The sequence below is a fragment of the Beta vulgaris genome, chromosome 6 (genome assembly GCF_026745355.1).
Source record: "Beta vulgaris subsp. vulgaris cultivar EL10 chromosome 6, EL10.2, whole genome shotgun sequence".
NCBI classification, from domain to species: domain Eukaryota; kingdom Viridiplantae; phylum Streptophyta; class Magnoliopsida; order Caryophyllales; family Amaranthaceae; genus Beta; species Beta vulgaris.
In genome coordinates, this window is record NC_079207.1 from 12,618,876 (window position 1) to 12,763,054 (window position 144,179).

The 144,179-nt window shown below is 35.9% G+C and overlaps 9 protein-coding genes across 18 annotated transcripts in view; 1 reads left to right on the plus strand and 8 right to left on the minus strand.

Moving 5' to 3' along the window:
* Nucleotides 1-5,827: 5,827 nt before the first annotated feature.
* On the minus strand, nt 5,828-9,470 carry LOC104895772 (hypothetical protein). The gene is made up of 5 exons (XM_010682363.4): nt 9,101-9,470; nt 8,093-8,154; nt 7,783-7,958; nt 6,504-6,612; nt 5,828-6,398 (listed from the first exon to the last, which is right to left on the minus strand). Exons 1-5 carry the CDS (start codon nt 9,333-9,335, stop codon nt 6,096-6,098), a joined length of 885 nt encoding a protein of 294 aa, XP_010680665.1. The 5' UTR covers nt 9,336-9,470; the 3' UTR covers nt 5,828-6,095.
* Nucleotides 9,471-12,214: 2,744 nt separating this feature from the next.
* Nucleotides 12,215-36,982, minus strand: LOC104895774 (serine/threonine-protein kinase 1). Of its 2 annotated transcripts, none has more exons than XM_010682365.4 (18): nt 36,037-36,982; nt 35,624-35,712; nt 35,438-35,545; nt 35,200-35,307; nt 34,868-34,958; nt 34,046-34,098; nt 31,535-31,597; nt 26,333-26,377; nt 25,379-25,414; nt 22,366-22,421; nt 20,764-20,845; nt 19,501-19,629; nt 18,541-18,688; nt 14,602-14,719; nt 13,861-14,080; nt 12,874-13,071; nt 12,679-12,767; nt 12,215-12,476 (listed from the first exon to the last, which is right to left on the minus strand). In XM_010682365.4, exons 1-18 carry the CDS (start codon nt 36,908-36,910, stop codon nt 12,377-12,379), a joined length of 2,607 nt encoding a protein of 868 aa, XP_010680667.1. In that variant the 5' UTR covers nt 36,911-36,982; the 3' UTR covers nt 12,215-12,376. The 2 variants fall into 2 exon arrangements, with proteins under 2 accessions (XP_010680667.1, XP_010680666.1); XM_010682364.4 differs by having other exon boundaries at nt 18,541-18,691.
* A 1,058-nt stretch (nt 36,983-38,040) lies between these two features.
* LOC104895775 (ubiquinone biosynthesis protein COQ4 homolog, mitochondrial) lies at nt 38,041-43,305 on the plus strand. 3 transcript variants are annotated; one of them, XM_048645901.2, is made up of 4 exons: nt 38,041-38,381; nt 38,972-39,147; nt 39,770-39,964; nt 41,993-43,305. In XM_048645901.2, the coding sequence occupies exons 3-4, from the start codon at nt 39,782-39,784 to the stop codon at nt 42,515-42,517; spliced, it is 708 nt and encodes a 235-aa protein (XP_048501858.1). In that variant the 5' UTR covers nt 38,041-38,381; nt 38,972-39,147; nt 39,770-39,781; the 3' UTR covers nt 42,518-43,305. The 3 variants fall into 3 exon arrangements, with proteins under 3 accessions (XP_048501858.1, XP_010680668.1, XP_048501859.1); XM_010682366.4 differs by having other exon boundaries at nt 38,042-38,381; nt 39,743-39,964; XM_048645902.2 differs by lacking the exons at nt 38,041-38,381; nt 38,972-39,147 and having other exon boundaries at nt 39,156-39,964.
* Nucleotides 43,306-44,691: 1,386 nt separating this feature from the next.
* LOC104895776 (protein SPIRAL1-like 1) lies at nt 44,692-49,588 on the minus strand. Its single transcript, XM_010682367.3, has 3 exons — nt 49,348-49,588; nt 46,703-46,964; nt 44,692-44,941 (listed from the first exon to the last, which is right to left on the minus strand). Exons 2-3 carry the CDS (start codon nt 46,949-46,951, stop codon nt 44,858-44,860), a joined length of 333 nt encoding a protein of 110 aa, XP_010680669.1. The 5' UTR covers nt 46,952-46,964; nt 49,348-49,588; the 3' UTR covers nt 44,692-44,857.
* A 3,237-nt stretch (nt 49,589-52,825) lies between these two features.
* LOC104895777 (pre-mRNA-splicing factor ATP-dependent RNA helicase DEAH10) lies at nt 52,826-66,151 on the minus strand. Its single transcript, XM_010682370.3, has 14 exons — nt 65,993-66,151; nt 65,801-65,909; nt 65,668-65,714; nt 65,459-65,539; nt 65,055-65,271; nt 63,351-63,762; nt 62,506-62,709; nt 58,966-59,126; nt 58,098-58,283; nt 55,828-56,059; nt 55,142-55,341; nt 54,411-54,545; nt 54,000-54,200; nt 52,826-53,369 (listed from the first exon to the last, which is right to left on the minus strand). The coding sequence occupies exons 2-13, from the start codon at nt 65,863-65,865 to the stop codon at nt 54,020-54,022; spliced, it is 2,121 nt and encodes a 706-aa protein (XP_010680672.1). The 5' UTR covers nt 65,866-65,909; nt 65,993-66,151; the 3' UTR covers nt 52,826-53,369; nt 54,000-54,019.
* Nucleotides 66,152-79,150: 12,999 nt separating this feature from the next.
* Nucleotides 79,151-96,781, minus strand: LOC104895778 (cell division control protein 48 homolog B). 5 transcript variants are annotated; one of them, XM_010682374.4, is made up of 13 exons: nt 96,526-96,781; nt 95,284-95,441; nt 95,103-95,147; nt 94,070-94,125; nt 93,779-93,928; nt 93,045-93,149; nt 90,384-90,483; nt 89,963-90,247; nt 86,473-86,642; nt 84,434-84,562; nt 82,179-82,266; nt 81,983-82,060; nt 79,151-79,817 (listed from the first exon to the last, which is right to left on the minus strand). In XM_010682374.4, the coding sequence occupies exons 2-13, from the start codon at nt 95,431-95,433 to the stop codon at nt 79,347-79,349; spliced, it is 1,827 nt and encodes a 608-aa protein (XP_010680676.1). In that variant the 5' UTR covers nt 95,434-95,441; nt 96,526-96,781; the 3' UTR covers nt 79,151-79,346. The 5 variants fall into 5 exon arrangements, with proteins under 5 accessions (XP_010680676.1, XP_010680675.1, XP_010680673.1 ...); XM_010682373.4 differs by having other exon boundaries at nt 95,284-95,510; XM_010682371.4 differs by having other exon boundaries at nt 95,284-95,793.
* A 17,682-nt stretch (nt 96,782-114,463) lies between these two features.
* On the minus strand, nt 114,464-122,690 carry LOC130591701 (uncharacterized). The gene is made up of 3 exons (XM_057395387.1): nt 122,489-122,690; nt 121,392-121,757; nt 114,464-115,134 (listed from the first exon to the last, which is right to left on the minus strand). Exons 2-3 carry the CDS (start codon nt 121,675-121,677, stop codon nt 115,037-115,039), a joined length of 384 nt encoding a protein of 127 aa, XP_057251370.1. The 5' UTR covers nt 121,678-121,757; nt 122,489-122,690; the 3' UTR covers nt 114,464-115,036.
* Nucleotides 122,691-123,282: 592 nt separating this feature from the next.
* On the minus strand, nt 123,283-126,776 carry LOC104895779 (LRR receptor-like serine/threonine-protein kinase RPK2). Its single transcript, XM_010682375.4, has one exon. The coding sequence runs from the start codon at nt 126,303-126,305 to the stop codon at nt 123,567-123,569; it is 2,739 nt and encodes a 912-aa protein (XP_010680677.1). The 5' UTR covers nt 126,306-126,776; the 3' UTR covers nt 123,283-123,566.
* A 5,639-nt stretch (nt 126,777-132,415) lies between these two features.
* The window catches only part of LOC104895781 (uncharacterized), a 12,089-nt gene continuing 325 nt past the window's right edge, over nt 132,416-144,179 (minus strand). The window contains exons 2-14 of one of the 3 annotated variants that reach the window (XM_010682376.4): nt 143,538-143,856; nt 142,627-142,805; nt 142,382-142,517; nt 141,301-141,561; nt 141,021-141,118; nt 138,891-139,008; nt 138,657-138,762; nt 135,210-135,303; nt 134,612-134,808; nt 133,824-133,923; nt 133,613-133,729; nt 133,186-133,242; nt 132,416-132,992 (exon numbers count right to left, since the gene is read on the minus strand). In XM_010682376.4, coding sequence (XP_010680678.1) covers nt 132,885-132,992; nt 133,186-133,242; nt 133,613-133,729; nt 133,824-133,923; nt 134,612-134,808; nt 135,210-135,303; nt 138,657-138,762; nt 138,891-139,008; nt 141,021-141,118; nt 141,301-141,561; nt 142,382-142,517; nt 142,627-142,805; nt 143,538-143,856 — 1,890 coding nt within the window. In that variant the 3' untranslated portion in view covers nt 132,416-132,884. Of the gene's footprint in view, nt 132,993-133,185; nt 133,243-133,612; nt 133,730-133,823; nt 133,924-134,611; nt 134,809-135,209; nt 135,304-138,656; nt 138,763-138,890; nt 139,009-141,020; nt 141,119-141,300; nt 141,562-142,381; nt 142,518-142,626; nt 142,806-143,537; nt 143,885-144,179 lie in introns of those variants that run through there. The other 2 variants (XM_048645897.1, XR_007274989.2) reach the window with 2 other exon arrangements.

Sequence of the window (144,179 nt, forward strand, 5' to 3'; positions counted from 1 at the left end):
AAGATTGACCTAATTGAACTCGAATTAATAAACAACTCGACTTGAACTTGACATGATTCGACCAGAAACCGACTTGAAGAGTATGATGACCCGGTCTAGATATGACCTGAAACCCAATATGATCATATTGAAATTTGATCCAAGATTCCAGTTTAACACTTCTAGATCTAAATGCACCTAGATTATTATCAAGGTATGTAAACTATAAAGTGACCTACAATACTCAAATCTTTTTCTTTTTTGTGGACAGGTACAATACTCAATCTTACATTATAGAGAATTCAAAATATTGAATTTCATTGTTTGTTTCAGTCATATTGTCCTTCCGTCGCGTCTAATACTTTAGGTGATTTAAATTGTAAATAATAATTTTAATGTGAATATGGTATAGAATATATTTTTATATTTTAAAATTTGGAATAATATCTTCTATTACTAGGGCTCGATTTTTGTGATTAGAATATAGACCTAGTGTAAATAGACTACTTTAGGACCACATATTTTTTGATTTTGGTGATCTTATTCTATTAGATAAACTTGGATTACCTTGTGAGAAAGCTTTTTAATCTGATTGTTTTTCTTAAAATTTAAAAGAAAAATCTATAATGATTTGAGTATAACAATGAGACGGAAACAAAATATTAGGCCTTCTTTGATAAATAGAGTTATGTGGTAAAATTAGAGGTTTGAGTTCATATTAGAGGACTTTACTAGTCAATCCTCTAACTTGAGTGTTTGGTAAAAATAGGTTTCATATAGCTTATCCAGGCCAAAAACACTTTTTGAAAAATTTGAGGAGGAGCTTTTTGACATTAGAGGTTTGGAAAATGAGTGGACCAATTATATTTATGTCATAAATTAAAAATTGCATTAATAAATTATAAAAGGTCCAATAATAGATTATGCACATGTTCTTATTGGTCATTTTGTATAATAATGTAGCAATCAACTATCACTTACTTACCAAACACCTTTATACAAACAATTGATACAATTAGCTAGTGAAATCAGCTAATACAACTAGTTATCAGCTATCAGCTAATACTATAAGCTAACAGATATCCTCTAATTGTCAAACAGGACCTGTATTAAAATACACATATAATTATAAAAAAAATATAACAGCTTAAGAAAAGTTTGAAGTTTAAAAGGGCAACAATTAAATATCTCAAAAAATATCTATGTTAATACTAGCTCTGTTTCTTTCTAATAGTTACATTTTCACTTTTGACACTGATTCACAAATTTTCCTTTGACTATCATTTGTGATTTATGGTTAAGAGAAAATATAGTCATGTGAGGTCTTGTTTCATTCATCTCAATATATACTTTTAGAATATCTTTTTATATTTTTACCAAATACAAAACTAGAGAAATAAAAGATAAAAATAGTGCATTGACGTGCATAAAAAGCGTAAGTGTAATTATTATTTAAGAATAGAGGTAGTACTCACTAAGAAGCTAAACTAAGATTAATGGTAGTGTTTTCGTGCGAGGGATGAAGGAAATGTATGTAATCCCCCACAATTTTAAAGAATTTTCATAAATATATTAAGTATTTATGTAGTTATATTTAAATCCAAATGAGTTTGGAAAATGATTTGACTTTTAAAAAGGGTTGACTATTTTAATAGTCAGCTAAAAATATTTTTCATAGCTTAATAAAATTTGTAATGTTTTAATTAAGCATGTTTTAATAAGAGTTTTAATTATTAAAAGCATATTTGAAAAGAAAGCTTAATGGAATCGAAAGCCCAAAAGTGATAAAAAGGGAAAGGATTATTTGATGACTAAAGTCCTAATGAGCCCATCTTATTAGTCATCAAAGTTTTATTTATTAAAATCTCTTTTCCTACGCCCAAAAGGAAAAGCCTCTATTTAAATATCCTAAAAACCCAAATTTTACCCTACACACTTTATTTCTCTCTCCTCTTCCACGTGACTTTTCTATTCTCTCTCTCCCTTCACTCGTTTTTTTCTCTCACCCGAATCTGATTGGCCAGATTTCTCATAGTTCCGTTTCTTTTTAGCAAAACTTCCTTCTTAGAAATTGTAGATCTCGAAAAGTTATTGAATTTAGGCTCAAGAATCACTCAATTCCGATTCTTATTCAATCAGTTATGGCCTCTGCAAGTTTTGCGATTTTGCTGCCATAGTTCTCTCGCGATTTCGGTATTTCACTTTTTCTTCTTCCTTTTTCTTTTGATTCTTTTCCTCGTTTTCTTATATATTGATTTCATATATATTATATATTGAAAGAATAAATTTTCAAATTTGTTATTATTTTTAGATTGAAGTTTTAATCACCAAAGCATGGTAAAGCATGGATTTTTAGGGTTTTAATTACTAGAAAACCATAGTTGTATGTTATACACTATGAGATTGTTTTAATTTATGATTTTAAACATGTTTATATGTTTTAAAGAGAGTTATTAAAGTTTATAAGTGCTGTAATTTCAGAAAATAAGTATTTTAAGAGTTTTAAATGATTTTTAATCACTAGAATAGTTGCACTATACTAGGGATTAAAAATAACGAAAGTTTATACGTAAAAACGATTTTAAAACACTTTAAGAGGGTTTTGATCGTTTTAAAGTTGCTGTAAATTTTTAGTAGAGATATTTTTTCATTATTTTATTTTCTAGGCGGAAATTTCGTAGTAGGAGACTTTTAGAGCGTAAAAGTGGCCTACAGATTTTTATACAAGGTACGTACATTGTCTACGTGCTATATGTTTAGAAACATGCTTTAAGGATGTTTTATTTATTAGTATCATGTATAGGACTCTGTGTTCATATATATGATTTACTGGAATTGTTTTACATGTTATTTGCCTGTGTGCTACATGTAAACTAGAAGTATTTATGAGTATGAATGTTTGTATGGAAGATTGATGCAAGCAGGATAAGTCAAGTTTATTTATTAATTCGTGAGTGAATTAATGTAAGTAAGATTGAATCATGTGTTACATGGATTCTTGAGTATTATTTATTTATCTTATAAGAACCGTGGATCTTATTTGGTAAGTTACAAGTTCTACCTATATAAAGGTAAGTTTACTGTTGGCTAGGTTCAACAGCAAGTTAGTAAAGTATAAAAAGAAGTTAAAGGAGTCTTGATTGATAAGTTGTGAACACTTGTTAATTCTAAGATAAAAAGGATTTTGTGATGATTAGTGATTATTAGTTATGTGTTATTTGCTTGGTTGGTGTCAACACAAGTATTAAAATGTATGCAACGTAAAGTGAAACGAGAATAGGTTATAGACTTTAGACTGGTGCACGTCTAGAGTTGGACACTAAGGGTTGGAGTACTGGTGGTAGCCCATGGCTTTTCTAGGATTGGATTGATCACCTTTCCTCTTAGTTAAAGGTTCCTCGATATCGCAGGTTAATTTTGGAATATGTGGTAGCTCCCGTATTTCCTATTTTCAGTATAGACAACTCGTCCAATAACTATTCCATTTAAAGAAGAAATAAAGTTTAGAGTCTAGTTCAGTAAGAGTTGTCTGCAGATTATTATATGTTTTATTATTATTTATTCCTGCAAGTTATATTTTTGTAGTATCATGTTTAGGGTTATGTATGTCTGATATGTAGTACTCAGCTTTGCTGATTACGTGCTTGTCTGTGTTTGTGATCATGGCTTTGCCTATTGATCCTGTGGTGATCCTTCGGGGGAGCAGAGTTGAGACGCATTGACATTACAGGTTCGAAGATGCATATCATTGGGGAATCTGGAATGGAGAGGCTCTTGTATTACTAGATCATTTAAGTTGTTTTCTAGAAGTTATGTTTTCAGACAATAGTTTAAGTTGGTGTGTTTAGTTTTCTGACATTGTTATTGGTTTCATAAGTTTTAATAAAGTTGTTTTAATAAGTTGTTTTCCGCTGCAAAATTCTGAGTAAGCCGAAACGTTATCACACGGACGATAATACCTGGGTAATTCTCTAAGGTTTATTATAAAAGTATTTTCTAGAAAAAGAGAATTATCGGGGTGTTACAATGTAACTATCTATCACCCAACTTTCCTATTTGGATTCTACTAAAACCAACATTTATCATGAATTTCAATGCTTGGGTTTCAAAAATTGTAGATCATAGTTGAAAATTGGAAATGTTCTAATACGTCACATACTTGTCGAATGTATATGGTTACATATTACGTGCTTAGTCTCTATTCCACATTGTCTGCTCCTAGTAACTGTTGGTAACTTGATCACTTCACTAGTTAGTCACGTAGTATATTGTTTTTTACTTCTTTTTTTTTTTTAATAAGAAATTGTGATATGAGATAAGCTAGGAAGTACAATTTGGGCAATTGAATAAGTCAAGCAATTATAATTTGGCTAAAATAGACTAAAAATTCGTACTTAATTGATAAAGTCGTGAGATAGTATGATGGTATTATCTATAACTTGGAGATCAAATTTGTTTATGTTAATACATGTGATCTATCAAGTAGAAACTTTAATTATAATTATAAATCTAGTAATTTATTTTTTTAAAAAAATTGTTAGTATCATAGTAAAAGGACCTTTTTGTAGTTCTTGATTTATCATCAAATAGCTAATATCATTGTTGATTGACTTATAATTCTTTGATTTGTCCAATTTCAAGGAACTTTTTGTAAATTTATTGCAAAACTAATCTCTACTCACAAAATGCAAAACTAAAATCAACTCGCATAACATGTACCACACTTGACTTTTCGGACAATCATCTTCCTTAAGCTTGATAAAACGACCAAAATTTGGAGATTTCATTTCTTAACCTCAATCAAATTCTTATACACTTAGAAGGGTGAAAAAGACTGTAACAAAACTTTATGAAGTACGAAAACCTTTAGAATTATTTCTAAACATTTTCTTTCCTAAACACTAATCATTTCCATGCTAATAAAATCCAAAAATGACTAGAACTTGAGAATTTTATGGTGCAACAACATTTCCATCTTCAAAACCCTAATCATGCTACATAAATGGTGCTCTAAAAATTGCTCAATACCACCTATATGATTATAATAATCTCTAAGTATAGTAGACTTTAGGTGGGCCAAAAACTTGTAGAAAATACATTATCTAATCTAATCCAGTATCTAAATTGGTAGGACCTTGGAATTGGACCATCCACACGGCACACAGCACATGTTTACCAATAATTAGAAGCATAAAGAGAAAGAGGGGTTGTGTTTGTGTCCATGTCCCCATGTCTTGTGAGTTGTGGGCGCTACTTCCTTGGCATTTCCCTTAAATTAGAACAACCAAGTACAGTTTACACACCCCTCTTTGTTTGTCCACTCTTTATCATAATATGTATACCCTTCTTTTCTTCTTTTCTCCCATTCTTTCCTAAACTGGCTCATCCAGGACCAGCAAATCAGCAATTGCTACAAACTTAGGCAATGTGTACCAACTGCTTAGACAAGGTAGCGCGAAAACGGATTAATCAATAAGGACATTAAGGATAATCGAGTGTAATTAGGATAATATATGCTAAATGAATCTGTAACAGTACCTGACTTAGACAACTAATATGGTCTCTAACTATAATGATTAATGTAAAGCCGGCTTGTAATTGGATAACTGGTACTACATTGTTATTACTCATTAATTAAATGGCTTCTAAAACAGGATTATTAAGGATCTAATTATACTGGCAAAGAAACAATTAAGGACCTTCTTATGACTCTTAAACCTCAATTAATTACTTGTCATAACTTAAGCTAGTCGCCCGAGTACACCAGGGATTTAACATCAGTGCTGCCTAATACAGAAAGCAAAGTGGAAAAGTTTAAACAATCACAGGTGCATAGCATATACAGGTATACAGCCATAAATTTCTCATCACATAAATTTGGTGATGATGTTAATCATCCACTTTGACTACAAAGAAACCAGTGCTATGTTATTTTCTGATTTAGTTGCTAAACTCGAAAGGCCGGCTACAAAATTTAACCATTTTACACAGGTTACTGGGATGGGAACTGATGATGACAACTAATAGAAGCAAACTCTAATATTATTTTTTTTCTACTACATGCTTTGGGTGTGAAAGACATGGCAAAACTGCAAGATGATCCAATGTTTTAGCAATTAAAACTCAATGTACAATGTCACTTTTTTCAGCATTGTATATGGAAGCTTCCATCTCCAATCTTTCTTTTTACGGCTCATCGGTCTTCCTTTGCTTGCAGGATCCCTATTTCCTCTAACGTCAGCCAATTTCCAGACACAGTGCTCTGATTCTGTCTCAATTGAATCAAGGAAGAAAACCCCACTTTTCTCCTGACATTTGGCTTCAGTTTCTTCAACATAGGATACCACCATAGGGAAATCTTTAAATCGAAGCAGATCATCTGGTACTCTTAGTAAACGTTCCGCACCTGGAGAAGATACCTGCAAGATAAAAGAACGAACCATAAGACATAATTTGTGTTCTCAAACAACCTTTGTTTTCACTATAAAGAATGCCGTGAAATCCATTAAACAGGATTAATTTACCTCAAGAGCAAGATCATTAGGTATCTCTCCCTTAGATCCTTCCTCCTCCAAACGTTTCTTGTATTCCCGACTATAACTTTCAATTAAATCCATGCTAGGGCAGCCGTACCTTAACGAATCACACATCAATTAGCCACATAGCAAACTTAACAGGCTAATTTATTAAAGATGCATATGGCCATAACGATTGTATATCGCTTGCCAGAAATCAGTATCAGGATTCGAGAAGCTAAGCCACATACCACTTGTGCATGCAAGAGTTGAAACTAATGAAAATGTTCTCTTAAGCATTATCGCAAAGATTATAAATTCTTCACCATATAAGTATATAATAATAAACCCTGGCTGCAAATTGTGCATACAATAAAAGATTGCAGCTATTTTATCTACGGAGGGAAAAGTCTCCAAAGTTTGACATGATTTAGGGATCTCCATGTACGGTGTAACGGTGTATATATAAATAGCTAGTCAATCAGCATATCCCACAAATTAATTTCATCATGTGAGAAGAATCAAGTCTTAAACAAGCATCTGAATTCTCAAAGCACAAATATAGATATCACAGACATCAACTTAAGGTAGTGTTCTGTTCAACTATTATGAATGATCTAAGAAAAAAAAGTAAGTTCAGATGAACCAATATCAGTCGAATAGAACATAGTCAACATACCCTAAACCTTCAGCTTCATTTATTTCATTTATAAACCACAGTTAGGGTTCCGATGGATATGTTACAGCATCAGCCATTCAGCCTACAATAATAGCCTTGAAGGTCCCCCAAGGGATATGTCATTACATCATACTTCCTGAGAGTTTTTACGGGGTGTTTGGTTCACTAGTTTTAGGTATGAGGTATGGGTTTGGAATGAACAAAACCCATACCTAGTGTTTGTTTAACTTATTTCTAAATTTTAAACCTATACCTCAAACCCATAAGGTATGGGGTTTAGAAACCTATGGGGGGAGGTGGGTATGGCTCATACCTTACCTCTAGGTATCAAATAAAAGAAGATTTTTCATTCCTAAATGAAACCAAACACAAGGTATTAAGTATCAAGTTTCAAACCCATACCACGGTTTCAATCCTGATTCCAAACCCATACCATTATATGAACCAAACGCCCCCTTACTAGTATCAGGCTGTTACATATTCTACAGATTCTTAATTATATTGCACAAAAATAGATAATCTTGCGTTGGTGGGGATATGGTTTGGTACATATAATTCCTAAGCATATTATAGACTAAAACATTATTTTATAATAGCAAAAAAACATACTCATTAGCAAGTTCGTCAAGTCTGACATAGACATAGCCACGAGGAGTGGTCTTGAAAGAGTACAATTTTATGCCATCGCCAAACTGTAACAAAACTTCACGTGCAATAGATAGGACTCTTTCCCCCCAAGGGACATTTTGAAGCACAATTCCACCACCTGCTCCTCCATCACCAATCTGAAATATCACAATATACGAAATCCTGACATGAAAATGAAATGGGTAAATAACATATGCCCTTGGTACTCCTGATAAGAACAAAATAAAACTACTAGATGGGTTGCCTCATAAGCCAAATTAAAGTTGATTACCTCAGGCTCAGTGTCACCCTCTTCTTCCCATTCCTCAACAACTAAATCTTGTTCTGTTTCATCTGGAAAGAAGCAGATGCTGGGTATATTATAGAACTGAAGTAAAATTTCAACTCATAGTAATCAGGAACTCTTTTAAAACATAACACCTAGGGAGCATTTGGTTCATACCAATACCTCTAGGTATCAAATAAAAGAAAAAATCTCATTCCCAAATAAAACCAAACCCATGGTATAAGGTATTAAGTTCCAAATCTATACCACCTTGGTTTCATTCTTGATTCCAAACCTATACCACTATATGAACCAAACACCCCCTAGATCTATCAGTGAATCCACCTCAGTTTCCAAGTTAGGGGATCACATTCCCTCCTAAGATGGAAGTTCAACGAAGGAGATATACCACTTCCCAGAATAGAAGTAGAGATAAGAGCATTAGGCAGAGAAGACAGAAAGTTAGAGGTGAAGACATGAGACGAAGATTGAGAAAGGTTCCTATTGGTCTCGCACACATCGCGCGCATATAAAGCTATTCTATCTTAACAAAAGCCGGCCTTATTTGTCATTTACGGCCTTCCTACGAGTTTAAGTGATCTACAAACTGTCCTTTACAATGTGAATTCTCCAATGTACTACTACTACATAGCAAGGATGCCTCTTTGACATATGATCAAACACCTAGAAGACATAACCCCCAAACGAATTTATAGAATGTAAAACCATTTCTTAACAAATTGGAAATTTCCAGCTACTATACACAAGTATTAAGGCACAAGCATGGAAAAAAAAATAGTACCTATAAACAGAAAAAAATCCAAGAAAATTCAAGAGAACTAAAAATGTAATGATTCACTCCATCATACACTCTCTCAACATCAAGACAAAACAAACAAATGGGTATTCGAAATTGAAGAATAGACAAAAACCCAGAACATAAAATGAAGCCAATGACTATAAAATGACAAATAAATAATTAGAACAAGAAAAAAAAAAAAAGAGTTTGCTTACAGTCATCTTCTTCGGTGTGATTAGAAGGTCCAGAAAAAGTGGTAACAGAAGAAATAGTTTGAGATGAAAAAGCTGAGAAATTGTGTTGTGAGGAGAGAGAAAATAAATGGTGAGGAAAAGAAAGAGAAGGGTTTAAGAGTTTGATGGGTTGTGGTTTCAAAGGGAGGAAAATGAAGGGTTTTTGTGAACAACTCCTTGTTAGTTTCAGGAGAGTTTCAAGCCTCTTCTTCCTCATTTGCGCTTCGATTCCAATTAACTCTTCTCTCTCTGTGTTTTCTTTCTGGGAGAATCACACTCAGCGTGTATTACTGTTTAGTGTTTATTAATCAATGGACAGAGTGTCCGTAACAACATAAGGAGACACGACAATGGAACTCGCAACATTGTTCGAACGGAATGCGTCTAGTTAGTTAATGGGCAACACACTTACCAATTACCATCTCGTAGCACATGAAACCTTAATAGATACAAAGTCCTTGCTAAAAAATAAAGCATATTCTAAACTTCTTTTTGTCTTGAAATAATGCACTTTTTTTTTTTTGTCTGATTAGTGTTTTTTTTACACTAGCTAATTTTTAAAACTACAACAAAAAGGTACAAGTAATACGTGAACAAGAAGCGATATTATGATTTATGAGTATGCGAAACTTGGTGATGGGGTTGATGTTTTGGATAATACACAAAGTTTAATACCCTTGTTGCGGATCTTTTGCATTAGCAATTGGTAGAAGTGAGGTGAAAAGTGAAATTGGAAGTAGTTGATTAGGAAACCAATGTTGTACAGTATGTATAAATCACAATGTTGTTTAGACCAAGATCATAGGTGCATTGGAGTGCAAGGAGACATGCCTTTAAAGTGCTGCAGAAGATCGTCAAAATTCGTTTGTTTGATCCAAGAACCATCCACTTGGTACCAAGATTAGCAATAAATGAAACCAAGGAAAGGTGAAATTTCTTTGTGGGGGTGAAGGAAATGAAGGTTTAAAGCTCGTGTTGTTGAGTAGCCTTTGTAATATTAGATTGGAGCACTAAGTGTAGTGTGGACATCGAAGAGAATACCATTTCAAGTCGTTCAAATGCCCCAAAGAGTAGGAAAAAGAGCATTTTTTTTTCCAGTAGGATAGATAGAAAAAGAAAATAAATTACAAACTTGAACTCATCTTTCTAGCTTGTGTAGCTAGGCAATGGGCCTTTTCTATCTGTTCTCTTTCAATTCTTGTTACTCTAATAGAATCAAACCCCTTTGCTATGTGAAGGATATCCTTAATGATATTTCGAATAGAAGGAGTATTCTTGTTTTCTTGAAGTCCCTCAATCAGTTGCTTAGAATCTGTCCAGATTTCTAAGTCCTTGATTTGATGATTTCTACCTTTGTTCACGCCGAGGAGAGGAGCCAACGCTTCCGCTTGGATAGCTGAATTTGCATTTACTATTTGACCCCTTTTTGCTATTGTCCTGCTATTATGTGAAATCACCCAACCATAAGCTGCCACTCTCGGGTCGTCCTTCCTTTTCTTGTTTTGTTTCCAGGCTCCGTCAACGATTAGAGTTGCATGATTACTATTTTCTTTCCAGCTCTTGCTCCACTCGCATCTTGATTTTATCACCTTTGGTGCTCTCCTAGACTTGGATTGTGTGACAATCTCTTGCTTATTACCATATTTCAACCACCTTGATTTTCAATGATTGAAAATGTTATAAACATCACTGGGCTTCATGTTGTACTCAAGAGTGAAGACAATTTTGTTCCTTAGCAACCAAATGCTCTTGAGAATACCTACGCAATCAACCACTCTTGAATCCTGTTTTTCCTACTACACCCAGATTTTTTAGCTATAGAGATATTTCGCGGCCTGTCTGAATTGATTCCAAGGATTGAGTTCTTCCATATTCTTAAGGTTATTTCACAATTTTTTAAAAAGATGAGTATCCGATTTCTCTTTTCCCTTACAGAATGGGCAAGGACTCTCGCTTAGGATTTTTCTTTTCCTAAGGTTTACTCCGGTGGTCAGCGCACCATTAACTAGCTTCCAATAGAAAATTTCCCATTTTGGCCAGAAATTTTGAGTCCAGATTTTTTTCCAGAATTTAGAAGGACCATTACCTGGATTTTGAAGATGGGTATACAACCAATATCCTGATTTGATCGAATAGTTCCCATGTGCTGTTTTGTCCAAATTGTATTCACCCTCTGTTTCTATTAAATGAATATGAATTGTTTTAGTGGTTTTGATATCATCCGTGTCAAACCACTTATGTAAAAGAAGCTTGTTCCAGCTATTATTTTCCGAAATTAGTTCACTAACCCATTTTAATTGGCTTTGGGTCTTGAGTGCCTATGACACTATCCTTAAAGTGCATTCACCTCCTCCAGCCCAGATGAAATTTGTTATACTTGTTGTTTTACCATTGCCTATTCTCTTTCCTATTCCAGTGTTCAAATCACCTACACTCTTCATAATGCTTCTACCACCCCAAGTGTTGTTTTGTGAAATAGACCCTCTCATACTCTTTTCATATCATGAATCCGAGTATTTCTGATAATTTGACTCACAAGAAGTGTCTGGTTGTTTTGGATACGCCAAGCTTATTTGAAAAGTGTAACTTTGTTGATAGCAACTAAGTTTCGCAAACCTAACCCATCATTATGTGATTGTATTTAAGGGCTGAAAACAGAAGAATAAAGAAAGAGAATAACAAGATGCCTACTAAACATTTACAAAGGGAATTTAGAGAAAAATTGCATAATATGCACCTATAGCTTATTCAAGAATCTGTGCTACGATTAGATTTGGAGGGTTCAAAAGTGTACTCTGGCAATCGATTTCTTGAAAGCTGCTTAGATTTATTTTTCGTTCATATTCTCTCTTCTTTGTCATGTAATGCTAGGGTTGAATATGCATCTTCTTTGATCCCTCGGTCACTCGAACGGAAATGAAGCAGTAAGTTGTGTTTTTTTCCTTTTGGACCGTCACCAACTAAAAGTTAGATGATCACAAAAGTTCATGTTGCCATACATGATTCCAGCTTTAAATAAAGGCCATAGATTCAGGCTCTCATCAGCTGCATCTACCATTCAGCAAATTCAATACCCTCTTCTCTACGCCCATAAAATTCAGATAGAACCAGTTTATTAGATTAGAAGTTGAAGAACTGAACCTACAAGACTAGCAGGCTTTACTATTTTCGATTTCTCAAATTAAAGGCCGGCCCGTAGAATCAAAATGATACATAGAAGAAAGTACATAGAGGTGGGGGGGGGGGGATTGTTGTGAACTACAAGCGTAGAATAGTTCTCAGAGTATCACAGAGATTTTGAATAGTCTGTTGTTCCTGTGCTACTTGCAAATCTTGAAGTGGCATCTCTTCGTAACACCTGTTCCAGATTAAACAGAATTAGACATTCCAAAAGTTATTAACATTTCAGCAATTCAAGACCTATTTTAGAAGAGAATTTTAGCATATGGAGGTCCCGATTGATATATCCCAAGAGGGCAATGTAATTGATTTAGCCATAAAAGCCATACACATGACAATTACATAAGAGGGGACGCATATAGGAAGATAAGCCCACTCACATTTTGTGATAAGCTAAAGCTTGAGCCAGATTCATAAGTGTGGGACTAGAGGTAAGTCTCTGATAAACACTTGGCGGAAGGGCCATCGGCTGCTCATGGAAGAAGAAAAGAGAAAGCACAGTTATAAACATACTGAACCCAAAGGAAAAGAAACCACAAAACACTAAATGTAAGAACACTTTGAAGTCTTGAAACCTCATTTTGTCCCCTCCTCTTTTTTGACTGAGCATCGCCAGCAAATAGTTCTTGCAAAGCTTCTGCAGCAATCATCCCACTATTTTGTTTTTGTTTGCCTCCAAATACATTATCAGACAGGAGCGCAATAGGTGATATATCAGTTGCCCTCAGAAAAGGAATAGGCACTGTATTTCCAGCTGCATATATTGACCAGAGCTACAAAGAAGATGCAATCCAAATAAGCAGACAACACATTTTGCTATTTGGTAACAACTAACAACTCTTAACAATAAACAGTAATGGGTCGCAAAAACGGGTATCATAGACTATTCTCTCGTTGATTAACCAGTTACAATCAGCAAGATCATCAAATGAGGCACTTTGTTCATGTTAAAATTTGCTAAATAACCATGTATGAAACCAACCAGCCATCCAAAAAAATATTGAAACCAACCAGCCTTCCAAAAAAAATATTGAAACCAACTGGGGAAAAGAAAAAAGCAAAGAAAATGCAACTGGACAGCATTGTCGTTCCTAAAACCCGAAAATTAAGATAGAAAACAATATGGCTAATCCTAAGAAGACTAAACCATTATATCAGCAAGACGTTCATCTAGTTGATGAATGATCTTAACAACTCTTAGCCTACATAATACACTGCCTCATTATGAACCTACTAAGTGCATAAGAGAGTTAAAACAAGTATAGCAGATCTTTTGCAACCACTCCACTTTGAACATAATCCGTGATAATAAGAAGATAAGATACCTTGAAGCTAACTTACTAGAACATAGGCCCTAAAAATCGAGGGTCGAACTTAACACTAACGTTCCATAACACGATATTCACATTCAGCTCCATGAGGAAGTTGCAGCGCATCAATAAACATAAAAGGCTCATACAGGATTAAAGAACTTATAAGCTCATAATGAACAAGGACGTAGTATATCTACAAAAGAATTAAGGTGATGCATCACATCAAGAATACAGCCAAACTAAAATCACCTTGTCTTGTGCTGAAAAGGTTTTACGGCCGACAGTTTTATTTCTCAAAGATTGGTTTCCTGAACTACCAATGCCTCCAACCTTTGTCTGGAATGTTTTATTTGCTGTAAGGTTTTGTACAGGCATGGTTGATGCAATGGATTCTCGATTGAATCCGCTAGCAGCAAGCAAATCTTTCTCATGTATATCCGCTGCAATGCTGGTAAATGCTTTATCCTCCCTGAGAAAATATTGCAACATATAGGTACAAAGTTTAGCTCCAAAACTTTGTCAAGCATGGGAAAAACTAACAGCAGAAGGTGAATGAGGTCATACTTCTAGTTCCTGGCGACCATATTAGTGCATGAAGCAACATGCAAAAACAAGCAGGAAAAGGAGAAGAAATTTCATGTTACTTCTCCTACACTAATTGGTAATTTATCTATACGCTGAGCGAAGGAAAGAACGGAGCATCTTCTGGTGCTTCACAGATTAAGACCCAAATTTCAACCATGTTTTAGTAGTTCATTAATAAACATCAGTTTCCCAATTGCCATCAGAAATTTTGATTGGTCAAAGGGTTGAAAAAGAGAGTGAAACACAACTCAGGTTAATACTATTAAATATTAATGTATCACAATCTGTTCTCTTCTTCTCTCTGGACCCTGACACGACCTCACAAACACGCTTTACTTGATTTATTCATCCAGAATAATCTCCTGACATTGTAGAGGTGTCAAGTTGCTCGAGAAAGAAAATTACCTTGAATCAGTTAATATATCTGGTTTAACACTTAAAGAAGAAACTTCAGAATTTTGGTAAAATGAGGAATGTGTCTTCTCTTCTTCCCCACCATGGACTACAAAAGTCCCAAAATCACCTGCACAGAGAGAACACAAATTGCATTTCCCAAATCATCGCTAGGCAAAGACAATGAGCAACTGAAAAGAAGTTTCAAAAGGACCAATTAAACTGGAGGACAGTAATAACAGCTAATTTCGTCAAGCATTATGACTTACAGCAAAGGATTCATAGGCTGATAGCACAAGTGGAGCTACTTATGACAAATGTTAAAACCTACAACTGAATAAAAGCAGAAGTTGTTTCTATCCTCTATTCCTCTCCTATTTCTTGGATAATCAATTCATTCTAAAACCTGGAAGTACTTGATATTATCTATTGGGTCCGGTCTAGCAAGACGCCAGTTGTTGGGTGAATAAAATACGGTCAATCTTTGGTTACAGATTGCAATCACCAAAAATTTTGTATACATGTACTATTATTCATAATTCATATCACCTCCGTCTCATATTGAGCGCAGCACACTCTTGTGCACAGAGTTTTACTTCCTCCTTCCCATATTAAGCGCAGCACACTCTTGCAATCACCAAAAATTTTGTATACAAGTTGTACTATTATTCGTGATTCATATTACCTCCGTCCCATATTGAGTGCACAGAGTTTTACTTCCTCCTTTTTCTATTGCAACATTGAGTTTTCATGCTTGCCAATGCACAACTTTAACTCTTAATATCTTTAATTACTTGTTAGTAAAAAAATATTAAAATTTGATATTTTGAAAGTATATATCGAGATGAATCTAGCAAGACCCACATGACTATAATTTTCTTTACGTAAAAATCACAGTAGATAGCAAAAGGGTGGTGGATGTATAGTGTAAAAACTCAATTGCTGCACCAGAAAGAGAACAGAGGAAGTAGGAAGTAGATAGAGTGAGAAATGAGTTTTACAAATTTTGTGTGAAAGTTGATTTGATAGAAGGTAGTGGGTATTTTTATATAATAGGTCAATTATGTGGGTCCTTAGGGGTGCATGGGTTGGGTGAGCATTATTTTATTTTTGTTTAATCATTTTCAATAAAGGTGTCGGGTATTGTTGGAGAGTAAAATGATATAAAAATGGTGGGCTCAAGCCTAAAAAATAAAATGTGTTGGAGAGTAAAATGATCTAAAAATGGTGGGCTCAAGCCTAAAAATTAAAATGTGGAAAATGATATAGGACAAACGGATATGAAAAGTGTTGCAATTAAAATTGGATGCAGGAAGTATTATCTTTAATTTATGCGAATTCAGTTTAGGAGCATCCTGCACTTTTGCAGTGTACACAATATTAGGAAGTTCTCTTTCCCAATAAGTAGAACTACATCAAGTGCACAATACTTTTCGGCTGAAACCACTCTCTGTTCAGATGAGTCAAGAAGTTCTTTAAGAAACACAAGAAGTAGTGAAAACAATACGATGAAACCACTCAAAATTCAACTTATCCATGACTAAACTGAATGACTCCCACAGAAGTCCATAGCTTCTCAGATTCCTTAGTGAAATGCAACCTCATTCGATCTGCAAATACTACAGACAAACTCCAGGAAATTCCAAAGTCATCCCTATTACTCCAAGTTCACAACTTATTTCAAAGTACTTCCATAATCAAAGTCCTGTTTATAGGCAAATCCAAACTCATTCCTGTTACTCCAAGTTCAAAACTTATTTCCAGGTACTTCCATTATCAATTTCCTGTTTATATATCGCATACATATTAGCTCCCAACTGGTTCTTCTATTCCTCAACCTAGCGACAAGAAACAAGAAAATTTCATTCGCTCTACCACCATTTATTCCTTTCACTTAACCCAGGAGCCAAGCTATATAATCCTCACTTGGGGAAGAGGGGTAATTACTAATTAGCACCAGAGATTTAGATAATTTTTGGGTCACTTAGTTTGTGCTTGACTAACCAATTAATTTACAGAATTTCCTCCATTCTCCACTCCAATAAAACAATGCTCCGACAACATTTTGATATCAAGAAGATAGGTTACAAATTTACAAGTCATTTTAGCATAACTGCTCCAGCTTCAGGGAAATTAGAAGTTTTTGTATTAAAAAAAATTAAGATTGTAGCACAAGAAATAGCATACAACTATGGAACCTTAGTCCCAATATGATTTGGGGTGGGCTAACATAAATCGTCGTAACAGATGAAACAATAAAAGTCAAGAAAGAAGAGCTTGAACAAAGAAAAATGAGATAGGGAAAAGTGAGAGGAGTAAGACGAGATTAAACATAAGAGCATGAGCAATGGGTGGGTTTTAGTGGGTCTAGCAAAAAGTAAAGCTAGCTTTACTTGGTTTTAGTATTACGGCAATTGGCACTTGGAGTTGGTTGGTCTGGAATGCTAGACCAACTACGCCTTGGATGGCGTGCATAGCAAAGAATGGAGTGTGCCATGTGTACAATATTGCTTTATTGTTGCTGTTTTTTTTGTTTTCTACAAGTTTGCTTTTTTGTTTTGAAGTAAATACAAAAATCAGCTTATAATTATTTTAAAAAAATTACAGTTACAACTATAAATTTTGTTATCTATAAAATGAGTCCAAATTTGATATAGTTTACTGAATTTTTTTTCAACCTACTTTTCTTCCTAATCACTTTCTCCTACCTAAAATCATTAAAATGTATATAAAATGATTGATATATCACTAATTAAAACATGAATACAAATGTTCTACTCTGCATAAGAATAAAAACATTTTGTATAGGAAAGATAGTATATGATGGAGTATAGGAAAAGTAAGAAAGAGAAAGAGAAAAACTAAGTAGGACTAGCCCACCCATTTTGAGAAAAAAAGATGAGTTGGTCGGAAGTTAGTGGGATGTGAAGTGTAAGGAGGAAAGGAGAGATAATGGAAAAAAATGAAAGACCAACAAAAGCTCACCCACCCATTGTACATGCTCTAAGGAATAAAAAACCAGATGAGAAGTTTAAGAGAAAACCAAAATATGGGGATATACAAATATAATTTGAGAATGACAAATTGCATAAATAATAATATTTACATCTACGAAAATACTTCTTACAAGGGAAACAAGAAATCCTATGATCTCTAACCATATACATTTTTAAATATGTAGCTGAAAAAATACATGTTCTTCTCACACTAAAATGAAGATAATTATTCAGTGAAGGTAAAGATGACAGACTTAAACATGTAATATAGGTAACAGAAAAGGAGGGAAGGGGGGGGGGGGGGGAGAAAAAAGGCAAATCCGAGGGTACGTGATAGAGAAGGAATTCCTATATTGAACTCTGGAACTAACAACAGCAACCCCAAATTTTTAAAAAGAAATCGCATAAAAGGAACTACTTTACTAGTAGGCCACAACTCAACTTGAAAAACTGTGAGAATAGCATAAGCATTAAGAATGTTTGATCAATTTTTTGAATTTAGGACAGTTCTGGAAATAAACCCTTCACTCGACGATGGTTTCGGTTTGGATAGTTCTTGACGAGTTTGGTGTCTATCTAAAATACCTTAAATGCCTTTTTCAAATGTTGTAAAGTTTAATGTTAATATACTATGACTATTGTCCATATTTTTCTAAATTGAAGCACGCATTACATGCATTTGAATCATGTGATAAATATTAGAATGGGCCAAGAAAACAGCAAGATGGATAACAGTAGAACTAGTTAGTGTAACCTATAATGATGCAGATACGCAAATAATTTAAAGTTCCTTTGGGGTCCTTCAACAAGTCTGTTTCTATGAGTTTGACAACCAGTACTACATAGCAATGTTTACTGGACCACATAGCATAAAAGCTTGATTGATCATTAAAAACAGAAAGACACTTGCATGGTTTATATAAGAAGAAACAAATGCAGGCGGGACTTTGCATACCTTCTGCCAGTTCCGCAAGCTGGACAGCCTGCTGCTTTACTGAACCTGCAACCCTGGATATCTCATTTTTACTGGTCAGCCCAACGTTGACAGGCTTTGACGGAACTGTATCACCAAAATCCTGATTCACTTTTGGCACATCTATCTGCTGCTGTTGTCAGGAGTTTACATGTTATAGAAGAAATCAAGAGGTTCATGATCATATGTCACATTTAGGATATGTTCTCTCCACCTTGCTTCAGAAACTTATTACTTATTCTTATTAGAATCAGATTAGACCAGGCAAAGACCAGACCTTATTCTTGTTTACTTATTACTAAATATGTTCAATTCTGTATTTATAAAGATAAAAACAAAAAAGATCTTTACCCGCTGGGACGAATCTAATAAGACTTTGAATAAATATGTTTTTTCTTACAAATGAGCGTCAAAATATGGCCAAAGTGCAGCCAAAATAAGAGATCGCATCAGAAAGATTTAGACAAGACCAGACGAGATCTTGAAAAATCCAGAGCAAATCACCTTATATCATAGCCTTACACTTTGTCAGGGTAGCAATATAGGAGGAAAAGGAAGGGATGGATATTGGAGAGGAAGGGAAGGAGGGAAGATGGAGCTCCATTTTCCCTCCAATTCTCTCTAAATTGGGAGGGATGGTATTTATTTAAGAGGGAGGAAAATAGATCCTTCCCTCCCCCAATCCCTCGTCCAAACAAAGAAACTTGTCCCCCTTCCTTCTTTCCCTTCCCTTTCTCTCCATTTCCTCCTATTCAGATTGAGTGCTAATGACACACCAGCCTATTCCCCTTGATTCTGATATATGAACATTTTTGCTACCGATAAAAGCAGGCGAAATTTAGAAAAGATATGATGGGGATGGGACACTGAACAGGACAAAGGATATTTACCAGATCAAAGACAGATTAAAAGTAGAAGAAAAAAAAAATCAATAATACATACTCCTGCCAACAAGGTTGCATCAGAAAGACTCTGAGCTTGAAGTGCCATAGATTCCCTAGCTCGTCTAGCCTTCTCAATCTTTTGTAACATTGTAGATGCTCCAACTTTGCATCTCTCAATAAATTTATGCTGCATTTGATAGATAAAAACAAAAAAGAGATTAGTCACCAAAAGACTTGTCGTGTAGCCCTACATTTACCAAAGAGTTTTCTCTAGCCTAATATCACTCCATTCCTTAAATATATTGATTTTCCTTCAAAGGACTAATTTTCCTCAAGACTTCAACACCGGCCACATCAAACTCCAACAAGAAATGATCCCCAAAACAAGTGAGATTCAAAGAAATTATTGTGAAAGAACTCTCCAAAAGCATTTGAGTGCATGAAAGTGGAATTTGAAATAAATAAACATCACTGGTAGAGGCATACAAGAAGAATTCCATCATTTTGAATAGACAATTCATAGAAAGATGCCATCAGGAACAAAATTTCTAACATTAACTAATAGATGCTTCTACAACTTTGAGGGTCCAATATGCAACTGTAGGGAGAGACATATAAGCCTATTTGCTCTCAAAGCTTTGAAGGGCCAATTAGCAATACAAACAATTTTCAAATATATTAAACAATAACCACCTGATCACAAGCCAAACATGAATAGTTAGCTTAAAAAACTTGATAGCTTGGACCGCAGTCAAAAGAGAAGATTCCTACTGAAGATGTTCTTAAGAGAAGGAGCTTCATCTTTACTAGTCGTTGGCTCATTGTAGTTTGTGCCTTAAGGAGGAGAAAAATGTTTGGGTTGAGCTGGGTCCAAGCTTGTTGAAAGAAAGTTTATGTCGAGGCCTGAAAGATGATGCCACTAGCAATTTGGTGGTGCACTTGAAGAAGAAGAAGAAAAAGATTCCAAAGGATATTTAAGGGTTTAGCTTCCACTTGTGAAGTATTCAAGTTCCAGTTTTGAGATATTTGAAGAGCTAAAGTCAATTTCTCGTCTTTGAGCATCACTTGACTTTTCCTGATGTGTAGATAAATTGCACCACGACAGCTTAAGGTCTAGAAACTTTTTGTGCTTAGCCCTCACTTTGTAAAATGGGTGACACCCCCATTGGTTTCTTTCTAATCTAATTCTTTATTTGCTTGTCCAAAAAAAAAGGTGCATACAGGGAGAAGACAGGAAGTGAAGCATCAAGAAACTAAAAGGTGCAAATCAGGCATCACCCATTATTCTTGCTGCTTAAATCAATCACATATCTTTAGATACCTTCAGCATTTCAGGTGCAGTAGGTCGCAAACGTGGATCCTTGGTTAAACACTTGGCCACAAAATCATGAAATATAAGAGACCTAGGAAAAAAGACAAAATAAATGTCAGTGCTGAAGTAACATAATTATGATGATAACACTTAAAACCCCTTCAATTCCTTATCATCCAACAGCTAAGGTTACTTTTTTATTTCATACTACACACGCGCGCGCGCGCACACACGTTAGAAGAGAACATTCTCTTTACAGAAAACACCACGAACAATGTGTTTAGAAGGAGGCAACATAGTTAAGTCAGAGTTCAAACCACCAAGGGAACCTATAATCCTCTTTAATATTAAGATGTACAGCAGCATCAGCAGTAATGCCTACAAAGAGGACAGAGCTTGGACAAGGTAAGGAGAGTTAAATATACAGCCTCTTACACCTACAATAAGAGAGGCTATTTCCAATTGATCCTTGATTTCATTATGCAATAACTCTGTGCTGCTTCGCCAAAATAAGAAACAGACACATTAGTGAGTCGTATAACGTAGTCCATTAAAAACAAAAGGTATTCTTTGACATGATATATAAGATAATATTAGTCCATCAATATAGGAGCGGAGGAGCCAATAGCTCTGTACAAGAACTACAAGATAAAATAAACCAAGACATACAATACCATAATTAAATCAAAGACATTAATTTTGCCACTATGTAACTAATCGAATGTCCAACTCCACATATTGAGCACCTAAGAAAACAAGAAGAATATCATGCTCCCGAAATTCTATCACGTAAGAATCCTTTCTTTGGTTTTGTATGAACACAACATAACTAAGTCAGACTTGTATAGCACAAACCTCATGCCACCTGTGGAAATAACCAGTGCAACATGCATCTGACATCACCTAGCACTAACTCAATTAAAACACAAATGTTCCAAACGTCCAATCCATCAATTGATGCAATGCACATATAAAACTGACAGAGGTTCAATGATTTTCTTTTCCCCTTGACGAAAGAGAACTGCTTCGCTACATTGCTATCTTCATGTTGTATCGAGACTCTCTAGGGCATGCAAGCAGAATCAGATATTATACCCAGGCCAGGACAGCATAGACAAACTGATGTTCATTTGATGGGTTAAAATTTATCTAATTCAATGTATCATGCATACAATCAGTAACCAAGAAATCATCTCGGAAAAATAGTAATTAACTTGGCACTTTCATGTGATCATCCAATTGTTGTATATGTGATATACTTACGCTGACACAATATGTGATAGATTTATGCTGACTGCGATATGTGACATCTCGCTGAATGCATTGCAATCAGCAATACAGTAAGTAGAACACAGTATAAACTATAAACTGCAATCAGATATAGCTTCTATAAGCACAAAAATAAAGTAAGCAAAACACTCATGAAGCCCCCCTTCTACAACCAACATATGGGGGGGAAGAAAAGAAGGGCCTCGTCATTCTCCCCAGATAAGGCTGTGTAAACAAGCACAGAATCCATAGAGAGGCGGGAAAGCAAGAGATAGGAAGAAAAAAAGGTGGTGTCATCGACAAGGGGGGATAATGAAGGGGTGCATGAATCAAATATCATACCATTTTTCTTTGTCCTCGAGCATTGGAGCTGGTTCAATAGATATCATGAACAGGACCTAACAAAGCAAAGAGAGATCATTAGAGAAAGATAGAAACTACTTAACATAAATAGCAAACTCACGCACAGCAAGGGTTGGAAGATTTTGACAGTTATCAAGCAACATGTCCAATATCTCTATATCCCTTCTTAGAGGTCCACCACTTACTGTTTCTTGCAAAAACATCTGTAGAATCCTCATATTACTAAATTAGAGACAAATCTAAGAGAAATATATATTTGGGACTATATATGATTAAGACTTTGATCAGCTTGACAAGACTGCACTTGTCCCCTTTCCACCCCCTTCATAGAAAAAGAATCTAATAAAATCCCACGTAATATGTACATTATACCTCCTTCATTTCTAAATACATGCAACATTTGCATAGTAATCAATACTCAAGTACCAATCTTATCTCATATTATCTCAGAAATGTATAAGAAAATTTATGGTCAAGTGTGGTCTTATCTGATTCGTCTTAATACACACTTCCATAATCTCAGATTTTTAAAATTTTTACTTATACTGTTATACATAATTAAAGATATTAAGAAACAAAGTAGTGCATTGGATAATATGTAGGTAGGAAATGTTGCATGTATTTAAAAACAAAGGTAGTATAAATTTTACCTGGGATGCTCGGACTCGGGTACGGGTGTCGGACTCGGGTACGGGTCCGAGGGTCGGACACGGGAGATTCTAAACTTAAGGACTCGCGGACTCGTTTGTTAAGGGTCCAAATTTTGAATATGGACTCGGGGACACGGCAACCAGTGAAATAATATTGAATTAATTATTTGTATCTGAAATATATTTTTAGTTTTTTATAATTATTTTTTAGTAATTAATTTCTTAAAAAAAGCATAAAGTGTTGTATATCCTACAAATCACATAACAAGAAAGAGAAAAAAAATATGTATAACAGCTATGAAAGTTGACAGCTTGCATCATTAAAGAATAGACAACAAAAACAGAGAAAAGAAATATTAAAGTATTGAAAGCTTCAACCATTAAAGCATTAAAGTCTTGACAATTTCCAAAGAGCAAAAGTCACGCATTTTTTCTGATTTCTCTCTCCTCTCTCTTTTCTCTCTCCTCTCTTCTCTCTCCTCTCTCTTTTCTCTCTGCAAAAGCATTGGTAGCCCCCAAAAATTTACAACCCAAGTTATTGAAACCCTAAAGTGCCGAGTCCACTTTCTCCCCCAAAGGTCCGACCCGGATTTCGTGTCCGCACCCGTGTCGTGTCGACACCGGTGCGGGGGGGGGGGGGGGGGGGTGGCCGAGTCCGAGCTTCCCAGAATTTTACCATATACGCGGGGAGTAATATTATTTAGTTGGGAAATTTCACATGGGAAGATTTTGGTTTGCAGTTTCTATATGTAGGACAAAAAAGCCAGTTATCACCAAAAAAAACACCTATAATCTATTGTTCATAGCTTTTCATAACCATATATAACAAAAACCGCTTTCTAGTACCAACACTAAAAAGAAGAGGTACCGAGGATAATCCAAACTATTGTAGGTCTTCAAAAAATAATCCCTACAATGGTTATCCCATACCAATAGTATATTGGGGGATCTAGTCCGACTCTTGAGTTACCTATGACCTGTTGAACAAGTTGAAAGTAAATATACATTTCTGTTAGTCATCTTTATCCCCTTCGGCCTTCCTCTATCCCCTCCTTTTGCCCTCACTACCACCCTGCTACCCACCATCCCCTCAAAACTCTCTATGCACCACCCCAACCACTGCTTACCATCCCCACTTCTCCGCCCTTTCCTGACCTGCTTCCCCTCTACCGTCCCCTACTTGTCACTTCTACAGTCACCAAACCAGATAACCCCCCCCCCCCCCCAACAAAAAAAAAAAATGTCCACTGTCTACTGTCTACAGTCACCTAGGACATGGTGACACAGTTAGTCTCCATTCTACCATTACCTTACCCACCACATTTCTAAAAAGCTCCATTATTAATATAAATAGCCATCAGAAAGACAGAAAGATTGTCATGCACAATATCTGTCACTTCTCCATGCCCCTGTGAGCACCGAGCAGTCATCAGAAAGATTATTCCAAACATAATCCCACCTTTTGCAGATGATGTGCACAAAACCAACTAACCGAAAACATACACCGTCACCTCACCTACACTAGGAATATGGATTTAAGACATTTAGGCATTTGTTTTACAAATGTCTTGCAAACTGAGAATGCACATCTAAGCATTTGTAAAAAATATTGGATTTACGTGCTCAATTGGGTGACGTGAATCAGATCGTGCTACTTTTAAATCCAATGATTTTGTTAAATCAAAGGGGTTGGTTTACTTTTGGACATAGGCCGCAGAATATTTCTGCATCTAATCGTAAAGTGTGTGCTTTTGTTACAAGCTTTTATTAAACAAACAAAAAATCCAACAATTAATGTTCTCTTTTAGCACATTGGTAACAAAATACAGAATTACAGAGCCAGCACCAGCATAAACATATAACTGCAGTTATCAAGAATGTTACCTACTTACCACTATTACCACTGAGGAACTAGAGCATATAATATGCAGCAGACCGAAAAAAAGCACAGTTTAAAAAAAGGCTGTTAAGAAAGTCAATGGCTTTTCAAGCATCTAATCATGAAGTGTGTGCTTTTGTTACAAGCATTTATCAAACAAAGAAACAATCCAACAATTGATGTTCTCTTTGAGCACATTGGTACTAAAATACAGTGCTAGCACCAGCATAAACATATAACTGCAGTTATCAAGTATATTACCTATGTACCACTGTTACAACTGAAAGGAAGAACTAAGAGCATATTTATGAAAAAAAATGCACAGATTTAAAAAGGCTGTTAAGAAAGTCAATGTCGTTTCAAGTATAAGATCTGTAACCCGAGCAAAATCATGGAACATGGAAGATGCAAATGTGCACAATATAGGAACGCTGAAGAAATAAATATCAGCATTCGCACTAACCCGCATTGGATGCACTGCTGATCTGGGAGGAAGTCCCTGAAACCAAAAACAAAAGAATGAGCATATATAACTCGGATCAGTCCATATAGTAGTCTCAATTAAACAAAGGTGTTTCTCAAGCATAATCTAAGACTTTATTCAATGTTCCCCGTCTGCGATGCTTTCTAGGATAACATAATAGCAACTAATATCTCCTTTTTGGCGACATTAAAAATTTATTTAATTGTTGCGACACACTTGTGTTTCCACAAAGACTTTTTTAACTATAAGTGATAGGGGCAAAGGTGATTCCAAGTTTCTTATCTTTGATTGAGACATTTTTTTAAGAAAGAAAGAAATAAGTATTTGTTCCAAACGAGTTCCAACCCAGAAAACTGAACTCTCTATTGTTTAAAATATAGATAATTCCAGCCAATTCCACAAGTCCTATAATTAAATTAATTCTACAACATCAATACAACACATGGTGTCTATTATTATATGTAATATTTAATGCGATTTTGTAATGGAACTTTCACTAAAGTTTTTACCAAAGTATAACTCGTGAAGAATGATAAAATGACATACATCCTCCCTTTTTATACAGTTGCACAATTTGACTATTATGCTAGCCAACGCACAACTTTGACCAATAATGTCTCTAATTAATTAGTAAAAATTATAGAAAGTTGGCAACTTGGTATTTAATATATAAGTTGAGATGGATTCAATGGCATCTTTCATACTATATTTGTTTTATATAATAGGAAAATAATTCCAATCAAGGTTAGTATATAGTATATACATAGTGCAGAAGTGAAAGCATTGCAACTAAAAGAAAAAATGGAAATGTATTCTGGAACAGGGGGTATCTTTCTCCATTAATTTTTCACATATACTTTAACAAATTTCAGAAATAAGGAGGCTAAAAATCAAGGGAAAAGGAGAGGAGGTATAATACGGAAATAACAATACCTCTGCCATCTCTATAGCAGACACTCCAAGAGCCCACACATCCACCTAGATGCCAATAAGTTGAATCTGTATGTCAATTTCATACACTTCTGCATAAAAATTGACTGCAAAGGATACATAATATGAAATTTACATGAATTACATCTAGCCAGAGTTGCAGAACTATAGTATTTCTAAACACTTTGAATCTTATCTAAAATAGTTTAAAAAATGAAAGGAATAGTTTCCATTATAATAAAATAATATTTTCCTTGCGGGACCTCTTCTAACAGAATTATTGATTACATATGTAGGAAAAATGATTACCAAGATCAGAATAAAGGATTACTATTCCAGTGTTCTCACGTTCTCATATAAGAAGTGTTCTCATGTGAATTTTAGTATTATAGGGTCAGGATCCGGTGAGAATGGGTCCTTATGTGAGAACGTATATCATATGTAAGAGCAGAATTATGTTCTAAACACACGCAATACTTTTTAGAACATACGGAATACTTTTTAGAACATACTTAAAATTTTGTTTTTAAAACATATTGATCTAACACTTTGTAGAACATATGCTATGATTTTTAGAACAATAAGTTGCATAACATACGCTATGATATTTAGAACATGAACACATCTTTTTATGTTAGAGCCTAATCAACACATATACATATATTGATACTAGCTTTTTCTGCAAGCTATGCGTGTGGTGATATTTTAGGCATAATTATTGCTCGTTATTAAAAAAATTGAAAATTAAAATTATGAGAGAACGTATATATGCTCACCTTCATTTGGTGAGTAAGAAGTATTCAAATACTTACAAATAGTATCTAAAAACATTTTAAAGTAATTATAAGGGATGTAATTGCATATCCAAGTAATGAAGAAACTGAATTCTTTTTGGAGTTTGTATTTGTGATTAATTTTGTATATGAGTTGTCTTTGTAATGAGAATGCAATATTTTTTTTATTGTCAGTGGTATATATTTTTTGGTAAGATCTTAAATTACGAAATTATTTAGTTGATTGGATCTAAATTTAATTTGATTGAATTTATTTATTGGCAAGTTTATGTGATTGACAATTATATGAGTTGATTGGGTTTAATAGAGACTTGGTTGAAATTTTTTGGTAAGTTTATGTGTGTAAAATGGTTTCATGTTGTGGAGGGGTGGATATGTAAATTTAAAAGGGGACACCATTGCTCCTCCATTGGCTTATATAATAGAGATATACATGTTCTAAATCTTCAAGCTTATGTCCTAAACTATTTCAAGTATGTTCTAAAATATTTTAAGCGTGTTCCAAATTATTTCAAGTTTGTTCTAAATTATTTTTAACGTGTTCCAAAGAAGAAAGTAAGTAATTATCAAAAATTCGGAGAAACTTTTTCGGTAATTTTCAGTTGATTTTTTTTTATTTCAAAAATGCAAGAAAAAAGGTTACAATACTATTCATATATATTTTTCTCATAAATTTATAAACTAGCAACATCGAAACTCTAGTGCGACTATTCTGAACACGACAAGAACTATATAAAACACAACAAGAAATATTTAGAACATAACAAGCACTATTTTGAACATAATAAGAAGTTAAGAACTATTTAGAACACAACAAGGACTATTTAGAACACTAGAAGAACTATCTAGAACACCAGAAGAACTATTTAAAACATATATTTTACTATATTTAGACTTTAGAGTATAAGAACGACCACGTAGAACATCCTCTTTTTATTATCAACAAAATTAAGGAGAAAAACATGTTATGAAAAATACGCTCTAAAAATCTAAAGTATATACTTCCTCAAAAAAAAAAATATGTATCCTCAAAACAAAAAAGCTTAATAAGTATGTTGTTCTAAAAAGTGTTGCGTATGTTCTAAAAATTTAAGTTTGTTTACTTAAAAAAAATTATGTTTCCTAAAAAAATTAAGTATGTTGTTCTAAAAAGTGTTGCATAAGTTCTAAAAAGTTAAGTATATTTCCTTAAAAAAGGTTAAGTATGTCGTTCTAAAACGTGTTTGCATATGTTCTAAATGCTTCACATTTTCTAAAAAGTTAAGTATGTTGCATAAGAAAAATTATGTTCTGAAAAATGTTACATATGTTCTAAACCTATGTTCTCACATAAGAGATGTGTGCTCACAAGAACCTTCCCATATATATATACTAGCTTTTTATGCACGCGATGCATGCGATGACATTTTTAGGCCTAATTATTACTAAGTAGTAAACAAAAAGAAAATGCAAGCTAGTATTTTACGGTCACCTCCATTTTGTGAATAAGATTCTTCGAAATACAATCAAATAGTACTCCTACATTTTGTTCTTTCTTTTGCAGTCATTAACTCTTTGTATTTAAGTAGCATTACAATATTACTCCCTTAATTAAACTTATCTCTATTGAACAAAAAAAAAATTTGAGTCCATATTATCTGTTACATTGAATTTCCAATGCAACAATATTATAATTTGGCTAATTTATACTTTGATCTACACTTGTATTTGAAACCCATATTATAATTTGGCTAATTTATACTTTGATCCAAACTTGTATTTGAAACCCAAAATTTTGAGTGACGTGCTGTAGCCTGTAGGCACATCCTTCTAGAATTTTAACAAAAAAAAATTCACTACCTTTTCCACTACTTAGCAACATCAGTATAATTCCACTACTTTTGCTATTCATTTTCTCTCTCCTCTCACTACAAATCTACTAACCATATTTTCAAGGAACCTAGTTCATCAAACTATACACTATATAATAAGAAAATCAGCCTTTTCAAGTATTAAGCAAAGCAGTAGATCTAATTCATCAAAAATCCATCAGCCGTATCAACCACTTTTGAAGGAAGCAAACCAACTTCAGTTTTTTCGTAGGTCGATTTTCTAACAGATCAGAGAAAGGTAATTTCTTAAATCAACTTCAGTTTTTTCTTCGGTCGATTTTCTATCATCCCAAAATTTAATCCGAAAAGTATGAATCAATTTCAGTTTTTTTTTCCCTTGCCTAACATCTAAATTATGATTTCACAAACTTATATTTAAAATTTTCATCAGTCTCATATTTAAAATTATATTTGAGATAAAATTGTAAATTTTCATACACAATTTGATATTGGATTTTTTTTAAAAAACACAAAAATCGTTTCTTTTATCTTGTTTTCTGATTTAACATGAAAATGAATTAAATTTAAATTGTATAAAACCCTTTTTTTCCATTTCAAAATTTTACAGTTGTCTTGGTGCTTAATTTCACTATTTGTTTTCGCAAAATAATGTAATTTTTTTTCTGAAAATGGTTTTAGCAAATTAATTTAATTTTTTTTCTAAAATTGATTTTTGCAAAAACTGTTCGTGAAAACATTTGTTTTTTTTTTTTCAAAATTTTATTTCTGAAAATGGTTTTTTTGCAAAAGTTATGAGCAGAATTTTTAATATTGGAATTTTTTTAGAAATACTAAATTTGTTGCTTTTATCTTTTTTTTTTCATTTCATGTGAAAATAAAGGGTTAAATTTAAGTCCTGTTTAACTAATTGCTATCATCTCCCTTTTTTCTGTTAGTCGCTACATAACAATTGCTATTGTTTTTTCAACTAAATTGAAATAACTTGGAAGATTAAAAGAATTATGTACCTTTTTGGAAATTTGCAAATCGCCGATGGACAAATGTGTGATATCCCCATCGAAATTTTATGTTTTTTTACAGATTTTTATGCATAGCGTGTATAGGTAAAGAATAATTTGTAAGTGAAATTTGTGAGTTCTTGAGAACAATGATTTGTAAGTGAATTTTGTGAATGTTTTTTTTAATGTATTTACGCCCTATTATATTAGTTTTGGTTTGTAAGTTAATTTTTATTTTTTTGTAAAGTTTAGTGATTTGCGGGATTTCTTGAACGTGATTTAGAAAGGGATTTGTAAAGTTTCCTAACATAAGTGATTTGGGAGTGAGGTTGAAATTTAATTTCCGGTAACTTTGTTTGAATCCCCATTTTTGTATTGATATTATTTTTGTAATTTAGTAAGGGAAAGGGGGGCGAAATAGTCAGTTCAAAAGAGGACACCATAGGTCCCCCTTCCCTTATGTAATAGAGATATATATATATATATATATATATATATATATATATATATATATATATATATATATATATATATATATAATGGCCAGCATCATCCAGGTTTGGCGTTCTGAACTTTTAAGGATAGCGGAAAACAAGCATACTACAAAGTAAAGTAGAAGACCCGATAACAGGACAGCCATGATCCACAAATGTTTTGATGTTGGCTTACAGGTCCAAGATCTGCCTCAGGTCTCCCACAGTTATCTTGAGTTAACACTCAAGCACACAAAAAGGCCAAAACATATTCAAGAAAAGAAAGGGGAGAGAGTGACGAAGTGACATCATTAGGGCAGATCAGAGAAGAAGATTAAGAAGTAAAATGGACTTGAATGATAATTTTCTGGAAAACAGTAAAACAGAGATTGTTTACAAGCTTTCGAGAGGCTTGCTCTCTACCAAAAGAACTCTTAAAAGTTCACCCACACTATTACTCAATATTCAACATCCTTTCTCTCTCCCTAATCTATTCTATTTATAGAGATACTACTTCCAACTCACTAACTTATTCATCAAGCTACTATTAAAACTAACTAATTATTTAATACCAAAAGTGCCCCTCTCCCTAGGCTAGTCTATTACAGAGAGCTAATAAAACATTCAAATGAACAACTGAGAAATAGCATTTGCCAAAGAGGCAAAGACGAAGCTATCATATTTGAAGAGTATCATATTCTACCCTATTTGTTTCCCTTTTGGGATCATGAGGTAGAGGAATGTCGCCATTTTCCGGATATAAATCAAGTCAAAATGAGGAACTTGAGCAGATAGGTAATATACAGGAGAGGAGTCATAATTCTTGCAAAGGCTTCCTTAAACAAATATCATAGTGGTAGAGGACTAGAGGCTTGTAGAGGAGGTTGGAGGAATTCAAGTCCGGGAAGGGGAAGGGGGGTTCAAGATGACCCAAATTGGGTTAATCCTATTAAGCAAATGTGCGGAACGAAAACTAATTATACATGAACTAAACACTTCCAAAGGAAGAAAAAGGGAGAAATTTGCCAGCCCAACATCCCCTTATAAATCAAAATACCAGTATAAAAGTAAAAGAAGGCAATAAATTTGCAGAAGACATCTTCAGTACCTTTCCATCATACCGACTTTCTTGAATAACTTCGGGAGCCATCCAATGTGGAGTACCAATGAACTGGTAAACATAAAAAGGCAGCAAGGACAACATATGAGATCCAAGAGTCAATTACCAAAGTATTAAACAGAGGCCATGACTTTAATCACAAAGATGATGGTAGATTAGTAGAAATTTCAATATGACATCTTGTGCTTCTAACAAATAAATGTCATCTTAAGATTGAGCATTTCAAATTCTATTTGCTTACCATCAGAAAATGCCAGAAGCAAAAACAATAATAAAAAAAAATCTAATCTCAGATAAAAATATTGGGCTAATCATGGGAGCTTCATTCCTACTGATCCTACAAAAGTTTCCAAACATCTTGCTTCTTCTATTCAAGGACAAACAGCGAATTCGTCATGGGAATTGGCAGCAATCTTACTGTTCTGACTTCTGTGTTTGGCTGCTAGAATTGGAGATTGCTTCACCTTTGTTAAGCCCCATAAGGTAACTAGACCAGTTATCAAGACAAGAACATTTTCTTGGAGAGGCCAAAAGCCACTGGTGGTGGATTCTGCTCCCGGATGTAAAGAAGTCTGCCACAGCAAATTTGGTTTGAGTACCCAGCCACACCTTGCCAGAGACTCATCAGTGGCTGACAGGTGGGCAGAGGCAACTGGCAGGGGGTGCAGGAATGCCAGGGAGCACCTTTTGCTGATGTGCCTGAGGGACTAAAGAGAACATCATATATTCTTTGCCTAATATTAAAGCATCTCATATACTTATGGGCTGTTTGGTTCACACTAGAGAAAGGGAAAGAAGGCAATAAAGGGAAAATTGGAAGAACAGAATCCAGAAAAAGAAATTTAAAAATGTATATGGTTCAAGTTAGTTAAAGAACAAATTTCCCCTAATAATTGTTTGGTTCAAAGAAACAACTCTCGAGAGTTAACGCCTCCCTCCCCCCCCCCCCTCTTCTCCCTACATCACATTCTCTCTCTGACACCCACCCCCACCCCCACCTCCTCTCTCCCCTCCCCCTCCCTCCCTCCCCCTCCCTCTTTCTCTCTCCCTCTCCCTCTCTCTCTCTCCCAACCTCCCTCCTCCTCCCTCCTCTCTCCCCCTCCCCACCCTCTCCCTCTCCCTACCTCTCTCTCCACCCCGCCCATTCCCTCTCTCTCTCTCCCTCCCCCACCCATCTCTCTCTCCCTCTCCCCCCTCTCTCTCCCTGCATTAAATTAAGGTGGTGGATCTTGAAGTGCATGTAGACGTTTTCGGGGTAATGAGAGACTTTCAGACTTGTGATTTTTAGAAGTTTGTAGGGGACTTTTTGTGCAACCGATAGTGATTTGGATGTTTGTGCGGGAGTGGTGCTTTAGTGTTGGGGGTTTGAGTGTGGATCACTGCGGTAGTTATGGTAGTAGTGGTAGTGGTTGTGGTAGTAGTGGTAGTGGTGAGATGACGGAATTGTGGTGACGGTGGAGGTGGTGAGGTGACGGCAGTAGTTGGTGACGGTGGTGAGCTGGTTGTTGGCCTAGTGGCTATGGCTAGGAATGATAGCCGTGAATGGTGACAGGTTCGTTGATGCAAAACTGAATTTGGGGAAAATGGGGGATGAGAGAGATCAGAATTAACATGTTTGAGTGAACCAATTCAGCTAAAGTGGAGTAACGGATTACAGAAGTGAGCCAAACATCTAAAAAGGGAATTAAAGGGAACAATTTCCCTTCCCTTCTTGATTACCCTCTAACAAACGCCCCTTAAATGTTTCGACACCTACTGGAAATTGGAATATGAATATATATAGTATCACAAAAAGAAATTAAGAAGTAAGATTTTGATATACCTCTAGTCCTCTATGAGAAACAACAAAAATAAGAACTCGGAATATGTTAAGTAGTTATAACTTAATATTCCAGCACCAGTTACAATCTCTATGACCTAAGTCGGAAAGGTTTAGGTCACCTTTACATGCCATTGAACAAGCATGACAGATAGGATTAAGGAACCAATATTGCACTTGACAGATACAACCCAGACAAATGATCCTAACATATCGAGCCGTTGTAATAAAAGAAATTGAAAGACACCAATATAAACATTCAGCCTGAATACGTGACCTAAATGATCCATATTAAAAGTAACATCATTAAAGAGCAATACTAGCATTTCAGATGAAAGTGAAAGACAGTAACTTGGACATTCAATGTAGTCCATTGTCGTTCAAAGTTTAGAAATTGTCCAATCATAACTCTCACCTACGTCGAAAATGAAACATGAAACAACTCTTTCATCAAACATTATGGTCTGATATTGACCGACTGAATGTTCTGAACCATAAAATTCAAAATTTTAAACAAGACAACACCATCTCATCATCAAGGAATTAGAATGGAATCATCATACAGGCGTTCTTGTAATAAAAATACGCTTAAGATACCTCAATACCACCAATTTGGACTAATTCTGAATTACAATGAAGATATGAGGACTGAATAAATGTAGTCCTATGAAAAATCATACCGTATTGCGCTTAGACATGGTTCTCGTCAGCTGTGCTGCAACACCAAAATCACCTGTACATGAAGTGAACACATTAGCACAAGATACAGGATATCACCATTGAATCAAAAAGTTAACCAGCCCGTGTTCTTAGGTCATGCATAAGCCATAAACGTATCGACATGCCATATATACAATATCAGTAATAGATTGCTGTAATTTCCCTTTACTAAGGAAGGCTCAAATAACAGAAGAGATTAGGAACTTTAGTGGTATCTCTTCAATAGATAAAAGCATAGAACTTGCTAATAATGGCAAGGAAGACGTAAACCCATTGTTTCCAATCTTTTTTCTCGCAGTAAGTGAACTAGCAGAGACAGTTGGTTCCACCAACCATATGAGGAAAAACAATTAAGTCATTTGACAAAACGATGTCAACAAACAACTATAAAGTACTATGAGCCAAAGTGCCAAACAATCAGCAAAAAAAATAAAAAAGGATAACTTATACAGCTCCAGCATATTTTTCTTCAGCAAATCACTCACTTTTAAAGACACATGTCAGCCTAAGAGCTATTGGAAATATTTATCTGCACTTGCAGAGTAAGGTTGCATACACCCCCTTACCCTTCCCGAGGAAGATGGCGCTTTAATAGGCCCTATGGTTATTTTATTGTTGTATCAGCACAGGAGCTAGTTTCTGACAAAACGATGAGAAGGACGGGGAAAAGGTAAAGCGAGAGTAAGCAAAATAGATCAAGCCTGTATGCTACAGATGAGACAGTCATTTGACGGAATGATGTTAAAAAAAATTGACAATTCAGCAAAAAGAAATGAACATACCCAACTTCACCTCTCCTTGTTCTGTCAATAAAATATTCCCCCCCTTAATATCTCTGTGAACCTTGAAGATAGAGTGCAAATAAGCTAAACCCTACAACCAATGAAGCAATAATCTTAATTAATAAGCAAACAACATTATTCACAAAGAATCTACAAGCACTGAAGATGAAATTCTTTTGTTACATCCTTAGCTCCTTGGGTAAAGATAATGTGATATAAAAGGATAGCATAGTCCTGAAAAAATCTTTCTGAATCCTGCAGCTTTGGAATATAAGCCTAAAACCATGCTCAGTGACCTTTCAATTCAGTTGAAAGCCATGTTACTTTGATACCTTCAGTGACTCCCTCGAAATGTAGGCAATTTGATGTTCATCTAAAGGGTCCTCGGTAACATTCATCAAGTCAGCAACACTTCCACCCCCACAGTACTCCATCACTATCTGCCATAAACTTTCAGTATCAGTAATTACAGACAAAAATCAACAAAAGTAACTTAAAAAAAGAGTAAACATCGATGCAGCTCAAAGTTGCTTGAAACTCCTTTACGAAATTAAAAATCACAAGAACTACCCAGAGGTACTCTTCTCCTTGGTAGCTTCCGAGGTAACGAACAACATTAGGATGACTACACTGTTGTAACATTTCAATCTCACCACGTATCTCCTCATAACCCTCCTCCTACACATGACAAAAATAAATTTCCATGAAAGCATTCAAAACAAAACTGAACCTCAACAAACATGAGAATAAACGCACCCCTTCACTTAGTGATATGACTTTAATCGCAACTAGCTCTGAAGTTGTTAAATCTCGAGCTTTATAAACAGCCCCATACGACCCTTTCCCTGCATTTTACACGCATAATGAAGAGCATCAACACAAACAAATACAAATGACATAAAATTCATTTACAATAATATCACACAACATGCAAGATTGACATTTCAACCTTCCATGTTTCACAATATAATTCATGATATACCTTCCACATGATTTTCACATATATTTCAAAGTCAGATAATGTCAATAGTACCTATCATTGATTCACCCATTGAATTCTAGCAAACTTGCACATCAACTACCAAAGGAATTTTCCATATTAAAACGCTATTTTCAAAAAACTTAACCATATAATTGGATAAATTAGTCCCTAACTTAGTAGAACTCACCTAACTCATGAAGTAACTCATACTTTGTACTAGGATCTTCCCTAGCAATACAATCCGGAATCGAACTCGAAGACATTTTACTCTGCAACTGCCTCATTTGTCCACCAACATCCTCCGAGTGCCCTGAACCAGCACCACCACTCCTCCGATTCTTTCCTCCAAACCCGAACTCCCCTACCGCCTGCATACTCGCAACCGCCCTACTCATTGTCGAACCACCACCACCACCACCAGTAGTCTTCCTTACAAAAGTTCCAGAAACATCCTCACTCTCTTTCTCTCTCTTCTTTCTCGCCGTCTTTCGCACCACAAAAGTCCCAAACTCTTCTCCTTCCTCCTCATCCTCATACTCCTCCTCATCCTCTTCCTCCTCCTCATCATCATCATAATCATCACTTTTCCCCTTCTTCACCACAAAAGTACCAAAATCACCTTCTTCTTCTTCATAATCATCATCATCGTTTGATTCAGCCTTCCTATAACTTGAATTAGGTTTATCAGGAGAAGAAAACGCTGAATTACGAGATTTTCTTACAGAATGAGGAGCTCCGGAAGATGAAGACGATGTTGAAGGACGCTGATTCTTGTTGTTGTTGAGAGTGCGTTGACGATGTTGATCAGGCTTAACAATGAAGGTGCCGGAAATGTCGTCGGAAGTTTCGGCATCGAAATCGAAGGAACCTGCGCCTCCGAAATCCTTGGGAAGGCGTTTGAGGAGAGGAGGGAGAGATTCGTCGTCTAAATCGTCGCCAGAAAGTTGTTCGCCGGCGACGTTGTCGTTGTGAACAATGAAGGTGGAGAAGATGTTGTCGGAAGATTTCGCCGGAGGTGTCGGTGTTGGAGGTCTTCGACCTCGCCGAGGGGAGGAATCCATCGATTCGCAGGAGAGGGAGGGAGAGGTAACAGTGGAGTATTTCTGTATCAGCGGTTTTCCGTTTTTTCCTTTGGGACCTTGGTCTGATAAATGTTACTTCCACCGTTTCTTTTTACTCGCTACACTTCTCATTTCACGGACTCCTAGACAATTTTTGGAGAAGAGAGAGGTAGAGAGTAAAAAGAAAAGGGACCCATGTGGGAGGAGAGAGATAGAGAGAGTTTATTGCCCAAAAAAGAAGTGTAGCAAGTAATGTGAAACTTCCCATAATGGAAAAGTGTAGCGAGTAAAAAGAAACAGAGGAAGTATTAGAAACAGTTTTTTTTTTTTTTTTTTTTTTGGTATGTGTAGTTACAAGAATAGACTCTTTACTTGAGTTTGAGGGTGGCTCTTTTTTGATTTTTAAGGGCTTTGAGTAGACTGAGCATGGCCGGGCGGGCCCAGTCAGGCAGGGCTTGCTCACGGACTTGACTTGTGGGTTTTGGGCACCGATGGGTCGGGTCTGAGCCCGTGAAAGGCGAGTCTGGCCGGGCCTTGTATTTTTAAATTTTGTCCTTGACCTAGGCCCGCAATCGGACTCGTGCCTCCATCGTGATTGACCATGTTCTATGTTATTTTTTTGTTTTTTTGACAATTATAAACTAAAAAAACAAAGAAGATGGGCATTCGGCCCACGGATCATATAGGCGGGCTCGTATCGAGATGGGTCTTAAATAAAATTTCTTCACTGTGGTAAGCTCACGGGCCCACATAGCAGACTACGGGCCAGGGCAGGTCTTGAGCAGGCTCGAGCCATGTCGGGTCCAAACCAGGGTGAAACGGTCCACGAGTTGGCCCGATCCATACACACCTCTAGTTTTGAGGTAGAACTAATTTGTGAGTCATGTACTTAAAATATAAGAGGGAGGATGAAAGGATCTCTACTCTCAAACAATACATTTGTCTGGCATTGTCGCTTGGTAAAATTTGAAACCAAGATAACAGGAATCTAAGGTAAGAGTCTTATTATCAAGTTGTCAGACTTGTCACTAATTCACTATTCGAGTGTTTTGACACCAAATTATGTGGTGTGCTCTTTTTTATTAATGGCAACGCACAAGGATTTACCTATTAACACGCTGGTGCACGTGCACCAGCAATAAAAAAAAATCACGCACTCTTTTTTTTCCCAGTTTTCGCTCTCAACTTTCTTCTCTCACCTCAGCACATTCGCAGACTTCTCCCTTTCTCTCTCATAAAATCTCAGACCTTCTCCCTCGTGGTTTCGTCGGGCGGCCTCATCGGCGGCGCCTTCGTGGACTCGGAGTCTCGAACCTCCTGCTGCTGTTGCCTGGTGGCTTCGTATCAACATTCGCCACTGGGTCAGGGTGTTTGACGATTTACCGACGTGCAGCCACAAAAATGGTCGGAATTGGTTCCTTGGTGGACGACGGTGGACGGTATACTTACAAGAATCGTGAATCGTGACTAGGTACATCTTAATCTGCTCAATTTTGTTGATTTCTTGTTTTACTTTACAGATTAGGGTTTATCAATTTCATGAGAATTGGGAAACAAATTGCAGTTTCAGTTGTTAAGGGTGTTTATATATCAGATTATATAATTTAGATTAGGGTTTATCAATTTCATGTGATTAGGGGGTGTTTATTGGTGTTTGAAAATTGAAATGGCATTATATTTGAATTAGGCATTATCAATGTTAATGCTGATTTTGTTGATTATATTTTATGGTCTATGGCAAATTGTCAGCATGTTTCATTAGGATTTCTCTCGCTAAATTTGAGTGAATATAAACATAGTTATACTATACCACTTATTTCTTATACTTCCGTTATTTACCATTTCTATTTTGTGCACTTCTCACATCCTACAATACCTCTTGTTGATTTCGAGAACGGAGGAGGCTAGATTAACCGAAAGATAATTTATCATTTCATTCTAGAAAAATCTAGTCTTATGAGATGTTTAATGGTTGAAATCATGCATTGAGTAAAGTTGAAAGTTAACAATGGTGCAACTATTTATAGACGGTAGAAGACTATAAGTATATATTCATTGCAGATGAATTGGGCCTAATTCCAGTTTCCTTCAACAAGACTTGGGGGTTTATCTCTCTTCTCCCTCACGCTGTCTCTCTCCACCACAATCAGGCGCTCCAACCTACTCGATCTTACCGCCGCACCGGAAATTCGACGCACACCTGCATCTTCCCCAATTCTTAAGTTGAGCCCTAATTTGTAAGTTTTGTTTGTTCTCCTAACTTCATTTATGCTCAAAAACATGCTTAACTGACTAATTCTATGTAAATTTTGCTGTATACTACTGAATTTGACTGAATTAAACGAAAAATAAGAAGACAGAGAGAGAACAATTACTGAAGTGTTGTTAGATTTTAAGTTATTGGCCTTTGGATGGAGAATTGCTTTGATAAGAAGAGGTAATCACCAAGCTTGAAGAAAATTTAAGAAGATAAACAAGTATAGTCTAGATTTCTATCTAATAGTTGACGAATTATCAATCTATTGTACACAATTTCGGATTTTCATCATCAATTCACCTTCCTCAATTTGATTAACAAATAAGAGGAGTGAGAGGAAAGGATCGCAGGCAAAATCGATTTTTAAGATTGAAATCTTGAATTTGTCATTTGAGAGAGATTACTAAGTTACTTTTTAGTTTTTACATCATTAAGCTAAAAAAAACAGTTCCAGATTTTGAGGTTGGTTGAATACACTATTGCTTCCTGCATCTGAAACCCCAAAATCGACGGTTTTTTGGTATACTCAGCTTCTCTCTGGTTGCCTAACAATATAGTATTCTTGTCAATCATAGGATCACTGCTTTGATCATTGTTTTTAGCAAATAGCTGCCATGATAGGAGGTGCGCGGGTCCGACTTAATGGCTGGCAGCAGGCTGCAGTTGCTCTTGGTTCAGCTGTTGGTGCGTTGCTTGACCCACGAAGAGCTGATCTTATAGCAGCTTTGGGAGAGACAACTGGAAAGCCTGCTTTTGAAAGAGTTCTTCAGAGAATGAAGAATAGTCCAGAAGGCACAGTAAGTCTGTTTCATTTGTTCAGCTTTTTATTGGTGTATTTTGAATATCAAGTTTCTGTTAAAAATTTATATTATAATCTATTCTAAAAGTGAAAAAATTTCATAGTTTTTGTGAATATGTACTTTCTTGGGTGAATTGTGTAATGAGGGTCTATTGTAGTTTCACCTTGGATAACTAGCTCAAATCTTTAGGTTTCCTTAATCGTTATAGTATTTGTGAATAATTGAGCTATCTTTTGGAATGTAACTAATGTGGTCTTTAAATTGATAGCGCATATATGATACCTTTGTTGAGTGTGTACCTGTAGTGTTTTGTGAATGTCTGAGCCACTAGATGATTTCTGATTTTGTGCGTGCTGGAAGAAAGTTTTTTCTTTTTGGAGCTGATTTCATGCTATGTAAGTATCCAGTGGCGGATCCAGGAATTGAGCCACGTGGGTTCGGACTAATTTTGATATAAATTTAAAATTTATTTTTTTTTATTTGGAATTGCAATTTTTTAAAGAAAAGGAAAAAAATAAACTTTCAACAATTATACTTGGCGAGGCTTTCATTCTTGATTACATCATTACAAAAAAATATGATACTTAATTTCTTGTAGTACTGAAAGACTATCAATTTTTTAACAAACTATATAGTTATGCAAACTACGAATCGAGTATCAACTATTAAGACTTTTTTTCATTTAATTAACTTATCAATTGAGTGTTATACACTATTGTATAAAAAAAATGAAAGTTTAACAACTAGCTAGCACGAACATGACGTAGACAAAAACATAATGTGAATTTACCAAATTCATTAGCTTTTACAATATTTGTGCTTGGTGGGAGGGGGAGATTTATAGATAAAAAAAAGAGCTTAAAAAATAAAGGGGGATTAAAAAAAAAAGGAAATAAAAGACCAAGGATATAATGCAGTAAGCCAAAAAAGAGGATAAAATAAAAAGAAAAAAAAGACCAAGGATATAATATAGTAAGTCTAAAGGGACTAAGGGAGGATCAAAAAAATATATATAAAAAAGAAGATAAGAAGATAGCACAAACATGAAGTAGACAAAAAGATAATGTGAATTAGCCAAATTTAGCTTTTATAATATATTTGTACTTGGTGGAAGGGGGAGATTTATAAATAAAAAAAAGAGAGCTTGAAAAATAAAAGGAGGATAAAAAAAAAAGGAAAAAATAGACTAAGGATATAATACAATAAGCCTAAAAGGACTAAGGAAGGATGAAAAAAGGGAAAAAAAAAAAAAGTAAGCCACATCACAGAGATTCGAACCTGAGACCAAGCAATACTATTGCTTGCAACTTTACCGCTGAGCTACCATGACCTTAAATAATATAAGCCGCTTTGTTTAATATATATTAGATCCTTTTTTTGCCCAGTTTCCTTGTTTTTGTCCCGGATCCACGTGGGTTCAGTTGAACCCACTGAACCCACGCTGGATCCGCCCCTGTAAGTATCAATAGTGTTGTAACATTAATTTTCGAGTTTGGACATGTCGTTCCATTGGCTTTGTGCTCTCGCCTAACAGTTTGGTGATGAATTCTGGTAGCCTGTCTTCAACTTATCTGTACTTACATGAACTTGATATAACTTATTATAAATGTAAATTAAAACTTTGGTAGCCTCTATTGGCCCTTAACTTATCTTAATTAAATTGGTCTTGAACTTAACGTCCGTGGAATCATCTGAATTGAACTAATGTGAACATTTTTTTTCCAGTAAAAATAAGTGAAATTAAGGTGAGGAGAACATAGCCTTAGCCCCCCTCCCCCCTCTCCTCTAGGGCTTAGGGTTCCAAAACTTAACGTCCATAGAATCATCTGAATTGAACTAATGTGAACTCTTTTTTTTTCTGTAAATAAGTGATTAAGGTGAGGTAAACATAGCCTTAGCTCCCCCTCTCTGATAGGGCTTAGGGTTCCAAGGTTCCAACGAGATTAAATGTCTAGTTTTCTGCTTATAACATTGGCATTGAATTTGACCTAATGTGTGAAATTCTTGGTAACTCTTTATATATAGGCAGTTCTCCTAGAAAGACCACGAGTTATATCTGCAAATGTTGGGCATGCATGGGACCTCCCTGAAAATACATTTGGGGCTGCCTATGCCAAGTTCATGGGATCAAGGAATTTTTCTCCAGATGATAGACCACCTGTACGGTTTATGGACACAGAAGAGCTAGCATATGTGGCTATGCGGGCCCGAGAGGTGCACGACTTCTGGCACACTCTCTTTGGTCTTCCCACAAACTTAATGGGTGAGTCAGCTCTGAAGGTTATAGAGTTTCAGCAAATGCATCTTCCAATGTGCTTCATGTCAGTTATAGGAGGCTCAGCAAGGTTCAACTCAAAGCAAAGATCGCTCTTCTTTGAGCATTACTTTCCCTGGGCCTTACGCGCTGGATTGAGCAGCACAGATCTAATGTGCATATATTACGAGCGCCACTTCGACGAGGATCTGGATGTTGTTCGGCGAAAATGGGGTATCATTCCTGCTCCTCCTGTTCCTGCTACTAAGGTTGAAACAAAGCACAGCCAAGAGTAACGGCCCACAGCAGGTTTTTGTAGTGCGTTCTGGAGTAGGAGTATAATAATATTAGGATCTGTAGAAACTGAAGTGAGATTGAGATTCATAGTTCTTGTAGACAGGCGGCAGTTTGAGAGTCCAAGAGTGTCCTTTTATTCTACCTAATTCAGTTTTCAGAATTGCAAGTCATCATTAGCTATTGCCACTAGATTTCATCAGCCTCATAGTTGATCACAGGCGCCATCATATTGGGAATAATCACCATTGTGGATCATCAGCCAGTTCATGATTTAATAGAGCCAGTCACGAGATTGGCCAGAAAATCCGCCCTATTCTAGTCCGGTCATTGGGAGGTCACATCTTAGGCCAATAATAATTATGTCCAAGCGCACAAGAAACGAGTGTGAGACCCACAAAAATAGAGGCATGCATAGCCTGTTTGGGAGACAAATATATATGGGCAAACCTGCATTGGCCACCTGACCGGGCTACAAGTTGATGGAAACAAAGTTCAGATGCTTGGATCAACAATAACCTTGTTTTTTGTTTTTGATGGAAATAGAGTTCCTTGTTAGGTACATTATGATTACCAACTTGCTCAAAAAAAAAAAAGATATGTACATTCAACATTTTTTCTTTTCAACTGAGTTGATTCAATTAACTGTAATTTATTTCTGAACTTCTAACGTTAACTTAATGATTTAACTTTGTAAACTGTGAGCAACGAGGATTGATGATGCTCACAATGGTGAAGTACTGAAGTTAATACTACATTGATGTATAAGTAGATCCTGAATAATTATGAAGTGCTATATGAAAAACCTGATCATGGATTTGTTTGGTTTCCCCTTTTATCAGGTTGGTGCGTTGCTGTCACTTGCAGCATTATATACTTGTTGCATGCTGATTCATGACAGTTACATAATATTGAAAGAAAATTGATGTTATTTTTAGCTAAAATTGTCAACAACTACCTAATATATATCACTTTTCATAAACAACTACCTAATATAAAACTTTTTTAATTCAACTACCTAATACAGCTATTCCGTCAACATAACACTACCAAAACCGTTAACTTTTGAATTTTTCGTTAACTTTTCGAAAATCCCCAATTACATGAACCCTAACTTTAACTATTTGAAACCCCATTTTAATAAATCTTAATTTCATCAATTTTCCCCCAAATCCCAATTTATAAACCCATATTTCATTAATTTCCCAAAATCCCCAATTTCTAAACCCTTATTTGTTAAGTAATTGGGGATTTCATTAATTTTCCTTAAGTAGAAATTAATGAAATCTGGGTTTATAAATTGGGGTTTTGGGGAATTAATTTATAAATTGGAATTTGTGGAAAAATTGATGAAATTAAGGTTCATCAAAATGGGGTTTCTTGAAATGATCGAAATTATTTTTCATATAATTGGGGAGTTTCGAAAAATTGACGGAAAATTCAAAAGTTAACGGTTTTGGTAGTGTTATGTTGACGGAATAGCTATATTAGGTAGTTGAATTAAAAAAGTTTTATATTAGGTAGTTGTTTATGAAAAGTGATATTTATTAGGTAGTTGTTGACAATTTTGGCTTATTTTAATTATCGTTGTGTGGGAAATTTCTCCAATAACGACTTGAACCACAATTTAACAGAACAAAATAGTTGGAATTTTTTAACATTACTTATATAACGCCTAATTCGATCTGTTGTCATTTAAGTCGAATCACTCCAATGTTCAATCTTAATCCTCTCATCCAATAGGTTTTGACTATTACTTACCTTTGTACTAATTTTTCATATTCACCTAATATATTTGTTCGTCCATCTATGCCTAAGTGGGTCTAAAAACATAGTAAATCTTTAAGTAAGACTGAGACGCACAACTGACTCGATAACACTTACCAAGACGACTACTTAAACCCATACAATCCAAAATTTTAGAACCATATCCTGTTTATAAGGTAGGGTCTAAGCGAGTCAAGAAAAGGTGTCCGACCCATTGTCATTCCTACTTTGACTATCAACCATCTGCTTATAAAAGTTTTAAGACTCGGTCAATCACGTTAAGTCTGGTGTTGATGGTTAAAACTCGCTTCGGTCACGAGAGGAAAGTAAGTAGCCTTTGATGGTAAAAGTTTTGTTTCTTGGCTATAAGGAATAGTGATTCCTTCTCTTAAAGCATTAAAGGTTCCAGTTCTCAAACGAAAATTCTCAGAATACCACCAAATCTACAGTTTACATTATATAATAATCCACGTTTGATTTTGGCATCAACGACAGCAGAAGTGAATATCAGTATTCTTTGAAGAACAAACTCAACACTTGGATTTCTATATTTGAAATGGTGGATATTTCAGTTACTAGTTACTACTAGCACCACCGAAGAGATAACCTAAAGAAGATCCGCCACCAGGGGCAGCATGAACCTTGGTTGAGGGTCGATCCTGCATCCAACAAACCAAATTACTTCAATCATAACGAATGCAAATATTTGGCAGAAATAGAACCCTCAATAAACTAAAGCAGAATCCAAATTGACAAAAGAATTTGCACTAGACATTTACTCAATAAGAGTAGTAAAAAGTTATTTGCATACACAAACAAGTTCATTTCCAAACCAATATGAGAATAAGTGCCCGTCTATCTTACTAAAATTGGCACAAGTATAGTAAATCTTCAACAACCAATCGAGAACCAAAAAAGGAATGGGCAAACCTCAGCAGGAGATGAACAATGGGCCCTCCCGTCGTACCTCCCCAACTTACCCCCACCCCATAAACACAACGCCTAAAAAAGAAAAAAACAAGAAAAATCAGAGAAGATATCTGGTGTCCACTAGTTCATTACTTATAATGAAACCTGACCGAAAATGACCCGACCTCAGAATCCGACCTGATTTTCTTGTGTTTTGAACAAAGTTTGCAACTGGAAACCTGAAATGACCTCAACCCCACAAACCTGATTTTTTTGGGGTAGCCTTGAAGCTGACCCAACCCAATGGACTCGAGATTCTAATTAAATTTTAAAGAACGATATAATTTAGATGTCAAATGTAATATTTTGAATAAAATGACTAATTGATAATCAAATGTATTCTATATTTACTAATTTACATGAAAAATATTTACTTTCAGTTCAACTTCAATATCTTTGGTTTGTTATGATAGAACATAGTTTACAATACAGTACCATTGTTGTTCTAAAATTTATCAATTTTGTTGGTTTGAGTCATATATATATATATATATATATATATATATATATATATATATATATATATAGGGGCAAGATCACATGAGAATGTTCCTTACATGAGAAATGAGAATGAATCTCAACCACACGATTTGATTAGAGTTACAACACTTGTTCATTAGAGTTATACCCAACTAAAAAAAATTAGTCAAAAAAAAAGTTTAAAATTTGAATTTTTGTTTTCTAATATACTTTTTTTTTGAGTTACATCACTGTTTCATTAGAGTTACATCACTTATTCATAAGAGTTATAGCGCGTAAATATCATTCTCATTTCTCATGTAAGTATGCATTCTCATATGAACATATATATATATACATTACAAAATGATTACTATATGATACTAAAGATGATATAGTAGTTATATAAACAAATTATACTCAATGTATATGAAAAACAGAAAAAAAAAAAAAAATGATAATAACGTATTTGAACTCTAACTTGACCCATAATATGTATAACCGAATCCCTATCCGACCCAACCGGAAACACATCCGACCTCTATTTACCAACCAAAACCTGCCAACTGTGGACCTGACAAACAGGTTTACTTATAATAACAATAGCAGCCTTCCGACGACACCAATGAATACATTCTCTAAGTGACTAAGCGATGCACAAGTTTCGAGCCCAGGTTTTTTTCTAACTGTCTTCAAACAATTCAAAGGTCGACAGACCATCTGGATGAATTATTCTTTGCATATAGGGTTAGTGTTAATTTAATGACTCACTTCTAAACGTGCTTTCCCCTGGGTCCTAATTAAAGATCCTAAGTATAAATTTTCCACACTCTTGAATACTAAAGCAGATAAGCATTCACCTTCTATTTAAGATCTCCAAACAAATTCAAAGAAAGAAACAAGTAATAACTTTGAAGGGCCAACATTTTACGTAAATGTGCATAACATTTGAAAGGGGCCAAAGAAAAAAGCTTGTTAAGCTACAGTCATACCGTGATGAAATTTCCAGTGTTCTGACCATCAGCACGGTGGTAGTTGTTTATGTTACTATTCACTCCAGCAGGAACCTTCTTGAGATCAACTGGCTGGGAATCTGCAACTGGTTGGGCTACATCTTTCACAGCTGGTTGTGCGCTGACAGGGGCCTGCACTTTACTAGCAGCAGGCTTAGGAGCCTCTCCACTTCCAAAAAGGTAGCCCAAGGAACTCTGTCCACCTCCACTGCTTACACCGCGTCCCATTTGTAATGAACTCCTATAGTGACCAATTATTGAATAAGTTAGGAATCCAAGAAACTTCAGATTGAAAAAAGATGAATTATATACAAGGAAAATGGCGGGATTATAAGGAAGGGAAGTAGCATGGGGGCCCAAGGTTTAACTCTTCAACCACATGCTTGAAACGAAGTTGCCTTTAGCTCTTTACTGCTTATGCCAGAGCCCGTATAGGTTTATTATAAAATAATTTATATAATGCAGGGTTATATATATGTTTAAAGGGTCAGGCTCCCTTCACCCCGAAGAAATCTGAATCTGTCAGTGGCCTACATACTGAAATAATAAAACACAAGAGCACAAACAATTTACAGAACTGCCACAACGATCCTATCAAGAAAAAACAAATGCTCAGTTGCCCAGGAACTCAACAAAACATCAAGCAGAGGTCACCAAATAATCATACAAGGGATGTAACAGTGTCATTGATAAAAAAAAAAAAAAAGTCACAAAACAACATGCACAAGTTCATATTAAGAAGCATCTCGTGGCATCTGTCTCAATGCAAAAGTTCATCATTTCAACATTTGGTTGACTCGCCTTTCCAGAGTCAACAAAGGGCATTAAAAAGCTTCCAGCACACTGAAAATGCTTCAACCTTGCAGAGTATTCATGTTCATATATTCATCAATGAAGTAGCAGATATCAGTTGTGCCTGGAGTCCTGGACCATTTTGAGTACTGAGTAATCAATGATGTCCTCCCCATTCCTATCCAGATGCAAGGGACATAACCAAATCCCATTTAAAACAGCTAGGGCGAGACTGAAAGGCTTAGTCATATGTGATGACGACTAACTCCTAGTATTTGTGAACAAGCTTCTTCCTCGTCTTTGGAACATGACCTGTAATTGACATCCTGATTTGTCCAATAGCCATGGAAAAGGCATAACCTTACATAACACTACAAAAAGTTTGATATCGAAGTCTTTGGGAAATGATTTTCCAAAAGCTAGGATCAAATGACGTCTACATTACTTCCTTTGTGCCTTCCAAAGAGCACCAAACAAAAGAGAGAGAGAGAGAGGGAAATAGACAGGAGTACGCCACCCTCACTTCTTAAATTTATGTCCAATACCTTGCTGCTTGCAAATTGTACCTCTCCACAACTTCTTTTGTAAGCATCATCTCCCTCTTCGACCTCTAGGCTCTAAGACACAGAGGTGTTTAGGTCTAATTTTAGGCAATAATATTAAAGTATGCTGTAAAGAGATGTCTTACCAAACATCTATAAAATATGGGCACTAGATCACACAAATTTCACGATTGTACAAAGCATTATGCCCCTATACCCAAAAAAAAACCCCAAACCCCAACAAGAAAGAAGGAAAATAAGGATTCTCAACAAAATACCTAACCACATTCCAAAGGAACATAGTAGTGAAAGAGCCATGAAAGTACAAAACTAAACCAGCCACCCAGATATTCATAAAGTTTTAGAATCATCTAGAGAATACAGAAATTTCCCATCCTCTACTTTTGCTTATGTAATTTTTTATTATTTCTTTCACTTATCGTCGAGCTTTGCCTAGTTCCTCCCGGAGAGGGACAAACCTTGTTCACATCAGGAACAAACATCACTTACTTTTTATACAACATTTGTCATTTGTTATACAACATTTGTCATTACTTATAGAAAATCACTCTTTCATCAAACAACATTAAGTTTACTTTTCCCTTTAGCTTTTTATTCAGTTTTTCATGACCGTCACCACCGATATGAACGTTCCTTGTCCCTCCCAGAGAGGAGCTACGAATTTCGCCTTATCTTCCTTTAAAACTTAAGACTACCAGTCTACCAACTACCAAGACCATAATGTTTGCTTTCATGATTTCTATAATTAATTGTACTTTCAACATTCACCCACAAATAAATAAGATGACAAAATTGATATTCTTAATTCAATCTTGAATTTCTCAAACAATCATAAACATGAGAAAATCCAAACTGCAATTTGAGATCTGCTCATTTCCTCTCAAAACCACAAAACAATATGTATGTATGAGTCCTCTTTCCTCTACATAACTATCACTCCTATGTAATATCCCATTGTTAACTTTTTATGAACAAAAAGACAAAATTTACCATCAATTTTGTATATGTAAGAAAAAAACATGTGAAAACAACGATCCCATGATTCATAAAATAGCAATTGTATAAACAAGCAAAATTAAGATATATCATATCAACATCAAAAATCTCACAGACAAAAGAATCAATCTTTTTCTTTTAAAAAAAACCCCCTTAAAAACAACAAAACAAAATACTCAGTAAATTTTTCCAAAAAATTATACAATTATGAAATTAAATCCGAAGAAAAAGAAAAAGGGAATGAAAGGAATAGGGTTAAGAAATGGGGGTTACCTGGGCAGATCTGAAATGGAACCAAAAGAGGTGAGAGAAAATGAGCGCACAAGAAAAGGTTACCAAACCAAAGATATGAAATGGAGATTTTTATAGCTCATTCAAAGGAATATTTTTTATTTTTCGGGAAGGGATTAAAAGAAATAATCCCAAATTCCCAACTATGACCGGTCCGCTCAAAATAATTCGAACTTCGGGTTATTTTAGAATAATCCAAACTATTTAGGGTATTTTTCCAAAATAATCCAAACTTTTATTTTGGATTATTTTGAGAACGTAGTCCCAATAGTTTGGATTATTCTAGAATAACCCATAGTTGGGATTACTTTGAGCGAAACGGTGATAATTTGGATTATTCATGTCAATTTTTTTTTTTTTTGGATTTTGTAACAAGAATAATACAAATTTTTGTACGTTCTCACATAATGCTACAAACTTTTAATTATTTTTTTAATAATATAAACTTTTGATCAAAATTCCTTCATTGAGGCAATATTGGTGTTAACTTGTAACAAGCTGAGGTGGTTCAGGTGAGGGGGTGGGGGGAGAGGGAGAAAGGAGAAAAATCATTTTGAAGAGTTTACAAGTCAACTTGACCTATTAGAGAAATTTTGATGTAAAGCTTGTATTATTAAAAATAATCAAAAGTTTGTATTATTGCGAGAAAACGGGTAAAAGTTCGTATTATTGTAGTCAAAAAAAAATTTTTTTTAGAGGAAGGGAATTTTTTTATTAAAGAATAAATTTAAATATCAGGTGGGGACGTAAAAGAAAAAAAAATTAGGAGGGGAAAAATGAAAAATGTGCAAGAAGAACGTGAAGGGTAGTAAGTAGTAACGATGCAAAGGTAGAGGAGAGTGGCTGAGTGGGTGTGTGTGATTGTATTTGTGGCAAGGATATTGGCTGTCACGTCACATGCTGTCAACAAGAAAATATGCTTGTTTTGGAAATTGATTGGATTTGGAGGTGGATAATAGTGATTAAAATAAAGTTTTTTTAAAAGTTGTAACTAAGATATTGTAATTTATTATATATATAGATTTTAGTGTAATTTTGCTAATGTGTCCCTAATTAGCCGTCATCAATGTACAATATAGATGTTTTTTTTAAAGATATATTTAGGTTAATATTTCGTGACCTCAGTTAAGATTTACGGACTTAAATCTCAAGTAGTTGTGACATTAGAAAGACTTGCCTTTTTTTTTATATATATAAAGGTAAGGAAAAAGAAAAGTTTGATAGAGGAAATCCCATTCAATTTTATCATAAGCTTTTTCCATATCAAGTTTCAAAGTATACCAACCAGATTTATTTTAGACTTTTGAAAAGTATTAAGTGCTTCTTATGCGATTAATAGATTATTATAAATTGAGCGATCTTTGGTGAAGGCATTTTCTAGTGGACTGACTTCTCTTTGAAGGATCAGACTAAGTTTATTTACCAATATGTTGGAAATGATTGTATTTGTCCAATATAGGTTTTTGTCAACCTTAAAAGTTACTTGACACTCCTTTTAAAGTTTACCTTCCTTATTGGGGTACTCAGTAAGAGCCGAATGCTTGTGGTTTTTTTTTTAAAAAAAAAGTCAACACCCACAAAGACTTCTAACAAGTAATGTCATTGAATGGTCTTAGACTTCAACAAGTACACCCGTCCAATAAGGATCTTCGAACTCCTTTACTACCAACAACTCTCAACGCCCTCCATTGATCTCCACCATCTTAGTGGCTTGGGAGCCTCTAGCTTCCACACACCCACTTAGGAGTTTAGGACTATTGGATTGCAAGTTTCAATTCTATTGCAATGTACATGTGAATAGTGATAATACTTATGATTCTTTTCAAATTCTTTGCAAAACATCTTATTTGCACACTTTTAGAGTTTTAATTAAATAAATTTATTTATGCATCACGTGCATTTAAAACTATCTTTAATGATCATTAACTTATATGTGCATACTTATTTGCAATTGATTTCATTCATGCATCACGTGCATATAAAACTATCTTTAATGATCATTAACTTATATGTGCATACTTATCTGCAATTGATTTCATACACATCACATACATATAAACCTAGCCTTTCATAACGAAAGATTACATCTAGCAATCAAGATAAAATTTAAGCATAACAAATGAAATCAAGGGATATTACCTGAATGCTACCGCGACTCCGCGAGTACATGCGAAGAAGATGTGAAAGAATTGAGAGTTCCTATCGTAATGCATGAATATATATATAAATATAGGGGTAAGATCACATGAGAATGCTCCTTACATGAGAAATGAGAATGAATCTCAACCACACGATTGAATTAGAGTTACAACACGTGTTTATTAGAGATATACCAACCTAAAAAAATTTGAGCCCAAATTTTTTTTTCAAATATTCTTTTTTTGGAGTTACATCACTCTTTCAGTAGAGTTACATTACTTATTCATAAGAGTTATATCGCGTAAAATTCATTTTCATGCAAATATGCATTCTCATATGAACTCACTTCTATACATACATACATATATATATATATATATATATATATATATATATAGAATAATGAATATAAAAAAAATCAAAATTTTACGCGTGGTTGAAATTCATTTTCATTTCACATAAGTATATATATATATATATAATATATATATATTATATATATATAATATATATATATATATATATATATATATCGAGAAATGTGTATCCTTCCTTTGCAAAATTTAGAAGTAAAGGTAAAAATGCCATAACTATAAGTACTCCATCCGTATTTCATTTTCATATTAAGGCTATGTTTAGTTCACCTGAAATTTTCTGATCTGAACTTATCTGATCTGATCTGAACTTATTTTTTCTGATCTGATCTGATCTGAACTTATTTTTTCTGAACTGATCTGATCTGAACTTATTTTTTCTGAACTGATCTGATTACAAGATCTTATCTTTTAGATTTCTCTCAATATATAAGAAAAAATATAGTCATGTGGGATCTTGTTTGATTCGTCTCAATGAGTACTTTATTAATATTCAATTATTATAATTTTTACTAATATGTAATGAAAGATATTTAATAGTAAAAATAAGTTTAAAAACTGACAGATCTGATCTGATCTGATCTGAACTTATTTTTTCTGATCTGATCTGATCTGATTAGATTTGAAATAAGCAAAAATAAGGTGAACTGAACATAGCCTAAGAGTTGATCTAAAGTGAATAATTCATAAAAGTTAAAATAATAGTCAACTTGATGTCATGTCAAGTCATAAAACAAAAAAACAAAGCCATGTCAAGTATTCTTGGATTTTGTCGGCAATAATTCCTTCTCCTCAGTCCTCACCGACTATATGGTAGTAGTCCATTCAACTCATACGATTTGCATATATTGCATGGCTGTCATCTTTCTTTGTTGTCTTAAAAATTAAAATGTCGATTGGACTTCATGCATGCACCATTCAAGAAGCACACCACGAAAGAGGAGAAATAGAAAATCCCTAAAAATCATTTTATTAAGAATACATAGTAGGTTGTTCATGTATAATTACATGTCTATAATATAAGGGAAGAACACAAACATTTCACATCAACCGCACTAATAGTAACCTTTTACTGTTGACTTTGTTGAGGGTTCCTGCAACTGGCTTCCCAGTGTATTCCTCAATGTTCATGCGCAAACAATCGAGATTGAAGAGAACAGATCAATCATCATCATCGCAATATTCTCCTTTCGAGCTGCTTTTCGTCGCAGATGCATGAACTTCCAAGTTCAACCTGCTAGAAATACCAGACTGCAGTTTCACTGTAACTGCATCATTGAATATGCCAGTACTCCCCAACAGTCTTCTCGAGGCTCCAACAAAAAGCAGGCTTCAGCTATGCAAAGACTTGGGATCCCATTGAAAAACAACAATTGTAAACCAGCTCTCAGTGAATAGGTCATGCATTGCCCCACAAGTGCCAAAAAGTTCATGGACAGAAGATTCCAGCTGCTTCTCCAGTTGCTGAAGCAAGTATCATCCGCTGCTTCTCTGCAAGGGGAAAATGAGAAATATATATGTGATGGAAAGCTTAAAAACCCACAAAGATATTAGATTAATAGTGCAGACTGACTGATCTAGTGAGTTCAACTGTGTAAATTTATCTCTTAATCTCTTCCTACCCTTTTGGTAAAGGGAAAGGGGGAGAACTAATATTGGACACGAAAGAGAAATATTTCAAATATTTATGCCATCAAAGATAAATTCACTGCTAGTGATATTGAAAAGGTGGAAACATTTCAACAGAAACCTAAATATGCAAAGATCAGGTCCACAAAATAATTTAAAGTTGAGTCACATAATAGGGAAGTCGGGAAGTCAGTCAGTCATCATTAATACTCTGGATATATATGGAAGTACTTTAGCCATTATTTATAGATCAGCTGCACTCATGAACTGATTCAACACACCTTTACCTGATGGTCCTCCAGTTCCACAAGCAAATTAAACTGAGTTCCTAATTAAAATTGACAATCTACATTAGGTGTTCATGCTTTACTTGAGTTCAAAGGAGCAAGGTAATCCATTACTAAGAAGATAAAAGCCCAGAAAAAAAATCCTCAGTAGCATGACAACAGGAAGAATGAGTATTCAATGTGCTATAAAAGCCATAGGTCTGACCTTCTCCATTGTACAAAATGTTACTGTGCGGCATAAAAATGAGGAGCCAGTTCTGTCAACCACATCGGATCGATCCTAGTTACGTCGCGGATATAGTTCTGGTTAGTTCTAACAAGTTCATTGAATATTATGCAGTCTGGTTTTGCCCGAAACAACACAGAAGTAGGGTGGATTTGCACCATTTGACTGCTTGCCAAGGCCCTATAATCAGAAAGATACCGATGTTCAAGATGGTTATATGAGATATATTAGCAAAGCTGACATAAAGGAAGACTAACAAATTAGTAAGAATAACATAATGAAAGACTTGGCCAATGATTCAAAAGATGCTAACAAAATAGACTTAAAGAAATAACAAACAGATCATCTAGGGAGAAGCTCTAGGGGGAGCCCACTTGCAGAGAGGTATACCTATAGGTACCATCAGGCTGTTTCAAGGCAGCATTGAGGAAAAAGGAAGCTGCAAGGCATCTGCGAAATAGAAGCATATCCCCTCCACATGAAGCAATACGAAGGCCCATTTGTTCAACATGGCCTCGGATTTGGCTACAAACAATAATTCTATAGTGAGGATGAATTCCATAATAAATACATATGATTGAAACCATTAAATGGTGTGTTACTTTGAGAAAATAACCGACAAAGGTGACTACAGCATATATGACAGGAAGACTGACTACAAATACAATAAGACGTGAAGACAGTAGAATACCATTTTGTTTCTCATGCCAAATCTGGAAAAAGTAAAGACAAACATTCTCCTAATTTGTTTTAAGAATATAGCAAATGATTTTTGAAGTTGTAGAATTATAAGCATGAACATTTGTTGCAGTTGACCATCGTCATATATTCAGATCTTTCATGACATACGTGACAGGATCAATACTAAGTGGTGTTATTGCAGTAAGATTCACAAGTCAGAATGGATCATCTTATAGCAGAGACTAAAAAGGCCAGAGTCTAGCGAGGTTAACACTCAACAGTCAACACCTTCACAACGCCCGACAAGCAGAGAGGCAATTTGGTAAATGAAGGATTTTTATGATCAATTGCCCCTCGAACTGTCAAGCAAATCATTCTATGATTGAAAACCAAAATAATTCATCTCTCCTCTCACAAATGTTTCTTAGGAAGAACCATACCAGTGTACATCACGAGCATGCCTCAATGAGCGACCATTTACAAAATTTTCTTTGCACCATTTCTTCATACTCTTAAATGTTTTTTCCTTGCTGCTTTTTGCATTGCCGCTCTCCAAAAACTCATCACATGATTTATACACATTAATCATGGTTATGTGGTCCCCCTCAGGGCTTGAAAATCGTCTTATTGCAGTCCTAGCCTGGTCACACAAGGATCAGAAAATTAATGTTGACAAAATTTTGATTGTGTTGAAATGCAACAAACAATACCAAGCTACGACCATGATGAAGATACATAAAGTGATAGAACCTTGTGCAATTTTTAACCTTCAGTAACCTATTAAGCAGCATTTCTGGTGCTCTATGCATTTTCTAAATAAATTTGTTCAGTATGTATAGTCTCTTTCAGACACCACTCCACAAAAGTAAAGGAGATTGGATAAATCATAATGTACTACTGTTCTTTCCAGATCCCAGCTCAGGCAGAAGCCACACAACAGAACGTCAACACATTTTTCTTTTTAAATGCCTCATACTAGCAGTAAATTTACCCAAGATTCATATCATAAAGATAATATAAGATACGCATTACAGCAACTTATGCATGGCAGCTAAGGAGAGCTTAGCAAGCCAACAGTTCAGATAGTTAACAAAAGCAAATTGCAACAATGTTTTGATATTCAAACCTCTTCTTGCTTTTCACGTGGTGTAAAAAAAATTGATTCAACAGAGAGCATTGCGACTGCTATCAACATTTCCTCCAGGCAGTTGAATTGACTAGATAGAATGAGAGCCTTAGAATATATAGGATCTAATGGAAGCCTAGCCATCTGAAGCCCAATAGGATCTGAAAGCTTATAATCCTCTGTTAGAGCACCAAGCAAGAATAGTTCTTCCAGAGACTTCACAATTGCCATCCTGCCCAAATTTGAAAGGACCATTAAAAAAAAGGCTCAATGATTCCTCAAAGAGCAACACAGAAGGGATCACTAATTGCATATATAGGTTACAGAGATAAAAAAAACGAATACACTCACCATCACATATAATATGTCCTCTCTTGACTTTCAAGGGTCAAAGTTACAAACTCTAGGTGCTACGGACAAATATACAGAATCACGATGTAAAATAGTATTGTAGGATTCATATCAAACCTTTATTCTTAAGAGCATTTTTGTGCAAGTGTTAATACTTCCTCCTTTTCTTTCACATGCTACATAGAGAAATGGCACATATACTGATAAAGGTAGAGAGAAAGAAAGCGACCACAATAAATGAAGCTAATTTTCCATTCAAATCTAATATAATAGTCCCCACCACATACTTTATTGCTTTCTAATACTTGACACACTTCACCGGGCACGCTTGCCAACACATAACTTAAACTATTAATCTATAATTCCCTACATGCAAAAATTATAAAAAGTTGATACTCTGAAAGTATATATATCGAGACAAATCTAAGAAGATCTCACATAACTATATCTTTCCTTATGTAAAAATCAGAAAACACAGTCGAAGGAGAGTGTGAATAGTGCAAAAGTCAAGCCGTGTCATCTATTTTGAAACGGATGAAGTATTAAATAAGGATAGACTTGCAATTCCAAGTGTGAATAAGTGTCTAGAAGCAATATATAGCAAGTATTGTGACATTCCCAAATTAGGAAAACATATTATCTATTTGGGAATTATATAATAAACCAGCGATGATGAAACTTTTATATTGAATAATGGATCTAAGGTGACAGACAAGCTATCACTATGGCAAGAAACAAACGACATGCGCAAATATCAAGATCCCCCAGAATGATGTAAATAGATCATATTAGACATAGATGACGATTACTGGACCCCAAAATGGTTATCCATGTCTAATATCATATTAATTATTAGACATGGATAATATTAACTATTTTGAGTAGATTACAAAGATGAACCTAATTGACAATAACACTACAAGGAAAACGTTATCAAGACTGAAAAATTCCAAGATCACCAGAATACAACCCTGAACACGAGTAGATTACAAAGACGATACTTACACAAAACAGAAGCAGAGAGCTGTAAAGGATTAGCCCGTCTAGCTCAAGACTCGTATTTAAGTCACTTATGTTAGAAAAGAAGGGTTTGATGGGCTATGCACTATAATTCAGTTGAATGTTTGTTAAGGACTGCCTTAGGCAAGACATTGAGACCACAGTCATTCATCCAGATAATTAGTTATGCAGAGGGGAAAATTTAAGGAGTATATATATACAGCAGAAGGGATTTAGATTTTAGACAATCATCTTTAAAAGTAGATTCCTATCTTTCTTCTCTTGGAGTATCCAGAATTCTAGACACTCAAAGGCTTGGTATTTTGCTCTGGTACATAATCCAAGAAGTCTTTTCCAAAGAAGAAACATGCATCATCTTCAATTGATGACGACCCGGCCACAATGACATTCGGGGAAGCCAGTTCCCACCAGCTCGATGCTCACTGCTGAATTTGCAGGTCAGCATAGAACAGAGAGAGAGACACACACACGAAGGGAGATTCTACATTGAAACCTTCAGAACATTCTACAAACTACAAACTCCACGAGTTCCATTTTGCCTTATCACAGAAGAAGCGGAAGACATACCAAGACCATCAAACAATAGTTTAAGAATTCAAGCACAACCAGATTAAATCTAGAACTCCTTAAGACCCTAATAACAGTTATTCAGTTAATAAGTTACACGCATAAAAAAACCTCCATAGGTTCATATGAAGTATGTAATAGAGAATTACTTGCGTCTCAAGCACTAGGATACTCATAAAAATGATGGTCGCCTTTAATTATCTTAACAACATTTAATGCTAACATATAGGTGATGGTGTAATAACTAATATGTGGAAGTGTTTTAGTATTATGCAAAAATCAACAATACAATCTGATTGCTGATAAAATTCAACATTTCTTTCATTCCTTACCGTGAAGGTTTTTCCATGAAGTCAAAGCCAATAATATCGTCAACACCAAGAGCTTTCAGCTGCAAAATGACATTTGAGAGATTGCAACGCTTAATTTCTGGAACTGTGGAATCCGCAAGTTTCTCAAATTCTCTCTCTGTGTAAAGGCGGAAGCATTTTCCAGGTCCTTCACGCCCTGCACGTCCACTGGAAAAAGAAGGTACAATTACCAGCTTAGATAACTGTTCATAAAATTCGTAGCAGACTAACTTATTTTTTAGAAGATCAAGCACCATTTGAAAAGCCTATTCACTCAATTATTTTCTCCATAATCGTTGTTCCTCTAGCTTTCCACAGACATCATGATCTCATGCTGCAGGCACGAATTGGCATAAATTGGGTTCCAACCAGGCATGGGAACGAGTTGGAAGTAGCGTCACACAAGGGCCATCAGGGGTTTCAAGCAGGAGGCCCGACCTGGCCTACTGCAACCCTACCCATTATCTTACAGGTTTGCACCACCCAATCTGAGATGTACTCAATACTTCAGATGGAGAGGCATACTAGGGTATGATCCTCGTAATAGAGTAGAAAAACATATTAACACTTTCTGAGTGTCTGTACCTAAATAGCATGACTAACATAGATAGGAATACTAACTGGTGGAAAGGTATTCGAAAACCTGAATGGCTTAGTTGAAGATAGTTGAGAAGGTGTTATTGCAATAAAGCAAGAGAGTACAGAAATTAGGCTTCTGAAACAATCATTAATAGTGGTGCCAAAAGCAATAATATAGAAAAGTAGATTGGCTCCTTAGCCAAGACCAAAACCTTCATGAGAGCATTTTCTTGGAATGCATATCAAACAAATACAATCAAAGTGTCCTTACCTCCTTTGAAGAGCCTGTGCTTTTGAAGTAGGAATAATGTTTAGTGATTCTATCCCTGTACGTGGATTATAGTTGCGGGCTTTCACCACTCCAGGGTCTATAACATATTTGATTCCTGGTATGGTCACCGATGTCTCAGCAATGTTTGTTGCCAGTATTACCTAAATAAGCAATTAAGAGACCAAGCATTAGTTACTTAGCCACTGTATCCACTGCTGGTCAAATCACATTAGAAATTTCAACACAAGGTGTCACACATGGGTGGAATAATGCGACAGTGCCCAAGCTACAAAGAATTACAGATATATACAAATATAAGACCACTTCATTATTTATAACTTCATACGGATTACAGAATTATAGGCAAGTCTACGCCTATATGATTTAGATTCTGGGCTACACCGCTAAAGCCAAACACCAAATCATCCTACAGAAATCTAAACATCAATAGTAATGTAAAGAGTGACAAATGACAGCTGACATCTGACTGAATCACAATGATTTTAAATTCTCAGAAACTTTAGAGAACTATGAAATATTCTTGCAGCAAATCCATGAGAATATGTGCATGCTCACCATTTGCAGTCCTAGAGAAACATAATGATGCCTGATGAATGAGCATCAAATGGGCTTAATTTGCATTTGAGTCTTATGCATTCAGGGTAGATTAGTTGAGCGAGGAGGGCACCTAACAGCTCAAGATTGCATTTGAAGGGTATGAGATATGTTTGAACTTTGAAGGGTATGAGATATGTTTGAACTTTGAAGGCTATGCAAGGGTTTATGGAAACAAATATGCAAATTTGTGCAAAAGCTTGTTTGATGTGAATAGGTCAGCTTCAAAAGTCATAAGGTGAAATTACTTAGAAGTTAGAAATGCAAGTAGGCTCTTAGATCTTAACATCGATAGATCAGGGGCCCCAGACAAACTTATAACACATGAGATGTGGAGCATATGGGTGATTTACGTTAAATTGTCCAGTCTAGCCAGCTTGCCCATGACAGTGACGTTCATATGAGCCATGATTGTAAACAAGCCGGAAACACAACACTCTTCCCCCATGACCTCGGGCGTGGGCCTGTAGTGAACCAGCTTATGGAGAGGGATGCTTTAGGCATTACCGTTTCACAGTTTCAGGGAGATGGAAGAGAGTTAGTTACTCCCTCCATCCCAGAAAGATTTGAATACTTATTGGGACACGTATTTTAAGGTGATATGTTATCAAATGTTATTTTATTTAAAAAGTAAATGTGATAGAAGTTGGTAAGGTACTTTTTATCAAGAGTAGAGAGAAAGTTGGGTAACTTTTTTATTGATGAAAGGTAGAGTGTTGGCCAAACGAGTGTAAAAGATATAATATATTAATAGTGGGACCACGTAAAAAAGGGAAGTATTCAAACTAATTTAGGACAAACATAAAAGGAAATTGTTCAGACTATTCTCAGATAGAGGGAGTAGAATATATTGGAGGAGAGAGAGACATCAAGAATTTAACAGCTTAGGTTATGAATTATATTTGACATTGTCAACTCAATGTAACTTGATTTCATCCGTTTAACTCACTCGTATTGAACATTACCAAAATAAAGAAAAAGTATAATAGTCAGTGTGCAAGTTGGTAAAAAAAACACAAAACGGATAAACTCATTGGTAACCCTGTGTTTTGGTTGTTACCATTCGGTGAACAAGATTGTAATCTATTATATTGAATGACCCTAAATTATTATTTATTCTATAAAGTGACTTTAATGATTAAATTTGTAAACGTTTTTGCTACAATTTTTTGAGGCAAATTAACATCAACTAAATTCATTTGGAGCACAAAATTGCACAAAGAATAATATCAATCAAAAAAAATTATACATGGCCTTTGAATTGTTATGTGAAGTTGTATCCTAATGAAATTAGTTAGCGTTAATTAACCTTAAAAGAGTAAAGGTGACAAAAATCTTCAACAAATTTCATCGTTAATGTCATGTTGTAGTCTTGTAGAGCAAAGATCATACAGGTCATTTCATATGATAAATTATTTTCTTGATTACCAAATACTACCTCTGTAACTTTTTAGTTGCACCATTTGCTTTTTCACATTTGCCGAGACGATTCTTTGAACGTTAATATCTCTTATTGGGTGCAAGTAAAAAATATATAAATTTGATATTTGGAATCCTCGCATTGAGACGAATCTAACAAGACCCCACTTGACTATGTTTTTTCTTATATAATAATGCGAGATAACTTAACAAAGTTGATTAATGAATAGTGCCACCAAACCAAATGGTGCAACTAAAAAAGTACGGAGGTAGTATAAAATTGCAAAAACACGAGTTTACCAATGAGAATTTCCCAATAGAAAAAGCCCTAAAGATAAGTCATAATGTTTTAAAAAATTTAAATATGCATACTTCTTTTAGTGAATTTGTTAAGTTAGTTTTCCCAAATATAATTAATTCATTTGAAATAAACAATAACTATGACCAAATGGGTTAAACCGGTTATGCAGATCACCCATTTAGTATGTAAGTCATATCAGGTTTCCAACCCAATTACTAAGTGGGTTAGGTTTGGGTCACGAGGTTCTTAACCCATTTATTAGTTATTACCAACCCAAACATGAACCAACCCAACTCGACCGGTTAACTTATGTCTTAACCAGCCCTAGTATTCAAGATTTCACGAGTAAAGCATGCTCCTTGAGCTTCCACTTCCTCTATCTGATGGGAGGAGTCCAAATAGCTAGATCCTTCAAAGTTAATTGAATTTTAGTCAAATAGCGGAAAACAAGACGGGAAGTTAGTGAAGCACTAAAGCTTTGCTCTTGAATCACTTTGTTCATATCCCTTGGCTCAAAAGTTCTTTGCTTTAAGCTTGAAGCTGAGTTCTTGGTTTATGAGATCCCTAGTGTCATTTGACAATCAAAGTTAATATCCATATTACTTCTTAGAAGAAGAAAAAAGGGACAGCATTTTTGTGGTGAAAAGAACACCCAAAAATATGGAAATAATTGAACACCCAAACAAGTCAATCCAACATCGGAGGAAATTCCAAGCACCCCAATATTCTCTCTCTCCACTCTCCTCGAAAAGTCCCCTAGAAAAATTAAGTAGGAAAGAAAAGGAAACAACACATTTGCACCATAGCAAATGTAGGAGAACTTTTAAAAGTCTTCCCCAGCAATGCCAATACTCCTTGACCACATAAGACACGAACAGCAAAAACTTTTACCACATTCTAACTTATCAAATTACCTAACTGAAGTTATGCTCAAAATTAGCAGCCTCACTAGAAGAAAGAATTGGGTAAAGCTTCATCAATTTACTAACACACACGTAAAACGGTAAAAGGCATGCTTTAGTCAAACTCCAGCACCAGTTCCTTTAAAAGTAAAAGTTACAAATGACAACAAAAATGTATCCAAATAAGAAAAAGGGCCGGGAAGGGGGGGGGGGGGGGGTCCACATTTAACTTGTGTCCACTGTCCTCATGCTTCTATCTAACAGAAAGGTTTTAGAAAGAATCTGGGAGAAATCTTAATGTACCTTACGAGATCCAGCTGGCGCAGGCATAAAAGCTTTCATTTGCTGTTCTGAGGGAAGAGATGCATAAATAGGGACGGTCACAATATTCCGACTGCTTTCAGGTAATTGTGGCAATTTGTCTCTCACAAGCCCCTCTACAGATTCAATCTCTTCTTGACCAGTCAAAAATACAAGTATATCACCAAGAGCCTCCTCCAAATGAATCTAAAAAAACAAGAGATACAAATAACATATTCACATGAAAATGAATAACAAAGAAAAAAAAGTTTACATCCTTCAAATTGCACAAGCAGACTGCGGCAACGCCAGAGTCGGTCAAAGCATGATTCTAGCCGCAAAAACTATGAGAGAACAATCTAGAACATCATACGAAAGCACAGCAATTGAAGAGATGATACAATCAGACACCAATCACATAGATAAGGGTTTCTAGAGTTTGCTTCATAAAAACAAGAAGATATTACAGCAAACATTCTTCAAGCAAAAAGAATTTCCTAAATAACATGCCACACAAAAAAAAAAATTGAGAAAGAGAAAGATGGAGGTGGGGATGGGGGGGATAAGAGAAATCACAATTGCATTCTTAGAATGACCATACGCCGCCACATTTGAACATAGCATTTTTATAAATTCTCCATCACATGTTTATCGTGATTTTGTCATAATCTGTTAATTTAATCCGTAGAACAAGTATCAACACACATCTGCATAAATCCAATCACAACACAATTAAACTCGAAAGTGTGAGAACATCTGGGTCAATTAACATTCTTCCAAACTTCATTAACTTCTCGGCGGTATTATCAGATTCAAAAAATTATAGCTTGATATTGCAGGCCAATTACCTGAAATATTGACACCATTGCTGCCTCAACATAATCTGTCTCAGCATGGAGAGTATAAAATATATCAACAGGAAATTGTCTTCCCTGAACATGAACAGCCTTTGCACCACCAAAGTACTCAGAGAATATACGTGCGTCCAAGCTGGCAGACATTATTATCAGCCTTAGAGGAGGAAGTTTTGCACCTTGGCATTGCTTGAGCGGGGAGGCCATTTGAGTCCCATTATCTTTCTCCAACTTTGTGTCATTATTTATCTTGATTTGATCAACTAACTCGTTTGCAGTTTGAGATCTAGCTTTCTGAACATTTTTCAGCAGGCCCAGTAACACATCAGTGTGAACAGTTCTCTCATGAGCTTCATCAACAACAATAACTGAATATTTAGATAGGTATGGGTCCAATAATGCTTCCCTGAACATAAGCAAGGATGATGTCATTTTATAGGAAGACAAAACTAAACAACACATGTGATGGAATATTAACAGCTATATCAAAGATTTGAACGCATAACATAATACATACAAAGCACTCATCACGTCAATGCTAAACAACATAACCCATTTACTTGTAATCCATTAACCATCCATTTCTCTTTCTTTGTTTTTGGTAATTCTATTGAAGTGTTTGCGCCATGAAGAGAGAATTAAATTTACGGATTCAAAGCAGGGCTGACTTGAGGAACACAGGGGCTAAGTCACCTCTAGTCAACTCCTGATTCCTGTTTCATAAATTTTCTCTTTCCGAAAAGAGTTCCTTGCTTAGTTACTTTGATACATGTGGAACTACATTAAAGCATAATATATCACAATACTCATTCCATTTTATATTATTTTTTAACTTAACAAACTCATTTAGCAAATCAGTGCTCTGTCACTTATCAGGCTTTATACAGTTGTAACAGTGCAATATTACTTGTAATTTTCAGCACTATTGTAATAGCTAGCAACGTGATATGTGACCCGATTCCTAGGAGCCAAACTTTTATGAAAACCCATATTAATATTCAACATATGTAACCTTAACACTGTGAACGCTAAGAGGCTTTTGCTAATAGATGTTAGTCGTAAGAGTAGCAATTAGTTGTGGAAGACATTGGGAGTAGCTGATGGTTGTAGACTAGTAGCTATTAGAGATAGGTGTTCGAAGAACCTAGCTGTTAAAATACTAAAAAAGAATGGTACTTTATTCCGAAAGCAACATTTGGTAGCTTTGCCAAACACAACTATTTAGATTAAGCAGTGTTTTGACTTGTTCAAAACAATAAAGGCTACTTCAAACACTGCTGCAAAACAGATGAGAGTCACTACCAAGCAAAATTTTGTGACCATATAGATTACTTTTTCTGTGAAGTTGTATGGAATTGAAATGCAAATACATGCTTAAAGCATTACGATATTCTATTAGAACACTAATCAAAGCGACAGAACAGAAAGCGCATCAACAGGTATGATTCTAATGTCCTTTAGCATTTTAATTTTTTTTTAAAAAAAAAAAACAAGAAGCAATTATTATTTGTTCTTCCTCCTGATATCTTCAGACACTATAAACAACACACAAACACAAAAATGCAACCCTTGTAGCAAATCCAGCTTCTACCACACTAAAATAAAAGACGTCATTCTCACTTTTCAGAACAATAAACACTCTAGAGTCTAGACAAACCATGTAACTCAGAAACAAAGATAAAATAAAAAATAGAGCACCTTAATAATAATCCATCTGTCATGTACTTGATCCTCGTTGATCCAGAAGTCATGTCATCGAATCGAACTGAATATCCTACCTTTTGCCCTAATTGCACACCACATTCCTCAGCTACTCTTTTAGCCACAGTGACAGCAGCAACACGCCTAGGTTGAGTAACCCCAATCAATTTTTCCTGACGGCAGAAGCCGGCTTTTAACAAAAACTGAGGTAATTCTGCGCATCATAATTGTTCAAAAACCAACACAAATTCAGCTACAAACAACTCTAACTCCTACATTCATTCTCCAAACATATTTTTCACTCTGGAATTCAGAGCACAAATTTCTAGTAAATGCAACACAAAAATCTTGTTTTACAAATTTCTAGTCCTAATGCTCAAATCATAAAAATAAAAACTCACGAGTAGTTTTGCCGCTTCCAGTTTCACCAACAATAATCAGAGTGTGATTATTGCGAACCTCTTCAATTAGTCGTTTCTCAACTAACAAACACAAATTTGAAAATAAAACAAAATAATCAAATCCTGAGTTTCAAACTTGATAAATTTTACGAACTTGGATAAAATAAATTGCGCAAAAATGTAGTGACGAAAGATATAGAAAAGCGTACCAACAGCAATTGGAAGAGATTTTCGTTGCTGCAAAATCTTTTGCCTCCTGCAAAAAATTTCAGTTTGAACTCACGAACAATTTTCCATTAAAATAGAAGAGAGAGAAGAAAAAAAGTGGAGAAGAAGAAGAACCTGGAATCATTGTTCGAAACGATGCCGTTGGGTTGCCTAAATTGTGAATTAGCCATTGACGGCATCTCTCGCTACTATAATTTTACCGGTGGTGGTGGTGTTGTGCAAACTGCAAAAAATTCAAGTATTCAACAACAATAAATCCATAATCACAAATTCACAAGTATCACAAACAAATAATGTAAATATTACCTGAAAAAAACATGAAACTGAAACTTTTTTTCTTTTGACAGGGAAACTAAAACTTAGGGTTCTAGAAATTAGAAAAAAAAAACAAGTTACTGCCAGTCTGCCACTGGTGACTGGTGAGTCGTGCCGTGACTGGACTATTTGGGCGTCGGGGTCGGCGACTAGCGTACTCTTTGTTTAGAAGTCCTAAAATTGTAACAATAGTGAATAAGTAGCTTTAATTTTGAAAAAATATATCATATTAATTTTGATTTATATATAGCAAAAAAAAAATTAAATATGGTAAAAAAAATATATATATGGTAAAAAAAAAATTAAAGACTAATCTACTCTTTATGGGAGGGTCATAAATATGATCATATTCTAGACAAATATACTAGTTTTTTACCCGTGCAAAAATGTACGGAAAGTTTTATAGTAAATATGATTTTGACCGTGCATAATGTGCGAGAATTGTTTTGTTTATTAAGTAGTTGAATATTATTCATAACTAAGTTATAAGTAGGTCTTTAAGTGTAAAAATATATTGTATGCTACTTCATCTCTAACTTTTAGACCTAAAATATTCCAACAAAATTGAATATATTGCATATATTCAATAATTGCGTCAAAAGTTGATGAACTATAAGATATTGAATCATATATTTAATGATATTTCTCCTTAAATTATGTTATGTGAATTTGTAAAAGTGAATGAAATACTATATATATATATATATATATATATATATATATATATATAATATATATATATATATATATATATATTAATATATATATATATATATATATATATATAACTTCTCAAAAAATAATATGCGTACACTGTATACAATATACCTTTCCATTTGTTTTCTTTGTCCCGTTATTAACTTTCAGCTCCCGGCAAATTACAGGCTTCATGTGGCAAGTTCCCGATTTGATCGATTTATATAAGTAGATAGTTGTTGTCGTGGACAAATTTTGCTTATGAAATTTGAATAAGGGATATCGAGCTAATCACAAAAGTTTGGTAATATTTGTTGCACATAAATTAATTAAAATTAGGGTCACTAATTTACATTGATATAGGAGCGTACATTATATTCAGTTTTTCTACGTAACTCTTAATTTGCCACACTTTTTTCTCAAGCATCTAAAAAAAGGTTAAAGTAACTATAAGTTGTATGATCTCTTATTATTTATATTTTTTCCTATTGTATTGTCCCTGTTCTTTCAAACTTCTCTTGATTCATCATTCAAAGACATCTACTATATTATAGCTAATATGCTAAAATTTAAAATCCTTTAAATGGGAGGATAAGGATAAAAATATATATATATATATTTTAGATTTTATACCCGTGCTGATTGCAAGAAAAAAATTATTTTTATAAAATTATGATTTTAGAATGTTTTTCCTAAAACTATCTTGTGATATTAGCTTGTGATTTAAAGTTTTATAACCGTGTATTGGAAATATTTTTAAACTGGCTTATGACCCATGTGTTTTATAACCGTGTATTGGAAATATTTTTAAAGATTTTTTTATATAACTATCAATGTTGCATTGTTTATCATCAATGCTTGCAAAAATTGAAAATTGCATTTGAAAAATCCTAGATAATTTTAAAATTATTAGCTTGTGAATTAAAAGTTTGTCATCTAATATTGAGAATATGATTTGAAATTGGTTGACACTTCCATTTTGGGTAGTTTCATATCTATTGTAACATTTCCACATGTTGGTAACACAAGCAACTTAAGTTGACGATATAGCCCTTATTTTATCTTACTAAGACCATCATTAAATACTCAATTTGTCTCATAAAATTGCTTTTACTTTATTAAGAATTTATTTTTATCCTATTCTAGTTAAAGGATAGCTTTATTTTTATTTTTTTTTGAGGGGAAAACCCAAACGAGGGCTAATATATTAAATCAGAACAAGCAATATTCATAACGCTATCCGGAACATCATCCTCCCAACTACGCCAACCAAGTTCTATAGGTTGAAAATGGGCTAGATAGTGAGCAACTTTGTTACCGGAGCGTTTTACAAAAGACCAAATAATAGACTGAAAGCGAGATAACAAAGAAAGAATGTCATCAATAACAAGAGAAAAGTCACTTGAACCCTCAACACCACTATTCAAAGCTTGAATGACCGAGAGACAATCACTTTCCAGCACCAACTTCGAGGCTCCGAGCTTGACCCCTCCACTGAAGACCTGCTAGAACTGCCTTAGCTTCTGCAATTCGGATCTCCCAGCACACACCCTGTTGCACTTGCACCGTAGCACAACCCAGCACAGTCCCTAGCTCATCCCTGCACACCAACCCCAAACCAGTACCCCACTCCCCCAAGCACCCTGCATCCACATTAATCTTCCACCAGCCTGCGTCAGGCTTCACCCACGAAGTTGGATGACCAACACCCTTCCCAAACGAGCCCAGCGATCGCTCGCATGCCGCCTCCCGCACTTCCTTCACCATCTTCAACCCATAGGCAAGGATGCTCTCCGGTGAACCACACTCTCCCTCCATTACAACCCTACAACGCGCTCCCCAAATCGCCCAGCTGAGAGTGAGAAAAACCGCCACATCCTCCCCTTCCAACTTCTTCAAACAACAACCCCACCACTCCACCAAACTCCCGCATCCATCAGGGACCCAACTCACAAGCGAGCTTAGCTCCCATACACTCCGTGCCAAACCGCAGCTATGAATAGCGTGCAAACCCGTTTCTTCAGTTTCCCCACACACCCCACATTGCTTCCCTATAGCTGGAACACGAACATGGAGTCCGCACTTGGTAGGAAGGGCCTCGAGACAAGCTCGCCATGCAAAGAGTTTGACCCTCGGCAGAACAGCAGCACCCCAAATAATGGGCCATAAATCCGAAGTAGAAGAGGAGGTCCCCACATCCATACTCCTCTCATCATTCAACAACGCTTTGTAAGCTGAACGAACCGAGTAGGTGCCATCTTTTTCTAACTCCCAGCATAACTTATCTTCCGGCAATCTACAACTCAACGGGATACTCAATACTCTCTCTACCTCAAAAGGTAAAAAAAGTTGGTTGACAAGTTCAACATTCCACTCTTTGCGAATCGGGTCAATCAAACCTCCCACTTCCGCCTCCTCATTTGCATCTCCCCTTGGTGATATAATCTTTCGGGTCTGTGTACCTGGGATCCAAGGGTCCTTCCAAATTTTAATAGTCTCACCATCACCAACTCTCCACCTCATTCCCCGTTTAAGCACCCACCTAGCCTCCCAAATCCCCCTCCAAGTATAGCTCGGATTCACACCCAACTCCGCTTCCAAAAAAGAATTATTAGGAAAGTATCTAGATTTGAAAATTTGGGCAATTAAGCTACCCGAATTCGTCACTAACCGCCATGCTTGCTTTCCTAACAACGCCCAATTAAAAAGCTTCATATCACGAAAACCCAATCCCCCTTCCCTTTTTTCTCTACACAACTTTTTCCAGGATACCCAATGAATCTTTTTTTCCCCATGTTTTTGACCCCACCAGAACTGAGAAACAAGAGAGCGAATCTCGTCACAAAAAGAAGATGGAAACTTGAAAACACTCATAGCGTAGGTAGGGAGAAATTGGGCCACAGCCTTTATCATGACCTCCCTACCAGCCTTAGAAAGCACAATTCCCTTCCAACCTTGAAGTTTCTTCCAAATCTTCTCCTTAACACCTCTAGTAATCACCTTTTTAGACCGGCCCACCACCGTAGGCAAGCCTAAATATCGATCATGAATATCAACCTCCTGAACTCCAAGCTGAATAGAGATAGCCTCCCTACGAGAGGTAGGCACTCCCTGACTAAAAGAGATCTTTGTTTTTATCAAAGTTCACCTTCTGCCCTGAAGACAATTCATATAGGCTAAGGGCCTGTTGAATCTCTTCCGAATCCTGCAGAGAAGCTCTAGAAAAAATGATACAATCATCAGCAAACAACAAGTGATTAATAGAAGGGGCCATAGGAGCTAACTGGATGCCCTTCAAGCTTTCTCGCTCCTCAGCTCATCTCAACAAAAGGATAGCTTTATGCTAAACCACTAATCTCTTTCATTTCCTTAAACCCATTGTCGCAATTGAAAAAGTACGGAGGAAGTATATATTTGATGGAATTAAAGATTAAAAAAAGTGTGCATATCTTAGTAAAAGGATAAATGGTAATTAGAACACTTCTATTATTAACCAAAAAATTAGATGCCTTGATTTTAAAAAAGGGAAAACGTAATAAAATTAACTAAAAATGCTCCATCTCCAACTAAAATGACTAAGTCAATCAGTTGTACTTTACAACACTTCCAGTAATTGCTTCCCCTCTTTCTTCCAGCCTTTCATATATTTCAAGTCTCTCTCTCATATATGCCATATCAATTTTGTTAACTACAAAACAATTAATTACTACAAAATGATACACATTTTATTTTATTCTCATTCGATTCCAATTATGATTATGAAGATTTCTCCTTTTGCTCCACACAAACACATTTCCATATTTTGAAGCCGAAAGTTCTTGAGATCTCAACCCTTAAAAGAAAATGAAGATCATGCATAGCTTTTACGGTTTGATTTGGGGAAACTATAAGCATTTTGATCATGCACGTCACTTCCGATGTTGACGAATTTATGGGTTCGAATTATTTTCTGAAATTCACATCTTCAAGCTTTTAAATTTCTAGATCAAGAAATGGAATAGAAAAATAGTTTGATATTCAATGTTGCGTGCAAATTTCTTTTATATTCCATTATAATTTGGTAAGGTTTTAGTATATTTTTTTTACTGTTAAATGTGGTTGTGTAAAGACTGATTTTTTGTGCTCCTTTTTCATTATTTTGTATCAATTTGTTGTATATGTCTTTAAAAATTTGTAATAAGGCCACGATTTATCTGCAATAACATGATAGTAGAAAATGATGAAGTGATGAAAGATAACTCAATATATAACGAAAATGATGATGTGAAAATAATCGAACATGATTTCTTGGGAGAATCCATAAATCGAAAATGATGATGTGAAAATAGTGTTCCTGTTCTTTCCGTGAACTTTTTGGATTTTTTTTGCGGAGATTTGTGATATGAAGTGTAACTTGTGTATGAGCAGTGAGCACTATTTATACCAAAGAAGTTTGCCAATATAATAGTAATTAATTGATTGCATTTGAACGAAATCCATAATCAAGTAATGTTTTAAAAAGTAAACAAAATTAATTGAGATTTCCTAAAAATGAAACCAATCAATATCGTGCATTATGGGCGTGATTTAAGGAAATTTATATGCATGGCTTTAGTGATTGACACATCAGCATGTATAACCAAGAGAAAGACACATGGCAGTGGAGTGGTTTCATGCTTTGAGGCCTGTTGACAGATGGCGTGAGGCCTTAAGAGAATGACGACTCTAACTTATTTCTCTAGGTTTATATAGATATATATAGATTAAAAGGCGTACATAAACAAGAAACTGTGCCACGTGACTTTCTTCATATGGAGTTTTAGTTCATGTAATCCATGTCAATAAAAAATTTAGAAATTGCGTAGTATAGGGTTTGATGTCGAGACCTCAAGTACATATACTAAAGTTTTAACCACTAGTTCCCCTCAAAAAAAAAAAGTTTTAACCACTAGGCTAAGTTGTATTTAGTGTTATTATCATAAAGTATTATATTAATAAATGAATTTTTTCTTACCCGAGGCATAGCTCGGGGCTAATAACTAGTTAAACATGATAAAAGGGGGTCATCCATAACAAAAAAAAACCTCATGGGGGTCATCTATGACAAATGACCTCCTTTTGGGGGTCATCTAGGACAAATGACCTCCTAATCCGGAAAAGAAAAAAAAATCTTTTACTATACTTTGAATAGACGATAGTTTTGAAATTACACAATTGAGTACGCACCGAACTGCTGTTATTATTTTTATTATATATTCGGAAAAAAGGCTAATATTGTAATATGCTATGATATGTTGGTAATCTTATATACTACTGTATTACTATAATGGGTAGTTAGGTACAACATGTTATACTATAATGGTAGTTAGGTACAATAAATAAATAAGAAGTTATAAAAGCATCTCATGTTTATTTTAACTATAAAAAAGGTAAAATTAACCATGGTTAAATTCTATAAAATATTAAATGATGTATTAAGCATTTTTTATGCTGTATTTGGCACACCCCTTTTGATTTTATGTTAGTTTTTGTATTAATTATGTAACAATAGTGTTTTACGTGATCATTAACTAATAAAATTACAATAAAGATATAGTTCTCCTGCTAAAAAATAAGGTTTTTACCATTGGACAAGATCACAAGACTCCTCATTATTCAAAGATTTCAAACCAACAAATCAATGAAACTCGAAGGGAATACAAATTTACATCGTTGTTAATCGTATCAATTGCAAAGCGAATATTAAATAACACAATTTTTTAAAATTTTTTCCCTATATAATGTTAAAGGGAGTTTTAATTCTCATTTTACGTCAAACATAAAATTATTTCCCTCCATACTATCCAAGTAAGACACCACGAGGGAAACAAGTTATTTTACAAACCGCTACTCAAAGTAGCGGATACCTATAGTAAGCCGCTAATCTGAGTAGCGGTTAATGCAAACCGCTACTTTGGGAAGAGGTCAATGCGTAGCTGCAAATCAATTGAAAACTTAGTGATATTACTCCCCTAAAAACTACAGAGTTGACGGATCAACAAATTACAAATTCCACCTACTTTCCACCGCAGTTCACCACTTTACTTTCCACCATCTTCCCCAACCGGAATTCCCATACCTTCGCGGAAATACCCTCCAAGCTTACCTATTTTTGCACTTCATCAACCTCTTTCTCCTCTGTTTTTCAAATTACCCCCCTATACCACCTATCGCATCATCACGACACCGCCGTACTGCTGCCACGTACACCACGACTGTAACAACCCGCACTTTCGAGCTGCTCGCTAATTATCCTTAACAATCATAAACTTTAATTTATCATTGATTAACCTTGATTACACAATCACCTGCAGCAAAATATAATTCAAAAATACACTTCCAATTCTTTTTTCGCCACGATACGACAACCCACAATAGTATATACAACTTCAAAGTCTAAACCAATTAAATCTCTCAATAGATAAAATCATACATTATAAGAATATTTTTCAACAACGTTGATTTCCATCTCGGGTTGAACTGGACACCTCTCCTACCATAAACTAAATATCGTGTTAGTGTTTGCGAGGGGAAGAAGTTCAAATTATAATTAAATTATATTATTTAGAAGCACCTTTAGATATCCTCTTGAAGAAACTTTGGTTATACGCTGGGAATTTATAATACTATTGGAGCCAGCAATATATCATTTGGGATATTAGATTTAGTATGTATCTGTAAAGTTATAAGTAAGCTTTCTGAATGTGTTTTGGGGAGGAAGAGAACTTCAGACTAGAAGATATATCACATTATTCAGTAGTCACAATCATTAACCATTCTCACAACAATTCATATCAACAACAAATTCAATCACTCAAAGAGATCTACAACTTTGATGAAGGAACAAAGACTAAAAAATGAGTGCATCTTGCTTGAATTCGACGGACAGAACAGAGGAAGAAGGAGGACAGTGAGTGAGAGAGAGAAAAATTTTGGGCTTTGGAATTCCATCTTCATCGAGTCCTTTCTGTTTCTTTTGAAATTGTTTGATGAATTGAGAGTTTTAGATCATGATATTGCATGTTGCCTTTTTGAAATGCTTAAGTGTTGCTTTGAGAATTTGACAACAACTTATTGTGGTGTCAATTTATTTAAAGTGACACGAAGAAGGAAATGCTAAGAGGATTTTGACTAAGTTTTAGGATTCCTTCATTTTATCATTCATTCATTTTTTTTAAAAGATGGTTTACTATAATTTGACACACAATTAAGATAATAAAATATAATTATTTTTTAATGGAACCTGCTCAAAAATACGACTGTTACAACGACCATCTTGCGCCACCCACCACACCATCGCCTGCCAATACTCGTGTTGCACCCATCCTCAGTCTATTTCCCTCGCCTAACTCGCATATTTAACATTCTGTTTATATTAGGGTAAATATAATGGTCAATGTGAAATTCTTGCGCTGTGTGCATCAAATGCAAGAGCTCCAAGCGAAAAGGACATTTTGAAGCTCAAGATTCATCCAAAGTATCATCAAATGAATATAACAAGAAAGAAAAAGTGGTTGATTGTGAATCCTCGAGGTTCATTAGCAAATACATGGAACATACCTATTAATGTTTACCGCTACTAATAGTAGCGTTTTTTCCTTGTCAGCCGCTACTAACAGTAGCGGTTTTTCCTTTTTTTTTGACGAGAAAACAAACTTAACCATTCATTAAAGCCAAATCCGAGAATACAAAAGCGACGGCCTCAGGTGGCACCTCCTCAATCCATACACGCATACATCCATAATCCTTACTACTTTGAGCTAGAGTGTGTGCTACTCTATTTCATTCTCTACGCACATGGGTGAAAGAGATGCTAGAACAAAAGCCTCCTAACCACAAGATGTCATCTACGATGTTGCCGAAGCTTGTATCATCTCGCGTTTTATGATTCAGATGAAAAATCAATTTGAGGCAGTCACATTCCAACACAATATTGCGGAGTCCTGACTCCACATCAATCTTGAATGTGTGACGAGCAGCACACGCTTCAGCTTCATCCACCTCCAAATCCACCGCCATGTGCATACACGTTGCCCCCATAACCTCCCCAGCCGCGTCCCGCATGACGCCTCCTAGCCCCGCAGTTCGATCTTTGTAAATGGCAGCATCCGAATTGATTTTGTAGAGCCCTTCCACTGGTGGTTTCCAAAGCTTGCTTCCTCCTTGATCAGTCATGGTCAATCAATCATGGTCTCCATGGTACGCGCTTCATGGGCTTTAGCGAATTCCCCGACCATGCCCACCGCACGCTGAATGACATCCATGATTCCCACCCTCTTTAACTCAAAGACCCATGCATTCCTACGCAACCACACACCCCACATAATACTCCAAAAAATGTCCCATCACTCTTCCTTGTCATGGTTTAGTCTTAAGTTCAAAACCCAGTCCATCAAGGACTCATCTTCCTTCGCCCGAACGTCGAGTCTTAATGGGGAGGCTCGCCACATCTGCCTTACATCATGACAAAATGCTAGCGAGTGAAGAATCGTCTGTGGCACGTCACCACACATTAGACACACACGCTTAACCGCACAACCTCTTCTATATAAATTCTCCCTCATAGGAAGACCTTGGTGGAGAGCACGCCACCCAAAGTTCCGGATTTTAGTTCGCACCTTCGTCTTCCACAGAAGCTTCCATACCCTCTTTGTCCTATCCTCTGAGCTCGTCGCCTTCTCGCCCCTTTTTTCATTTAACTCCAGGAAGTACGCGCTTCGAACCGAAAAGTGGCCATGCTTAGTAAAATGCCATGCCCACTTATCCTCACATGGTCTCAAGGGAATGGGAATCCTTAAAATTGCCACGCTCTCCCACGGTGATAACCACTTCACCACTTCCTCCTTATTCCACCCTCCCTCCCTCAACAACTCATAATTAACCATCTTCGACGCATCAGGACTGCGCACACCCTGCAAGGCTTGAAACCGTGGCATAGATGGTATCCACGGGTCATCCCAAATTGATGTGTCACACCCATTGCCCACGACTTTTTTCAAACCTTTGGCTTAAAGATTTCTTGATGAAATAATAGATTTCCATGTATAGCTAGCCAGGGGACAAACTTGAACATCCATGAAAGATTTCTTCGGGAAATATTTGTTTTTGAGCACTTTCGCCATTAGAGAATTCGGGTACTTCAAGATTTGCCAGACTTGTTTAGCGAGCACTGCCTTGTTAAACACCGCTAAATTTCTCATCCCTAATCCCCCCTCATGCTTTGAAGCATATATTTTTTCCCAAGCCACCCACACCATCTTTCGCTCATCCTTTTTTTGCCCCCAAAAGAAAGCTCTACACACTTTTTCAATATCATTCAAAATACTCACAGGGATGTTGAAACACCGCATTGCATAGGTTGGGATAGCTTGAGCAATGGCTTTGAGAAGAACCTCTCTCCCTGCTTAAGACAAGAAAACTTCTTTCCACCCTTTTAACTTTTTCAGGATCCGTTCTTGAATACTTTGAAAAACACGTTTTTCTCGAGCCCCCCACAAAAGTTGGGAGACCGAGATATTTATCGTGCTCATTTATAGCCTTAAAATTTAACTTCATCTGAAGCATATTTTTCTTTTCTTGCTCAATATTTCGGCTAAAAGACACCTCCGATTTTTCCATATTCAACATCTGACCCGAATCAGCTTCATAGGTTGATAGAATTTCCAGCACCTTTTCGACTTCCTCCTCATTAGCTCAAGTAAACAGTAAACTATCGTCTGCAAAAAAGAGATGAGATATATCATCGACTTTCTTCCTAATTTTCAAACCATGGATTTCTCTTTTAGCTTCATCATCACGCAACAGAGATGATAAACCTTCAGCACACAAAATGAAAAGGAAAGGGGATAGAGTATCTCCTTGCCGCAAGCCTCTAGAAGGAAAGAACTTTATGGAAGGTTGCCTGTTAACCAGAATGGAAAACGATGTAGATTTAACACATTTAAGAATTAACTCCACATACACCATCGGTTTTTCCTTGTTAACCGCTAATACACATACTAGTTTGTTTTGCCGAAATTAAAAAAATTTAAAAAATTTCTTGTGTTGTTCTACGTGGACAGTATGCAGGAAAATGATTGTAACTCTGACGTAAAGTGGGAATTAAAACTCCCATTGACAATATCTAGGAAAAAGATTCCAATTTTTTTAACTAGTACAAAAAAGTATTATTGGAGAATCCAAAATTGCCTTTACTGACGTTTGATCCACAACTAGATGTTATGAGATACAAATCTTTACCAATAAACCAAGTTCATAAAAAAACGCTCTCTCCTTTTTGAAATAAGTGAAACATTTCTCTCTTTTATATGAGAACTTTTGGAAAAAAATGTTTCACTAATTTCAGAACGGAAAAAGTATACATTTAAACACAATTATATGGTTGTTCCAAATTAAATTCTCATTTTTTTAAATTTCTTAGAATAGAAAATTCACGCGTAAGAGAATGTTTACGAATTTTGATCTTATTTGTACATAGCTCAATGTACACCAAAGCCCAAATGAGTATGCACCCGATGAAATATATATGCATTCTTTTCTCCAAATGAGTACGTATCTAATCAATCAAATCAGTACGTATATTTTAAAATAAATATAAATTTTTTTAATGAATGGAAATAATATTTAATTTTGCCATTTGAATTGTTGCCGTGAAAGACATGGATGGGTTATACATTTAGGATCGTTATTGCAAATGATGTTGTGAATATATAATTTTAGAAGTTGTTTTCCATTTACCCATTTTGGTAACAAAAATTAGATAAATCTTATAACCATTCTAGAATTGGGTTTCTAATTAATTATGGTACTGTAATGTGCTATTGCACAGATATGCAAGTTCAATATCTACATATGCTAGTCCACTCATGGACATTTACGTGATTAATTGGAACTTCAGGGGCACGTTCGTAATTCCGAGTACTCTCTCTCCTCTTCCTCTTCCGCGTATTCTCCTCTTTCGCGTGCTTCGCTGCCATTTTTTCCAGCGATGTTGCGCTACTTTTGTTGCTGCTCATTTCTGTCGATAAGGCGTCGTCTTCTTCCGGCAAAAACGATGGCGGTTTCTTTCTCGCCGGAATCACGAAATCAAAACTTCCAGATCTAAAATTTCGAAATCAAAACAACCTTATAAAATTTTTTTTGTCAAAAATAACCTTTAAACTCAATTTTTTTGTAAAATCAGACCTGGTGCCTATTTTCCAGCATTGACTGAGATTTTCCGGCCTTGACTTTATTTTTACCCCCCCTCCCTCTCTTTTATTTTACTTGGTATTAACTTTCCCTCCAATTTCATTCTTATAACCCACCCTCATTTAACTACTTCTTCTTTCTCTTCCTCATTAACCCCAAATTCGAAAATTCCCCAACCAAAATCCCTAAATCTGGTGTGCTCTATATTAGGGTTCTTCAATTGGTAAGTTTATGATTTTTCATCTCAATTAATTTCTTCTTGTTCATAACATTTGGGGTTATCTTTTGAATTGAATTAGGGCTTATCTTATCAATTGAATTGGGACATTCCTTTGAACTTAATGTAGTGCTATGGTGAAATGCGGTTGTGGATTTGCAGTTGCAACAAGGACATCATGCACTCATGATAACCCAGGCAGAAAGTTTAGAGCTTGCAAATTTTACAACCATGAAACAGGTCAAAGGGGGTGTAAAACGTTTGACTGGGTTGATGAGGGCCAAACTGATTGGCAAAGAGAAGTCATAAATGTGCTTGTTGCAGAGAAGCATAGGTTAGCCACTGATAACAACATCATCAAGGCAAGGCTGGTTTGTGTGGAGCATGAAAAGAATAGGCTAAATCATGACCTTGAGAAGCTGAGGAAGAAGCCATTAATGAGGAAGAAAGAATCTTTTGCTATGAATGAAATTGTAGGTTGCAAAGAGAGGAGAGAGAAAAATAGGGTGGTGTGGTGTTTTGAAATAGGGTGGGTTATAAGAATGAAATTGGAGGGAAAGTCAATACCAAGTAAAATAAAAGATAGGGAGGAGGGGTAAAAATAAAGTCAATGCCGGTAAATCTCGGTCAATGCCGGAAAATAGGCACCAGGTCTGATTTTACAAAAAAATTGAGTTTAAAGGTTGTTTTTGACAAAAAAAATTTTATAAGGTTGTTTCTGACAAAATGACACTTATAAAAGATTGTTTTTGACAAAAAACTCTATTTTTAAACAAAAAGAGTATAATTTTAGTGGTCAGAATTCACCATAGCTGCCTTCAACTGTTGTCAAATATTGCCCCCTCTTTTGACAACGCTTTGATCAAAGAATTAGGTACATCTTAGATGATCATAAATGCTTATTTTCAAAGTTGTAAATAGAATCTGAAAATACTACTCATCAATAACCCTTTTAACTTTTATCATTTTATGGAGGGCATGAACCACAATGAGCTTTTGAGGCCATTTGGGTTGATTTAATTATCATGTAAAAATAATAAAAGTTCATATTAAAAAATCTAATGGTCAAAATTGTGCCTTGACAAGCATGAAACTTGGGTAAATTGAAGACTAAATGGCGCTAACCCAGGATCTATTCAAGCACGACAGGATTAGTCTCTCCTGGTGCCTTCATGCTTTCATTCGAACAAAGCTAAAAGGACGATGCCATATGACGCGTAGTCTTCAGGTAACTGCTGCTTTAGGCACGCCTCGGTCTATACACCAGGGCAAAAACTTAGCAGCAGCAACTACCAACAAGCTTACAATACCAATTGTCAATCTACTCACAGGAACAGAGAGTTTTTCTGTGGTTCTACTGGGTTTTTCAGCACTGGACTGATCTTGGTCAAATTGCAAGGCTGAATTTTTCATGAATCTTGAGTACATATCAATGACTTCCATTGTCAATGCAGGTTTTAAGGACTTCTTCACAATCTCGAAATGTCGATCACTAACAATAGTTGCCGATATGTCCTCTCTTAAAGCTACTATTCCAGCTTCTCTACAAAGGCCTTCGAGCTCAGCCCCTGTGAAAAGATCAGTGTCCTCTGCTATTCGTTGAAGATTGACGTCGGGTCCCACTTTCATAGTCCTTGTATGTACATGCAATATCTCATATCGAGCCTCCAAATCTGGAGGTGGTACATAGAGTACCTGCACAGATACAAAATTCAGCAACGAGAAAAAGTTTTACAAATTTTTTTAAACAATTTAGTCTTCCAGCTGCTACAAGCAAGTCAAAAACAATGGAGCAAGATGTCCGAGTTTAAGTACCATTTGAAGACCTAACGTTTACTAACTTACAGAGTTAAGGATCTAATGTTTGAAAGTCAACAGTTAAGACTTAAGAACCTCCTCTTGGATGACAGTTAGTTTAGTCGTTTAGTGTGGGAAAAAGAAAAGGGAAACAAAAAAACATAATTATTCATCAAAAAATTACAAGGACCTAACATTTAATTCTATAATTTAGTAATTAATACCAAAATTCAAAAAACCATTCATATGTAAAAAAACTAAAACCCCAAGTCAAAGGAGAGTGTAAAAATGGTGACTTAATGTTAAACACCATTTTTTTGGAATAACCCATGGATGTAAACCCCAAGTGAAAGGAGTGTGCACAATTGGTCACCTTTACATTGATTTCTATCTTCATGAGATGTGAAAATGGATTTCGAAGTAATGTTGCAACTACGAACTTCCTAGAGCATTATTGTTTTTTCTTCTCTTCTGTAGTATCAAAAGGAGTTTTTTTATTTACAGTGAAGTATCAAAGTAAAAAACTTACATGGACCTAGTCCATACTAAATTAGTGTGGATCTAATGCTAATTCATGTGATTTATGAAAAAAGAGTCAATATATAAGAAAATAGATATAAAATAGGAGTAAATATAGATTCTAAAGGGTGACTATGTAAGAAAAAATGTCATGAAGTGAAAATTTCATTATGATAAACTAATGTATGAAAGAGTTGCTGGAAAAAAAAATTGTCACTATGTTAGATAATAATAAATTAGTGTAACTTTAGATTTTAAAATGTTACCATATGAAGAATTAAAATTGTCACTATGTCATATAGGTGGCTTTGGTCCATAATAATATTAGTGTGGACCAGGTCCATGCAAGATTAGCTAAGTATCAAAAGGAGTTGTTATCTTGCTTCTAACATCATAGATGAGTAGCTATGAGTGTCTAAAGGAGGGGGGGGGGGGTTACAGCTTTCTACTTGTACAAAAATGGGAGACTTTTTTTATTAATCTCCTCGATTTTTTCAAATGGAAAGTCTCCTTCAAATTTATTAATGTATAAACAAAGGCGTGCTATAACAATAAAAAAGAGGTTCTATATTATGGTTGCTAAATCAGGACATTGCAAGCACAAGAACTATTTTCATAAATAGATGTCAAGTAAGCTACTATGAGAAGATACTAAATCGTAATTGTCTTTTCTGTGGGAACCTTTTAAGTTTTGGAATAGAGAAGAACATCATTTGATTGTGTTCAAAGTATCACAAGTCTTATACAAGCTAATATAGTGCTCATGAGAGCACCTATAACTAGGTGCTCCGTATCACATTTTATTACATTTTGTTCATTTGAGCAAAATATGTGACAAATATGGGGAAAAAAAGTGTTTGGGAGCATATACTACTGGCCTACTGGGTGTTTCCAGGAGCACCTAAGAATGATAGTCTTGTAGATATATTTTTTTTCTACAATTGCATTTTCGGCAATTCATATCAACTATAGTTTTTTGATAATTTTTTTTACTATAAAACATTAGGTCCTTGCACTTTTTGATGAATAATGGTTTTTTTTTAGTTTCCCTATTCTTTTCCCATACTAATTGACTGTACTATCGTCCAAGAGTTCTTAACTCTAAAAAATTGTAAACTTTAGGTCCTTAACACTAAAAAATAGTAAACTTTACGTCCTTGAATGGTACTTAACTCCAAAATGTCCCATCTGATGTTTTGTATTCATTTTGGAGACAACTGCGAATGTGTATCAAACTGACAGGGACATGTACATATGTCCAATGGATTAATTCCGCTCTTTAGATTTGTTGTTTTCTTTCTTGTTAATCGCTTCCGCAATTCATTACATCCCAACCCAGTTTCTCTTCCCAGTAAGAAGCCTGATCCTCAGAATTGTGGTCTCAAGGCCCAACCAAAAAGTCCCATTTCATCTAATAGGACTATGTAAATGTGTAGCCTAATGTCACACGACGTTCCATAGAATTTCATCTAGCAATTTGCAAACACTGACATGAAATCATAAATGCAAGGTTTCTGTGGAAATGTTTGATGAAGTAGATTTACCAAATCAAAGCGACCTGGGCGCATAAGTGCAGGATCAATTGCTTGAGGTCGATTTGTGGCAGCCAATACAAGTATTCCCTACACGAGAAAAAATTTAGTCTTTTAAAAGATGAACAATATGCAAAAGAAATTGTAGGTTCGCTGTATAAAAATTTGCTGTGACAACAGTCATAAATAGTCCAAGGCCATAACATACTTTTGCCAGCTCCAACCCATCCATTTCAGTCAGCAACGTTGATAGAAGTCTCTCTCCGACTGAAGTATTGCCACTTGAACTCCCACCTCTGGAAATAAATCATCGTTAAAAAACTCCGAAGATATAAACATTGAAAAAGACTTAAGGTATACTTCCTCCGTTTCTTTTGAAGTGACCAACTTTCCTTTAAGGGAAGTGTCACAATAAGTGACACATAGCTCAAAGTGGTAAAAAGAACTTGTTGTTTATTACATCTTTGCCCCTATTTAATTGTTTACCTACCTAATGAGTTAACTATCACCCTCAATTGGTTAAACAAGTGGTCCCGTACTTTCTCTCTCTAAGCTCCTTGGTATACCCCCACTTTCTCTTTGTGACACTTAAAAAGAAATGGAGGAAGTATATTCACAAGACACTTCAAAAGCCAAAAGCTCATATCTAAGTTCCTAATACTTCCATTACTTTTTAAAAGTTGCAAGGTTTGCAACATTTTAACTTTTGCACTGTTCATGTATCAACTTTGACCGGAAATTTATGACTAATATATACAACAAAAGTAAGTGTTTTATGATGTTGGATTTATCTTCATATATATGTACAAAATATCAATTTTCTATAATTTACACTAAATAGATAGTTAGAAATACCCATGGTCAAAATTATGCCTTGCAAGCTTTAAACAATAGATGAAGTACATGATATGTACAAAGCATATGATACAACCACAATGAACAAATAGATTTCTAGAAGGCCAAATCACATTTGATCACGCAAGCATATCTGGAATTTGGGAAGAATGAGTGCCAGCCTTTAGCATCTGTTACAGCAGGATGAGTTCATATTTTAGCTTATCACTTCTTTCAAAATTTCCTATACAACTATAATTATCTGCTCCGCACTAGGCACCACAGCAAGGTGGGAAGACGAAGGCAAACAATTGTACAAAAGCTTTAATCAACAAAAGAAGAGGAATTTTCTCAAATTAAGATGGCATGAACAACTGATAGCCAGATGACCATATCATACAGCAGTGAATATAGATCAGTGAGGAGACGAACATTGTCTTGGAAGCTAGTATCTTATGCTACGAACCTCTCTTCAGTGAAGTTGCGTTGTTTTATACTAGTAGTTCATAAAGAAAACTGTCTACAAGACTACAACTACAAGGATCGAATCCAATGTCTAAGACTTCACATGTCAATTGTTGTATCCCCGTAGAGGTGCATCAACCCCCCCCCCCCGATCAACACCAGAAAAAAGAAATAATAATAATAATAATAATAATAATAGAATTTTTTGTTGGAAAAGACCTAGTAAAATAGCCATTTTGTTAGGAAAGACCTAATAAAAACTTTTTTGTTGAAAAAGACCTATTGTAATACTTTCCTTTGTTACTTAAGACCACCTCAACGTTTTCTAACTAAGAAGTCAATTTTCAGCCATTGACTTTTCTTCCCCTCCCATTTTCACTTGATGGGGCCAACCTTTTTTTTTTCCTATCCTAATCCCTTAAGCTACCAAACCCCTTTCCTCTTGATTCCCATTTTAAGGGATTAGGGTAGAAAAAAAATTCGGTTGTCCCGTTTAGTGAAAGAGGAACAAGTCAATGTCAGGAAATTGACTTTTTGGCCGGAAAACATTGAGGTGGTCTTAAGTAACAAAGGGAAGTATTATGATAGGTCTTTTTTAACAAAAAAGTTTTTATTAGGTCTTTCCCAACAAAATAGTTATTTCAATAGGTCTTTCCCAACAAAAAATTCATAATAATAAACATGCACGTGCACACACACACAGAGAGAGAGAGAGAGAGAGAGAGAGAGAGAGAGAGAGAGAGAGAGAGAGAGCAAGTGTACAAGGCAAAGCCATAGGGAATGCTGATCTGAATGAGTAGGTAATAGGGACAAGATAAGATGAGCCAGATACATAGCTTGTCCCAGCAAAAGAGCCGGTTCAGATTATTGGTTATGGTGTAGTCGTATTCTCCAAGGGCCACCCTTTCATGTCTATGGGAAAAATAGTTTTGAATTAATTATAGGAGCTAGGTTCCTTAGCTCTGTATGCAGTTTGTTATGAAGGGAGAGGAGTGCCAAATCACCAGCAGGAGGAATCAAAAAGAAGGGGAAAAACATTGCTTGTAACGCTAGCCCCAGTTGATATGATGAGAGCGTGAAGTAATCTAGTGGACACAATGGTGCAGTAGATTGATACAATTTCAAACAAACGCTGAGCCAAGGTGAATGAGACACTTTACCAACCTCCTAGCAGCAATGACATCTGCTTCATCGAAGAACAAAATGCTTGGTGCTGCTAGCCGTGCTCTCCGAAAAGTGTTCCGCAACAACGCCTCACCCTCTCCAACATACATTGAATATAATTCTGCACCACTATGTGAACCAATTATTAAAATGAGAACCTGTTACAATATAAATCATAAACAGCAAGTTCATGGCAAGTTTAGAAAAAGGCAATTACCACCCAAGATATCAAGAAGTAACAATGATAAAACATATTCACAGAAATATCCTCAAGCCCTCAACAACCATTCACATGGACTAAAAAGTTAAAACTTCCAGTTCCTGTTCGAACATAATGGACCACCGTTGCAAACACATAACACATTCAAAATCAAAGTTGCTATTAACGTTCCTAGTGGTTTGTTCTGGAAAGAAGACTGGATTCTCTCACGTGGCAAAAGACATTTATTATAGGGAATTGTCCACCTAGCCACTTCCAGTACAACAATGGGCATCAACATCTAAACTGGAAGGAACCTGATCAATCAGCAATCCACAACCCCTCCTTTCTGGTTGTACTTGCACCAAATAAATCACAAATGTATTGCATCATACAAAATAATAATTTCAAAGGAAATTCCTTCTTTTTATGGTTTTCCTTTGAAAGAAGAATAAAAATCCACTTGCCAAGACAGAAACATAATGAAAGCATTAGCACTTGGCACCTCAGAAGACAGCTAAAGACATCGGCCTCCAAACTGGAAGCACAAGCTCAAACCTTACAAACCCTCCTCTCAGGACAAACCTTTACCTAACACATGCATAGGTTTAGGCCACTCCATTATTGGCTCATGTATGCTGCACTTGGTCAAGATTGCCAACAAAATCTGTAATCTCATTTTCTAATTAACAAATTTAAAAAGAATACTCATGAATCTGTTGTCCTCGTCAGAGCCCTCCTATGACGATATAGTCATTACATTAGAGTAGAATTGGCATATGGCTAATAAGTGATGTGTGGTTAGAATTGTGTTCGTGTAGACACTCGACACTTTACCAAGTTGGCAAACCCTCAACGAAAACCTACCAGTTCATAGATTGGCTTACAAGGTTAATTCTGACCGGACACTACCATTACCAATATTTATCAGTGTTACTCCGACATCTTCGTTTACCTCAAAAACGGGATGTCGTGTCGTGTCGGACACGACACTTTACTTGGATACTTCATTTTAAGCTAAAAACTTGACTTTTTCTACAAAATAGCCGAGTCAGACACTTGGATACCTGTACCCGAGTAGACACTCAATCAGTGTCTAAGTAACGTAGGTATTTATTATACTAAAATAATTTATTTGACCGAAAATAATATGTATAATAAAAAATTTCTACGGAAAGCATGTGTTCAGAGTTTCGAAGAAACTATGGTCCATCTTCGTGCCAGCTCTAAACTTCTTAAAGAGCCTAAAATAAAATAAAATAATCTAAAGAGTTAAAGCAGATTGGTTTTAGTTTTACAGTTTCAATCTTCAAACTTGACATAACCCATTTTATATAACAGGTCATATGTAGACATAAACCTGCAATTGTGTTTGCTTCGAGTCAAGTAGTCAATCTCACATTAGCAAAAGACGCCCACTCAGTGATGTAGAAATATGCTACTATGAAATATGAAATATAACATGCAAAGCCTTGACAGAAACTGAAAGAAGGGACAAGATTAAAAGTTTGAAGTGTAAACAAGTGTATATGATGAAGTATGCACAATGTCTTAACAAAAAAGGCATAATCATCCAAGATCCAAATTTTTCTCTTTTTTTTTTTTTGGACAAGGTACAAGGAGCAAGGAGAATTAGGTAACCCTTCTCTCAAAGGTATCCACCAATCCAAGATGCAATTAAAAAGGACACTTGGAAAAAATAATACTAATATATTAAAAAAAAACTTAATAGTGGGGGACCCAGAACAAGTCAGGAATCTGAAATGGTCTGGCTTAAAATGGCATTGGCTAAAAGTTTATCTGTATAAAAGCTTACATATCTAAGATACAGAAATTATACCTCAATGAAAAAAAAGAAGCTTGTGCTGCATGAGCTGCAGCTTTAGCAAGGGTAGTTTTCGAGCATCCAGGAGGTCCATGCAGAAGAATTCCTCGAAGAGGAGATACACCCATCCTTGAAAAAGCACCAGCATGTTTAATAGGCCACTCAACTGCCTGCCGAAGCTTCTTCTGCAATGGAGCATAACCAAGAGAGAGTAAGAGATTGCAATGAGATCTAGCCCAATATCCTGAAACATTCTGCCCAATGTCCATGCCAGCCCTACAAAAAACTTAAAAAACAGTTCGTTTTGTTAAAGAGGGATTCTTTATCTTGTTCATTCACCATTTTAGAACCCTTTATGTTTACATATAGCCATATAGGTGTAATCTATAACTCCCATATAGCTTTTACATATAACTCTAAAACATCTTAAACCAAAATTTGAGAAAAGAATCCAGCTACCCCTTTGTTAGTTACTACTCCCTATTTCCTATAGACTTCCTCTATTCTTTATTAACTACTAAATTTTCCTTTTATTAAAGTTCTATACTACTTCCTCCGTATTTTATTAATTTACCCACTTCTCTGGGCACAGTTTTAAGAGAAATAGGTATGTGGGTCGTAGAAGGAAAGAAAAAATATTAATTCATTGGCATATTATATTGAAGTTAATGTTGCGGGGAAAGAAAAGTAGAGTAAGAAGGTAAAGAAAATAATAAACAATTTGCGGGACCATTCCTAAAACAGGAAAAAAAAAAGTGGGTAAACTAATAAGGGGCAACCCAAAAAGGAAAGTGGGTAAACTAATAAAAACCAGAAGGCGTAATCAGTACATACCCATTTTTGGTAACTTTTCCCTCTTGGCTTCACATGTCTACTCTTCACATGGTATTTGGAACCACTTATGTCTTATATGTCTGTAGTCTCTACTTTTTTCCAGTGCCTAATATATGTGCTCAAGCTATATGTATTATGTAGTGACTAATAAAGGAGGAAGTAGATTCCATAATTGATACTTACCAATTATTGTAAACCAAATTACTTTGCATAATTCTGTTTTCATCTAAGCTTTCCCCAACTTTTCTCTCTCCAGCCCTGCACTCTCTTACGAGTCTTACCTTTTCTCTCTCTCCAACTTCACGTCTCTTCTCCCACACTCTTTTACATATCCTCTCTCCGACTGCACACTTTCTCTTACTTGTTATCTCTATCTGTTACTAAATGATTCTTGGATCTTAATTTTCGTGCCAAACCCAATTATGCATACTAACACATGATGGATGGATTAATAGGTTGATTATAATAGCATCTACTAGCTCTCTTAGTCAACAGGATAGATAAAGTAGTAAGTTGTTTATCTAGGAATAGTATTATCTTTTATAAATTAACATTGTCTAAGGAAGGGAGAGGGCCATTCATATTTCATAGTAATGGACTGTATTCTTTTTTCTGATTTAAAATGATCTATGAAGAATCAAAGTTTCATGAGAACTGTTGCAAGCTATTAAAATAATCCTAGCAAGACCTCCTAAATACTCCCTCTGCTTTTTATTTAGTTGTTCCACTTTGACCATTCATGTCTTTACTTACCAATCAATAAATATTACAAAAATGTATTATTATGAAAATAGATATTGAGACATATCCAACATCTTACATGACAATGTTTTTTATATATATTAAAAATAAGGCCAAAACTGGTTATGTGAATAGCGGAAAAAGTCAGAGTGGAACAAGAACAAAACTAATAAAAACGCTGGAAGAACAAGAACAAAACTAAATAAAAACGACGGAAGCATATAGTATGTCAAGGAGGATCGATCCACAAGGAGATGGTTCAACAAAGATCACTGAATTAATAAACTAAACTGACAAGAATCATTATGTACTTATTAATGAAATAATCTAAATTATAAGTACATCAATGAATCACTATGTATACAATTCGGGTTTTCATACTAAAAAAAACTAGTAAGTCAATCTATATAGGGCTCATTTGCATTCTTTCTACAATCACGTCCCTCATAGTCATAACTCATCTTTTAACGCACAACTAGTTAATTGCAAGACTTATTAAATAAGTTTCCGGTAGCTTCTAGATTAGCATATATATATAGCCCAAAACCTAGTAAGTATAAGCTACTCATTTATGAGTTATGACTATGGAAACATAATTAGATTCAATTTTAACTCCTAATTAATACACATGATACAAATCAAAATAAAACTAATAGAAACATAGATTAAAAAAAAAAAGGAAAGAATGAAAGAAATCACCAATTATGGATAACAAAGATTAATGATGCTTCATTATAATTACAATGGAAGAAAATCACCAATTAGGGTTAAAATCAAATAAGTGTATTCTAGTCTTCACTGATCATTGCTTTTATTTATTTTAAATTCAAATTATAATTTTAATTATTATGATTTCTACATCGAATTCAATTATGCTTTTTATAGTCATGAAGAAGTAGGTTGATTATTAGGATTTTGGATATTTATGTATGTTTATGAGGGATTGATAATTCAATTACTTATTAGTTTAATATATCTCTTATTGTTAAATTTTCATGCTAGTCTGTAAATTGGCACAAACTTGTTTATCATTCTTGCAGTGACCTAGTTGTGCACACAACGATGAATTTCGCATTGGCTTTCAACAATAGGCAAAATAATCCTTGTCAAAGGGAGAGCGATCATGATAGTATTAAGGGATGTGATTGTTGAGATAATTCAGAAGAGCCCTGTAGGAATTGAATTATTGGGTTTTTATTATATTTCCTTGAAATTCCAAATTACATGCATAATCAATCATGATTCTAGCCCTGATATTCATTTGATTCATATAACTGTTTCATTTGCAGTTACCAAGTTGTGCACCGGGTGATGAAATTCCATATTGGCTTTCAACAATGGGCAAATCAATCCTTGTCAAAGCGACAACGATCAAAAGAAATGTGAGGTAGGTGATAGATCAACTTATTAGGTTTTCATCATATTTCCTTAACATCCCGAATTGCATACATTTATGAATCACGATCCTACGCCTTTTATATATTTGTAAATATAATTGTCTAATTTGCTTATAGTTCAAAACAAGTCGTTATTCACTACCCAATGAGTTTTGTTAGTTTAGTATATTAATTCATTGATATCAGTTTAACCATCTCCCTCTAGTTCGACCCTGCGTACCCTACTACATAGGTAGGAGGCCTGTTAGGATCATTTTTTATACGTTGCAAGAGTCATCGACGAATTTTGCTAATTTATATGTGACGTTGCAGTATAGTTTGTCCAAAGCTTCAGTTTAATTACTTAATAGTCCTACATATGCTTCTCCTCTGCTTAGCTCACTAATCTGTTCACAATTTTACTGGACTCGTGCTTCTTGATATCTTCCTGTTCTATACTATGCTAGATACCTACATCCACCTCTAGTCCTCTACACTCAAAGAAGAATTCCTACCAAGCAGAAAGTAAAAGTTCTTTCTTCGAGTATACTGACCTTCAAATCATTTAATCCCCCGATATCATCCCAAGACACCTTAGGGATTTCAACTGTGACACCTCTTGTTATGCTTGGACCAACTATAGATCTTGCAAGCTTCCAATCATCCATTGTGATGCACCACAAACCATCATTTTCTACAATAACTTTTGATCTCTCCAAAGCAGACATGGCTGCCTCACGACATAAAGCTTCCAAATCAGCCCCCACATATCCATTACATGATGCAGCTACTGCTTGTAAGTCAATACCAGGATCAAGTGGAAGCTTCCTAGTATACAACTGCAAAAACAGAAACCTGCATAAATAACAGCTTGGTGGTGAAGGTACCATAGCAAGAGGTTTCTACAGAGAGTAAATTGTTTTGTTGATCTAGACAATATGACCATGCAAGTAGAGCTTCTTTATCCAAGCTTACCTTCAGTATTTGAAGGCGCTCATGCTCATTAGGGGTTGTCACCTCAAATTCAGCATCAAAACGTCCTGACCTTCTTAGTGCTGGATCAATAGCATCAATCCTTCGGATATTAGCAACATAGTATTAGTCACAACATGTAAATAAATTTACTGAAATGCTGAAGTGAGAAAAAAAAAAAAGGATCAGTGATAAGTGTGTCCATCTTGTTTCAACTCCATCTTGGATTGATAATTAAGATCAAGTTTGTAAAGCAGATCACGAACAACTAACAACAGACCAGACAATCAACAGAACACAAAGTAAAATAAATTATTAGGCCAACATTTCCATTATCAGCTTCTTATAAGCCTCATTTGTATTTCATATTTTGCCTTTTGCTCTTATATGAAAACACGTAAGATAAAGCGGTACAAACTACAAATAGAAGCTAGATCCAGCTTCCATCATGAATTAGATATAAATAATTAGGCAACTATATGATCAAGAAACAACATCCACACTGAGCATTATCTGTGGCAACATACAGCTTAACGATGCCTCACAGCTTTCAAAAAAACTACACTGAAACCAGAGGTCACATGTGACTTGAGCACTTGAGCTTACCAATGACAGAAAAATGAATGATAATTCCCTAGACTTTGCCAGGATACAGAACCAGGACAAGATTGATTAACTCAGGAACACAGGGGCCCTCAAAATATGACACCGCAAAAGAGCAAACATATAAATATATGGTTGTCTTTATTGCAATCTACTATGTGGAGAGACAGCCAATCATATTAGGAAAAATTGATTCTAATAATCCAACCTTTCAGCCGTTCGCTCTAATTAATCTTACCTTTTTTTATTATCCAACCTTTTAGCACTATCTGCTTATTTTTAACCCTAACGTGTTGAAATAGGTTGGTCACCGGCAGATAGGTTAGTTGGACACTTGTCTTGTTCTAATTTAGTTAATCAATTTTAATTTTAATTAACTTAACTAAAATAAATAACCACCAAACACCACCCCCAAGGCACCACTGCCAACAACATCACCACCACTGCCAACCACCCCCATTTTACCCCACACCACCACCATACAGCAGCGCCATTACAACCACCACCAAACCTCTGCATAGCCTGCCCTGCCACCCAAATTGAATCACCCTTTACCATGACACTGCCCCACCACACCACTGCCAACCACCCCATTCCATCAATCTCCGATTTGCATAGGCTGTGGGATGTTAATAATTATAATTTCGCTCCAAAATCCTCAGTAAACTCTTATGCTGACGCCCATGTTGTCAGACGAGAAAACATCATCTTCAGCATGTAAGGAAAACAAGAAGCTGCAAACTGAGGACTAATTCCAGGAAAAAGTCTGAGAAACTAAGCTATTTTATGAAGTCTAAAGATAATTCTTAATTGAATAGTAGAGAGATCCAAGGCATCAAAATAGACAAAAGAAAGTTCACAAACTTACAGTCACATGCTTGACAAAAAGAACAATAACATCAAAAAGAGGTTGCAGAGACAACAAGCATCAGCCAGATTAACAGTGAAATAATAGTCTCATAGACTAAGCGAGGCATGCCTTCTAGAATCATAGCCATAGACTATATTGATCTTTCGGAAAAAAAATCATGTTGGAAGCTACAAAACAGCCCACCAGGAGATCAATACAAGAAAGAGAAGCAAACGATTTCCGACCTGCCAAATTCGAACTAGCAACCTTATGATCATCTGTTTGACCAACTACAGTCCTCAACTAATTTATCTCATCACTTCTCGAATCGATTTTCTTCAATTTCGCTTTTCCATAGTTAAATTGAATTCATCATATCAATTCACTCAAATGAGCTCCACACACACAGTTCTCACCACATCGTCTCAGAAGATGTTGGCGTGAGTGCGGCCGAGATGAGAGGCGTGGGAGGCGGCGGAGGTGGACAGAGATTGGAGGAAGAGGGTGGTGCTGCGAGTTAGGTTTCGAGTGTGAAGAGGTTGGAGGATTTGAAGCCGGTGGATTTGAGGATTTGGGCGACTGCGGTTTTAGCGAGGGTGTAGGAGAATTGGGAGGAGGGAAGGGTGACTGATGATGGTTCTGCCACCTTTGGTAAAGGGGGCGTGGGGGTGACTGATGAGCGCGAGAAAGGGAGGTAAGAGAGAGACCCGAGAAGAAAAGAGAAAAATGGAAAAGAAAAAAACAAAAATATTTAATATTACAAGTTACAACTTCAGCAGGTTACCAGCCTCAAGGTCTAAAATGAGCATATCATGCTAAAAGGTTGGATCATTAAAAAATAATCAAAAGGTGGGATTAATTTGAGCGAACGGCCCAAATGTTGGATTATTATAATCAAATTTTTCTTAATTTTATCAGAAAGACAAAATAAAAATCTAGACATGCATCCTCCTGCCCTCAAATTCAGCAAGAATAACAATAACAATATAACTAAATTATTCTATAGATAAACTTCACCCAGCAACATAAGGAAAAGCATTGATCTGAACACCAGTATGGCAATAGATATCAGTTACAAGCATTATGAAGACAGTTGATAGTAATTTCCCAGGAAGATGCTCAAGGTGGAGCATAAAAATAAACAGGTTATCATATGGGAAGAAGATTTAAGTACAAAGCAGGATAGTACAGATATCAGAGTAGGGAACAACCTGTTAGTTGATGCTACTACCACAAATTGGGGTGCAGTTGATGTGGGCCGATTTGCGTCCATAAGAGTAAAAAGTTGGGAGGCCAATCGAGCATCTTGTTCTCTTCTGCATGTAGCAACTTAGGATAATTATCAAGTGCTTGTGCAAAATACCACAACCAGCATCCACATGAAAAGCATGTTTTATGCTATCTTATTATCTTAATCAATATTATATCAGCATACTTTCATACAAGCACTTTCCTACACATATAAGTCATGAGGCATGAACAGCCTCCTCATGCAACCCTCATAAGTACTCCTTTGCACACAACCAAAAAATTTGGCCTATCAAAAAAGCTTTTGTTTATCTGCAGAATAAGAGAATACAAATTTATAAATCTATAAACTCGATACTATTCAGGTTTTGGAAAAAAAAAAAAAATAACACTTGGCCTCACGAATCCAAATAGGTTTTTCAGTTTTCACTTACATATTCCACCTCAATCCTGAAAACCATCAAGCTTCCAGAAACCTTTATAAAAGAAAAGAAATAGAGAAAGCAAGTCACCTGGAACTTTATTTTTTTTAATAGAAGTTCACGTCTGCCATTTTTCTACCCCTATTCTATGTCTGTTTTACTAGGAGGAGCTTAATTAGAAGACGAAAAATAGATGTAAAAAAGCATTAATAATAGTTAAAGTCCTACATGCTAGATTTGAGTTCATGAAAAGTGCATTCATCTGTGTCACGTACCTAGAAGCACGACGAGGACAGAGAGCATCGATCTCATCAATAAATATGACAGAAGGCTTGCCTGACATTCCATGAGATGATGCCTCAGCGAAAGCCTCGCGGAGGACTTTCTCACTCTCTCCAACATGTGCTCTATGAACAGTATGAGGACTGCAGCCAGAACAAGTGCAAGTAAGAACCAACTAACAGCAAGGAAATGACATATCCACAAGAGAGCACATTTTTACTGTAAAGAATTATGGGGAATAATATTTTTTATGCGAAAAAAAGCTCCAAAGGAAGATGGAAAACCTAATAACAGTTAGCTTGGCATCACATTCTCTGACCACTGCACGTACCAAGCTTGTCTGGCAATGCAAATGAAACGCAAAAGTGTTATAAAAAAACATGAAATAGATCACTCATTTGAATCTTCGGGGGTTTATTTAAAACTACTAGCCTCATTTACTTCTAGCGACTAGCAATAGATTACTTGAGCAAAAAAATTTATAAATGCAGCTATATAACATCTCTTATAGTAATATTTTCTCCAACTCTTATTCAAGTACTAATTATCTCAAATCTTATTCAAGTACTAGCATTATCTCATGAATCGTACAAATATAATGATAAATCGACATTATACAATTCAGTTCAGTATCTTCATTCTTTGAAATGAAGCAAGGGGATATAATATAGGGTTTCCCTCGTTCCAAACATAAAGCTACGCTAAGCCCGTAGGACGATCCCCACCACCAAATCATTTGCTCAGGTGACAACACCTTCACAGCTGTGAGTTGCTCATGACTTACTCTATAATTACCCCAAAATTACTACTTTCGAGATGGTTTCATGTCTGGAACCTCTAAGTACTAGTTGCAACACATCTTTGTACCCTCGCGGATTTTTTGGTGGCTAGTAGGAGATAGAGTAATGTTAATTAATTTGCATATAATATTGTAAAGGAAATCTCATGTCAATGCACATAGTAATAGAACTCCATCCTCACACGTGAGTATCTTCATAATTTGCCGATGGTAATAGCAATGTACGAAAACGTGCAGTACAATGGACATCATCAAACTAATTCATTACCATTAGTATTATTTATTACTGCCTACCAAACAAGCCGTGATTCCCAAGACGAAGCACAAAACAAGAAACACGCAAACAATCAAACAATTTAGATGTGCTCTTTCCATAACAATCTTAACTACAACTACTAATACCAAGAATTGTGCACACAATTTTCATAAAATGAGAAATTAGATTGAAACTTACATCATACACCAAATATTCAAATTCCGGAGAAAAATAACTTAATTAAGGAAGATAATTGCCTCACCTTCCCAGTTCCAGGAGGACCGTAGAGCAACAAACCACGGCGCCACTGAAAAGGTTCAGAAATTGAGAAACAAAATCGAAAACTGAGAACAAAATCGAAAATTGAAAAAAAAAAAATCGAACATTGAAAAAGAATGAAACTAGAAATTGAAATGAATTTAAAGAGAGAGAAAGAGAAATACTTTGAGACCGAGATGTTGAGCATGAGAAGAGTAGAGAAGAGGAAAAGCGATGAGTTCTCTGAGAGCTTCAAGTGCTTCGGAATTTCCAGCAATGGCTTCTTCTGCTCTCCATTTCTTACTACAACTATTTGATTCTTCGCTATTCTCCATTTTTCGAACTGCGCAGTTTTGGCGTCGGGTTTAAACTTTTAAGGAGAACCGGAGAAGGTTTTCAAGAGGTTTTTGTCCTAATGATGATAAGTTGATAACACATAAGAATGGGCATGGGCTTGAAAGTGGGGGGCAAAGATGCGAGTGGAGCTCAAGTTTGACTAAAGTCGACTCGAACTCGAAAACTCATACCCAAACTCAACTCGACTCAAAAACTCGCGAATTTCAAATATTCAAGCTCGAACTCGAACTCGGAACCTAAACTCGAACTCGAACTCGTTTCAAGCTCGAACTCGAATTTAGTTAAAGATCAAACTCGAAATTTGTTCCCGCTCGAATTCAGTTCCAACTTCCAGCTACCTATATGCATTCTTTGAAGATTTTGTGTGAACAAGAAATACCAACTCAAAATATATCCCTAAAAGTACTTAACCATACATCAAACGTCAACATGAAAAGTTTTTTCCGAATCAATCCCGACCAAACAACTAATACAAATTCATTATCATCATATCACTACAAATCCACAACAACTAATACAATTTACACATCTCTAGAATATAAATGCAACCTATTTAGCAAATATTTAAGTTAACCCAAACTGAACTTACAACTAAACCTAACAAACTGAACATATAAACTGAACTTGCAATCTAAACTTATAAACTGAACTTGCAAACTAAATTTATAAAATGAACTTGCAAACTGAACTTAACAAACTTAACCGAGGATGATCACAAATGCTGAAGGCCATCTAGAATACATGAGTATCACACCAGCATTAGCAATAATAACAGGCAGCTGTCCCAGTCCACCTATACCTTCTGAATACACACTTGCATCTATAAAAACCAAACTAAAATCGCAAACTGAACTCACAAACTAAAATCGCAAATTGAACTTAGAAACTAAAATCGCAAACTGAGCTAAGAAACTGAACTTAAGAACTGAACTTAGAAACTGAACTTAAGAACTGAACTACTGTAATTAGCTTCTAACATTCTAATTCCACAACATCCCTTATTGAATTCCATAATTCACAATATCCAAAACAACGACACAAAAAGATCATTGAAGCTAGCGTCGAGTTACCTTAGAATGAGCGGCACCGAAGTGAGGTGGTGGTGTGGCGAAGGATATCAGTGTCGCTTGGAGTAGCGTCGTTGTCGTGGTGTGCGGGATCGTGGTGGGCTGAAGCTAGCGTCACCTGAACTTCCTCCTTCAGCGTGGAGATGAATGTCGATGGAGATTGGAGAGAGAAGGGAGGCGTGCAGCGTGCGAGAAGGAGGTGCAGCGTGCGAGGGCTAACCGGCTGATTTTGTGTCTGTTTTTACTCTTTCACTCTTTCTTTACAATGGACAGTTAAGATTAGATCATTGAGTTTCTTTAAATCTCATCCTTTGATATAATTCTATTTTTATAGGAGAAATTCTTCACTTTACCTTTTGGTTATTTTATATAAAAAAAATTTATGTTTTTTTAACGTACAAGTATTTTTATAGGAAAAAAGTTAAAATTTCTTTAAAACATACTCATAATTCTTGGGATTCTCATGTTTACAGTTTTGATGCATCATATCAAATCCTCCCAAATTTTACATGAGTCATGAATTACCTCATATGTTTTGTGAACCCCATGTATATGCTAGTAATTTTAGAGCAATTTTTTTTTATTTTCCTCAATATGAGAATGAATTGTTTTGGAAATACTATCATAGACTTGGCTATTTTGTTGGTCCTAACCATGGAATTAAAAGTTGGGATATGTGCCTAGTAATTTATGAGGGTTTAAATGAAGAAACTAGGGTGATGTTTGATTCTATGCCTAATAGGAAATTTCTAGCCAAATTAAATCACCAGATTATTGTTGGATTTAATTGAGTGGTTGGCTAAGAATAACTATGAATGAGATATGTCTTTATCTGCTAGACCAACCCCACAACCCTATAGTTGTATTACACACCTTCTTACTCTTCGGATTGTCACTCTACTTCTCATGCATTTTCTTTATTTTATGTGATATTAGTGAATGATTTTAATCTCTCAGCCCAATATGAATTTTATTATTACACTTAAAATTTTCATCCCCAACCGTATATTTATGATGATGATGATACGGGTTGTATAGAGAATGAGAGTTATGAGGATGATGATCAAATTATAGAAGAGATCAATGTGATGGATATTTTAAAGGAGGAAGAAATCTTGGTTGAAAAACCTTCCTTGGAGAAGTATATAGATGAGAGTGATATGATTCATGAGTCTTTGTCAGTTCTACCTAGAGGTGGCCAATGCGCGGGCTCAACCAGGCACAGCCCTGGACCGGACCGGTCATGGGACCGCACGGACCGGACCGCCGAGGGAACGGGCATGAACCGGCCCAGGACCGGATAGAGGATAGGGTTGGCGTGGGTCCATAGTTGGGGGGAGTGGACCGGACCCGACTGCCCTGAACCGGGACCGTAAACCGGCGTGAGACCGAGGGTTAAACCGCCCATGAAACCGGCCCTGACCCTGAACCTGCACATCAAACCGTTAAAAAACCGGCCCTGAACCTGACCGTGACAAAAACCGCCCCAAAAACCGGCCCAAAACCGCAATCCCCCTTCTTGCACCGGCGGTCCGACAAACAAGAACTTGGGAACCGCGCTTCTCCTACCGACGGTCCGGCGACAACATCTCCCTCCCTCCCTGCGATTCTCCCTCCGGCGGTCCGGCCGTACCCTACATGGCCCCTATCCCCCTTCGAAAATAATTGAGGTTGTTTTTGAAATTATGAAGATTGAAAATCAGAATTGTGAATTGTGATAAGATAATGATGAGTGGTGTACAAAGTGGAAAGGATAGGATAAGATTAAAAGGGAGAAGAAAGAAGAAATGGGTGGAAAATGAAAAGCCTGCAAGTTGCATCCACCATTTTTAATTTCACCAGGCACCAACATACTGTTAGTAATAATATCAAAAGAGAGAAGGAGAAAATATAGCCGTATATTGTGTTATATGTGGGCCACGTTGGCAATTTTTTTTTTTTAAAAAAAAATGAAAGATAATTCATTTGTTACTGTTACTCCCAACATACTGAATGAATTTGCAGGATCATGATGTAATTGCAAGCTTTTGCAATGTAGCTTTACTATTCATTTGCAGACTGATGAATTATCATCCGCTCACCTCAATTAAGCAAGTATCTCCCAACTCCCAACATACTTCACTTCATGATTTTCCCACCTCAATAGAATTTCAAAATTAAAATTTCCCCCCCAAATTATTCCTATAAATACCGCATTTTACCAGTTTCATTCTTCACATCTCACATCTCAGCATCTCAATTTCATACTCTTAAGTCTTAAACATCCTTCTGTTTCTATTTCTTTGAGTACTACTTAAACATCCTATTCTCCATCTTTATTTATAGCAAAAAAAAAAAAAAAAAAAAAACTTATTTCGCTTTCTGTTGTCTACTTAGCTAAGTTTTAGTTCCTTAAGCTATTGTTTTACTACATTACTTTAATACTTTAGTTTCTATCTCCAAAAAATGTCTAAATTTTTACAAAAAAATAACTGGAAGAGGTAAGAGCGGTGGTTCAACTAGCCGAAGGGGTGGTTCTTCTAATTCACCGTCCATCGACAATAGCGATTTCATCGAAGATTTAGAACATGAGTCGTTACATGATAATGAAGCATTTGTGCAGCCACCAAACCGACAACCATCTGCTTCAAACATGCAACAACCGGGTTAGTGTTCAATAATTAATCATGATTATGTTACATAAAAATGAATCAATAACCATTATGTAAAAAAAAGTATGACTTAGTAGTTAATGGTAGCGGTGTTATTCAATAATGATTAAGATAATTATTATTGATTATGTTACATAAAAATGATTTAAGCAATAACAATTATGTAAATCAAATAACACTTAGCTAGTTAATCGTGATTATGTTAATCTTAAATAATTAAGATACTTAATCATGATTATTTAAAAATAATAATATTTTAGCAATAATAATTATGTATAATAAGTACATAAATAAACTATCACTTAGCTAGTTAATTGTGATTATTAATGATTTAAAATTAAGATAGTTAATCGTGATTTTGTTTAATTAATAATGTTTTTGCAATAATAAGTATTCATAATAAGAACGTAAATGAACTACCACTTAGCTAATTAATTTTGTATTATGTTAATCGACAATGAGTAAATATATGTTAACTTAAATATCGTAGATGAAGCCGGTGAAACCGGCGTGGGCAACGACGACGAAGGAGCTGGTGGCTCACAACCTCAAGGTACCAAAAAGGTGTTATGGGTGTGGCCATTCTTTGAAAAACTTGCAACCAACGAACCCAGACAATGGAAGTGCATTTGCCAACTTTGCAAGAATGCAGGCGTCAACCCACCACCGACTTACAACTAGAGGAACGGTGGTGGAATGGGGACCTTAGGTCGTCATTTGACCAACAAACATGGCCTTACGACAGAGAATGTTAGCAGTGACGGGGACCGAAACACGCAGACACAACTCCACGGGTTTGCTGGTGAGATCTCCGGCGCAGGTATGCCTTTCTCCTACAATAGAGATCGTACGATTGATGAATTTGCTAAATATGTTATCACTGTTGAATTGTCGTTCAACCATGGAGAAAGTGATGCATATGAATATTTCAATAGAACTGCTTTGCAACCAGCATTTAGGAAAGTCCCTAGGAACACACTTAAGCGTCGCACACAAACTGCATTTCATCTCTATAGAAGTCATACGATGGAGATGTTCCGTACCTTCAACGGTCGCATTAGCCTTACAACGGACACATGGACCTCGTGTTTTGGTGAACCTTTTATGTGTGTTACTGCCCATTGGATCGATGATGAGTGGTTTTTGCAGAAACGTATCATTGCTTTTGAGCTTATGGAAGAGAGTCATAGTGGGTACAACATAAAAGCCCGTTTAATGGAGTGTTGTAAGAAATACCATTTACTTGATAAAGTGTTTTCATTATCTATGGATAATGCAACGGCCAACACTAAGGCCATTGATTTCTTGAAGCAGGAAAGTACGTTTAAGCTTATATTAGATGGTCAATTCTTACATGTTAAATGTTGTGCTCATATACTCAACTTGTTTGTTCAAGAAGGTATAGCTTGTTTACAACCTTTATTAGATCCCATTAGAAATATCGTTAGGGTCTTAAGAAAAAGCCAGGTTAAGAGAAGGTACATGGCATGCATTGTGTAAAGAATTCGGCTTGCCGAAGAAGGTCTGGTCTCTTGATACTCCAACTCGATGGAACTCTACTTATAAGCTGCTGAATGATGCAATCAGGTATCGTGATGTTATGACTCCTTTATATAATGAAGTTGTTTCGAAAGAAGATATGTTGATTACTGATTATCATTGGACAGTTGCAATGCTTATTCAGGATGTTCTTAAATCTTTTCACAATGCAACTAACACATTTTCTTTGGTTTATGAACCCAACATTCATTTGGTAATTGTAGAATGCATTAAGGTGGTACATGCCATCAATGAGAAATTGGATGTGAGTGAAATCAAAGTTGTGCTTGATAGCATGAAGGTAAAGTGGTTTGCATATTTTAGTGAATTTCCGTACATTTATGGTGTTGCCTGTATACTTGATTCGGCGCTTAAACTTGATGGCCTATCAAACTTGTTAAATTTCTATTATCAATGTTTAGGTGTTTCTTACGATGTTGGCAGTTATGTTTTGAAGTATAGACATCTTTTGGAGGAACTTCATGATCATTATGTCTCGATTTATGACCCCGATTTCGTTCCGACTCCGGACATACAAATACTGTTCGCTTTGATTCTTTAATTAATAACATATTGAAGAAACAAAAAACTAGTGTTTTTGGATCCGCTTGCGCAGGGGTGGACGATTATTTGTCCTATCAATTTGAAACAGGTTCAGATTTCCACATTCTTAAATGGTGGAAACTTAAGGAAAATCAATTCCCCATTTTGGCTAGAATTGCAAGCGACGTACTTGCAATTCCAGCATCAACTATTGCTTCGGAATCAACATTTAGTGCAGGTAGAGTGCTGGATGAAAAAAGGTCTCGTCTATCTCCACAAAGCATCGAGATATGCGTTTGCAAAAAAGATTGGGATCAAGCCGAAAAAAGAACGCAAGGATTAAGGGAAGATGAAGCAGAAGAAGATGATCCTTGGATGCTAATGGAGATTGAATCATCTAGCTCATCCAATGCAGGGGAACATACAGATGGAGGACAATAGTCAACTGTCAACCAAGACTTCAAATAAAATAAGGTATGTAGAGAACTACGTGGGCTTTGATTCCTTCGGGATACGTAGGCAGCTTACTCCTTGAAAATTTCAATACAATTGCCAAATTATATTGTAATTCCTTAAAAATTTCAATATAATTGCCAAATTATATTGTAATCTTCAAATGTAAGTCCAAGCTCCCCCTCCCATCAAGGGGGGGGGGGGGTTTATTAATTTGATTATAAGAATTACATAGAAAATTTTATTGTTCTTGTAAATCATATATATTGTAAATTATTATTGGTGTAACCATTTAAATTCTTATTGTAAATGTTTTTATTAATTTGATTATAAGTATTACATACAAAATTTTTTTGTTCTTCTAAATCATATATATTGTAAATTCTTATTTGTGTAACCATTTATATTCTTATTGTAAATTCTTATTGTAAATAAATTAGATACCATAAATCCTTAATGTACTGAAATTATCATATTTGTAAATTCTTATTTATTGCATATTTATATTTCGATATTGTAAGTTCTTATTATAAAGTAAATATTTAAACGTATATGTGTCTTATAATTCGTGGGGATCCATATGTGTCTCCCCGTTTAATGGCTTGTGGGCCGTTGTTAATGACTTGGGGTCATGAACTAAACCCGAACCCTACCCTGAACTGGCCCGCCCTGAACCGCTCTTCCGACCCTGAACCAACCCGCCGTGAACCGTTCTTCCGGCCCTAAACCGGCCCACCTTGAACCGGGTCCAGCCAGTGGCGAACCGGTGTGTCAACGGTCCCGGTTCCCCTCATCCCAACCCTGACCCTGGACTGGCCCGGCCCGGTACCCTACACGGTCCAGTTCAGGTTTGCGTCACCTTGGCCCGGCCCGACTGGCAACCCGGCCCTGAACCGACCCAGCCCGGACCATGGCCACGTCTAGTTCTACCTACTGTTTTTGTGTTTTATGTTCCTTTTCTATCAAAAGCTTGACCTCATTCCCTCTTCTCCTATATTATATCCTCCTTCATTCCTTATTTCTCCGATCCCTCTTTGAATGACTCTTATGATCATGAAATTTATGTATATTCGATTTCTTTCTAACCAGTTGGGTCATGTAAAAAGACTAATAATTTTTCTTTTTCTTCTTTCTCTTGTGGATATAACTTTTTCTTTGATTTTCCTTTTGCAGGTCTTGTAGAGAATTAAAACTAATTTTTTTACATTTTCTTTGTATATTATTTGCTTTTCTGTGAGATGCATGCAGATGCATTTAACAAACTACTGAGGGCTTTGATGAGCTATTCCTGGGAGACAACCCGAGATTTCTAACTTTTTTTTTCTTTTTAGTTTTATATTTAGCAATTTTTTTTATTTGATTACTAACTTTTAGAATTTGTGCAAATTGTGATTCAGGGGCTGAGTTCCTATTATTCATTGAGATCAATATCTAGGTACTTGATCTTATGCTCTGTGAGGAGGTTCAACTAAGGGCTTTCACCCACAACACTCTTGGTATACTCTTTTCTTTCATCCTCTTCAAGTTTTTGAGACTCATATCTCTTTTTGCCATTTATTTTGGTTTAATTTGATTGTGTGATTGAGGAAGTTGATTATGTTATGTGGTTGTGGATGTTTCTCTTTTCCTTCCCTTCCCTATATTTCTTTGTCACATTGAGGACAATGTGTTGTTTAGCTTGGGGGGAGGATTTACTTTTTGGGTCATAACTTTCTACATATTTTCATTTAGGTACATTTTTTATTTATCCTGCATATTTGCGTATTTTGGCTTTGTGGGCAAACCTTCTGAAAACTTTCACGAGACCTTACTCGTCCACTAGGGCAACCAAGGGGTTTAAAGGGCTTGTTGCACATACTAAGTGCAATCGTGATTCCTACGAAAGTAAGTTAGGATTTATTGCTTTCTTAGTATTAGGAGCATATTAGTTTCATTCATGCATGACATATAATTTAAGAAATTCTTTCATGATTACATGAAGTATAGGTTTTAATTCACGAGATTGATAAATCATAAGTTTTGGACACATCTTCGATCTTATAATTAAATTTTACAAGATTGAGTTGGACGGAATTGACCGCTTCATGGTACGATTGTTTTGCAACTTGAATGGGTTTGTAGTAAGATTGGTAGACATTTTCCAAGAAAGACTTGATTTTACTTGGTAAACATAAGCCTAGTGAGGATTTTTCAAGCCTTATAGACTGACGCATCTATATCAGTCTTCTGTTTTTCTTGTGTGATAGTTCCTCATGAAGTATGATTCTTGAACTTGCCTTGACACTCCTTCAGACTTATGTGTCATATGCATGTGTTGATATGATTGAGGCGTTCTTTTCATTGTTTTGAGCCTTCAAACATTTTTCTTTTCATTTATATTATTCCCTTTAATTAATCCATGTTGAGCTTTTGATATCTCATTCTCTTGATCAACCTACGTTACGAGCCTCCAGTCTTTTATGATTTCTCTACCAAAGCTTTGCTAAGTGGAGTAGCATTAAAGTTCATGTTTTGAGCTTGTGTTTGTGGTTTTTCTATAATCATTTGAAGAAAATATGTTGAATGAAAAACATGCTTAAAATTATAGTGTGAAAGTGCAAAATGAAAAGAATGATGAAGAAGCTATGAAGAATAATTCTTAAAAATTGCAACAACAAAAAAAAAACTGAAAAAAAGATTGAATAAAAGGTGAAATAATGTTTGTTGGAGTTGATAAAGATGGGTATTATCTTGATTTATTGGCAATGTGCTGTTGAAGTTATAGTAGAAGTTTTTGTGGCGTTTGTATCTAATGGCCATAGATGTTAAAGTGTTATTTCCTCCACTAGTTGGTTTTTACCACCACATTACCAAATATTTTCCCACCCTTACCTTAGCCACACTACAACCCTTGGTAAGTCCTATATATGCATGTTTTTGCCATTTTTAAGTGGAGAATAAGATGATAGTCAAATTTAAAGAAAAATACTTCGTTTGAGTTGACTTGGTATATGTTTGAGTGAAAAAATTATTACCTATAAACACATGAGAGAAAGTGTGCTCTACTAAAGTGAGGTTCATCGAGTTTAATTGAGTCTAACTTGGGGGAAGGTTTGTGATTTGCCATGGCGAGTCAAGTTGTGATTATATGAATTTGTATGAGGTGTGATTTGTGGTCTATCTTAGTCTAAACTTATACTTATAATAACTTTCATATGCTCGATTTTCATGTCTTGGAGATTGAATGGTTGAACGAACAAGTCTTGTACAAAAGTTCATTTTACTCTTCCCTTATGAATTAGTTTAGTTTGCTTCAGGACAAGCAAATGTTTAGCTTGGGAGAGTTTGATAAGTGCATATTCTAACATCATTTAGTTGCATATTAGGGTGCATTCTCATGTAGCATTAGAGCATTCACATTGCATTTATGCATATTTAGGTCTCTTTTTATAAGCTACAATGCTTTCACAGGCTGTTTGGTATTTTGATGTAATCTCAGTTACTATGGATTCCTTTTTAAGGACATGATGACTAAGACACTTGTATGACCTTCAAAACGATATATCATGTGTCCAAAACGGATTGGAATTGAAGAGGATACAAAGGACTTTGTGTGATTGTGCGAAATATGATACCTCTGCACCATTTTATCCGTAACTTTTAACACAAAAACAATAATGAGGTGATTCTAATTGGGTTGGAAACTAGACTTGAATATCTTTCCAACGATATATTATATGCGCCAAAAAGAGATCTGAATCAAAAGTTATAGCTGTTTGAAGTTGAGCTGAAGAATTTGACGATTACAGGACAACACATCCGTGTCACTCTGATTTCTTCAAAGCAGTAGCTTAAAGTTACTACAGGTGAGTTTCATAATAATGCACAGAGTAAGATGAATTTATTCAATTCTGCAAGTATACACAGCAAACTAATATATTTAAATTCAAGTGCTGCCATACTGCCTCATGGTCCTCTTCTTTTCAGCGATTTTTGTAACTTTCAACTGTTCTGCTTATCTACCATCAACTCTCAATGCATATAACATAGTGTTTCTCAAAGCTGTTACTATTAGAGCTAGTTATTCCACTTCTCTAAATCATGTTAAAACGCCAATTAGAACAACAGGTGTAAAACAGAGTATAGTTGCCAACTATTCTTATCAGTTATCAGCTGGCTTAGACGCAAAGATATAAGTGGTAAGAAAATTCCAGTTACCCAAAGCATAAGATCTTTAAAAGAAACATTTCTTCACCCTACATGCAGGAACATGTTTGGTGGATATGCAGGGATGAGCAAGGGTAGGGTCTGGGTCGGGTCCAGCTGGACCCTAGACCCGGACCCTATTTTTTTTGCAGACCCAGACCCGGACCCTAAGGGTCTGAAAAAATTGGACCCTAAGGGTCTGGAGGGTCTAGACCTAAGTTCTTTATATTGCCAAATTTTCAGCATTATTAATATCAATAACTATCTGAAATTTGCATAATGAAGCAAACACAAAAAATCGCATGAAACAAACATAAGAATTCGCATGAAACAAACACAAACATATAAATTGAAAAAAACGAAACAAACCCAAACTTATAAACTGAAAAAAAAAACCGAAACAAACACAATTCACAAACATATAAACTGAAATAAACGAAACAAACACAAACATACAAACTAAAAAAAACGAAACAAAACACAACTTACATAAGATTTCAGTATGGGTGTTTTGGTGTTTTAGTTTAGCTTTTAGTCTTTTAGAAAATTAGTTTTTTTAAAAAAAAAAGTTAAAATGTATATATTAAATAAGTTTAGGGTCTAAAGGTCGGGTCTGGGTCCAAAATTTTGAGACCCGAACCCTAAAAAATTTACTTGGACCCGGACCCTTAGAGTCTGAAAAAGTTGGACCCAGACCCTTAAATTAGGATCGGGTCCAACAGGGTCTAGGTAGGGTCCTGGACCCATGCCCATCCCTGGAAAACACCATCACCAGTAAATCCAAATCTTTCTATCTGCTTACATATGACATCCACAGTACCAAGGTTTCATCCTTCCTCCAACTCCCTCCCAAGTCTCAAGGTCCTGATCTCTTTACAAAAACTTTTTTACTATCACGGATCAACTAGAATCATGCCAAAACAGAAATTAAAAAAAATGCACTGCATTGTAGATCAATTTCGAGTAAATTTTAATATTTTATAGCTCGTCTAGCTAGCTTTTCAACTTCCAAGCACTTGCAAATTTGCATGAAGGGAACATGTTTCTCCCCCTGTTGGGCATAACAACATAATCATCCACAAATTGTACATCAGAACGATCTCATTATGCATCCAAAAACTTCAGATAGATATAGTCTGGTACTTGGTGTATGAAAGTTGTTCTAGATTTTACAGCCTTTTTAATAAAAAACGATGAGAGAGAAAGTTAGAGAGATAAGCTCTAACCAACAGCCTCAGCCCTCTAGTCCCATTAGAAACCCTAAAAACCCGATTGTAGTTCCGCGAAAAATTTTGTTTCTTCTCTTAGCCTTTGATTGGGGCTTAATCTTTAGAGTAATCATTGCTTTTCTTCACTCAATTTTTATCCTCTGTATTCAATTGAGAGTGGGTGAAGTTCAGATTACCCCTATCCATCTTAGGGATAGGTCTGCGGCTGATTTAGGTTTGCGATTATCTAAATTCGCTAGCTGGCGTGTTATTGAAGCAGTTAATGCAGGGTTTTTTGCTTGTTTGCTTAAATTCATCCTTAATTGCCAGTTTCTCTGGCTGAGGTGGCTCATTTTTAGGGGTTTTAAGTTCAAATTAGGGCTGAGGTGTTGGTTTTGTCAGATGAGTGAAGTGATGGTTCAGTTCTCTGCTAGTGTGTTGAATGCTATTCTTAATGTCCTTGTTTCTATTGTCATCATTATTTGGGGTTTCCGGGGCGATTTTTGTATCTTTCCAGTTAGATTTCTTGGTGTTGTTGGATTTTTATCCATCAATTTAGCTATTGCATTTAATGCGATTCGAAAAGTCCCTACTCTGGTAAGGATTCATAGTTCTTTTTTTTGGCTCTCCGGAGAAGGCAGGGTCTATAAAAGCCAAGGATTTGGTTTAGGTGGTACTCATTCTTTCTCCCTCTGTCATTTGTTCTTCATATTGCTGGTTTTTCTTTATCTAACTTCAAAAAAGTGTGGTAATAGCTTAACTTTTCTGTTGTGGTTTTGTGTGAGGATAAACTCGTTCAAAGAAGCTTTGTTGTCCGAAGGAAATGGCCAGTTTCAGAATGCTGATGAAGGCGTTGTGGATCCTGATGTGCTGGGTGGTGCTCCAGCATCTAGTCCTGCTTCTCTGTCTGTAAGTGACCCTCCGGGTCCCCCAACTTTCCCTGAAGCTATTATATTAGATGAGTTATCTCAAGTTAAGCAAGACATTGATGATTTATCAAAAACTTGTTTAGTTGGTAAAAGTTGGGTGCTGTTGTTGATTTGAGGACTGTTATGTTTGAACAAAGCTGATTGGCAGTTCTGTAAGGGTGATATTGAGTACCTAGATATGGGAATAATGGGTTATGATTAAGTTTGCTAATCCTGGTGATTTGTTTCTTGTTTGGTCTGAAAGACCTTGGCACGTTCAAGGTGAGTTGTTTGTCATTTATCCCTGGAACCTATTTTGATCCTTATGTGGAAGAAATTAAATATGTGGATTATGGGTAAGGATCCTAGATTTCCTGCTGAATTGCTTAACTTTGATTCCATAGCTAACCTGTTAGCTGCTAATATATTGGTGCTTTGATTAGATTGGATACTCGTTCAGTGTAAACATAAGATAAGGTTTGCCCGAGCATGTGTTAGGGTAGATATTACTGAACCCCTGTTGGAATATGCTGAAGTGACTAGAGCTGGTGGTGTGAAATGTGGTTATGTTATATGGTATGAGGATTTTTCTGTAGGCTGTTCATTTTGTGGTTGTGATGATCACAGTATTGATGATTGCTTGATTCTGTCCCCCTCTCCCAAAGAAGTCAAAGTGATGTTAATGAAACATCCAAAAAAGCAATGGCTTGCAGAGTTTATTCAAGGTGCTACTAGGCTAGCTAAGCCTCTTACCACTGCTGAGCAAGCTTTAGTGGTTGAGGCTAGGCCTAGACACATTGTTAGACCTCTCTCTGCTTCTGCTACTCCTCCCAAAAAGTTTGTTCCAAAGAAAAAGTTCCCTGGAAAGTCTTTTACAGGAAAGAAAAATGTTGCTGCTGGTGCTGGGATCTCTATTAGAGAACCTGTTGTTCAGTCCCATCCTACAGTTGCTGCTTTATCATTGCCTTCTCAGGCTGGAAAAGGTAAGGGGGTGATGCTTGCCCACCCAGTGATTGAAGTGGATTCCTCTGATGATGACTGTGAGTCTGTGATGCCTTCTGAGGTCCCTCCTTTCTCTAACTGTCTAGTCAGTAATGCTGTTAATCAGAATGAGAATGTTGCCATGGTGTCTTCTGCTGCTATGACCCTCCTCCCTCCCTTAGTCCATGATGATTCTATTAAGTCCCCAGTCCCTTTGAGGGTAATTTACCCTGCTGAGCTGCTTGATTGTGGTTTTATATCTGATGCTGATGGCTTCATGGATGATGAGAATGATTTATATGCTGAGGAAGGTGTCCTATCTGGTATTGTTGAGGACACTTATATCCTGGAAGAAACTGTTCATGCTGGGGGCTATTCTTCGCAGCCAGATGGCTCTTTTCACTCTCTCCATTCTGAGACCTCAATCATTAAGCAGATTGAGGGGATGGGGGTTGAAGGGGCTAGCATCAAGGACTCCATGTCTGCCTCTAGTTCAGCTAAGAGAAGGAAGATGGACTCTGATGAAGAATCATCAACAGCAAACCTGAAGAGGGGAAGGACCTAGTCGGGTCTTTCTCTTATCCACTGCCATGATATGAATATTAGTTTTTGGAATGCTAGAGGATGTAAAAGACCTCTTCTTATGGAGGAAGTAAAAATTTTTTGTAATCTAAATAATGTTCAAGTCATGATGCTTTGTGAAACCAAAACCTCTTCTCCCCCTACGGAGGCTTTTTCTAGGTTTTGTGGGTTTCACCATCATGACTTCCTCCCGTCTTTTGGAATGGCAGGTGGCATGTGGATTTTTTGGAAAAATGTTCCTAGTCATCCCTTTTTATTTTCTGTTGATGCCAAGTATGACCGGTTTATGGTTTGTAATATAAATGTGTTGGCAATGAATATTTCCTTTAAGCTTATTTTTATTTATGCTCCTCCAAACAATAATCTCAAGCTACAATTTTGGGAAGAGTTAATTAATAGTATTCTTCGGATTTCAGGGCCTTACTTAGTATTAGGTGACTTCAATGAATTAAGTTTTAGTAGTGATAAAGTTGGTGGTGCAACTTTTTCATTCGCAAGGTTGAACTATATGAATAGACTTTTTCAGAAGTAGAATGTATTGAATTACCATTCTTAGGATCAGGTTTTACTTGGAAAAAAAAGAGAAGTGGGCCTGGAAATATCCTAGAAAGATTAGATAAAGGAGTAGCCAATTTAGAATTCTTAAATTTATTCCCTAATGTGAAAGTTCAACATCATGCGTTTACATCCTCAGATCATTGTCAAGTATCTGTTAAACTCGATATTCTTCAAGGTAGGAAATCCCCCCCATTTAGATTTGATAAAGCTTGGACTACTCGTAAAGATTTTGAAGTGATTATTAAGAAGGCTTGGTCAACTAGATTTCATGGGTCTTATATGTTTTGTTTCACGAAAAAGTGTAAGCTTCTAAAAGAAAAAGCTAAGAATTGGGCTACCACCAGATTTGGTAATGTTCTTCGTCAATTAAAAGTGGTTGAAAGTAAATTAAAGTGTATTCAAGAAAACCTTCTGGCTAATCCCAGCTGCCCGTTTCTTGCTGCAAAGTTGGATAAGTTTCATTTGAAACAGGTTAGGTTGCTAGAATTCCAAGAACTATATTGGAAGACTAAAGCTAAATCAAATCATCTAAAGCTTAGCGATTCCAATACTAAGTATTTTCATGCCTGTGCGTCCATTAGAAGAAATCGAAATTTTATATCATCCATTGAGGATGATGCTGGTGTTGTTTTAACAGATCCAAAGGACGTTGAAAATTGTTTTTCAAATTCTTTTGTTCAACGGTTTACGGCTAATCAAGAGTGTTTTTTTGATGAAAACTGTGATTTCTCTCTGCTAGATAGTATCATTTCAGAGGAGGATAATATGCGTTTGTGTTCGGAGGTTAGTGCTGAGGAAATTAAGAACGCTGTTTTTGAGTTAGATCCTGATAAAGCACCAGGCCCAGATGGTTTCCCGCCTTTCTTTTTCCAAAAGTATTGGTCGTTAGTTGGTAATTCGGTCTGTCACGCAGTTAGGGCTTTTTTCTTTTCAGGATCGCTTTTAAAAGAAGTCAATCATACATTTATCACTTTAATTCCTAAAGTGGAATCCCCTTCTAATCCGAATCAGTTTCGGCCTATTAGCCTGTGTTCTACTATCTATAAAGTTATTGCAAAAATAATGGCTTCTAGATTGAAGATTGTGCTCGGGAAAATTATTCATCCCTTGCAAGGTGCTTTTGTCCCTGAAAGACTCATCCAAGACAATGTGTTGATAGCGCACGAAGTTTTTCATTCTTTTAAAAAGAAATCAGGGAATCAAGGGTGGTTAGCTATTAAGCTTGATATGGAGAAAGCTTATGATCGATTAGAGTGGAATTTTATCTTTGCAGTTTTTAAGAAATTAGGTTTTTGTGAGCGATGGGTTGGCTGGATGAAGGAATGTATATCCTCAGTTTCATTCTCTGTTTTAGTTAATGGGATCCCTGGTGATGTGTTCTATCCTTCTAGGGGAATCCGGCAGGGAGATCCTCTTTCGCCTTATATTTTTATTTTGTGTGCTGAAATTCTTGCTAGGCAACTTCATGCAGCCAGCAGAGAGGGGCCTAAGTTAGTTGGTGTCTCTTTGGGTCACTCTCGTGTTAAAATTCCGTTTCTAACATTTGCAGATGACACTATGATCTTTGCTAAAGCTACTGTCGATAGTTGTACTGTTATCAGGGAAATTCTGGACGATTATTGTAGGATGTCAGGTCAATTAGTAAATTATAATAAGTCAGCATATCAATGTTCTCCTAACACTGACCCCATTCTCGCTACTTCCTTTGCCTCTATTCTGCGCATGGGTGAAGCTTGTTCCTTGGGTACATACTTGGGTTGCCCTATTATTGATAGTAAGGTTACTAATAATACCTTTGGGGATATTTAGGAAAAGGTTCAAGGTCAGCTCTCCAAGTGGAAAGCTAACTCCCTTTCCCAAGCGGGTCGCACGGTCCTCATTCAAGCTAATTTAGCAACCAAGGCTAATTATCAAATGCAATGCTTCTTATTGCCTCCTCACATAGTGGAATCTCTCGACAAGAGTTATCGGAACTTTTTCTGGAATAAATCTTCAGAATCTACATCCCCTAATCTTATAGGTTGGGATAGAATCTGCAAACCAAAGAAAAATGGGGGGCTTGGGTTGAGAAAGGCCAAAGTTATGTATATGGCCTGACAAAAAAGTATATGAAAACTGATGGATTGTTTGATTATAGGGTTAAAGCTAATGCTTCCTGGCAGTGGCGCAAACTCATGTCTTTAAGGAATAAGTTTAAGCATGGTCTGCGGTGGGTTGTGGGTAGGGGGGACAAGATTTCTTTTTGGTTTGACAATTGGGTGTTCCAGTATCCCATTTGCTCAGTTTGTTCGGTCCTCAGCGGTTCTGAGTCCTTGGTTGTTGAGAGTTTTATCACCCAGGGTTATCAATGGGATGTAGCGAGGCTTAGGGAGTTTGTCACGGAGGAGGTTTGCCTTGCCATCTGTAGCATCTTCATTCCTAAGCATCCTTTGGAGGATAAGTGTGTGTGGGCTCTTTCGCCTGATGGGTGCTATTCTGTTAAATCGGGTGTTCAGCTCATTCAAGGTTCAGGGCTTGAGGTTCATGGTTCCTTGCTTAGGGTTCCTTTCTTTTGGATTTGGAGTCTCCAGGTTCCTCCCAAGATTAAGTTCTTCCTTTGGAAGATCTGTAATAACGGGCTTCCTACTAAAAAGAGGCTGGAGGTGAGTCATGTCTTCCTTCCTCTTGAGTGTGTTTTTTGCAATCACCATTCTGAACATCTTCTTCATCTATTTGTGGAGTGTCCCTTTTGTATCGATGTTTTTGATATGTTAGGGACCAGGTTTGGTCGGCCTTCTCTTCCTGGTAATCCAGAGGGACTTGCTTTCATCGATTGGTTTTGTGCTTTATCTAAGAGTAGGTCTTTGCCTGAGTTAGCGAAGATTGCCACAACTTGGTGGTTTGTTTGGTATGCGAGGAATGGTATCACCTTTAGAGATGAGGCTTTTCCGGTCGTTAAACTTTGCTGGATGATTAAGAATTTTGTGGATCGGTGTAGGGATGACCCTCTTGTGTTGGATCCTTCGCTCCCTGGTAGTGAGTTGCTTCGTAAGTCCTCTAAGCTTTCAAGGCTAAATGTTGCTTGGGTTGCCCCCCCGGTCGGGTTTTTTAAGCTCAATTTTGATGGGTCAAAGCTGAAGGATGGCTCAGCGGCCTTAGGTTTTGTTATTAGAAATAGAGAAGGCATGATCAAGCTTTGTGGTGCTCGTTCTTTAAGTGCTGATTCTTCTATTTTGGTGGCTGAAGCTTGGGCTCTCAGAGAAGGGCTTGCTGGTGCTCGTATGCTAGGGATTAATAAGCTGGTGGTTGAAGGGGACAATCTGTCTGTGATTCAAGCTATTAAGCGTGTTTGGAAAATTCCTTGGTCTATCCATTCTCTTATTATGGATGCAGGGGAAGAGTTGAAGAATTTTGCGGAGGTCAGTATCAACCATGGAGTTCGGGAAGGGAATGCTGCAGCTGATTGGATGGCTCATCGTGGTCATGTTTGTTCTAATTTAACTTATTGGTTTGAGTCTCCTGATTTCAATTTCTCTGTAATCATCCGAAAGGATGCTTTAGGGTGGCCCATTTCCTGGGAACCTCCCTAGTGTTTGGTTTCTGTTTAAAAAAAAAAAAAAATGTATGATGATCACACAGTTGGAACCAGTCACAAGCTAAGCATAGAGGCCCCATTATCCCTTATCAGCTAGTTATATCTTATGAAAGATGAAAACATATAAACGAATTATCAAGCCTTTCTACAACATTGAAGAAGTCCAGCAGATCTTAGACAGATGGGACACCCCAGAAAATTGTAATGCAGCAGCATGCTCTAAGAACTCAAATCTAAAAGAAGAGCTTTCCTCAAATATCAGCCACATCACAGAAAATTGAGTTTACCGTGAGCGTGATATGGTCTTGATAGCTGCAAACATCCAATTGTCCGTGACCATTGTCATGATGGCTTCCATATGCGAGATGTAACCTTATTGCCTACCCAACGCAAGGTGGATTCTAGAAATTTGTACTTCTAAAGAGGCGTTATTACACCGCTGATCAGAACGCAATTAATCAAATACAGGGTAGTGGATATAATGGGATTTGTGTGCAACTTAACTTTATATAAGTGATGGAGTAGCTCTAACAAATCTTTGTGTGCAACTTAACAACATAGCGAAAAAAAAAAGAGAATATCACGGGATACTAATACCAAGGAAAATCATAACGTATATTTTAGATAAGAAAAAAAACTAAGAAATTAACAGAAAGATCAAGATGGTAGCATGAAAAAAATAGATCCATTGAACTCGAGGAATTCACCAAAAATTGTCACAGGTAACCTGACTTTTTCCGAAATATGGACTCATTTGGCAATAGATTGAATGAACAAAACCTCCACCTCACTTCATAAGAATACTCCATATAAGAGTGTTTCATAAGCAACATATGCCAATATTCATAGTGCCTTTTCTTTCGTAGTAACTATTAATGCAATTTTCTGAATTAACCATCACCAAGGTCTATACTACACACAAATAACTATGCAATGTACACTCAGTGTATAGCTCACCAAAAGCTAGAAAAACTGCATGGTTATAAATATACTCCCTCTGGTTTTTATTAGTTTACCCACTTTCCTTTTTTGGTTGTCCCTTATTAGTTTACCACTTTTTTCTGTTTTTGGAATGGTCCCATCAATTGTTTCATATTATCTTTATCTTCTCACTCTACTTTCCTTGGCCTACAACATTAACTTCAATACAACATGCCAATAAATTAATACTTTCTCTTTCCTTCTATGACCCACATACCAAAACTTTGTGCCCAAAGAAGTGGGTAAACTAATAAAAAACAAAGGGAGTATTATATACCAATGCGCCATTCGCAAAGAAAAATATTCTATCTAAGACAAAGGAGGTGAAAAGGAAGCAGTTTAGCTTAGCACCTAGAAAATTGCATTCTGGGTAGTATGTTGTGTGATGGATTTTCTCAGGGCACCCAAGACCCTTTCAGCCGGTGAGATAGTTGAAGACCGTAATGTTCCTACTGTTGGATAATTTAGAGTATTTGGTTGATTGATTTCATGTAACGTATCACTTGAATAACTTGGTTATGGTGTCGTTGTTCAAGTTATGTTAATTATGCATGTAGATTGTTTATGGTGTAGTAAACAATAAGTTTGAAGAATAAAGAAACCGTGAACATAATATGCTTGGTGGTTTAGCCAAGCATGATGCAGTGGGCTGGAAATATCACTCGCTCAGCATGCTCGTGGCATCGCACAAAGGCATCGCACAGTAGCATCGCTCGCTAGGCATACATGCGCAGAGCTGGAGGCGAGGGCTGGAGGAGTCGCACATCGCGACTCGCGATGCTCGTCGCGACTCGCGACAGGCCGCTCGCGACTCGCGAGCTCTGTCTCGACTCGCGACGAGAGCCTGTCTTCAGCGTGGCTTTGTGTGCAACGAATGGTTTTGACGGTTATCTTTGTGTTGTACGTGCATAAAAGTGGTTTTCCACAGATGAAAGACATAGATTTTCAGAATATTTCTCTTAAAAACAAGCACTCTCTCTCAAGTCTAAGAGTAGATTAATCATCAAACACAAAACTAAAATCTTATTCTCATTTTGACAAGATTCATACGAGCGTGACTCTTGTTGTTCTTCTTTGTATCTCGAAATTGAATTCCGTGCAACCCGTGCTTCGTATAGGGTCGGAATATCACTTTTGGGAAAGTGTCTACACACGCCTAGAAGATTCGTAGTTCATTGTATTCATCTTCTTCACCCTTTTTCTAGTTCTAACAATCCAAAAGTGATATTATTTGAAGATGGCTACGGTACGTGAAATGACTTCGAATTTTCAGAAACTTGAAAAGTTTGAGGGTGTGGGATTCCGTAGATGGCAAAAGAAGATGCATTTTCTTCTCACTTCTCTTTCGGTGGCATATGTTTTGAGTACTCCAAAACCCGAGTTTGTGGAAGATGAAACTTTGGAGGCCTCAAGGAGAAGGAACAAGTGGGAGAATGACGATTATATATATGTCGTGGTCACATTTTAAACGGTATGTCTGACAATTTATTTGATGTTTATCAATTTTATGAATCCGCTAAAATGCTTTAGGATGACCTTGAGTCAAAGTAACATGGCCGAAGATGCATCTAGTAAGAAGTTCTTAGTTAGTAATTTCAATAACTTTAAGATGAATGAAACAAGGCCTGTGATGGAACAATTCCATGAAATTCAAAGGATTTTAGGAAGTTTTAAACAACACAATATTAGTATGGATGAAACTTTATTGTATCTTCAATAATAGACAAATTACCACCAAGTTGGAAGGATGTTAGAAATACTCTTAAACATAGGAAAGATGATATAAATGTGGAACAATTGGGTGCTCATCTTCGGATTGAAGAGGGCATTCGGGTTCAAGATGGACAAAAGGAGGTAAATCCTAATTCTTCTACCATTAACATGGTGGAGGATGGAAAGTTCGACTCAAATCCTAAGAAGAGGGTAATAATTTCACCAAAGGCAACAACTTTAAGAAGCCTAAGAATGGTGGAGGTGTTCAACAACGTGGTTGTTGGGAGTGTGGCAAGCCCGGACACTTCAAAAAGGATTGCTTCCTATGGAAGAGGAAAATGAACAAAAAGAATGAGCAAGGTGGAGGGAAAGGCGAGTCTAGCCAATCCCAAGCCAAACAAGGTACTTGTCACAACTTTCATGTAATTCAGTTTGAATTATATGTGTATGATTTCTGAAATCTTTTGTGTACAGGATGATTGTTCATGGTATATCGATTCAGGAGCTTCAAGGCATGTGTGCAAGGAGCGGTCTTCATTCAAAACCTTCAAGGAGGTGGACAATGGAGAAGTTCTATACATGGGGAATGACTCTACAGCTCAAGTTCTTGGTATAGGACAAGTAGAGTTGGTCTTTAGTTCCGGCAAATCTCTAGTGTTAAGAGATGTTGTATTTGCTCCGGAACTTAGGCGTAATCTAGTGTCAGGAGCTATCTTGAATCGAATAGGTTTTAAAATGGCTTTTGAGTCGGACAAATTTATATTATCTAAGGGTGGTTTGTTTGTTGGACTTGGTTATTTGTGTAATGGTATGTTTAAACTAGCATTTCAAATGCTTTAGTAACAATGTGTGTGTTATTAATGATAATTCTTCTCTTTGGCATTTAAGACTTGGTCATGTTAATTATAGAAAATTATATTCTATGGCTAAGGATGATTTAATTCCTTTTTGATCCAAGTATTGAGAAGTGTAGAACATGCATGCTTACCAAAATAACTAGGTGTTCTTTCCCTAATAATGTGGAAAGAGATACTAAATTGCTTATTTGGTACATAGTGATCTTTGTGATTTTCATAGTACACCTTCTTTAGGAAACAAAAAATATATAGTAACATTTATTGATGATCATTCACGATTTTGTTATGTATATTTATTGTCTACTAAAGATGAAGCCCTAGAAAAATTTGAGATCTATAAAAATGAAGTAGAATTGCAACTAAGTGACAAGGTTAAACGGTTTAGAACCGATAGAGGTGGTGAATTTCATAATCCTAGTTATTTCCAAGCTTTAGGAATAATACATGAAACAACCGCGGCTTATACACCACAACAAAATGGTGTAGCGGAAAGAAAAAATAGAACTTTACAAGAAATGGTAAATTCTATGTTATCCTACTCGGGTTTGAGTGATGGTTTTTGGGGTGAAGCGGTTTTAATCCGCTTGTTACATCTTGAACGTGTTCCTATGAAAAAGAACAAGTTACCCCTTATGAATTATGGTACAAAAGAAAACCAAATCTAAGTTACATTAGAGTTTGGGGATGTAGGGCAATAGTGAAAGTGCCGGAACCTAAACGTAAAAAGTTAGGTGAAAGAGGAGTTGAATGCATCTTTATAGGATATGCTTCTCATAGCAAATCCTATAGGTTCTATGTTATAGAACAAAACGACTTTTGGTCGGTTCACACTATTGTGGAGTCAAGGGATGCAATTTTTGATGAAAATAGATATTCATCGGTTCCTAGACCAAAGGAATAACTCCAAGTACCGAAATTCAAGAAATTGATCAAAATGATGATCATGAGTTAGATGAACAAATTCTAGATGAAAATGTTGCATCTACATCAACTCAACCAAGGAGAAGTAAACGGGTTAGGAAAGAGAAATCTTTTGGCCCGGATTTTCATGTATATTTGGTTGAAGGATCAAGAGATAGTGTTTTGACTAAATTTCCATATGTCTATAATGTGGAAGGGGATCCTTTAACATATGATGAGGCCATGCAATCTCAAGATGCTTCATTTTGGAAAGAAGCTATTGATGATGAAATGGACTCAATCATGGGGAATAACACATGGGTTTTAGCGGACCTACCTCCTAAATGTAAACCAATAGGGTGCAAATGGATTTTCAAGAAGAAAATGAAAATCGATGGAACTATTGACAAGTTCAAAGCCCGGTTAGTGGCACAAGGCTTTTCTCAAAAGCCGGGTATCGATTATTTCGATACATATGCACCTGTAGCTCGAATCTCCACTATAAGATTATTGATTGCCTTGCAGCAATTCATAATCTTGTGATCCATCAAATGGATGTCAAGACTGCGTTCTTGTATGGAGAATTAGATGAGGAGGTTTACATGAGACAACCGGTTGGATTTGTTGTCAAAGGTCAAGAACAAAAAGTTTGCAAGCTGATTAGATCTTTGTATGGGCTAAAACAAGCACCTAAGCAATGGCATCAAAAATTTGATGAGGTAGTGTTGTCTAACGGATTCAAATTGAACAATTCAGACAAGTGTGTATATAGCAAATTTGATGACAATGGTCATGGTGTTATGATTTGCTTATATGTAGATGACATGCTAATTTTTGGAACTGATTTATCCCAAGTTGAGTGGACTAAATCTTTTCTATCGTCTAAGTTCTCAATGAAAGATTTGGGGGAGGCGGATGTCATTCTAGGAATTAGAATTAAAAGAAGCAAAGGTAAATTGAGTTTGTCTCAATCTCACTACATCGAAAAGGTTCTTAAGAAATTCGATGTTAGTGGTTGCTCTTTTGTGTCAACTCCAATGGACCCTAGTGAGAAATTACTACCTAATGTAGGTAGTGCTGTATCTCAACTTGAGTATTCAAGGGTGATTGGATGTTTGATGTATGCAATGACGAGTACTAGGCCGGATATCGCATTTGCGGTAGGCAAACTAGTAGGTATACTAGTAATCCTAGTGTACAACATTGGCAAGCTATTCGTCGTGTGTTAAGGTATTTAGGAAAAACCAAGGACTATGGTTTATCCTACAGTGGATATCCTTCGGTTTTAGAAGGGTATTCGGATGCAAGTTGGATCTCTAAAAAGAAGATCACTCTTCTACAAGTGGATGGGTATTTCTACTTGGGGGAGGTGCTATATCTTGGGCTTCCAAGAAACAAACTTGCATAGCGGATTCCTCCATGACTTCGGAATTCATTGCTTTATCTTCCGCAAGCAAAGAGGCGGAGTGGTTGAAGAATCTCATGATTGAGATTCCTTTGTTGCCAAAACCGATATCGCCCATAGCGATTCATTGTGATAACGATGCTGCTTTGGCAAGAGCATATAGTCAAGTCTATAATGGTAAGTCAAGACAATTGGTGTGCGGCATAGCTACATCCAAGGACTTATCAAGGATAGTGTAATCACTGTTGACTATGTACGTACAACGTATAATCTAGCGGATTGTTTTACAAAGGCCTTGGCTAGAGATAATGTAAAGAGGATGGCAATCGGTTTAGGATTGGAGCCCCTCGAGAATCACGAATGAGGGAATCTTAACTTAACGCCCAATATGACGTTGGGTCTTAAGTTCAATAAGATTAATTTCTTCATTTAGATGATTGTAGAACTTTATTCATCCTAAGTTTATATTCTATAACTGTGTTGTATAAGGAGGTTGTAAACTTAATAGGTCTCTTGTTTTGTGCTTTTCACAGTAGCATGTATTTTAGAGATCTACCTATGTAAGTGTGAAGTTTAGCCGCTTCAAGGAGCTAGTGGGCATAGCTTTGATACACTTATGAACAGATATGGACACAAGGCTTTATGTGTCGGTTAATAATGAGTTTAAGTAAATTTATCTTGTGTGTATTGTATCTTCGGGTTTCCATTATGTATTGAAATTGGTTCAATCGTTATCGACACCAATTGGATACGGATACTTGGAATGTGTACTTTACTATATGAAAGTTCAAGTTTTATACACTTTCATTTATGCATAAGATGTTTGTTTTGATGATGTTTAGTGCTTATTATCTTATAGAATACTCTAAATGGGGGAGGATTGTTGGATAATTTAGAGTATTTGGTTGATTGATTTCATGTAACGTATCACTTGAATAACTTGGTTATGGTGTCGTTGTTCAAGTTATGTTAATTATGCATGTAGATTGTTTATGGTGTAGTAAACAATAAGTTTGAAGAATAAAGAAACCGTGAACATAATATGCTTGGTGGTTTAGCCAAGCATGATGCAGTGGGCTGGAAATATCACTCGCTCAGCATGCTCGTGGCATCGCACAAAGGCATCGCACAGTAGCATCGCTCGCTAGGCATACATGCGCAGAGCTGGAGGCGAGGGCTGGAGGAGTCGCACATCGCGACTCGCGATGCTCGTCGCGACTCGCGACAGGCCCGCTCGCGACTCGCGAGCTCTGTCTCGACTCGCGACGAGAGCCTGTCTTCAGCGTGGCTTTGTGTGCAACGAATGGTTTTGACGGTTATCTTTGTGTTGTACGTGCATAAAAGTGGTTTTCCACAGATGAAAGACATAGATTTTCAGAATATTTCTCTTAAAAAACAAGCACTCTCTCTCAAGTCTAAGAGTAGATTAATCATCAAACACAAAACTAAAATCTTATTCTCATTTTGACAAGATTCATACGAGCGTGACTCTTGTTGTTCTTCTTTGTATCTCGAAATTGAATTCCGTGCAACCCGTGCTTCGTATAGGGTCGGAATATCACTTTTGGGAAAGTGTCTACACACGCCTAGAAGATTCGTAGTTCGTTGTATTCATCTTCTTCACCCTTTTTCTAGTTCTAACACCTACATCAACCCACAACGAGTAAAAACACGAAATTAATAGTCAGTAACATGAAAATTCCAGCATGAAAAGAACAATGAAGAGGACTTATGATCATTGACCTTATATAATTTTAAAAACTTTCAGGCTGATGCCATGTTTACAGGTGAGCTTGAACTTTCCGCACAGTGAACTAAAATCATAACATACCACTATCAGAAGCTGAAAGCAAGTCAGGCTTCCCAAGAAGTAGAGAGGAACTAAAAGTTTTTAACTCCACATGCTTAGGCTCAATCAGCTTCCTCTCCCACGCGATAAGATCTTTTAGCATAGAGTTCATCCCTTCATGCTTTCTGACTTTACCAGACAGACATGCACCAGCTCTTGAAGCATCAATATCTATGCTGTACACCCCACAGAGGAGTTCTTCCCAGTAATTTATATTACTTTCTCTACCTTCAACTTCAGGATCTAGAGAATTGATAATAATCAGCATAACGTGGTACAAGTGGGACGTAGAGGAAGACCTATTTGGGTTGACAATTAATCCGCAATTCAGAGAAGCGAGTTGGAAACCTGAAACTGAGAACTCTCATTACAATATATAGCAGTTCAATTTACATTCATTCTATCATCTTCTTCATATCTCTTCTAGTAACTGGTTAGATGATCATAAGATGATAAGATCTTAACATTTTTTTTTTGTAACGGTTTCATTATCTAAAATATCTACAATTTCTGAACATTTTCGTGGCATCTTATGCCTCTTTTCCTCTTTTATGTATATATGGAATTCATCATATTACACCTTTGATACTCCTAAGAATTCTCCTACGACTAATGCATAAACAAGCACATAGGCTCTATCCAATCATATACACAAGAATATCCAAATATAAAATTGAAAGGATCATCGTGTAGTCCACTATAAAAATAAATTGAGGGGACATACACACATAATTATCTAATAAGAATGCCTGGTTTAAAAATACACATTTTATACCCAATTAGTTATAATATTATTGCTATTGGAATATCTATTAGATTTAACCTGAGGCCAAATAGAATGTATGATACTATGATTAAATGGTATCATGTTATATATTAGCCACAAATTACAATATCAACCCAAAAAAGCAGTTACGCAAACACAATTCCATGCTGAAAATCTACTTCTAGAAAAATTTAAAAAACCTCCAACAGCACAGCACGGCTACTGCAGTTCACACCGAATACAGTCATCATCAAGTGGTAAAATTTTACAGGGGAAGAAGGGTGAAAGAAATAAAACAAGGTAGCAACATTACCTGGCCTCTGAGAAGTGGAGGCTGGAGGTGATATAGAAGAAAAAATAAGCCGAGAATCTCTGAAGTGGGCCAATGAACAAGAAGGCTCCTTCTCCCAATCGCATTCCTGCCAAACCACAAGGTCTTGGAGGCATCGTAAGACCGATGGACATGCTTCAGAAAAGTAAAGATAGCCAATGTCCACAACATCACCCAAAAAGCATCACAGATTATCAAGATTGAGCAGCAATATCATGAATGTTCATCTATCTAAACTAGTCAACATCATGTCTACCATAACTTAAGCCCTTTCAATCTACAACAAAAATACATTACTATTGAGGTTTACCATTATAAATAAGGATATTCCCAGAAGCATCAACCAACGGCTGAGCAACTGGCTTTGTTTCCCTCAATTGGAGCACTGCACCAATAAAACATATCTCTGCAACAGATCGATTTACTCCAATTTCAGTCTCGCCATTGGCACAGCTTATACGGTTATGCATATCCGCAAGCACAGAATTTGTTTTCGACGTCCTCATCTCTGGCAACATAAGAATGAAGTTGTGCATCCTTCACCTCGAGGAAAAACCTATTTAGTCCCAAGCTATCAGGACCTCTTCTTCGTAAAACGGCTTTCAAATCATCAATTGTAAAGGTAAACTGCACTGAGTATAACAAGCATTCCTTACTTTAACACCAAGAAAAATTTCACCACAACATAAGCAAAGATCAAATCTTCAAGCATTATAAATTCAGATCAAATCTTCAAGCATTATAAATACAGATCAAATACTAATACTATGAATAAGTAAACCCAACTAGATCATGTTATTCCATAAAATCACAAATTTGGCAATTTCCCACATTACCAAATAACATATAGCATAACATCAACCCAATATTCATTTCATCAAATAGCACTATCATCATTTTGTTCCTAAAAAAAGAAAAAGAAAAAAAGAGGAACATTCACAACAGGCCCCCATCTTAAAATGGCACTAAAAATATACAGAAGATACACTACTTAAGCAGCTATTAGCTGATGCAAAACTGGGTAAAAAATACATAAAAATGCTTTAATACTTAAATCAAGCTAGCCAAGTGGCCGAAGCTGCTTCAACAGTTGTACAACTTGCTTCATCGTAGGCCTGATTGAGAGCGTGTCGACGGTGCATTTTACAGCCAGGTGTAGCACCTCCACCAGATCATCATGTGGACCGCTCTCCCAGATTCCTGCTGCGAAAACCTCCTTTGCTCGACCCTGGCGCAATAGCATATGGGCCCAGGAGACAATATTGAATCCGTTCCCATGAGAGGAAAACGATGGATCCAATGCTTTTTTGTCCGAGATCAGCTCGAGCAACACAACACCATAGCTATACACATCAGCCTTCTCGGACACACGACATGTCATGGCATATTCAGGGGCTAGATAACCAAAGGTCCCAGCAACACCAGTTGTGGCATGGGTTTCGGAATTCTCCAACAGCCTGGATAAGCCAAAATCAGACAAATATGCATTGTAGTCGTTGTCCAGTAAGATATTGCTTGGCTTCACATCTCTATGTATAACCCTTGGATTACATTCATCATGTAAGTATGCAATTGCCTGGGCTACATCCAATGCAATCTTGTGAAGTACTTTCCATTTAATGGACTTTGTCAATCTCTCCTGGATGAACTTTTCCAAATTACCACCAGGAAGATAATTATAAATGAGGAACATCTCTGTTTCACTGGCGTGATAACCTATGAGGGTAACCAGTTTATCATGGCGAATCCTTCCAAGGGTCTTAATCTCAGCATCAAACTGTTGAATGCAATGAAACCTTCCAACTGAAAGCCGCTTTACAGCCACGCTCACGTCTGAAGTTATCTCAGCCTTATAGGTCGCACCAAAGCCGCCACATCCGATGCAGTGGCCAGCACTAAAACAGTCTGTTGCCTTGACAATATTCTGGAATGTCAATGGCACCCCAATGTCAGTGAAAACTTTGATTTCCCTTCTTTCATACACTTGAATCCTAGAGCTATCTCTAGGAGCACATTTCCTTGTATAAATGAAGAGGACAACAAGTGCCAACAAAACAAGAACAATAACTGATGCAGATGCAATGGATGCAATCTCTATTGAGTTGAATTTGTTATTCCCATTACCATAACCACCTCCGGATGGAGATTCTGCATCTGCTTGCAAATCCTCAGCACTGCTCTGCACAGTGGAGGATGACATTGTTTCATCTGCGGACGAGTTGAGTTCTGAAAGTAACCTTGCCTTTCCAGGTCTCCTTACTTTACTATGTGAATCAGTGAAATCATTATCCCTGATGCGGTGGATCACACGGAACTTTGTCTTTGAAAGGAAAGAGGAGGTTCTCAAGCAAGCTCTACTCATGAAGAATGAAAGATATGCAACGGGTCCCTTGTTCAGCTGGTGAGAATTTGAAATCAATGACGGCAGAGAAGAGCAGGCAATAAATGTGTATCGGGTGGCTCGCCCAACTATTCTAGGAGCATGATGGTTCTCAATGAGCTTCCCAGAGAGCCTGTTTAAGCTTACATTAACATAAACAAGGCTCTTGCAGTTGTCAAAAACTCCATCTACTCTCCCAGTAAAGAAATTCTGAGACAAATTTATCACTTCCAAGAGATCACAACTACCCCATTTGCGCGAAATCTCACCCTCGAACCCTGCCTTTGGTGCCCAAAGAACTCTCAGTTTTGGCAATGTGGTAATCTCCATGGGAATCATACCTTGGAATAGATTCCTTTCACTACAACAAGTATCACCATTTGACTCTCCATTGACTGTACACGATTCATCCAGATTCGACAACACAAGAGCTGATAAGTCGCGACAATTCCCAAGCTCAGCTGGGACGTTACCAGAAAGGCTATTCCTGGAAACATCCAACACATTGAGCTTCCTAAGCTTGCCAAGCTCATGTGGAACGACGCCTTGCAACACGTTCGAAAACAACAAGAGCACTCGTAACTCCCTGCAATCCCCCAAGCTAACCGGTATCTTCCCATTCAATGAATTACTGGACAAATCAAGATACTTAAGATTGACACAATTACTTCCCCACACATCAGGAATTTCCCCTTTTAACCGATTCAATGACAAGTAAAGCCCTGACAACTTAGGGAAACCAGCAACAAACCCCGGAATCAAACCCTCAAGCTGATTGGCAGCCAAATTCAGCAACTCCAACCCCACTAATCCTGAAAAGGAACTAGGTATCTCTCCACTAATCCTATTCAAACCCAAATTCAAAACCCTCAATCTATTCGAAACCGAATTCGACAACTTCCCAGAAAGCAGATTCCCTTCTAGATCAAGCACCTCCAAAGTCTCTATCCCCCAAATTTCCTCAGGAATCTCCCCACTAAATTCATGAAAAGGAAGAGATAAAACCCTAAGTTTCTTCAATTTACCAATCCCAGATAATAATTTCCCACCCAATTTCCCAACTCTACCATCACAAATTCTCCTAATCCCTAACCCATAAAACGGAAACTCACTAACATTAAAACAACCAACTTTCCCCAAATGATTACCAGAACCACCGCCGACAATTTTCAGAGACGAAACCCTAAATTGAGAATCACAAACCACACCATACCAAGAACAATGATGGGTATCACTAGAATCATTAGCTAATAATACCCAAGAAGAAAGAATTCCAGACTCATCAGACAATGAAGATTTGAACTCCAACAAAATTTCTCTCTCCTCTAATAATGGTAAATCAAACCCTTTTCCTTTACCAGAAAAGCTGCAAAACCCAAGTAACAACACCACCTCAACTAGTACAACAAAACGATGCATCTGAAAAATCAACTTTTATTTTTTTTCTGGGTATATCAACCAAAAAATTAAAAAGAAACTATCTTTTTTTTGTTTTTTGTTGGGGATAGATAGTTCAAGTGAAAATGAAGAAGAAAAAGAAGGTTTCTTTATTATTTTTTTTGGGTTTTATTTTTGGGTTTTTGTTTGTGCTACTAGTGCAAGCTGAAGAGAAAGAAGAAGAAGTGAAAAAAGTTGGATTTTTTTTGCAGAGTGAGTTTTTTTTTTTTGTGAGAGAGAAGAGGAGAGAGAAAGAGAAAGGAGGTGGCTTGGCTGGGCCGCCGTTGAAGGAGGGTGGGACCCAAGGAGGAGGGGATGGGGGTTGGAGAAATAAATGTGTGGAGCCAATGGATGGGAACCACGTGGCAATGGAGTCTGGTTCAGAAATGTAGACTAAAAGAGAGAGGTCTGAAATTTGGAAAAGTATGTGATGTTTCTTTTGTTTTTCCACCAACGTATCAGTTGGGTCAAGCTTTTTACTTGGTCTTAAAAAATCTATACACGAGTCTGGACTCTAATACTTTTTTTTTTTAAGGCGAGATGGATTAGAATGGTATTAAGTCTATTAACTATTGATCATGATCGGGTACATTGAGGGTGCGCGCTCTCTTCAACTTATTGACATTGAACTTATCTAAATTGAACTTATCGAACCTGAACTGAATTGATTGGAACTTATTAAACTTATTGGACCTGATTCAACTTATTGGACCTGATTGAAACTTATTAGACCTTATTGGCCCTGATTGAAACTTATTAGACCTTATTGGACCAGATTGAAACTTATTAGACCTTATTGGACCAGATTGAAACTTATTGACCTGATTGAAACTTATTATACCTTATTGGTCCTGATTGAAACTTATTAGATCTTATTGAACCTGATTGAAACTTATTAGACCTTATTGGACCTGATTGAAACTTATTTGACCTTATGAGACAAAAAAAATTGACGAATAATAGCATAAAAATATTACCCTTAACGTAATACTACCCCTCAAAATTTATTATGAAGTAATAATTATTAAAATTTATCCATTAAAAAAATAATTATTATTAATTATCTCATATGATAAATAATGTAACAAAAAAAAGTTACTATTTATATATTTGCCTAGACATAACTTTCACCACTAATATATCTAATAGTCTTGTTTTGATTTCATAAAGCATTTGTAGAAAATCAAAAGTTGATTAACATTTATTGCTAACAAGTGATAAATTAGCACATATGAAAAATTTATGACTAAAGTAATAGAACTCATTAATTCTCACTCCACTTTCATTTACTTGAAGGTAGTAGAATGCATTAACTTCTTATCTCTCACTCTACTTTCATCTCTCACTTGTTACTTGTATTAACTACCCAATTACTTGTATTATAAAAATTTATGTCATGCTATTATTCGTTTACATAATTTAAGGATTTCACTTTCGCAAGTAGTTGAAACCATGGAACCAAGAGCTGATTTAAATTTGACTGACAAGACGAGAACAAAGAATATGGAGATTATTCGAGTAAAAATTGCAGATGAAATATGGTTGGATGTTGGTGAAGAAAACGTATTGATTTAAGAGGATGATGTAGAAGATGAAGAAAAATACTTCGATGGAGAAAGATACTCCGATGAAGAAAGATACTCCGGTGATAATAATGAAGCAACCAATTGATAACATTTATATCTTTCATTGTTATTAGTAACGAAAACATGTTATCTCTAGTTATTTAAAGACGAATTGCAAAATATTGTAATTATAATGATTATTATTGTTAACCTTATTTGACCATGATTATAATACTTTTTTAATAATGATATAATCAACTAATAGTAAAATATGAATAATCAAATAATAGACAATGATACAAGTATAATATTGTACATTGTGGTACTTTAATAAAAAATTCTAATAATAACATAATCAGCTAATAGTAATATGAATAATAAAATAATAGACAATAGTATAAAATATTTAATAAAATAATAGACAATAATACAAGTATAATACTATATGATCATTGTGGTACTTTAATTAAAATTCTAATAATAACATAATCAGCTAATAGTGATATGAATAATAAAATAATGGACAATAATACAAATGTTTATTGAACATTGACTGTTTGGACCTTATTGGACCTGATTAGACCTGATTAAAACTTATTGCACCTGATTAGAACTTATTGGACCTTATTGACCTGATTGTAACTTATTGCACCTGATTGAAACTTATTAGACCTGATTGGAACTTATTGTCCTAATTGGACCTGATTACAACTTATCTGAACTTATTGGACTTGAAACTTAATTTTTTAAGTTGAAGAGGACACACCCTCAATAGCACAAGTAGATCTAACAAAGTTAGGATGCGTTCTCTTCACCTTAATAAATTAAGTTTCATGTCCAATAAGTTCAGATAAGTTCAAATAAGTTTTAATCATGTCCAATCAGGGCAATAAGTTACAATCAGATCTAATAAGGTCCAATAAATTCCAATCAGGTGCAATAAGTTTCAATCAGGTCTAATAAGGTCCAATAAGTTCCAATTGCTAAAAGTTAACAAGGTCTAATAAGTTTCAATTAGGTCCAATAAGGTCTAATAAGTTCTAATCAGGTCAATAAGTTTCAATCAGGTCCAATAAGTTGAATTAGGTCCAATCAAGTCTAATAAGTTCAGTTCAGGTCCAATACGTCCAGTTCAAGTCCAATAAGTTCAGGTCCAATAAGGTGAAAAGAACGCACCCTTAGTCCTAACTTGGAAATTCGATCTGAAATATCCGATCTGGGTGGTGGGTGGTGTAATTCCTGTCATAACTTATAATTTATCGGGGGTGGGTGCAGTTTGCGGCATAAGTGAGATTTGATGCATGAGATTAGTGTTGGAGATGAAGAATCTTTATTTTTTTATTACTTTTTTTTTATCTTTTTTCAAACAATTTTACCTTTATTATTTTTCCATGATTTTATAAACTCCTTAGAGCATCTCCAATGACAAGCAACAATCCTATGTTAGTTTGAATGTGCCCCACATCACCTTTCCAATCTACAATAAATTTAAGTTACATATTACTCTCACGATGCGTTCTCTTCAACTTAAAAAATTAAGTTTCAGGTCCAATAAGTAAAGATAAGTTCAGATAAGTTGCAATCAGGTTCAATCAAGGCAATAAGTTCCAATCAGGTCTAATAAGGTCCAATAAGTTTCAATCAGGTGCAATAAGTTCAAATCAGGTCTAATAAGGTCCAATAAGTTATAATCAAGTGCAACAAGTTTCAATCAGGTCTAATCAGGTCCAATAAGGTCCAAATAGTCAATGTTCAATAAACAATTGTAGTATTGTCCATTATATTATTATTCATATCACTATTAGTTGATTATGTTATTATTAAAATTTTAATTAAAGAATCACAATGATTATATAGTATTATACTTGTATTATTGTCTATTATTTTATTAAATATTTTTATTATTGTCTATTATTTTATTATTCATATTACTATTAGCTGATTATATTATTATTAGAATTTTTTATTAAAGTACCACAATGTATAATATTATACTTGTATTATTGTCTATTATTTGATTATTCACATTACTATTAGCTGATTATATTATTATTAAAAAATATTAAATTATGTATAGGCAAATATATTTACGCAAATATATAAATAGTAACTTTTTTTGTTAATTATTTATCATAAGAGATAATTAATAATAATAATTTTTTAAAAGGACAAATTTTAGTAATTATTACTTCATAATAAATTTTGAGGGATAGTATTACGTTAAGGGTAATATTTTTATGCTATTGTTCGTCAATTGTTTTGTCTAATAAGGTCAAATAAGTTTCAATCAGGTCGAATAAAGTCAAATAAGTTTCAATCAGGTCCAATAAGGTCTAATAAGTTTCAATCAGGGCCAATAAGGTCTAATAAGTTTCAATCAGGTCAATAAGTTTCAATCAGGTTCAATCAGGTCCAATAAGTTAAGTTAGGTCCAATCAGGTTTAATAAGTTCCAATCAGTTCAGTTTAGGTTCAATAAGTTCAATTCAAATACGTTTAGGGCCAATAAGTTGAAGAGAACGCATCCTCAATAGTAAGCAACAACTAGTTTTAGCTTGAATGTGTCCCGTTTTGCCAACTAATCTCTTATTCTTGACTATCACCGTTAATTTAACAAATGGGTCCCACCACTTATGAAGAAAGCTATATTTTGAGCAATATTGCTCAAGCAAATTATTTGCTTGTTTTACTCCAATAATTGGGCTACTAGTTAAAAACTTTTATAAATTACAAATAAATCTGATTTTACAACCATTGAAAATGCTCTTATATACCGACGGTCACTTTATATCCCATCTAAGCCATCTCTATCTCCTTGTTCATTAAAACTAACGTTTCCCAGATTGAAAACTAAAACCCAACCATTGCAATATTGAGTTCAGATTTTCAACAAGAAGGAATAAGAAATCAACTAGCATTGAGGATGTTGTTATAATATGTGTGTGACCATGGCTATCTAGCCATTAATCAAACAGATAGTTACAACTATTATGACTATTCACTTCAATTAAATGCTCTTTAATACACAATATGTTCAACCGTTTTCTTCGTATATTTTCTTTTGTGTCTCACTTAGTGAATTTGTGAAGCAATAATGATATAGTGTAATGTTTGATTGAAAATATGAAGAGTGATTCAAAAGAGGAAAAAGAGGAGGGAGAAATAAATGTGAGAGAAAAAATGCCAATTGAAAAGGAAAAAAACCAAATAAAGAAAATGAATAGTTTGTAAAATAATAAAAAAAAAATTAACAAAAATGTATCATCTTATACATAATTTAAGTCATCGGATCTCATACCCACCCCTATAAGTTACGTTAGACATTGCACCACCTAAAAATTATTCTACCGCACATACTTAAGCAATAGATAATGTTGTTCTAGTCAAGTTCGTCTTTTTAATAGATAAGAAAAAATTTACAATTAAGAGGAATATATTTAAAGGAGAGTTGATATACCATATACGTATTTAAGAATGTAAAATATACCCCTGTCTTTAAGTAGGATTAATGTGTATAGTGTACAAACTTAGTCCCAACTTTCAACTAAAGATTTTCGTTATTGGTGCCTAGAAAACCGACTTCGTTGAGTAGTTGAGAGTATAATGTGACTTGTGATTCGACTTGAGAGCATTGAATACCCGCAAAGAGAAAGTATTGGGTCAGACGCGTCCGACCATAATATCTGGTCGGACGACTTTCAGTTGGTTTCAATTTTTTTCAGTTGGTTTCAATTTTTGTTCAGAAGACCAAATGAAAGAAAAACAACACAAGCTGAAAGAATTTACACACAAACTGAAAGAACACAGAAGACCAAATGAAAAAAAAAACAACACAAGCTGAAAAAATTTACACACCAACTGAAAGAACACAGAAGACCAAATGGAAAGAAACAACACAAGCTGAAATAATTTACACACCAACTGAAAAAACACAGAAGACCAAATGAAAGAAAACCCTGAAGAAAATGGCAACATCAAGTGTTCTTCGACCTCACGATTGTTTGCGTAACCCTAACCAATCTTCTCGTTGTCGTCGCCGTAAAAGAAGCCCTTCCGACGGAAATCGCCGATCAAATCGTGATTCTCTCTCAACATCACAACCATCAAAGAAGCTTGTGGTGGGACAGGTGAAGATCCTTAAAAGAGGCGAAGAATTGAAGGCGAAATTGTTATTTGGAGGAGAAAACAACGATTTAGGGTTAAAGTTGTGCTCTACGGCTCCTTTAGGTCCAGATCCAGATGTTGTGAAGAAAGAAATTGAGGTACCGGATCTTTACACTGGATTGACGTCGATGATTTCGCCTCCTCCGAGTTCGCTACCTTTTCCGGCGTTTTTGGCTCGCAGAAGTTTGATAAAGAGTCCGAGTTCATTTGGGTCAGCCCGTCCGACGGAAAGTATCGGGTCAGACGGTCTAACCCAATACTTTCACACCCGCAAATTACAAGTTTACAACCAAAGGTGCTTAAACGATTATTATTACAATAAAGTATTCATAATGAAGATTAACACATGGTTTGACACCAAGAAGACATGTAAATGTGATACTAATCCCTCTCTACTTTGATAAGGTGAACTAAGATTAGCTCCCTTCACCATACAATCAATTTAGCACCCATAAACTCATTTCGAGCCATTGCTTCAGCAAAGTTCCAAAACGACTCATTTCGAAACTCTAACAAAACACATAAAATGTCGGCAGTACAAACTCAAACTCTCAAAGACTCACTAATACAAAATTCCTCTCTAACAGAGAATTGAGTATATAATATACACTTTGAATAGGTTACATTGCTCACAATCCCACTTGAAACCCACCAACAGCTATAAGTCCACATCTAATAAAACTTTGCAAGCAAAATTTTCTCATGTCCAAGATTTGAATGCATCTATACTTCATGATTAAATGGGTTATAGTAATCCTCGACATACAAGTGAAAAACACTTGCTGCCAGTCTGTAACTAATGCACCAGCATGCTCAACAGGGAACACGGGAATTTAGTCTGAAGACTTGTAAATGACCACACTGCCAGCAGAGGCTTGATTAGCCGCACGGTTGCTGCCAAAATTCATGCGGTTTGATTTTTGTGCTATTCTGGACCCAAACTGAAGCAGCAGAGAGAGATATATATTAGCTAATAATATACCAGTCCGTAAATTAACTGCCGGCATGCTGCAAACAAATTCCTGTATCATAAACTGAAATTTGCTAGTTCTCTACTCGGAGATGCATCTTAGTTCCACCGTCAAATATAGGAAGAGTTTTATGGCAGTCTCTAAAGTTAAAACGGTATATTACCTGAATGGCTCGTTTCGGCTGAGTTGCTGCTTCGGATAACCCAAGCAATCTAGCAACCTGAAAACAGAGAGAAGGGATGGCTCAGTAGGATTATACTTAGGCTTCACTTCAGTTGTGGCAAGAGATTAATATTAGCATGTTGTAAAGGCTATGTACCATGTATGCACAACGTGAATAGTCCAAGAAATTGGATTAAGAATTAATTTTTCATGATTCGATTTACAAGGAGAGCCAACTTTGTGGGAGGGGGGGGGGGGAGGGTAAAGGGGAAGGATATCCCAATTGAGGCACGAGGATTAGACCCCTGTCTCAAGGGTGATAGGTGAAGTAGCTACCACCCAAGCCTCTGGATTATGAATCGATACAATGAGTATGAGACAGCTAAGGCAGCACCAGAAAATCAGTCAACCGATAAAATGGCACCCACCTCTCTCAAAATTTTCTTATCACCAGTGCCGCTTGGCTGATTGAGGTTGGCAATCTCCCACAGCGGAAAATCAAGCAAAATCCTTATGACATCCTCATCCAAGAATGGAAATCTGGCCTAAGGAGAATACAAAAAGGAAATTGTTAAACCATCGTGTGACAGTTATTTCATGGCCTAAGGGTAGCGGGGCCATGCCCATAGGTAATAGTACCTCTTTTCCATTGTCGGCAATACATCTATCATCTCTCCCAAGGTTTCTTTTCCAGATTCTCTGCATATCCAACTTCATTTCCTCATTTAGGCCAAGCCAACTGATTATACCATAAAAAAAGAAGAAGGCATGATTAGCAAAGCTTATATGGTATATGGAAAAGCATCGATTCTGCTTCCCCTATTCACATAATTCTGAGAGCTGGCAAGAGAATCAGAAATGAAGAGATGCCACAATAACTCGGATCTTCTTTATATTCCAATCAAAATGATGATATTGCTAGATTCAGTGAACACTCCTCAATTACAGTGATATCCATTGATCAACATTAATAGTTTACAAACTAATGATAATCCTAACAGTGTTTGAAAACCTATGTATATTAGATAGCTATTTACAAAGTATATCGACATAATATTCTATCCTAACAGATATTTAGTGACAATTGACCTCGAGCCATTGCACTTGGTTTTTTGTCTATCTTAAAGATGGAAATGAATAGTATATTAGTATCTCCAAAACTAGATCCACCAGAGAATTTGAAATGTCTCCTCTTCCCACGTTTTCTTGGACTTCTCCATATACTGTCCTCAGATCTATGGATAATCATTAGATATAAATCCCCAAATGGTATCAAATTAGAAGTTCACAACAAACCATATGTCGTTCGGTGCGATTAACTTATTAGGTTTTTCCCCCTTTGGGAGGGGGGGATAGTAGAGTAGCTAAAACTTAACACATGATTGATGTATAAAGAAAAGGAAAAAAGTAACAAGAAAAAGGACTACCTGCTATTTCTGTATTTTGTTCTATGCCTACCATATCCAGCACATTGCTCATCGGCACCAGAACCAACTAGTAGTATTCTTGCTTCAGACTTGTATCTGAAGCGCTGTAAGCCATCCTGAATAGCGTAATTATTTGCTTCATGCACCCAACCGTCACCACCAGCCGCCAACCACAGTGCTATACCAATATTCAGGTCCTAAACAATAACAGAAAATTTGTAATTTCAATTGGTGAACTGCTACACCAATACTGCATGCTGGACCATTATCATCTAAGGTGTCTTCCCTGAGTGTTTTATTATCGTATTACAGTTCACCAATTGAAAACTTCACAAATTGCAGATGCTGGACAAGATTAGTAGACTAGCCATTATTATCTAAGGTGTCTTCCCTGAGTGTTTTATTATCGTATTACAGTTTGCTTCCGACATGAGAAAATTTTGCTTCCGAAGTTTTATTGTCTGCAATTTGTGAAGTTCCCAATTTTTAGTAGACTAGAGAATTCTAAAGAAGCTGGAAACTTCACAAATTGCAGATGCAGAACAAGATTAGTTTCTGAAACTTCTTTAGAAAGTATAAACAGAGGTAATTAGAGTACCATGTAAGTGTTTGCAGGGTTTATTAGAGACATGACATGCTTCATCTCCATGGTCAGATTCGATAGCTCAGCATCAATCTCCACAAGTCTCCACCTGTATTCTCCATACAATATGAAAAATACGAAAATTAATTGCAATTATCAGAATTAAAGAGCATTAAGAATCAGCAAGAGAATACTGAACTCAAAACTAAGCCATGTGGCTTTATTCCATGTCAATCTGTCAATGAAAAATCTATCTCAAATGAATGACCCTCATCCACTAAACACCTTCACATAATATAATTTGATAAAAGTAACTTTGTGTAATAATTTAAAATAAGGAAAATGCATGTAGATAATCCAACCTTTTTGCCATCTAAAAAATTTATCTGCTTCTGAAAATGAACAGAAAGAAACCAACCTTTACTAATTCAAAGTAAATATAAATCTGGGTTCACTAGGGGAAGAATTTCTAATGAAAATGTACAGATACGGCTGTTTAATCATCTTATTTCAAGGAGCATACAAGCAGGGCCGGTTCTGAGGGTAGGCAAGGAGTGCCACCGCCTAGGGCCCACGATCGTGAGGGGCCCAAAAAAAAGAAATTAACTATGACCAGTTAAATAAAAATTGATACACTTTTTGAATATTTAGTGAAATTTGTGCTATTTGACAATTTTTAATATGTGCTTATTTTTTATTGGTATCATTAACAAAATATAGATTATAGTTTTAGGTACGAAGGTTTTAATTATATGGCCTATAAAATATTAGGATCGACTCATATATGGGCCTTTATTTTTAGGTCCGCCTAGGGCCCAAAAATTATCAGGAACGGCCCTGCATACAAGTACAACATTATTTTATTAGCTAAATTACCTTTTCACAAAACCATCACTTCAATGGCCAAATTATATCAGTAAAAATTAATTAGAAGTCAAGAGTTCAAACTTCATTGTTTTCTTTGTTTAATTCTTACAAAGAAAACAATAGCAGATATATCATTTAATCTTCATAGAAAATTCTCTCACCAAGGACACTCATATTACCTTCTTTTCTTTTTCTTTTTGCTTTTGATGACAAATAGTTCAAACTTCATACCTTGCACAGGTCCATTTTAGGGGTTAGGGGTCAGGGATTCAATCTCAACAACTCGTTAGGGTATGACCTGGTCTCTCTCTGTGTATCAAGAGTCCAAATTCCAGCTTTTTGACTCGATTTTTCTTACAGGGTTAGGTTCATTTTACCCTCTTCAAGTCCCATAGGATCTCAAGCCTGCTAATTACTAGAAAATTGAGGGGGCTCTGAAGGATGAAGAACACACACACACACACACACACATGCACCCACCCACCCATCCGTTTTTTTTTTAGATGTAACTCGTTGAATTTGGGTACTATTCATCCACCTCCATTTGACCATCAATTGTTAAAAATATAGTCATGTGGGATCTTGTTGGATTCGTCTTGATATACACTTCCAAATATGTATTGCCTATATTTTTAACATTTATAAAATTAAAGATATTGTGGGTCAAAGTTGTGTCTCGACAAGTGTGAAAAGTCAAATGTTACATCCATCAAAAGTACTGAGGGAGTATATAAGTTTCCACGGACATTAATTAGAGGTCTCTTCTCCCATTTGCTATAGGGGGCAGGAATCTTGTTTTGTTGATCTTTTTTAATCTATTACAACACCTTCAAATTTCAAGTTCATTGCCATAACCTTCATCTGCAAAAAGAAATAGGGTCCGCCACGTAGACATAATGATGTGCTATTGCTAGAGAGTCCCAGCTACTTCATTATATTTTCCCTTCCAGGTCTCCAATTGACCTCGCCTGGTTTCAGGAAAGAAATCACTTGAAACTTTTGATTTGACTACCTTGCAATTAAGCGTTGCCTAATAGCTGGTTAGATATAATGATCAATATCTTGTTTGGATAGCAATCATGGAGGGAAAGGTAGAGGAGGGAAGGAGGGAGGAAGGAGAAGGAAAGGAAGGGAAGGGGAAGGAAGAGTGAGCTTGCATTTTCCTTCCAAATCTTTCCAGCATTGGAAGGATTTGGTTTACTAAGAGGCAGGCGGATCTTGAAACTTTTGTTATTGGGGACAATTACCTACTTTAGACCTTTCTATGATAATCTATGATTCTATGTTACATAGATACAGGTTCGAGTATTCGATTTCGATACGAATTCGAATATGCAATATAGCAAAATCTAAAAAGTACAGATACGGGAATGTTGTCTTAAAGTTGGACACTGGTATGGCGATACAACTTTTTCTTTATAAATACTTCCTCCGTTCTTTTCCTATTGCAACAATTGAATTTTCACACTATACCCACTACCCTTTTTCACTATGTATTGTGATTTTTTCGTAAGGAAAAATATAGTCATATACGGTCTTGTTAGATTCGTCTTGATATGTACTCTTAAAATATCAAATTTTTATAATTCTTACCAAAAAAATAAGTAAATACTCCCTCCGTTTCATTTTAATCTACACACTTATACTTTTCACGCATGCCGATGTAAAACTTTGAGAACATATATCTTTAGTTTTGTATTTGTAAAAATTATAAAAAGTACATATTAATAAAATACATACTAAGATGAATCTAACAAGATCCTACATGACTATGTTTTTATTCACGTATAAATCACACATGAGGGTCAAAGTGCAATTTGTGAATAGTGCAAAATGTCAAAGTGTGTAGATTAATATGAAACGGAGGGAGTATATTAATAGTTAAAGTTATGCATTGACAATCATGAAAACTCAATTGTTGCAATAGAAAAAGAACGTAGGAAATATGTATATGACACTTATCTAAGTCAGCTTTGCTAAAAAAACGAAATAGGACAACGAAGTTCAAAACTTTAGATAGCATAAAGTAAAAATATGTATAAGAAAATTTTAGATAAAGATAAAAAAATCGATAGTAATTAATGGAATTTTTAAAAGAAATAAAAGAAGAAAAATAAAAGAGGAGAAACAAAGGTTTAGCACGTGACTACAAATAAATTTTCTGAAAGAATCCTTTCGGAAAAAAATCAAAAGATACATCAACATCATTTTACTGCTTTTCCAGCTGTTGTACTACATAATCTGTGGGTCATGAGTCCTCCACTCCCATTTCCTCTTTCCTCTTCTTTACCAGGTGAGTAGTGTGTATATACTGCCATGTACAGGTGCAGTACATTTTGGGCCTTTGTTTCGTAATGGGCTAAGGTAAGTAGAATGTTGTAGATTTTTTCTCAAAATCTTTTAGGGGCCAGACCCGCCTCTGTTAAGAGGGGTAGGAAAATGAATCCTTCTCTTCCTTTCCCTTCAGATTCCCCTATACAAACAAACTATATATTCTTACCCTTACCCAATAGAGAGAAGTTAAACAGCAGAAAGAAAAGAGGAAGGCGAAAACAGAGTTTTATCTTAGGCAACAAAGACATTGGGATCACATACCTTCTCAGAGGTGCAATTTTGTTCAGTTCGTTCAGTCCTGTTCTAGCAGTGACTCGATCAGGTGCTGCTTCACCTTCGAAGCTAACATTTAGCAAATCAATGCCATCTGAAATTAAGCTCCAATTAATCATTAGTTGACCAGTGACCAAACTAAGATCTGAATATCATAATGATGTTAACAAACAAAGGATTTGTAGTTAAATGACAGGATTCTAATATAGATCATACACATACATCTGGCATCTAGGCATTCATGCAGTATTGCTGCCAGTATCATGGAATCTAACCCTCCTGAAAACAGAACAGCCACAGGGACAGAGCTCCCTTGCCCGTTGTCATGCATAGCTGTCTCCTAACAATGAGCAAGAACTAAAGTTACTACAGGTGACTTTCATAATAATGCACAAAGAGAAATGAAGTGCTTCACTTCTGCAAGTATACACTGCAAACTAATATATTTAACTTCATGTGCTGCCTTACTGCCTCATGGTAGCATTTGTTTAGTCCCTCTGTTTCACAGCAATTACACTCCTCTTCGTTTCGGCGAATTTTAACTTTCAACTGTTCTGCTTATCTACCACCAACTGTTACGCTTATCTACCATCAACTGTTAATACGTATAACATAGTGTTTCTCAAGAGCTGTTGCTATTAGTTTTATTCCACTTCTCGATATCATGTTATAAGGCCAACTAGAACGACAAGTGTAAAAGAGAATATAATCGCCAACTATTGTTATCAGCTGGCTTAGACGCAAAGATGTGAGTGCTAAGAACATCACATTTAGCTAAAGCATAAGATCTTTAAAAGAAACATTTCTTCACCATACATGCAGGAACGCGTTTGGTGGATATGCAGCCAAAACATCATCTCCGGTAAATCCAAATCTTTCTATCTGCTTACATGTGACTTCCACAGTACCAAGGTTTCCATCCTTCCTGAAGAGTCGTACCCCCACTCCCTCCCTAGTCTCAAGGTCCTGATCTCTTTACAAAAACTTCTTTACTATTGCGGATCAACTAGCATCATACCAAATGAGAAATCAAAGAAATGCATTGCATTGCGGACCAATTTCAAGTAAGTTTTATGGTTCATCTAGCTAGCTTTTCAACTTCCAAGCACTTGCAAACTGTGCATGAAGGGAACCAATTTCTCCCCCTGATCGGCATAACAAGATAATCTTCCTAAATTGTACATAAGAACAATCTCATTATGCATCCAAAAACATCAGAAATATAGTCCGGCACTTATTGTATGTAAGTTGTTATAGATTTTACAGTTAAACCTTCAGATGTATGATGTTCACGCTTCACACAGTTGGAACCAGATACAAGCTAAGCATAGAGGCCTCTTTATCTCTTATCAGCTATATAGACCTTACGAAAGATGAAAATATATAAACGAATTATCAAGCCTTTCTACAACCAAGAAGAAGTCCAGCAGACCCTAGACAGATGGGATACCCCAGAAAATTGCAACAAATCAGCATGCTCTAAGAACTGAAATCTAAAAGAAGAGCTTCCCCTAAATCTCGGCCACATCAGAGAAAATTGAGTACAGTGACTGATATTGTCGTGATAGCTGCAACCATCCAATTGTCCATGACCATTGTCATGATAGCTTCCCTATGCGAGATTTGACCCTATTGCCTACCCAATGCAAGATGGTTCTACAAATTTGTATTTTTAAAGAGGGCGTTATTACACCATTGATTAGCCAATCAAATACGAGGTAGAGGATAATAATGGGATCTGTGTGCAACTTAATATTATATAAGTGATGGAATAGCTCTAACTAATCTTTATGTGCAAATAACGACATAGCCAGAATAGAGAGAATATCACAGAATATTAACACCAAAGAAAATCACAAAGTACATTTTAGATAAGAAACAAACTAAGAAATTAACAGAAAGATCAGGATGGTAGCATGGAAAACCCATACATTACAGATCCCATAAGCTCGAGGAATTTACCAAAACAGTCACAGGTAACCTGACTTTTTCCTAAATATGGACTCATTATGCAATAGATCGAATGAACAGAATTAGTCACAGTCTCACAGCTGAGGGTAAAATGAATAAAACTTCCACCTCACTTAAAAAATACTATATAAGAATGATCCATAAGCAACATATGCCGATATTCAGAGAGCCTTCTTTCCTAGTAACTATCAATGCAATTTTCTGATTTAACCATCACAAAGGTCTATACTACAGACAGATAAGTATGCAACATATACTCAGTGTATAGCTCATCAAAAGCTAGAAAAACTGCATGGTTTCAAATAGATTGAATCACGCCATTGGCAAAGAATATTCCATCTAAGACAAAGGAGGTGTAAAGGTAGCAGTTAAGCTTAGCACCTTAAAGATTGCATTCTGGGTAGTGCGTCGTGCGATGGATTTTCTCAGGGCAGCCAAGACCTGTTCAGCCGGTGAGATAGTTGAAGACTGTAATGTTCCTACATCAAACCACAACAAGCAAAAACAGGAAATTAATAGTCAGTAACAAACGGTAACATGGAAAGAACAACGAATATGACTTATGATCATCGAAATTAAAATGATTTTTAAAACTTTCAATCTAATACCATTTTCACAGGTGAGCTTACTTTTTGCACAATGAACTAAAATTGTAACATACCACTATCAGAAGCCGAAAGCAAGTCAGGTTTCCCAAAAAGTAGAGAGGAATCAAAAGATTTTAACTCCACATGCTTAGGCTCAATCAGCTTCCTCTCCCACACGATAAGATCTTTTAGCATAGAGTTCATCCATTCATGCTTTCTCACTTTGCCAGACAGACATGCACTAGTTCTTGAAGCATCAATAGCTATACTGTACACCCCACAGGGGAGTTCTTCCCAGTAATTGATATTACTTTCTCTATCTACAACTTCGGGATCTAGAGAATAGATAAAATCAGCATAATGTGGTACAAGTGGGATGTAGAGGAAGAACTATACGGGTCGACAATTAAGCCACACAATTCAGACAAACGAGTTAGAAAACTGAAACTGAAAACTGTCGCTAACGATATATAGCAGTTTTAATTACATTCATTGTATTGTCTTCTATATATCTCTTCTAATATCTGGTTAGAATGATCATAAGATGATAAGATTTTAACATTCTTTTTTTTCGAGGGGTTCATTATCTGAAAACTCTATGATTTCCAAACATTTTTGTGGCATCTTATGCCTCTTCTATGTATTTATGGAATTCATTATATTACACCTTTGATAGTCCTAATAATTCGCCTACGACTAATGCATAAACAAGCAGATGGGCTCTATCCAATTATTTACACAAGAATATCTAAATATAAAATTGAATGGATCATTGAATAGTCCATTATAAAAATAAAATGAGGGGACATACACACATAATTATCTAATAAGAATGCCTGGTTCAAAAACACACATTTATACCCAATTAGTTATAATATTAATGCTATTGGAATATCAATTAGATTTAAACTGACGCCACATAGAATGTATGACTAAATAGTCTCATGTTATATATAAGCCACAAATTACAATATCAACCCCAAAAAAGCAGTTACACAGACACAAATACATGTTGAAAATCTACTTCAAATATAATTTATAAAACCTCCAACAGCATAGTTACTGCAGCTCACACCAAATACAGTCATCATCAAGTGGTAATATTTTACAGGGGAAGAAGGGGAGAAAGAAATAAAAACAAGGTAGCAACATTACCGGGCCTCTGAGAAGTGGAGGCTGGAGGTGATATAGAAGATAAAATAAGCCGAGAATCCTCTGAAGTGGGCCAATGAACAAGAAGGCTCCGTCTCCCCATTGCATCCCTGCCAAACCACAGGGTCCTGGAGGCATCCTAAAACCGATGGGCATGCTTCAGAAAAGTAACGTTTACCATGAAAGGCAAAACAAAAGGCATATATCACGGAAACTGCCAAAAAGAACTTACCAGTCCAAGAGGATACCTGCCAATATATTACAGCCCAGGGCCCTTTAATTGATGAAAGAAGTTCAGGAATTGGTTTCCCACAACAGCTGCTACTATTCCCATGGAACTGGCAACAGCAACAGTTTTCCAAAGACTGCAGCAGGACTTTAGCATCATTGCTGTCAAAGCTAACATGGATCCCACCAAATATTTCACCTTCAAAATGAAAGAATGCACCAGTCGATATGCATATTTCTGAGAGTAATATCAACATATTCACTACAAGTATAAGAAAACAAAGCATTCATGATCCAAAAACATAAACAGAAGTTTTACCTATGAACTACTTAAAGTACACAGAAAGCAGAACATCGTATGGACATCCTGACTTTCAAAAAAATGAAATATTTCAAATTCTAAACAGAAAACTCTAGATGTTCATTCTTCAGCAGAAGCAAAATAGACATCCCATAAAACTGCTTCAAGACCACTCATTTCACTGTCAACGAAAATTCTCAAAAGTAAAAGGCAAAGGAGGGTAAGCAATTTTGTCGAAAAGTAAATAAGGGATGATCGGACTACAAGCAAGTTTGAGATAGAGAACAGAAATAATATGGTTATGTAGCCACTAAGTTCCATTTTCCCATCCCAAAAGGAAAAAAAGAGTCCCTGATTAAGCGGTAAAATGATGAAAAGAATGCCACTTAAAACAAATCTGTGATGCTCTCCATTGTTCATTCTTAACTTATCATCATAATTGACACCTTTTTTAAACACATACTGTAAAGATGGCCAATATTCCACAAGGTCACGCAACAAACATCACAAATTATCTAGATTGAGCAGCAATATCATGAAAGTTCACCTATCTAAGCTAGTCAACACCATGTCTACCATAACTCAAGCCCTTTCAATCTACAACAAAAATACATTACTATTGAGGTTTACCATTATAAATAAGGATATTCCCAGAAGCATCAACAAACGGCTGCGCAACTGGCTTTGTTCCCCTCAATTGGAGAACTGCACCCAAAAAACACATCGCTGCAACAGACTGATTTACTCCAATTTTAGCCTCTCCATTGGCACAGTGTGCACTGCTATGCATATCCTGCAAGCACGAGAGTTCGTTTTCGACATCCTCATCCCTGGCAACACAAGAATAAACTTGTGCATCCTTCACTTCAAGGAAAACCTTTTTAGTCCCCAAGCTATCAGGACCTCTTCTTCGTAAAACCGCTTTCAAGTCATCAATTGTAAATTTAAACTGCACTCAGTATAACAAGCATTCCTTACTTCAGCACCAAAAAAAATCACCATTACTAACATAAGCAAAGATCAAATCTACAATCCTTACAAATTCAAACCAAATACTAATACTACCTATAAACAAGCCCAACTATATCAAGTTATAATGACATCAAAATTTTGCAAATTTCCCACATTACCAAATAACATATAGCATAACATCAACCCAAACCTAATATTCATATCATCATATAGCATTAACAAAAAAAAAAAAACAAACCATCCCCAACTATATCAAGTTATTACAACATCATAGCATAACATCAACCTAAACCCAATATT

Coding starts and splice junctions, on each gene's coding strand:
- LOC104895775 (XM_048645901.2), top strand. CDS start 39,782: ATGATAGGAGGTGCGCGGGTCCGACTTAATGGCTGGCAGCAGGCTGCA. Junction 39,965..41,992: donor AGAATAGTCCAGAAGGCACA/GTAAGTCTGTTT, acceptor CTTTATATATAG/GCAGTTCTCCTAGAAAGACC.
- LOC104895779 (XM_010682375.4), bottom strand. CDS start 126,305: ATGCATCGTTTTGTTGTACTAGTTGAGGTGGTGTTGTTACTTGGGTTT.
- LOC130591701 (XM_057395387.1), bottom strand. CDS start 121,677: ATGCTGATTATTATCAATTCTCTAGATCCTGAAGTTGAAGGTAGAGAA. Junction 115,135..121,391: donor GCTTTCAGCTTCTGATAGTG/GTATGTTATGAT, acceptor ATCCAACAGTAG/GAACATTACGGTCTTCAACT.
- LOC104895778 (XM_010682374.4), bottom strand. CDS start 95,433: ATGGAGAATAGCGAAGAATCAAATAGTTGTAGTAAGAAATGGAGAGCA. Junction 95,148..95,283: donor CTCAACATCTCGGTCTCAAA/GTATTTCTCTTT, acceptor GAACCTTTTCAG/TGGCGCCGTGGTTTGTTGCT. Junction 82,267..84,433: donor GATGTCATTGCTGCTAGGAG/GTTGGTAAAGTG, acceptor ATTTATTTCCAG/AGGTGGGAGTTCAAGTGGCA.
- LOC104895772 (XM_010682363.4), bottom strand. CDS start 9,335: ATGAGGAAGAAGAGGCTTGAAACTCTCCTGAAACTAACAAGGAGTTGT. Junction 8,155..9,100: donor TCACACCGAAGAAGATGACT/GTAAGCAAACTC, acceptor GCTTCTTTCCAG/ATGAAACAGAACAAGATTTA. Junction 7,959..8,092: donor AGGGTGACACTGAGCCTGAG/GTAATCAACTTT, acceptor GTGATATTTCAG/ATTGGTGATGGAGGAGCAGG.
- LOC104895774 (XM_010682364.4), bottom strand. CDS start 36,910: ATGGATTCCTCCCCTCGGCGAGGTCGAAGACCTCCAACACCGACACCT. Junction 19,630..20,763: donor CTGCACCTGAAATGCTGAAG/GTATCTAAAGAT, acceptor TATCAAATGCAG/CATAAATTTATTGAGAGATG. Junction 13,072..13,860: donor CCTTTTCAGCACAAGACAAG/GTGATTTTAGTT, acceptor TCTTCTTTGTAG/CTCTGGTCAATATATGCAGC.
- LOC104895776 (XM_010682367.3), bottom strand. CDS start 46,951: ATGGGACGCGGTGTAAGCAGTGGAGGTGGACAGAGTTCCTTGGGCTAC. Junction 44,942..46,702: donor ACACTGGAAATTTCATCACG/GTATGACTGTAG, acceptor TGTTGGATGCAG/GATCGACCCTCAACCAAGGT.
- LOC104895777 (XM_010682370.3), bottom strand. CDS start 65,865: ATGCCGTCAATGGCTAATTCACAATTTAGGCAACCCAACGGCATCGTT. Junction 62,710..63,350: donor CAATGGTGTCAATATTTCAG/GTAATTGGCCTG, acceptor TTGTTTTTTTAG/ATTCATTTGGAGGAGGCTCT. Junction 58,284..58,965: donor GCACAGGCTCTTCAAAGGAG/GTAAGGACACTT, acceptor TTCTTTTTCCAG/TGGACGTGCAGGGCGTGAAG.